Here is a 144,179-nt window from a genome sequence, read left to right as displayed (position 1 = left end):
CATTATAAAAATTGTTGCGCGACAAATGTCGTCGTGTAGACCTAGCCTAAATCGGATCTGATCATCAATGGAATTCAAGTACTGATGGAATTACCTGGTTCATTCAACTGTCTGTAAATTTCTTGTGTATATTTGGAGGTGTCCATAACCACGATCCCACCACCCTTGTCAGCGGGTTTAATGGTGAGAATTGGGATTATTGGACAAACCCTCCAAAGCCATCATTTCCCTAGAAGTAATATTGGGTTTAGACAATGCACCTTGTTGTTCATGTTGTCTCAAGACCGTTAGATCATTCTTAACTGATCCAATAAAAGCTTCCATAGCATGTGAATTTACCATAGGAACAAAATCACTTTCACATGCAGATCGAACTGTTTCAATGTTAATTGCCCCACTCTGTGTTTCAGTGGAGTTGCAGTCGAACCACACCCTCAGTTCAAGACTCCTGAAGAAGCGGTTCAAGTCCAACTGAAACCAGTCCATCCTGTCTTGCGGACAGAAGGAAAGGCCCTTATTTAACACGTTTGCTTCATATTCATCTAATTTATGAGAGGAAATATTTGCCACCACATTAGCGTCAATTTTTTTCTTGGTAACATTCATCATTTTGGGGGTGTTGGATCTAAAAATTTTCTGGGATCTGGTTTTTCCTGGATCTTCCATGCCAGCGGTCCCCTCTTCTTGTGGGTCATTTTGTGTAAAGTTCTGGTCCAGAGGTGGATGCACTGCTGTTGTCAGTAATCTCCTTATCCCTCATAGCTCTGCTGTGATCTTGTTTGCTGGTAACTTGTCAGCCGGCCGTGTGTTCTCCCATGTGTATACATGGCCCGATGTGTAATCGTATTGATCTCTGTGCCATTTTATCCTCTTTGTCTCTTCCACATCCTTCCGCATTTTATCCAGAAGCATGCGTTGCCTTTCCAGAAAAACATCCACATCATTAGTAGACATAACAGATTTTAAAAGAGATTTTGTTTCATGCAGTTTACATTTTAAAGCTGCCATTTCTTATAGTGAGAATTCGATGTTTAGCAGAATAATATCTAAAGCATACTTGTTGGAAATACCTTCAAATCGTGCTCTGAAATCCGCATCCTGGGAAAACATATTTGGTTTCATTCCTCTTACATTTGTGATATTGTGCCAGTGTCAATGAATGCAGTTCCAAGGACAGTTTTTTTTTTTTTTTTTTTTATATTCTTATAGTCCCTTTTAATATTGGTAACAGAGAACAGAGGGGATACTGAGAAAAGCAGCCTCCCCCTCCAAATTAGGCTACTTTTACACTTGCGTTCAGAGCAGATCCGTCTGGTGTCTGCACAGACGGATCCGCTCCTATAATGCAGACGATGGGATCCATTCAGAACGGATCCGTCTGCATTATATTTTAGGAAAAATTCTAAGTGTGAAAGTTTCTCAGACAGATCCGTCCAGACTTTACATTGAAAGTCAATGGGAGACGGATCCGTTTGAAATTGAGCCATATTGTGTCAACTTCAAACTGATCCGTCCTCATTGACTTACATTGTAAGTCTGGACGGATCCGTTTGGCTCCGCACGGCCAGGCAGACACCCGAACGCTGCAAGCAGCGTTCGGGTGTCCGCCTGCTGAGCAGAGGACAAACGGTGCCAGACTGATGCATTCTGAGAGGATCCGCATCCACTCAGAATGCATTAGGGCCGTACGGATGCGTTCGGGGCCGCTTGTGAGAGCCTTCAAACGGAACTCGCAAGTGAAATCCCTGAAAGCAAGTGTGAAAGTAGCCTAACCCATTATCCTCTCCACATCCATGCTATTATGGCCTCATGCACACGACAGTATTTTTTTGCGGTCCGCAAAAAGGGGTTCCGTTGTTCCGTGTCCGTTTTTGTTTCCGTGTGTCTTCCTTTATTTTTGGAGGATCTCCAAACATGAAGGAAAGTAAAAAAAATCTAAGTTCAGTTTGCCATGAAAATGAAAATAACGGACACGGATGCGCGGACGCGGATGACAATCTTGTGTGCATCCGTGTTTTTTCACTGACCCATTGACTTAAATGGGTCCGCGAACCGTTGTCCGTGAAAAAAAAAAGGACAGGTCCTATTTTTTTCACGGACTGGAAACACGGATCACGGACGCGGATGACAAACGGTGCATTAGCCAAGTTTTCCACGGACCCATTGAAAGTCAATGGGTCCGCAGAAAATCACAGAAAACGGAACAACGGACACGGGACACAACAACGGTCGTGTGCATGAGGCCTATAAGAAAAGACAGTCCAATTGTTGAACTTCAATACTTTGCATTTTTGAAGAGATGGGTGCAGAGCCTTCAATCGATCCTATAAACGTGGAAATGGGGCAGGACTCCTATATTGCGGCAGGTGCCTATGTCAAACCCTTGATCACGGGTGTAAACATAAGTAGAAGAAATCCACGCCACCCCTCTGTAAAACGTGAAAAAAAGACAACACTGGGATTGGAGGTGATAGAGGGGCGTGTACTTTTAAACATGCATTAATTGGTGATTAATTATGTGATGTATACATTTTTGCACTTCTGCACTTTGTAATTCACTTGGCTTGAGAAAGGTTCTGTGAGAACTGAAACGTCGCTGTGTGACATGTGTGAATAAAGGACACATTTTTTTTTCACTTTTTACAGAGGAGTGCCCTGGATTTCTTATATACAGTACAGACCAAAAGTTTGGACACACCTTCTCATTCAAAGAGTTTTCTTTATTTTCATGACTATGAAAATTGTAGATTCACACTGAAGACATCAAAACTATGAATTAACACATGTGGAATTATATACATAACAAAAAAGTGTGAAACAACTGACGATATGTCATATTCTAGGCTCTTCAAAGTACCCACCTTTTGCTTTAATTACTGCTTTGCACACTCTTGGCATTCTCTTGATGAGCTTCAAGAGGTAGTCACCTGAAATGGTCTTCCAACAGTCTTGAAGGAGTTCCCAGAGATGCTTAGCACTTGTTGGCCCTTTTGCCTTCACTCTGCGGTCCAGCTCACCCCAAACCATCTCGATTGGGTTCAGGTCCGGTGACTGTGGAGGCCAGGTCATCTGACGCAGCACCCCATCACTCTCCTTCATGGTCAAATAGCCCTTACACAGCCTGGAGGTGTGTTTGGGGTCATTGTCCTGTTGAAAAATAAATGATGGTCCAACTAAACGCAAACCGGATGGAATAGCATGCCGCTGCAAGATGCTGTGGTAGCCAAGCTGGTTCAGTATGCATTCAATTTTAAATAACTCCCCAACATTGTCACCAGCAAAGCACCCCCACACCATCACACCTCCTCCTCCACGCTTCACGGTGGGAACCAGGCATGTAGAGTCCATCCGTTCACCTTTTCTGCGTCGCACAAAGACACGGTGGTTGGAACCAAAGATCTCAAATTTGGACTCATCAGACCAAAGCACAGATTTCCACTGGTCTAATGTCCATTCCTTGTCTTCTTTAGCCCAAACAAGTCTCTTCTGCTTGTTGCCTGTCCTTAGCAGTGGTTTCCTAGCAGATATTCTACCATGAAGGCCTGATTCACACAGTCTCCTCTTAAAGGGGTTGTCCAGGTTCAGAGCTGAACCTGGACAGCCCTCCATTTTCACCCAGGCAGCCCCCCTGACATGAGCATCGGAGCAGTTCATGCTCTCCTTTGCCCTGCGCTAAATTGCACAGGGCAAAGGCATTTTTCAGAGTTCCGGTGACATACCGGGGCTCTCCATGGGGCTGACAGGAACCCCGGTGACGTCACCGGCACTGATGGGCGGCATTTGGCTCTGCCCTAGCCAGTAAAACGGCGGTAGTGGGTGCAGCGGCGGGTTTGGGGGGGGCCCATGGATCAATTTCGCACCGGGGCCCCATGGATTGTGTGTACGCCACTGCCTGGATCGCCCAGGCCGAGTTAAATGTGGTATTTCACCTGGATCGCCCAGGACAAGTTAAGTGTTGTGTGTTACCTGGATCGTCCAGGACGAGTTAAATGTTGTATGTCACCTGGATTGCCCAGGACGAGTTAAATGTTGTATGTCACCTGGATTGCCCAGGACGAGTTAAATGTATCATGTCGTCTGGGTCGCCCAGGTTCAGCCATTGCAGATACCATGCTATATGTCATTTGTCTTGTTACCTGGATCGCCCAGGCCGAATTGAATGTTGTATGTTACCTGGATCACCCAGGCCGAATTGAATGTTGTATGTTACCTGGATCGCCCAGGCCGAATTGAATGTTGTATGTTACCTGGATCGCCCAGGACGAGTCAAATGTTGTGTGTCACCTGGATCGCCCAGGTTCAGCCGCTGCTGATTCTACGCTATATGTCATGGTTTGTTATCAGGTTTATCTAGGCCAAGTCTTTTTCCACATGTCACTTTAGTTTATCCAGGCTCAGTCTTTAGTTAGGAGTCTCCTGGATTGTCAAGAGATCTCGCGGTCCTCATCCTATCTCCATGGTTACGATATTCAGTCTACTTCATGTTCTCCTCAGATTCCTGGAAGTCTCTTCCGGCCGCTATTGTTTTCAAATCAGATAAAAGCCTCTGTAAGGTAAGAAATGCGCAACAAGGGCTTAGGCTTCGGTAGGTCCTATTTATGCATACTCCTCCAGCGCGGTTGACGAACTGGGCAGGCCAATAGTGTACCTGGGTAAGAGCCAGTTATGCAACAATTTCACCCAAGGGAGTTGTGCATTCAACGCGTGTAGGGCCCTCCATATTTGTTCTCTGTTTCAGAGCCCACCCTCGTGCCACATGCCCTAGGAAGGCTTCTAAACAATTATGACTAACCGACGTTAATGTCGACCTACTGTCGGTACTCTTAAAAGATCACCAAGACCTTTGTGGATTTTTCAATTTCCGGCTTCCACGAAGGTTTCCATACGGGGATAATTGGCCTTCCTCAGTCTAATTGGGAGGGTCGAAATCTGCTATCAGCCAGTTGTGATCCAGAAGCGGTTGAGACACTGATCCAGGCAGAGGTTAACAAGGGTTTTCTATTGGGCCCCTTCACCGATATTCCTTTCCAGCACTGGCGCATTAATCCAATTGGCATTGTTTCAAAACAGTCATCGAATAAAAAACACCTAATTTATGACCTGTCCGCTCCACATGCTTCTTCTATTCCAAGCTTTGATACCATTAGACGAATATTCAATGCAATATTGACGAGGCAGTACAATTCATCTTGCTCTCGGGAAAGGGGTCTTGGCTTACGAAAGCAGACATAGCCGGCACTTTTAAGCTGCTGCCTATCCGGCCGGAGCTTTGGGGTTGTTATGGCATCAGATGGTCCAACAAGTTCTATTTCACCAACTGTCCCTGGATATTTGACCAGCTGGCAAAGGCTTTCCACTGGTTCTTGGTCAACCATGGCGATCTGCCGATGGTCATTCACTATCTGGATGACTTCCTGATAGTCGAGAAGCAGCATTCTTACCCGTCCGGCCTAGCTATTTTAACAGAAACCTTCACCCAATTACAGGTCCCAATAGCTTTGAATAAAACAGAAAGGTCGGCCACCCAGGTCACCTTCCTAGGTATTATTCTGGACACTGTTCGGATGGAAGCCAGGCTTCCAGCAGAGAAGTTAGTTAAGATTCAAGCAGCCGTAGCCAAAACCGTATTTTTACATTCCGTCACCAAAACGGAGCTCCAGTCCCTTTTTGGGATGCTTAATTTTGCGACTAGGGTCATGCCTCAAGGAAGATCATTTATATCCCGGTTACTTTAGATTCTCCCCGAAGCGCAAGATCAAGACAGCATCATTCCCCTGGACAGTCATGCCAGAGCGGATCTGGCCATGTGGAAATCTTTTCTAGCAGACTGGAACGGCGTTTCATTATTCATTCCCCCACAAACCGCGCTCTCACCCATAATTTTTTCGGACGTGGCAGGGTCAGCCGGGTTTGCAGCCATCTTCAGGTAACCATCGGCTAGCAGATGGGTGGCCCCTAGAGTTGAGCTCGGACACAGAGGCCTTAAAATCATCTCCCCTCATAGAACTCTACCCAATAGTCGCAGCTGCGCAAGTCTGGGGCAAACAGTGGGCCAACTCCTCTGTCTTGTTCGTCACTGATAGTCAGGCACTAGTCGACATCATCGGAAAACAAAGAGCTAAATCACCCAAGATCATGTCATCACCTACGTAGATTAGTAGGATTATCCCTTTCCTTCAATTTCCGTTTCTCTTGTGAACCAGGTTAAAAGCTTTCGATAGATTAAGGCCTCGTTCACACTTCAGTGTTTGGTCAGTGATTTCCATCAGTGATTTGTGAGCCAAAACCAGAAGTGAAGCCTCCACAGACATGAGGTAGAAGGGAAAGATCTGCTCCTGTTCTGTGTTTAGAGTTGCACCTGGTTTTGGCTCACAAATCACTGATGGAAATCACTGACCAAACACTGAATTGTGAACGAGGTCTTAGGCTTCTCCATCCTCAGGGCGACTGGGACGAAATCTCTTATATACTGGCGTTCATAGCCTTTTGTTACTCCCAACAAAACTTTCTTACAACACCATCAGACTATACCTAGTGGGTCTACAACACCACTTCATGCTTACTAACCCAGGACACACGTCAATTTTGTCCCGTCAGGCCGTTAAAGCAGCTCTTGGGGGAATCCAAAAAAATGCGAACAGGGCTTCTACCCGCAGACAGCCAGTGTCCAGTGAGTTGTTCAGGGAATTGTCTTCTGCACTGGATGGTAACCCTTTTTGGGCCCTTCATCAGCACGGTAATCCAAGCGGCCATGTACCTTGGTTCTGCGGCTTTCTCCAGCCAGGAGAGTTTACTAGCAGTTCACTGGGACACGGCGGTCTTCACAAAGAACAGTTGTCTTGGCATAATAGCTATTACATACTTAGCATCCCGTCGACGAAGACGAGTCAGACTGGACCACCCACGGAAATAAAATATTTCCCCACCCAGAATAATTGGTGCCCAGTTCAGATCCTTAATAAATTATTGGGCCCGTTGCAAGCAGCACCTCCCGACAGTCCTCTCCTTCCCTTTAAGAGCAAGTCACTCACTACGAGTAAATTCACCTCCCATATCCGCTTCCTAGCAGCAAGGCTTGGGCATGACCTGAAAGTCATTTTGGGACACTCATTCTGCATCGGGGCAGCGTCTTCAGCTTCAAGACACCAGGTCCCAGCTCATGTCATCCGATCAATAGGGCGCTGGAGATCCTCTTGCTTTAACAGATACATACCCAATCCGCACAGGGAAATCTCCCAGGCTTTTCAGTCATTGGCTTTGTAGGTTATGCGTGTTGAGTGAATACTAATAAATTGGTTAACGTTAACATAGTGTCCAGTGGCCTTTTTTGCCCTGTCCAGGCCTACCCACGCCCGTGGCTCCAGGCACAACTCAGCCATGTAGTTCAGGTTTGGCATGCCTTACCTACGATCAGTACGTGTCAGCCCAGTCCACAAGTATTAAGGCTGATGACAGCCTGTATTTGTGGGCGGGGCGTCAGTGCCCTATATATACCTGTCACTCCTATGCACCTATGGTGTGTCTTACGTACCCCTCCCTCCCACCCCTTTTTCACACACTTCAATAGGGTACGCCCTCTCCAGGCCTACCCACGCCCGTGGCTCCAGGCACAACTCAGCCATGTAGTTCAGGTTTGGCATGCCTTACCCATGATCAGTACGTGTCAGCCCAGTCCACAAATATATATATATTTAATACAAAAAAGGGGCAGCACTCCATGGTAAAAAAAAAAAGAAAAACCTTTTATTCACCGATGTGGTACAGCAACGTTTCAGATCAGCAATAGAGCCTTTCTCAAGCCTGAGGAAGGCTTTATTGCTGAGCTGAAACGTTGCTGTACCACATGGATTAATACAAGGTTTTTCATTTTTTTACCATGGAGTGCTGCCCCTTTTTTGTATTTTGTGTAGTGAGTAATTGCTTATTCCCATAGGGCATTGCACCCGCTTATTTTTATTGTCTGTGCTGCCATTTTTCCTTATATATATATATATATATGCCGTGCAGTGCAGGGGGAGGGGAAGGGCAGATTATTCACAACCACAAATATTCATGGGGAAGAGCTCAGGCATTGTTGGCACACGCCCCCACAGCTTTGCTGCAGCATGTAAACAAAGCATGAATAACAGAACTATGCAAAGGTGTAAGTATGTTTTTTTTATTTTAAGAAATCAAGCTTAACTAATGTATATGTACTGTAAGTCCTAATGAGTTTTATGTTATTTTTTTTTTTCATTACTCGGATAACCCCTTTAATGGAAAATTTGATTCACTGACCCATAGAAAATGATTCCTGTCATTGCAAATATTTTTTAGTGTCCTTTACTGACTACTGTCCCAACCAGGAGCCATCTCTTGTTATGTTTTTATGGACTACTCTGCTACAAATGATAGTACAGACAGCCAACAATGATATATGTTTATGCTCGGAATATTAATATGAACACATTGCAATTATTGACTGTGACCTGTTGGGGGTTGTCCCAGCACAGCAACTTATCCCACAGGATAGGGGATATGTGTCTAATTGGTGGGATTCTGTCTGCTTGGGCCTCCGTCGATCACTAGGATTGGGGCCCATGTTCCTCATTTGAGCGTAGTGTCAGACACACATTCATGTCTACCACTCCATTTAACTTTATGGCACTGCCAGAGATAGCTGAATACAAGTGTCCACCGTTTCTCCAATTGCTCCGCTAGATTTATTTCAAGCTGGCAGCTCAGGGGGAGTGTGCTGTAACTGTCACAGTTTGTAACAGAATATATGGCTAGTGGCAGTTGAAGGTGGGAATTGAGCATTTGCGTCCCCCTTAGTAAGGTGGACAGAGGGCTGAGGAAAAGAACAAACAGCAGGTGAAGCTATACAGATGCATGTTATTAACCGCCTCTGGACCTCCTAACGCAGGATCGCGGTCCGGAGGCAGCAGTCTCAGGCAGAGTCACGCATTGGCGCTTCCTCTCGCGAGACGCGAGATGACGCTCAAAGCCGGCCCGCGCATGCGCATCGCGGGCCGGCAAAGGTTAGAGGGGTATTACATCAACAGCCTGCCAGCCAATGATTGTGGCTGGCAGGCTGATGATTTTCAAAAAAGACGAATCACAAGCCATATAACCCCTTATATTTATAAATATAAGGTGTTAAATGTCTTCTCTGCTCCTCTGCTGGTCCTTTTGGTCGGTTGGTTCCAGCAGAGGAGCAGACATCACAGTGAGTACACACAAAACACTACACTTAACCCCAGATCACCCTCCATCACCCCAATTAACCCCTTGATCGCCCCTGTCAATCACCTAGTGAAAGGGAAAAAAGTGATCAGTGTAAACTGTCACTTTTTTTGTTCACTGGTATTGACTGATAGGTTTTAGGATAGTTTAGTCCCCTTGGTTAGGTAGTTAGCGATCGTTTAGCGCCCAGCCCACCGCACCGCAGTCACTGATTCGCTGATTAGCGTATCGCTAATCAGCATTTGTACTTATATAGTATCTGTAAGTGATCAAAACTGATCACAGTCAAATCTATAATAGTATTAGTGTCACCTTAGTTCGCCCTCCATCCAAAACGCTGTGTTTGCCCGATCAGGCCCGCCCCGCCGCAGTGACAAAAAATATATATATTTTTTTATCACTACACAATCACTTTACAAGCGCTGCGGCAATAAAAAAATCAGTTTTGATATTTTTTATCAATCGCAGCGGCCTCCGGCACTTTGCTAGCCTCCCATTTGTAAGACAGGCTTGCTTTTTATCTTGGGTAGTCTCAGGGAATACCCCCTAAATTTAGTAGTCCAAATGTCAAACAAGGGGTATTCTTCTGAAGAGGCCTACAGGCTTCTGACCCAGTCGGATGAGGAATGGGAACCCTCATCTGACGAATCCAGCGGGTCAGAATATGAACCTGTAGAAAGCAGTGGCAGTCTGACCCAAAGTTCGGACGAGGAGGTTGAGGTCCCTGATGCCACCAGGCGTACTCGGCTCCGTGTTGCTACACCACAGGTTGCGCAGGATCCGCTTCAAGGGCAGCAGAGTGGGGCTGGCGCTGTCGAATTACGTGGTGAGGCATACACCAGCAGCGCAGCCCTCCCTGGACCTAGTACCAGCACTGCCGTACAACATGGTGAAGTGGCGAGCACCAGAAGGGCAGTTGAAGCTGGTACGGTGGCACGTGCAATAGTTACCCCGTCGCAGCCACCGCACAGACAGGCCCGTAGAGCCCCTAGAGTCCCTGAGGTGCTGGCAAACCCTGATTGGCAGTCCCCAACTTCAGCCGCACCATTAGTTCCCCCTTTCACTGCCCAGTCTGGAGTTCGGGTTGAGACAGCTCAGATCGGTTCGGCACTGGGATTTTTTGAGCTGTTCTTGACTGCGGAGCTCTTTGACTTAGTTGTGGCAGAAATAAATCGGTATGCCACTCAATTTATAGCCGCCAACCCGGGAAGCTTTTATGCCCAGCCTTTCTGGTGGAAACCCATCCAAGTTTCCGAATGATTTTTTTTTTCTGGGCCTTCTCCTCAACATGGGTCTAACCAAAAAGCATGAATTGCAGTCATATTGGTCCACGAACCCAATTCATCACATGCCCATGTTCTCTGCTGCCATGTCCAGGGCACGATTTGAGGTCATCCTGCGTTTCCTGCACTTTAGCGACAACACCACCTCCTATCCCAGAGGCCACCCAGCTTTTGACCGGCTCCACAAAATTCGGCCCCTCATAGACCACTTCAACAACAAATTTGCAGATTTGTATACCCCTGAGCAAAACATCTGCGTAGATGAGTCCCTTATACATTTTACCGGGCGCCTTGGCTTCAAACAATACATCCCAAGCAAGCGCGCCCGGTTTGGGGTCAAATTGTATAAGTTCTGTGAAAGGGCCACAGGCTATACCCACAAATTTCGGATCGATGAGGGTAAAGATCAGACCCTGGAGCCAGTCGGTTGCCCTGACTACCTGGGGAGCAGTGGGAAGACAGTCTAGGACTTGGTGTCAGCCTTATTTGGCAAGGGGTACCATCTTTATGTGGACAATTTCTACACGAGTGTGCCCCTCTTCAGGCATTTGTTCCTAGAACAGATTGGCTGCTGTGACACCGCGCGACCTAGTCGCACAGGCTTCCCCAATGGCTCATTACCACCCGTCTTGCAAGGGGGGGAGAGAGCTGCCTTGTGTAATGAAGAACTGCTCACGGTGAAATGGAGAGACAAGCGTGACGTTTACATTCACGCAGACACGACAATACAAATTGAACGAGCAACCAGTGTCATTGAAAAGCCTCTCTGTGTCCACGACTATAATTTGCTCATGGGAGGGGTGGACTTCAATGACCAGATTTTGGCTCCTTATTTATTTTCCCGACGCACCAGACACTGGTATAAGAAGGTGTCTGTATATTTGATTCAATTGGCTGTATATAATAGTTTTGTTCTCTACAGTAAGGCTGGGAGAACAGGATCCTTCCTCAAATTTCAGGAAGAGATCATTGAGAACCTCCTGTAGAGAACTTTTTATTTTCTTCACAAGTTAGCGGAAAATGATGATTTTTTTTCCTTACAAAGTCTCATATTCCACTAACTTGTGACAAAAAATAAAAACTTCCATGAACTCACTATGCCCATCACGAAATACCTTGGGGTGTCTTCTTTCCAAAATGGGGTCACTTGTGGGGTAGTTATACTGCCCTGGCATTTTAGGGGCCCTAATGTGTGAGAAGTAGTTTGAAATCAAAATGTGTAAAAAATGCCCTGTGAAATTCTAAAGGTGCTCTTTGGAATGTGGGCCCCTTTGCCCACCTAGGCTGCAAAATAATGTCACACATGTGGTATCGTCGTACTCAGGAGAAGTTGGGCAATGTGTTTTGGGGTGTCATTTTACATATACCCATGCTGGGTGAGATAAATATCTCGGTCAAATGCCAACTTTGTATTAAAAAAATGGGAAAAGTTGTCGTCTTTTGCCGAGATATTTCTCTCACCCAGCATGGGTATATGTAAAATGACACCCCAAAACACATTGCACAACTTCTCCTGAGTACGGCGATACCACATGTGTGACACTTTTTTTGCAGCCTAGGTGGGCAAAGGGGCCCACATTCCAAAGAGCACAGGGCATTTTCTACACATTTTTATTTCAAACAACTTCTCACACATTGTGGGCCCCTGGTCATTAAGGGTGTTTAAGCTAGGGGAGCTGAGGTGGTTAAATAACTTAGTGGCTATACAGAATTTTAAATTACATGTAATCGCAAAAGTGTTTTGAACCAGATGCTGGATTGAAAAATGTAGAATATTTTTCATGGGACAACACCTTAACCACCTCAGCCCCCCCCCCTAGCTTAAACACCCCTAATGACCAGACCACTTTTTACAATTCTGCACTACACTACTTTCACCGTTTATTGCTCGGTCATGCAACTTACCACCCAAATTAATTTTACCTCCTTTTCTTCTCACTAATAGAGATTTTATTTGGTGGTATTTCATTGCTGCTGACATTTTTACTTTTTTGTTATTAATCGAAATTTAACTAAATTTTTGCAAAAAAATGACATTTTTCACTTTCAGTTGTAAATTTTTTTTAAAAAAAACGACATCCATATATAAATTTTTCGCTAAATTTATTGTTCTACATGTCTTTGATAAAAAAAAATGTTTGGTTAAAAAAAAATGGTTTGGGTAAAAGTTATAGCGTTTGCAAACTATGGTACAAAAATGTGAATTTCCGCTTTTTGAAGCAGCTCTGACTTTCTGAGCACCTGTCATGTTTCCTGAGGTTCTACAATGCCCAGACAGTAGAAAACCCCCACAAATGACCCCATTTCGAAAAGTAGACAGCCTAAGGTATTCGCTGATGGGCATATTGAGTTTATAGAACTTTTTATTTTTTGTCACAAGTTAGCGGAAAATAATGATTTTTTATTTATTTATTTTTTCCTTACAAAGTCTCATATTCCACTAACTTGTGACAAAAAATAAAAACTTCCATGAACTCACTATGCCCATCATGAAATACCTTGGGGTGTCTTCTTTCCAAAATGGGGTCACTTGTGGGGTAGTTATACTGCCCTGGCATTTTAGGGGCCCAAATGCGTGCGAAGTAGTTTGAAATCAAAATGTGTAAAAAATGGCCTGTGAAGTCCAAAAGGTGCTCTTTGGAATGTGGGCCCATTTGCCCACCTAGGCTGCCAAAAAGTGTCACACATGCTCAGAAGAAGTAGGGCAATGTGTTTTGGGGTGTCTTTTTACATATACCCATGCTGGGTGAGAGAAATATCTCGGCAAAAGACAACTTTTCCCATTTGTATACAAAAATGGGAAAAGTTGGCATTTGACCAAGATATTTATCTCACCCAGCATGGGTATATGTAAAATGACACCCCAAAACACATTGCCCAACTTCTCCTGAGTACAGCGATACCACATGTGTGACACTTTTTTGCAGCCTAGGTGGGCAAAGGGGCCCACATTCCAGGTTGGCGGATATAAATTGAGTGGCATACCGGTTTGTTTCTGCCACGACTATGTCCAAGAGCTTCGCAGTCAAGAACAGCTCAAAAAATCCCAGGGCCAAACCGATCTGAGCTGTCTCAACCCGAACTCCAGACTGGGCAGTGAAAGGGGGAACTAATGGTGCGGCTGAAGTTGGGGACTGCCAATCAGGGTTTGCCAGCACCTCAGGGACTCTAGGGGCTCTACGGGCCTGTCTGTGCGGTGGCTGCGACGGGGTAACTATTGCACGTGCCACCGTACCAGCTTCAACTGCCCTTCTGGTGCTCGCCACTTCACCATGTTGTACGGCAGTGCTGGTACTAGGTCCAGGGAGGGCTGCCCTGCTGGTGTATGCCTCACCACGTAATCCAACAGCGCCAGCCCCACTCTGCTGCCCTTGAAGCGGATCCTGCGCAACCTGTGGTGTAGCAACACGGGGCCGGGTACACCTCGTGGTATCAGGGACCTCAACCTCCTCGTCCGAACTTTGTGTCAGACTGCCACTGCTTTCTACAGGTTCATATTCTGACCCTCTAGATTCGTCAGATACAGATACTATAAAAGTACAAATGCTGATTAGTGATATGCTAATCAGCGAATCAGTGACTGCGGTGCGGTGGGCTGGGCGCTAACCGATTGCTAAATACCTATCCAAGGGGCCTAAACTATCCTAAAACCTAACAGTCAATACCAGTGAAAAAAAAAGTGACAGTTTGCACTGATCACTTTTTTCCCTTTCACTAGGTGATTGACAGGGGCGATCAATGGGTGATCAAGGGGTTAATTGGGGTGATGGGGGGGGTGATCTTTGGGCTAAGTGTCTTGTGTACTCACTGTGAACTGTGCTCCTCTGCTGAGACCAACCGACGAAAAGGACCAGCAGAGGAGCACGGCAGCCATTTAACACATTATATTTATAAATATAATGTGTTAGGCTGAGTTCACACGGGCGAGATTTCCGCGCGGGTGCAATGCGGTAGGTGAACGTATTGCACCCGCACTGAATCCGGCACCATTCATTTCAATGGGGCTGTGTACATTTGTTTTTTTTTTCACGCATCACTTCTGCAATGCTTTAAAATCGCAGCATGCTCTATATTCTGCATTTGTAACGCAGGACAGGTCCCATAGAAGTGAATGGGGCTGCATGAAAAACGCATTGCATCCGCAAGCAAGTACGGGTGTGATGCGTTTTTCACTGATGGTTGCTAAGAGATGTTGTTTGTAACCCTTCAGTTTTTTTATCACGTGCATGAAAAACGCATCAAAACGCATTGCACCCGCGTGGAAAAAACTGAACAACGAAACGCAATTGCAGACAAAACTGACTGAACTTGCTTGCAAAATAGTGCGAGTTTCACTGAACGCACCCTGTGTGGGGGAAATTACTGTATGGGGGCAGTGTGGGGGAAATTGCAGTGTGGGGGGAAACTACTGTATGGGGGCAGCGTGGGGGAAATTACTATATGGGGGTGGTGTCGGGGAAATTACTGTATGGGGCAGCGTGGAGGACGTTGCTATTGGGGACACACTGTAGGGGCAATTCTATTATTTTTGGGGACACTATACAGGCATTGTTACCTGGAGCACAATATAGGGTGTTATTGTTACTGGGGGCACTCTAGGGGACAATATAACTGTTGTAAACACTATAAGACATTTGGGGTAAGTTCTCAAACTGGTGTAAAGTAGAACTGGCTTAGTTGCCCATAGCAGCCAATCAGGTTCCACCTTTCATATTTGACTGCTCTTTTGGAAATCCAGTTCTACTTTACACCAGTTTGATAAATGACCCCAATTGTGTCTATTAGGGTCACTATTTTTTCAGCAGTATATTTGTCAGCTGGACAAAGGCTCCAATGAGAGAGCTGAAACGTTGCTGCTAGATGGGTGAATAAACCATCCACTTTTTTCATCACTAATCTGAAGTGCTGCCTTTTTTCTTCTCTATACATTGGGGATCACAGGCGCCCACAAGGAATTGCACCCGCGTTTAATGTGTGCTGCCTTTTACATATATATATATATATATATATATATATATATATATATACTCAAAAAATTTGAATATCGTACAAAAGTCCATTTATTTCAGTAATGCAAAATTCAAAGAAATTGTATTAATGCAACTTAAAATTAGAATTTTGTGACCATGTTCAATATTCTAGGCTCAAAGTGTCACACTCTAGTCAGCTAATTAATCCATACGCTCTAAGCAAAGGGTACCTCAAAATTGTGATTTTGGGGTTTTCATAAGCTATAAGCCATAATCATTCAAATTATAACAAATAAAGGCTTGAAATATCCCGCTTTGCATGTAATGAGTCTATCTCATATATTAGTTTCACCTTTTAAGTAGCATTGCTGAAATAAATGAACTTTGCACGATATTCAAATTTTTTGAGTTTCACCTGTATAATAGAGATGAGCTAATCAAAGTTGACGAAGTGGAATTTGACCCGAATTTCAGGAAAAATTCGATTTCCACCGAATCTGAATTTCCTCAAGCTTTGTGGTAACGAATTACATGTTTTCCTAAAATAGCTGATGTGAGGACATGGAGCAAAGAACTCTGGGAACGCGGGATCACCCATAATGCCATGCATGCAGCCAATCAGCTGCCAGCCCAGTGATGTCACAGCCCTATAAATACCCGAATGCCTTTTTTCAGTGTACTTAGTGCAGGGAGGGACATCAGCAGGCGCTAGGGACAGTGCTAGGAAAGACTTCATTGTGCTAGAAAAAATTATTTTCAAGTTCAGGGAAAGATTATTCAAGGTGTAGAAAAAGGATAGGGAGGAATCATTCCACAGCATATATGTATATGAACAGGGTTCAGTAGGGGAGGTTACGTCCTGGGTAATAGGAACAATCCTATTACATCTTGCAGCACTGACTGGGAATCCAAATTACCATTATACAGCTCTGTAATTCCAGCAAACCGTTCTTGTTATAGGGGTGCAAATGCTATACAGGCATTAACAGGGTTTATTACAAGGAAATATTTCTACGTCTTATTTGCCCTTGTGCTGTGCAGTTATACTGTATGTTCTAAAGCATTTTTTGGATTGTATTAGTGGGAAAAAGGGGCTTATTAGGCGTTGTGTGGTGAAATGTGAAAATTGCAGCCCTTTTTGTTGTGTATTATTGGCAAAGGAAAAATATATTTGCCGTTCAGCGGTGCAGTTATATGTTCTAAAGCCCTTTTGCGGAGTGTATAAGTTGGAAATTTTTTTATATATTTGCCGTTCAGAGATGCAGTTATATGTTCTTAAGCCTTTTGTGGAGTGTATAAGTGGAAAAAAATAAGGGCCTATTTGCCGTTCAGCGGTGCAGTTATATATTCTAAAGCCCTTTTTTGCGTGTATTAGTGGCACAAAAAGAGTATTTGCCATTGTGTCATGATTTGAGAAAATTTGACTTTTTTGGGTTGTTTTAATTTCCTATTTATTTATTTGATCTAACAGTATGTCAGACAGAGAAGTGCCAGGCCCTGCACAGCGGAGTGGCAGAGGGCTAAATGTTTCTAGCACAGTCACGGGTTGCAGCAGAGTATGGGGTCGTGGCAGCAGGAGTCGCAGCGAGAGGCCTGAGCTCCCAGTGTCATCTAGCAGTTGTGTCTTGACTGGCAACCCAGCGGTTCTTGAATGGTTGACTCGGTCATCCACTTCGTCCCAAGTGACATCAGACACTCCCAGCCAATAGTCGGTGGGTTCATCAGACACAACCCTTAGCAGGCCCTGTGCCCTCACTTGTCCTCCACCTGCCTCTGTCCTTTTTTGTTCCCTCAGCCAGAAAAGTATTATATGCTGTTGGCTCAGCCCCAATATACAGCGAGGATGAGCTACTAAAGGACAGTCAGCAGCTACTGGCCAGCCAAGATGTGGATGAGACATCCGCCGCTTCCTCCACTAGGCGGGCAAGTAGTGATGAGGAGAGTGGCGTGGGAGCTGGTGTTGCAAGCGGTGAGGCTCCTGACCCAGAGACTGTTGAGGAGGACATCAGTGACATGCAGAAAGTACAAAATGATGATGATGTAGCTGATCGCACTTGGGAGCTGGATGAATTAGGGGCTTTATCATCATCGGGATAAGAAGGTGGCAACTTGCCCGTGAGGCAGCGGCGGAGCCAGCAAGTTGCTAGCGTGGCCGGAAGTCAGCAGGGTGGCAGCAGTGGGAGGCTGGTAGCCAAACATGCCCGGGGTTGACCACCTGCTTTGCAGGAGCCTACCTGTCCGGAAAGTGCACAGGTTCACAGAACCAGCAGCGGTAGCAGTCAGTCAGTCCGTAGTGTTGGGGGTAAAATCACCTACTTGGCGTTGTGGCAGTTTTTTGTTAAGCCACTGGAGGAGGTGAACATGGCCATATAAAGAATCTGTGTGCAGAAGGTGAAGCGTGGCCAGGGTGCCAATATTGGCACCACGGCCATGAGTTAACATATGTAGCGTCATCATAAAGTGACATGGGAGAACCATGGCTCCGATGTGGTGGTCCAGCCAGCCGCAGCAACCGCTGCATCACTCAGTGGCGCGCACGTGGTTTCAGGTAGTCAAGGCCCCACCAAATCAGCCGAAGGGAGCTGTCTATCCTTCCCATCATCTGCTGGTCCTTATGCTCCTGCTCCTCCTACTCCTCGTCATTCATTCCATCAGCAATCGATCACCGAAGTGATTGCCAAGAGACAACAGTATGCGTGCACTCATCCCACGGTTCAGAAGCTAAATATGCTCCTGTCCAAGTTGCTGGTGCTGCAGTCCCTCCCTTTCCAAGTGGTGGACTCTGCACCTTTCAGAGAACTGATGGCTTGTGCAAAGCCGAGGTGGAGAGTCCCAAGCCGTCATTTCGTTTGCCAAAAAGGCAGTACCGGCCATGTACACACATGTAGAACAGAAGGTGGGCCAGTCCTTGAGCCTGTCGGGGTCTGCTAAAGTGCACGGCAGCGCCGACATGTGGAACTGTAACTACGGTCAGGGACAACACATGTCTTTTATGGCCCACTGGGTGAATGTGGTTAATGCACAGCCGCACCAGCAACTGGCCAGGTGACGCCGCTTCCGCCTCCACGTTGTCACGCCATTGATCCTGCGACAATGTCCGCCTCTGTCTCCTCATCCTCCAACGTGTCCTCAGCCTCCACTGCAGGAAAAATTCACAGTGCCCCTCCAGAATACCACATGTGCAGGGCAAGGCGGTGTCAAGCTGTTATGCACCTCGTTTGCCTGGGTCAATGGAGTCACACAGGGGAGGAACTGCTCCATGTCCTTCATCAAGAAATCGAATCCTGGCTTTCTCCGTGACAACTCAAAATCGGAACTTTGGTGACCAACAACGGGAAGAACATGGTGTCGGCGCTGCGTCAAGGAGGGCTGAGCCATGCGCCCTGCATGGCACTCGTGTTCAATCTGGTTGTCAAGCGGTTCCTGAAGTCTTCCACCCATCTGCAAGACATCCTAAAAATGGCGAGGAAACTTTGCATGTACTTCATTTCAGGCACTCGTACACCGCAAAGCACACCCTCCTTGAGCTGTAGCAGCAGAACGGCATCCCACAACATAGGCTGAAATGTGACGTTTCCACTCGTTGGAATTCCACCTTCCATATGTTGGACTGACTATACGAACAGAGAAAGGCCATAAACTATTTCTTGATGATCCAAGCGGACAGTACTCCTCTGTGTAACTTTGATGTCAGCCAGTGGCAGTTCATACGTGACACCTCCCATTTGCTCAGGCCCTTTGAAGAGGCCACGTTATTTGTCAGTCGCCAGGACTACTTGATGAACAACGTCATTCCACTGCTTTATGTTCTGGAACAGATGATGGTAAATCTGTCTGGTCAGGGGACCGAAGACGTGGCACCTAGATCTCACAGCCACATGAGCACTAAAGGGGCTGAACCGGAGGAGGAGGAGGACATTGCTTGTGCTCCAATGTGTAGCAAAATGGGTGGTTTTTACATACAGGTGACAGGAGAGGAGGAGAAGGAGCAGCCAGAGGAGCTACAGTCCGATGAGAAAGCTGAGGCAGAGGACCCAGATACACCGTTGCAGTATGCCGTGGAGATGGAGGCAAGGAGTCCCTCCGAATCACTTGCACAAATGGGCCGATGCATGCTCACTCGCTTGCGTAGTGACAGCCAAATTGTCACCATTCAGCAGAGGGATGACTTCTGGCTCTCCACCTTGTTGGACCCTCACTACGGGTCCAAAATGGGGGCCTTTTATACTCCCACTGAGAGGGAGGACAAACTGAACTACTATAGAGACATCCTATGTAGTGAGTTGGCCGCTGCCTATCTGCGCTATCGTCCATTCTCACGCAGGTCTGACGGGGGGCCCTCTGTGCTGATGTTCCTCTGCCATGACTGCTATTGCAGGGTGGAGTGGTAGGAGCAGTTCCAGCTCCATCAGCAGCAACCTGAGTTGCTGATGAGCAGCTTTCTTCACCCGCCTAGTGAAGAAACTACTCACCAGCAGCAGCAGCTAGACCTGGAGCAAGACCTGAACCAGCAGGTGGTGGCATACTTGGACAGTACCCTGCCACCCCACATTGAAGATCCGCTGGACTACTGGGCAGTCAAACTGGATTTGTGGCCACAACTAGCAGAGAGTGCTTTGCAAAAGCTGTCCTGCCCGGCCAGTAGTGGAATCAGAGCGGGTGTTTAGTCGACGGGGGCCATAGTTACCCCAAGAAGAACTCTCCTGTACAAAATGTGGAGAGACTGACCTTTGTCAAGATGAATCAGGCATGGATCAGCCATGATTTCCACCCACCAATGCCTGATACATCAGACTAGATCATATATGGTGCCACACCAACACTTTGACAATAGAGACTGGTTTCTTTTGGCTACCTGCCTCAGCTACAATTCTGATGCTGCCACCCGCCTGATGCCCTGTTCTCCATCTTTCACCCACCATCTTCAGCTGGTGCTCATATTGCCAGCCACCTCCCCACTCTGTCACCAGGTCACTCTGTGGTCTCCTGATGCTGCTGTCACCTCCACACTATGTCACCTTGCCACTCTGTGGTCTCCTGATGCTGCTGCAATCTTCACACTATGTCACCTTGCTACTCTGTGGTCTCCCGTTGCTGATGTCACCTCCACACTATGTCACTGGGTCACTCTGTGGTCTCCTGATGCTGCTGCCACCTCTACACTGTCATTGTGACACTTTGTGGCCTCCTCCTGATGCTGCTGCTGCCGCCACCTCCACACTCTGTCATTGTGCCACTCTGTGGCCTCCTGATGCTTCCGCCACCTCCACACTGTCATTGGTCTCCTCATGCTGATTCCTCCTCACCACTATGCCATAGGGCCACTCTGTGAACTTCTCATGCTGTTCCCACCCTCCCCACTTCATGACTGGGCCACTATTTTGCTTTTCAGCCTGGCTGACATCATTTATTTGTCCCTTCTTCTGATCTGTCAGAAGAAAGGAAAAATGAGATGCACAACGGATCCTGTCTGTGTAGCAGCTGTAAGGCCTGTATGGTCCCATCAGAATTAGCTTGTGATTTGGTAGCCAAAAGCAGGATTGGTTACATAATCTATTCACGTGTCATCTCTGTTTTGTATCCACCCCTGTTCTTTTTTGTATTAGCAATACTGATGGATTACTGACCAAATGCTGAGTGAAGGCGGTGCTCAACAGACAGGATCCGTTTTTTGTGGTCTATTGTTCTGACTACCGAATTTTGGGGTGTCCGTGACACGGACCCGAACCCGGACATTTTCGTAAAAGTCTGGGTTCGGGTTCGGTGTTCGTCGCTTTCTTGGCGCTTTTTGAAAGGCTGCAAAGCCCCAAGAGGCATGGCTGTGATTGGCCAGAGCACCATGTGACCCAGCCTCTATTTAAGCTGGAGTCACATAGCACCGCCCGTCACTCTGCTCTGATTAGCGTAGGGAGAGGTTGCAGCTGCGACAGTAGGGCGAGATTAGGCTGACTAACTCCTCCAAAAGACTCCATCCATTGATCGATCTGCAGCTGTGGATGATTGAACTGCTGCTATTGAATTGCTCACTGTTTTTAGGCTGCCCAGAGCGTTTTTCAGTCACTTTTTTCTGGGGTGATCGGCGGCCATTTTGTGTCTTGTGTTGCTCCAGCACAAGCTGCCAACAAGTGCATTTAACCCTCAATGCTGTGGTTGTTTTTTGGCTAAAGCCTACATCAGGGTGAAGCTGTCACACCAAGTGCATTTAACCAGCAATAGTCTGTTTATTTTTTGGCCATATACTACATCAGGGGCAAGCTGCGCCTGTCACCAAGTGCATTTAACACTCAATGGTGTGGTTGTTTTTTGGCTAAATCCTACATCAGGGTGAAGCTGTCACACCAAGTCCATTTAACCAGCAATAGTCTGTTTATTTTTTGGCCATATACTACATCAGGGGCAAGCTGCGCCTGTCACCAAGTGCATTTAACCCTCAGTAGTGTGGTTGGTCAAGCTGTCACACCAAGTGCATTTAACCAGCAATAGTCTGTTTATTTTTTGGCCATATACTACATCAGGGGCAAGCTGCGCCTGTCACCAAGTGCATTTAACCCTCAGTAGTGTGGTTGGTCAAGCTGTCACACCAAGTGCATTTAACCAGCAATAGTCTGTTTATTTTTTGGCCATATACTACATCAGGGGCAAGCTGCACCTGTCACCAAGTGCATTTAACCCTCAGTAGTGTGGTTGGTCAAGCTTTCACACCAAGTGCATTTAACCATCAATAGTGTGGTTATTTTTTGGCCATATCCCAGTGTAATTCTGTCAGTAAACCTATACCTGTCACCCAGCGACCTAAATACTAGGCCTCAAATTTATATCCTGCTAAATCTGTCATTACTGCTGTACTGTTGTGGCTGGGCAAGTTATTTAGTGTCCGTCAAAGCACATTTTTTGTTCTGGGTTGAAATACAATTCCCAATTTAGCAATTTCCTAATTTAGTGGTTTCTGCTGTATCAGGCCTACTTTAAATACATCCCTAAAAGGGTATATAATATTCAAGGTGCTGATAGGGTCATTCTGAATAACTTCACACACACGCTACTGTGCATTTCCAAGTCTAATTCTGTCAGTAAACCTATACCTGTCACCCAGCGCCTAAATACTAGGCCTCAAATTTATATCCAGCTAAATCTGTCGTTACTGCTGTGCCTGTATTAGTGTAATACGGTACCTAAATAGATAGCCAGATAGTGTTAGGTGTCTGTAAAAAAAGGCCTGAATTTGAATTCAATACATTGGGCCAAATAATATTTTTGTTGTTGTGGTGAACGATAACAATGAGGAAAACATCTAGTAAGGGACGCGGACGTGGACATGGTCGTGGTGGTGTTAGTGGACCCTCTGGTGCTGGGAGAGGACGTGGCCGTTCTGCCACATACACACACGTCCTAGTGTCCCAACTACCTCAGGTCCCAGTAGCCGCCAGAATTTACAGCGATATATGGTGGGGCCCAATGCTGTTCTAAGGATGGTAAGGCCTGAGCAGGTACAGGCATTAGTCAATTGGGTGGCCGACAGTGGATCCAGCACGTTCACATTATCTCCCACCCAGTCTTCTGCAGAAAGCGCACAGATGGCGCCTGAAAACCAACCCCATCAGTCTGTCACATCACCCCCATGCATATCAGGGAAACTGTCTGAGCCTCAAGTTATGCAGCAGTCTCTTATGCTGTTTGAAGACTCTGCTGGCAGGGTTTCCCAAGGGCATCCACCTAGCCCTTCCCCAGCGGTGGAAGACATAGAATGCACTGACGCACAACCACTGATGATGAGGACCATGTTTCCTGATGATGAGGACATGGGAATACCACCTCAGCATGTCTTTGATGATGACGAAACACAGGTGCCAACTGCTGCGTCTTTCTGCAGTGTGCAGACTGAACAGGAGGTCAGGGATCAAGACTGGGTGGAAGACGATGCAGGGGACGATGAGGTCCTAGACCCCACATGGAATGAAGGTCGTGCCACTGACTTTCACAGTTCTGAGGAAGAGGCAATGGTGAGACCGAGCCAACAGCGTAGCAAAAGAGGGAGCAGTGGGCAAAAGCAGAACACCCAGCCGCCAAGAGACTCCGCCTGCTACTGACCGCCGCCATCTGGGACCGAGCACCCCAAAGGCAGCTTCAAGGAGTTCCCTGGCATGGCACTTCTTCAAACAATGTGCTGACGACAAGACCCGAGTGGTTTGCACGCTGTGCCATCAGAGCCTGAAGCGAGGCATTAACGTTCTGAACCTTAGCACAACCTGCATGACCAGGCACCTGCATGCAAAGCATGAACTGCAGGGGAGTAAACACCTTAAAAACAAGGAAGTCACTCAGGCTCCCCCTGCTACCTCTTCTGCTGCTGCCGCCTCGGCCTCTTCCTCCGCCTCTGGAGGAACGTTGGCACCTGCCGCCCAGCAAACAGGGGATGTACCACCAACACCACCACCACCTCCGTCACCAAGCATCTCAACCATGTCACAAGGCAGCGTTCAGCTCTCCATCTCACAAACATTTGAGAGAAAGCGTAAATTCCCACCTAGCCACCCTCGATCCCTGGCCCTGAATGCCAGCATTTCTAAACTACTGGCCTATGAAATGCTGCCATTTAGGCTGGTGGACACAGACAGCTTCAAACAGCTCATGTCGCTTGCTGTGCCACAGTATGTTGTTCCCAGCCGCCACTACTTCTCCAAGAGAGCCGTGCCTTCCCTGCACAACCAAGTATCCGATAAAATCAAGTGTGCACTGCGCAACGCCATCTGTAGCAAGGTCCATCTAACTACAGATACGTGGACCAGTAAGCACAGCCAGGGACGCTATATCTCCCTAACTGCACACTGGGTAAATGTAGTGGCAGCTGGGCCCCAGGCGGAGAGCTGTTTGGCGCACGTCCTTCCGCCGCCAAGGATCGCAGGGCAACATTCTTTGCCTCCTGTTGCCACCTCCTCCTTCTCGGCTTCCTCCTCCTCATCCAGTCAGCCACACACCTTCACCACCAACTTCAGCACAGCCCGGGGTAAACGTCAGCAGGCCATTCTGAAACTCATATGTTTGGGGGACAGGCCCCACACCGCACAGGAGTTGTGGCGTGGTATAGAACAACAGACCGACGAGTGGTTGCTGCCGGTGAGCCTCAAGCCCGGCCTGGTGGTGTGCGATAATGGGCGAAATCTCGTTGCAGCTCTGGGACTAGCCGGTTTGACGCACATCCCTTGCCTGGCGCATGTGCTGAATTTGGTGGTGCAGAAGTTCATTCACAACTACCCCGACATGTCAGAGCTGCTGCATAAAGTGCGGGCCGTCTGTTCGCGCTTCCGGCGTTCACATCCTGCCGCTGCTCGCCTGTCTGCGCTACAGCGTAACTTCGGCCTTCCCGCTCACCGCCTCATATGCGACGTGCCCACCAGGTGGAACTCCACCTTGCACATGCTGGACAGACTGTGCGAGCAGCAGCAGGCCATAGTGGAGTTTCAGCTGCAGCACGCATGGGTCAGTCGCACTGCGGAACAGCACCACTTTACCACCAATGACTGGGCCTCCATGCGAGATCTGTGTGCCCTGTTGCGCTGTTTCGAGTACTCCACCAACATGGCCAGTGGCGATGACGCCGTTATCAGCATTACAATACCACTTCTATGTCTCCTTGAGAAAACACTTAGGGCGATGATGGAAGAGGAGGTGGCCCAGGAGGAGGAGGAGGAGGAAGAGGGGTCAGGCCAGTCTCTTCGAAGTGACTCAGAGGGAGGTTTTTTGCAACAGCAGAGGCCAGGTACAAATGTGGCCAGCCAGGGCCCACTACTGGAGGACGAGGAGGACGAGGATGAGGAGGAGGTGGAGGAGGATGAGGATGAAGCATGGTCACAGCTGGGTGGCATCCAACGCAGCTCGGGCCCATCACTGGTGCGTGGCTGGGGGGAAAGGCAGGACGATGACGATACGCCTCCCACAGAGGACAGCTTGTCCTTACCCCTGGGCAGCCTGGCACACATGTGCGCAACGACAGCAGAGTTGCCCACATTTTAACGTGTGCGGACTACTGGGTTGCCACCCTGCTGGATCCACGGTACAAAGACAATGTGCCCACCTTACTTCCTGCACTGGAGCGTGATAGGAAGATGCGCGAGTACAAGCGCACGTTGGTAGACGCGCTACTGAGAGCATTCCCAAATGTCACAGGGGAACAAAGTGGAAGCCCAAGGCCAAGGCAGAGGAGGAGCAAGAGGTCGCCAAGGCAGCTGTGTCACGGCCAGCTCCTCTGAGGGCAGGGTTAGCATGGCAGAGATGTGGAAAAGTTTTGTCAACACGCCACAGCTAACTGCACCACCACCTGATACGCAACGTGTTAGCAGGAGGCAACATTTCACTAACATGGTGGAACAGTACGTGTGCACACCCCTCCACGTACTGACTGATGGTTCGGCCCCATTCAACTTCTGGGTCTCTAAATTGTCCACGTGGCCAGAGCTAGCCTTTTATGCCTTGGAGGTGCTGGCCTGCCCGGCGGCCAGCGTTTTGTCTGAACGTGTATTCAGCACGGCAGGGGGCGTCATTACAGACAAACGCAGCCGTCTGTCTACAGCCAATGTGGACAAGCTGACGTTCATAAAAATGAACCAGGCATGGATCCCACAGGACCTGTCCGTCCCTTGTCCAGATTAGACATTAACTACCTCCCCTTAACCATATATTATTGGACTCCAGGGCACTTCCTCATTCAATCCTATTTTTATTTTCATTTTACCATTATATTGCGAGGCTACCCAAAGTTGAATGAACCTCTCCTCTGTCTGGGTGCCGGGGCCTAAATATGGACTGTTGCACTGGTGGCTGACGTGAAGCCTGATTCTCTGCTATGACATGCAGACTGATTCTCTGCTGACATGAAGACAGATTCTCTGTTACGGGACCTCTCTCCTCTGCCTGGGTGCTGGGCCTAAATATATGCCAATGGACTGTTGCAGTGGTGGCTGACGTGAAGCCTGATTCTCTGCTATGACATGCAGACTGATTCTCTGCTGGCATGAAGACAGATTCTCTGTTACGGGACCTCTCTCCTCTGCCTGGGTGCTGGGCCTAAATATATGACAATGGACTGTTGCAGTGGTGGCTGACGTGAAGCCTGATTCTCTGCTATGACATGCAGACTGATTCTCTGCTGACATGAAGCCAGATCCTCTGTTACGGGACCTCTCTCCTCTGCCTGGGTGCTGAGCCTAAATATATGCCAATGGACTGTTGCAGTGGTGGCTGACGTGAAGCCTGATTCTCTGCTATGACATGCAGACTGATTCTCTGCTGACATGAAGACAGATTCTCTGTTACGGGACCTCTCTCCTCTGCCTGGGTGCTGGGCCTAAATATATGACAATGGACTGTTGCAGTGGTGGCTGACGTGAAGCCTGATTCTCTGCTATGACATGAAGCCAGATTCTCTGTTACGGGACCTCTCTCCTCTGCCTGGGTGCTGGGCCTAAATATATGACAATGGACTGTTGCAGTGGTGGCTGACGTGAAGCCTGATTCTCTGCTATGACATGCAGACTGATTCTCTGCTGACATGAAGCCAGATTCTCTGTTACGGGACCTCTCTCCTCTGCCTGGGTGTCGGGGCCTAAATATCTGAGAATGGACTGTTCCAGTGGTGGGTGACGTGAAGCCAGATTCTCTGCTATGGGACCTCTCTCCAATTGATATTGGTTAATGTTTATTTATTTTATTTTTATTTTTATTCATTTCCCTATCCACATTTGTTTGCATGGGATTTACCTACATGTTGCTGCCTTTTGCAGCCCTCTAGCCCTTTCCTGGGCTGTTTTGCAGCCTTTTTAGTGCCGAAAAGTTTGGGTCCCCATGGACTTCAATGGGGTTCGGGTTCGGGACTGAAGTTCGGATCGGGTTCGGATCCCGAACCCGAACATTTCCGGGAAGTTCGGCCGAACTTCTCGAACCCGAACATCCAGGTGTCCGCTCAACTCTAGTTCTGACTAATCAGAGGAAGGGCAAAATAATCAGTGACGTCAATACAAACTTACTGCTGACACCCTCTCCACTCTGGGGGGCTTATATAAGCGTTTAATAGAACAGGTTCTGTAGACGTCTATATGGAATCAGCTGATGACTGTGTAAAAGGAGTGCGCTTCTTCTTGGCACTATCATCGACCTGTAAGGCTGAGTTCATACTTGAGTTAGGCTACTTTCACACTAGCGTTCGATCGGATCCGTTCTGAATGGATCCGATCATATTAATGCAGACGGAGGCTCCGTTCAGTACGGATCCGTCTGCATTAATAACTTAGAAAAAATTCTAAGTGTGAAAGTAGCCTGAGCGGATCCGTTCAGACTTTCAATGTAAAGTCAATGGGGGACGGATCCGCTTGAAGATTGAGCCATATGGTGACATCTTCAAGCGGATCTGTTCCCATTGACTTACATTGTAAGTCTGAATGGATCCGCTCGCCTCCGCACGGCCAGGCGGACAGCTGAACGCTGCAATGGAGCGGATCCGCTCCATTCAGACTGCATCAGGGCTGGACCGAACGCCTCCTTCAAACGGAGCTCACGAACGGACCTATGAACGCTAGTGTGAAAGTAGCCTAAGGCTGAGTTCATACATGAGTTATATGGTCAGTTTTGGCCCCGTGACTGCCCAAATAAGTGAAGTGTGCAGTGATTCTAAAAGTGACGCCTGTCATCTGCATGTCATACTGACTCACAGTATTATTTCACTACCACAGCAGACTCCCTATGCGTTTTACTGCAAGGCACAGTGTTCTACACCACTATAAAGGCTCTCTGCAGCCAGGAAATAGCTGTTTGGATCAAACCAAATTTGGATCAAACCAAATTTTTTTTAAAATTTTGGAGAACCGGCCGAATCGAATTTTTAATAAATTTGATCATTTCTAATATATATATATATATATATATATATATATATAAATATATATATAAAACTTTCCATATATGAGTAGTCAGTAATTATTGTCACCTCCAGGTTTGGCAAGCATTATGGAATAAGAGAATCTTTTTGTTTGTCTTCTAGCTCTCGTAAAGCTGCTGATTATGAGATATTCACTGTCTATATCTTAATCTCACATTTCTTACTCTAGGTAAAATTATGCAAATATTTTTATGGGCTATCTTTCCTGATCTGTAGTGTATATGAAATAGTATGGTCAGTCCATGATGTATGCACATTTCATATCATGTAGCCTATTTTCCTAAAAACTTATGGCACAGTGCCATGCTTGTTAGTTCTTTTTTAAAATTATTTATTCTTGGAATAATCAAGCTGTAGAACAGTTTGAGATTTTAATATAAATGTCTCGCTGTGAAACTCTATTTATTATTAGTCCTACCAGTAATCAGTATTTTCTCATAAAACGAATATACTTGGACATGTTTTGTGAACAAATTATGTGCTGAAAATAGAAAATCATTGTATAGGAAGTCCAGCAGCATCCATCGATGCATATAACTCCCCCCCCCCCCTCCCCTTTCTAATGTACCAAACACCTACCAATTCTAAAAAACATTTTCTCTCCCAGTTAGATAGAACAAGGTGGCTAGTTTCATGCAAACACGAATATACGTGTTTCTCAAATCCAATCCTCAAGGAATCCCAAAAGGTTATGTTTTGTCTGAGATTTTTCCCATATAGAAAACACCCGTGACTGTCATAGCAATAGTACATTTATCATGGAATATTAAAGAGGACCTTTGAGCTCTCCAATCATTTACCAAAAGCACCTCTGCACATATTGAGCAACACAGGGGCCTAGCAACTCAGAATACTAAACCTACAATGGCCGCCAATAGTCCCCAATAAAATATTCTTGTACTAGACATTAAGCCTGTTATAATAACGGGCGCTAGAACATTAGTGCATACATAAACATTAACAGTCTATATTAAATGGCACTGACTGGTGGTTGAGACTGGTGGCACTGACTGGTGGTTGAGACTGGTGGCTGGTGCTGGTGGCCAAAACTGTTGGCTGTGAATGAGACGGCTGGCACTGATTGATGGCTAAGACGGCTGGCACTGACTGATGGCACTGACTGGTGATGCTGAGACTGCTGGCAGTGACTGATGGCTGAGATGTCTGGCACTGACTGGTGGCTGATACTGTTGGCACTGTAACTAACTGGTTGCTGTGGCTAGTGGCACTAACTGATGGCTGAGACTGCTGGCATTGTGACTGGTGGCTAGTGGAACTGATTGATGGCTAAGATTGATGGCACTGTGACTGGTGGCTGTGGCAGGTGGCACTGACTGATGGCTGAGACGGCTGGCACTGACTGGTGGCTAACACTGCTGGCACTGTGACTGGTGGCACTGACTGACGGTTGAGACAGCTGGCACTGACTGGTGGATGAGACTGCTGGCACTGTGACTGGTGGCTGGTGGCACTGACAGGTGACTGAGACTGCTTGCACTGTAACTGGTGGCTGTGGCTTGTGGCACTGACTGCTGTTTGAGACTACTGTGGCTGGTGGCTAGTGGAACTGATTGATGGCTAAGATTGATGGCACTGTGACTGGTGGCTGTGGCAGGTGGCACTGACTGATGGCTGAGATGGCTGGCACTGACTGGTGGCTAACACTGCTGGCACTGTGACTGGTGGCACTGACTGGTGGCTGAAACTGCTTGCACTGTAACTGGTGGCTGTGGCTGGTGGCACTGACTGCTGTCTGAGACTACTGTGGCTGTTGGCACTGACTGATGGCTGAGACGGCTGGCACTGACTGGTGGTGCTAAGACAGCTAGCACTGACTGGTGGCTGAGACTGCTGGCACTGTGACTGGTGCCACTGACTGGTGGCTGAGACTGCTTGCACTGTAACTGGTGGCTGTGGCTGGTGGCACTGACTGTTGTCTGAGACTACTGTGGCTGGTGGCACTGACTGATGGCTGAGACGGCTGGCACTGACTGGTGGTGCTGAGACAGCTGGCACTGTAACTAACTGGTTGCTGTGGCTAGTGGCACCGACTGATGGCTGAGACTGCTGGCATTGTGACTGGTGGCTAGTGGAACTGATTGATGGCTAGGATTGATGGCACTGTGACTGGTGGCTGTGGCTGTTTGCACTGACTGATGGCTGAGAATGATGGCATTGTGACTGGTGGCTGTGACTAGTGGAACTGATTGATGGCACTGTGACTGGTGGCTATGGCAGGTGGCACTGACTGATGGCTGAGACTACTGTGGCTGGTGGCACTGACTGATGGCTGAGACGGCTGGCACTGTAACTAACTGGTTGCTGTGGCTAGTGGCACTGACTGATGGCTGAGACTGCTGGCATTGTGACTGGTGGCTAGTGGAACTGATTGATGGCTAAGATTGATGGCACTGTGACTGGTGGCTGTTTGCACTGACTGATGGCTGAGACTGATGGCATTGTGACTGGTGGCTGTGACTAGTGGAACTGATTGATGGCTAAGATTGATGGCACTGTGACTGGTGGCTGTGGCAGGTGGCACTGACTGATGGCTGAGACGGCTGGCACTGACTGGTGGCTAACACTGCTGGCACTGTCACTGGTGGCACTGACTGATGGGTGAGACAGCTGGCACTGACTGGTGGCTGAGACTGCTGGCACTGTGACTGGTGGCTGGTGGCACTGACAGGTAGCTGAGACTGCTTGCACTGTAACTGGTGGCTGTGGCTGGTGGCACTGACTGCTGTCTGAGACTACTGTGGCTGGTGGCTGTGGCTAGTGGAACTGATTGATGGCTAAGATTGATGGCACTGTGACTGGTGGCTGTGGCAGGTGGCACTGACTGATGGCTGAGATGGCTGGCACTGACTGGTGGCTAACACTGCTGGCACTGTGACTGATGGTTGAGACAGCTGGCACTGACTGGTGGCTGAGACTGCTGGCACTGTGACTGGTGGCACTGACTGGTGGCTGAGACTGCTTGCACTGTAACTGGTGGCTGGTGGCACTGACTGCTGTCTGAGACTACTGTGGCTGGTGGCACTGACTGATGGCTGAGACGGCTGGCACTGACTGGTTGGGCTGAGACAGCTGGCACTGACTGGTGGCTGAGACTGCTGGCACTGTGACTGGTGCCACTGACTGGTGGCTGAGACTGCTTGCACTGTAACTGGTGGCTGTGGCTGGTGGCACTGACTGTTGTCTGAGACTACTATGGCTGGTGGCACTGACTGATGGCTGAGACGGCTGGCACTGACTGGTGGTGCTGAGACAGCTGGCACTGACTGGTGGCTGAGACTGCTGGCACTGTGACTGGTACCTGTGGCTGGTGGCACTGACTGGTGGCTGAGACTGCTTGCACTGTAACTGGTGGCTGTGGCTGGTGGCACTGACTGCTGTCTGAGATGGCTGGCACTGACTGGTGGTGCTGAGACAGCTGGCACTGACTGGTGGCTGAGACTGCTGGCACTGTGACTGGTACGTGTGGCTGGTGGCACTGACTGGTGGCTGAGACTGCTTGCACTGTAACTGGTGGCTGTGGCTGGTGGCACTGACTGCTGTCTGAGACTACTGTGGCTGGTGGCACTGACTGGCTGAGACGGCTGGCACTGACTGGTGGTGCTGGCAGCGACTCGTGGCTGAGACTGCTGGCAGCGGCTGCTGTCTGTGGCTGAGAGTGCTAGGACTGTGCGGCTGTGTGATGCATGAACAGTAATGGCGGCACTCCGACGTGGAGAGCACACCATAACCTACGAATGACATTGTTGATTGTCCGGTGCGCAGGTGTGGGCGGCTTGCAGAGCGCCTTGTGGTGATTGGTTGGTTGCGCCGTGCGTGCTGGTTTGGGTGGCGTGGATGCGTGTGGGGCGGCAGTGATTGGGCGGCGCTCTGGTGTGGGTGGTGCTGGCATCATGTGGAGCACCATGTGTTGACTTGACGCCGTGCATGCGCAGTTCAATTATCGGCACACATGCATGGACACGCTGCCCTGAGCATGCACACAGGACTTTTATTATAGTAGATGTATATCCTCTTTATTAAAATCCCTGTGTGCGTGTGTGCAAATTAGTGGTGTGCATGCCAGCTCCGCCGTGCCTCTTCCTTCCTCTCCGGCTTCCTCAGCCGACTAACAACCCGGGATCCGGGCCCTGCAACTGCCGCCTGCGACAGCGTATCTTTTACCCAACACCCTCACTGCCCAAACCTGCATACCGGGCAGAGAATGGCCCCGTACCTGCTGCAGCATTGCATCCTGGAGTTCGGGCACAGCGCAGGCACACAGGGCTTTTATTAGGTAGGATATTTTATTGGAGACTATTGGCGGTCATTGTAGGTTTAGCTCTCCAATCATATATGACTTAATAGATATTTGCATTTCTTATAAAAAAAAAATATTCTATGCACCTTTTCTAAGAACTCTGCGGTACGTTTCTCCTCTTTTATTACTTTTAGAAACTAATACTGACAAATTGATGTTACTATTCCTCCTGTCAATTCCCACTAACAAGGGGAATGGTAATACCCAGTGATTAATTGATGCTTTTACACATTCAAAATCATACAAAATGTTCAATGATGTATGATTTATTTTGTTTTTTATTCTCGATTTTTGCATTTTTATGTTTTTGCTTGCAAGGATCATAAATTCATTTTGGCCCTTCATTGTCTGAAATCACAGATGTAGGGCATTATCAGTAAATCAAAACCTATCCTTTATGCTGCACAATTTTACATTCAAGTACCATGCTGGATTTCTATATATATTTCTATATAACGTGCCTTCTTCGGTTTATTGGATAGAATTGTAATGCCCCAGAGGTGCATTACCACTTCTGCCCCTTGCTACTGTGTCCTATGGTTAACCTAATGTCATTCTGTGTATTTATTGCAGGACTGTGCATTTCCTATTTCTTGAAACAGTTTATTGTAATGTACCTGGTTCACCAGAAGGTGGAAGCAAGCATGGCAGAGCTACATTTGCAGAGGATGGAACCTTCTTTTCATTCTCTTCTCTCCCTCTAAGTTGGAGTATAGTTAGAGGTCAGTGGAGAGTACCCCCTGCTTGGGGAAGGAAGCAGGTCCACGTCCCTGCTGGACGTGTCCTGCCTAAGCCAGCTAGAGCACCTTCAGCTCTGCTGGACACAGAGGCCAAAGCCTGAAGCCTATGAATCCAGGAGGTATAGATTCCCTGGTATTAGTTAAAGAAAGAAGCAAAGTTATACAGTAAGCTTGTCAGCGCAGCAGAGCTGAGTGTGTTTGCCTGCCAGAGTTAGTGCTAACTCCTGCTGGAAACCAAGACAAAGCCTGAAACGTTTATTCAATTAAAGCTGTTATTGAACTTCATCACAAGGGCTGGACTCAATTTATTTCATCATTCCCTTCATCAACAACCCCCCTTTCATTGCTTCAGAGCCAATGCCTGGGGTCCAGCGTATCCAGGTAGGAGCACTGTGACACATGCATCAACAATTTAGGCCACCCTACGCCACTCTGGCATTCCTACACCTGGATACCATCCACAGTATCACTAAAAGGGGCCCTGTGCCTTGTTGCTTCACTGCAACTGGCGTCATGAAAACAAGTACTTTTTTTCCTCTTAAAGGGCCCTGGGGGGAGGTTCCTGCTGCACAATCACTATATATTTTGTAACAAAGCCAGTAAAAAAAACTTCTTATTTGGAGCACCACCATATGTACACCAGAGTAATGTAGAGTCGGGTTACTACCGCTCAGGAGAACGGAATTCTTTCATCATATAATAATACATATTTCAACCTTGTACCACAGTCTCCATCAGTTCTTGAAACGCATTGCATCATATCAATAAAGCATTTAGTTCTTCAGTCCAACTACATGTTTTTCGACTCCACATATGGCAAAACACCAAATAAGAAGTTTTTTTTTTTAAAAGAATTTGATAGACATTATTGGGATATCAGGTCAATTTGGGGATTTTGCAGCTGTGGTCACCGCAAGCTAAATATTGAGTTATGCTGGTACAGAAGCCCGTGTCAGATGTTTACTGTATATTACGCCACACTCTCTTCTTTTTTTTTTTTTTAGGTTATGTTCGCATAGTGGATTTTGACTCTCAAAATCCACTGTGTACTCTGTGTATGAAACTGCTGTGATTTCTGCCATTTTTTTTATTTTGAAAGCCACTTGCGGTTTGTGGTTAAGTCCCACTGAATGAAGCTAATCCACGAATTGATACCCAACCTTGTCTTCCTGTAGCATCTGTCCAGACACCACAACAAAAACCGATGTGTCCTTTCTTGGCACGGTTGCAGCTTTAAACCCCCAGACACGTGAACTCCAGCATGGCTTCCCATTGAACATTATAGGAGGTAGACACCACTCAGCAACCAGAATCTTGGCGTGAAATCTGCACCAGAATTCCGGTGGCAAAGGACGCCATGTTAATAGGCCCTTATGGGAAGCATTGGTAACTTATTAGGAGACCTAATTCTTAGCCTTGTATTTTTATGAAGCAATATGTATCCTTATCAATCACTCTTCACAAAACCCTATGACCCCAAAGTAATAATTGGAAAAAAGTATAATTTATTTTAAATAAAGTCTTTATTCAAGTAACAATATCCCCATTCTGAAAGAAGCAAACTTGTGTGGGACCAAAGACCCCAAGAACACTCCGGTATATAGTTTAAAGTAGCAAATATACAATAAATATGCAACAGCGAGGAAAATTCTGCAACGTCACCCTAGCCCTACTACTGTATTAATGTACAATCAATTTTAATTGACTTCTACAGCGGTCTCCTCTACAGTCAAATAATTGGAACCTTTTAAACTATGGTTTGTGCTTTATAAATTGCTGCTCTGAGTGACTGATTGTCTTCTCCTATGTAAGGTACAGCAATAAATGTCAAAATGAATCATGAAAATGGATTTCGCTTAGAATACAAAGTTCATTTTTTTCCTCTACAACAGTTAATCAGCCGTCACGCCTAAACATCCTTCAACAAAGGAATCACAGTCTGGCAAATGTATATGGAATCCTGTTTACCTTCGTCCCAAACCATCCTGTGAACTGTTACTGCGTTTTATTAAAGGATGTGATATATTTCACGGATTTCCAAGTGTAAAGGCAGCCTGAGAACGGGAAACACTGCTATACATTTAGTGACGTTAAAGGGAGGCTCTATCTTTGGTTAACATTGTCTATACCAGGGATGCTCAACCTGCGGCCCTCCAGCTGCTGTAAAACTACAACTCCCATGATGCCCTACTGTAAGCTGATAGCGGTAGGCTGTCCGGGCATGCTGGGAGTTGTTGTTTTGCAACAGCTGGAGGGCCGCAGCTTGGGCATCCTTGGTCTATACAATCATTATTAGAGTATCATAACCATTTTATTTTTACTGATTTTTCACTTCATTTGACCTGTGTAGCATAGAAATGATTTCCAGTTGCTACATGGAAACCATCAACAGGCTGCTATTGACTGATCTATCATTCTTATTATGTTTAGTATTGTGATTAGTGTACTACTGTACATTATATTAATGTGCATAACATATAACGTACAAATGCACGTCATGTGAATTGCAATGGTAATCAGATCATGTGGGTATTTACTTATTACCGAGCACAAAAAAACGAATCTGTCAACAGCAAAATTCAATTTCTACTGAAAATATATCGGAAAGATGCTGGATTTTATATTTGATGTGTGTATACCCAATGTTAATTTAAAGTAGATCTTCATTTTAAAGTAAAATGTTAACCTTAAAAAGGATCTGTCACCACTCCTAACATTGTATTCTATACTAAATGGTCATTCTGGATCATCTATTTTCGTGACTCTATATTGTGCCCTCTATTATTTATACTAGAATTCTATGAATTAGTTACTAGTTTGGGGGGGGGGGGGTCTGCAAAGTCTGACACTACCCAATAAGTGCTGTGTAGGGACACACTCCCAACCGGTAGTATCCAGAAGGCAATTCATTCATACACTTCTAGTAGGAATAATAGAGAAATGGCATAACACAGAGCCATAAGAACAGATGCTTCAGAATAGTTTGTACATGGGGAATGAATGTAGTTACTAAAACAGTCGGAAGAGGTAATAGGTCTTCTTTAAGTATGTAGATTGTGTGCTAGGAGCGATAAAGACGTTACCCTGTATTGTTTGCAGTTAGTGTTAAACATGATTTCTGTATAATGAAGACATAAGCAAGGCCATCTTTAGCGATTAGTACCCCATAATAAAGACATTAGTATTCATCTGTATATCAAACCAATGCCATATTTTATCTTCCGAATCAGCTACCCCCTCTGTCTGACACCTTTTACATCAGCTTCACAGTTTCTGAGCAAAATAAGGCCACGGGAAAAACTGCATGTATTTTTTTCAACAGATAAAATCACTATGACATTATGTTAATATTGGTTTCATCTGTTGAAAAATAAATAAAAAGTCATGGTAAAACGACATGCAGTTTTTCCGATGGTGTTTTTTTTTTTTATAAATGGAACAAAAACATAAAAACGTCCTGTGTAAACCCAGCCTAAGTGACTGAAAGAACATTTTATTGTAAATTGCTTATTCAAATAAGGAGGAAGGCTGGCAACATGTAAAGACTTATATATTGTAGAAATTGTTAGCATTTTCTGGAGAACGTGCCCTGTTCATACAGGGAAATAAATCCTGACATAGAATTCCTGCTCAGCTATTGGGGAAGTTTCCAGTCAGTGACATGAAAAATTTTAAGAGCAGAATGTATCAAGCCCTGCATCTCAGAATTCAGGCTTTAAAATGTCACAAATGGTGCTTTGCAGCTTTTTTTTTTTGCTTAAAGGAGTGGTCGAGCCTTTTTTAAAGTTATATCCTATCCTTACTAGCTGATTGACAGGCATCCAACATCGATTAGCTGTTCTGTGTAGCTCTGTTGCTGGCAGTCATCACAACTGAAGCCAGTCATTGGCTGCAGTGGAGCATGTGACCACGTAAACAAAATCAGGGACCGGAACGTGGACACACTGGGGCCAAGTATGAATCTTCCACTTACTGAGACAGGATGTAGGCATTAGCTAGAAATCAATTAGTCCTGAACAATTCTTTTAGGCCGCATTCACACGACCTGTTGACCCAAGATGCGGCCACAGATATGTTCTATCTTTTGTGGCGTGAAGGCACAGACAAGGAAACACATGGAAGCCCTTCCGGGTCCATGCTTCCGCACCACAAAGGATAGGACATATCCTATCTTTGGCCGCATCTTGGGGATTGCGGACCCATTGACTTCCATTGACGCAATACAGGGTGCAACTGCCAGTGTCTGTGTTCTGCGGATCCACGGTTTGCGGTCTACCAAAACGGGCACAGCCATCACACGGTCGTGTGATGCGGCTTTAATGGTTTGTACATACCTAGCATGTTTCTGTGTAGTTTCTGGTTAAACAAAACAAGGAACTATAACATCATAACAAAAGTAAGTGAAGTTAGCGAAGCGGCCCCCCATTTTTCATTGATAGTTAAACCCGCATTTAAATATTTGTAAATATAAATAATAAAAATATATAGCATTATTATTATTATGCTATATTTAATAGTGCTCCTTTTTTCACTGCCAAAAGATCTCATGAATCGACAGGTTGCAATCTTGTTTTTCTTTTCTTTTGTTTTTTATTTTTTTTATTTTTATTAGTTATAGTTATAAAATCCTTTTTTGTGGAGACTAACTCTCCCGGCGATAGGTTGTCTTTAAGATTATACACATTCTAAAGGACTCACAAGATTGCCAAGTACGCATGTGAATCCCCATGTGTCATCTATGCCCAGTACCCAATACTTTATACATTTGACTATTTTTCCCATATGCTACATGAGTAATTTCCAACCTTGTCACCACGGGGGAACACCTGGCAAATGTCTCCACATTCAGGGAATCCCTACTCCCATTCCTACCTCAAAGAAGCTTGGTGGACATGAGGTTGAGGCATCCTACAATTCTAGCCTAGCATTATATGGTGGCTAAGGTGTTTTAACTAGCATATTTGAGCCTGGTGGGAATCATTTTGCCATCTCTTCTGTAAAAGTGACAGATCACACACAACAGAACTGTGCTCGGCTGAATTTCGGACCATATTTCCGGGAACCTCGGTTGGCAAACAATACTCTACTTTGAATATTGATATTGTATAACCATTATCAAACCATAGAGCCTTGATAAGAATAAACCGAGTTTAGATATGTTAATATTACTATCAATATGCATTTTAAGGTCTTTCATTCATTAATATTAAAATGTTTAAAAATATTTTAATTAAATAAAATATTGTAACAATTAATATATTAAATAATTCCAAAATCTGATGATGGTTGACACTATTGTAAGCTTATCTACATCAGAACTGTCTCTGTGAACTAGAAGTCATATAACCATTGGCACCAGAGGTTTTTGATGAGTAAGTTGCAGTGATATACCGTATGTTTTTCTGCAATCTTTGTTGAAATTAACCCTTTAGTCTGAGATACAATGTGCGTATTTAAAGGTATACATTCTTAATGGTGTATGCTCATACATTCACTGATGAAATTGATTATACCTGTCACTTTCCCCAAATCTATCATCTAAACAGTATTAAGTTACATGTCTTAGGAAATACAAAACTGACCGTAAAGGAAATTTTCCACAGCACATTACGCAAAATCTAATCACTGTAATAAACTGGAATGGCATTTAAAGTGCAAATGCTATTTGCTGCTTGTCCTTCGCTGTTCCATACCATTAGGTAAGAAGCCAGCAATAATAGGCACTGGCCAGATGAGGGCAGCAACACTCCAGACAATGATAACAAGAGTCATGAAACAGGCCACCAAAGTGGATTCAATGGGCTTCCGATTCATTCGCCAGCCCTGCTCCCCTCTCAGCTCTTCTAAACTAAAATCTAGGCAGCAGAAATTCAGGGATTCCCCTTGTAAAGAATTATGAGAGTCTGTGGATGAAAGGAAAGAAAAAGTAGAAGATGCAGCTGAAGATGCATGTTGATGCCTAAGGTGACCATTCCTTCTGTTTCTTGACCATCCACACCCTACACAGAGGCGGAATTCCTGCTGGGCCCCAGAAACCCCTAGATGCTCAATGATTACTGGAGAGACAGCACGATTGTAGGCAGCTGAGAAGAAGGCTCTGCCATGGTTATTAGTAGAAAAAAGCAACAGGTCACACTGGAAGCCCAGCTGGCGACCCCAGCGAACTAGAAGGGAGGTGAGCATCAGCCTGTGCACACTGATGTTGCAGTGAGTTGACACCTGCTGCTGAGACTGGGAGGAATGAAACTCTTGAGACACAATCAAAGTCTCTCTGCCGTTATCCCATGTGCTGCTGGAAGAAGATACAGGAGAAGGAGAAGAAGAAGAAGACAGACTCTTGGTATGTCCTGTCTGGCTAGCCTTCAGTTTTTGTACACTCTCAACAGGGGTGTTCTCTTCAGTTTGCAGGTCAAAACCCAGGTTGGCCAGGGATTTGCTCGATGAGTTAATAGGAAGCAAGAAGACATCCTCTTCAGTGTGACCCTGTTGGTTCCATCCTAGGGTTGGAGGCTGGATGCAGATAACCAGCAAAGCCACCAGCCCCTGGAGCAGGCTGCTTGGAGGGTACAGGCGCAGCACCCTCATTGCAGAGTGTTATACAGGAGGCTGCATGGTTCGCTGACAGGAGACACTGCTTGCACAAAGACTGAAACTCACACGGGCGTGGAAAAGGATGCCTGTAACCACGCTCCACACTGCCTCCAAGTCAGCCTCCCTCTGCTTTTTTCCTCCCCCTCCTCCTCCTTCTTCTCTCTCAGCTTTTGATTTTAGATGATTAGAGAATGGTGAGATACAGCTTATCTGTACCTTCCACTTCCAAAAGACTAGGGAGCAAGAGATACTCCTTAACACAGTGCAACCCTAAACCCTGAATAGTCAGAGGGTTTATGTTATTGACTTTGCAAAATGGAAAAGCAGCGTGATCTAGTTTACCTCTATAATCGTAACGGAATCCATAGCGCAATTCACCTTTTACCAGTAAACGAAGCGTGAGTGAATTTCATAACCTGAAATTCGCTTATCTCTAATTCTATCCAAAAAGTCATTTGTGTCTTTCAGACGCGTTAAAGCCACCTACAATCTGTTGCAAAAAAAGAGTCCATATAGATCGCAAGAGGCTGCAGCAGCGAGTCAGTGCAGGACACTATTGGACGTCCAGGAGCAGAATCTATATTCTTGTGAACCTTTGGCAGCAGATAAAGGACCGGAATCTTGGGATACAAACTACTCAGGGCTTTTACAGTCTTGGCATCAATAATGCCGTTGTCCTTACTGTCTTCCAAAAAACCATCAATCTCCTTTTTAAATACAGCGGTGGGATCCCTTGGCAGTTTCCTATAGCCATTGGTATCTGCCAACTGTCTACAGGCTTCTGCAATGTACATAGACTTATTCATCACAACAATAGCCCCTCCCTTTTGCGCAATTGCACACAAGAAAAGGCGTTTCTATCATAGTGCCGGCCATGTTCGGTCTACAAATTGCGGTTATTTCCGGACTGAACACTGCTCCTGTGATACAAATTAACAGCATTATAATGATTTATAGTGCTGTGGATTCCTGCTCGACCTCAGATCTACTGATTTGCACTCACATAATGCCATGATTATAATTCACAGCAATTATAATACAGCCACGTTGAGAATGGAAATCACAGCATTATAAATCATTATAATGCTGTGAGTTTGTGTCACAGGAGCAGTGTTCACCCCGGTAGATACTGCTCTCGCACTGAGCGTGTTTCCTGGACTAAGTACGCTCATGTGAAATTGCCCTAAGAGTTCCAGCTGTTTGGCCCACACCTTTCTGGAACAGGTGTCACCTCTGTCATCATTAATGCCCATATCAAATATCTATCAATCACTCATGTACCAGAGTTGGATAGGAAGTCAGTACTTGATTGACAAATTAAAGTGGCTTTCTAGAGTTTACATATATAACTAAATAATACTTCATAATGTACTATATACCCTATGCAAAAGACAAAGTTACTGTAGTCAGCAATGTAAAATGAATAAGAAGGTGCAAATCTGCTGTGAATGCAATGCAAAAGCAAACATGAAAATGCAGCAGCACTCTGCGGGTGCTAAGGTATATGCAAGCAGGTAATATTTGTATTATTTTCCAATGCATTACTAAAATATATAAAAAATTCAATGTGGCGTTCTTAGCGCACATTTTGATTAAATTGGCTGAGCCCACCCGCCATGACAAGGCGACCTCTCTCAAATGGGTCTCTACACTACATAGAGTATGAGATTCACCTCTCTCTCTCTCTCTCTCTCTGGGGCCCAGGCTTATAAAATGACCTAATTATAGGTCAAAACCAGGTTTATTCTATACTAATTAAAAATAGTTCTGGATGCAGTCTGCAACTGCACAGAAGGTTTCGTAGCGTTCCTGCCTTTTAGGTGACGAATATTGGCAGAGCCCAACTCCTCTCCACAGCTCCTCTCAGGCTTCTAGCTGTAGAGTTAGTATTGTGAGCTCCATATGTTGTACCTGACTGGGTCCCTGTACAACAGCTATACTCACCCTATCTCCCAGAGGTGCCCCAAAACACCTTAGTTTATACTCCAGCTCCACCTTTGTCCAAAGCCCAGCTGTAGCAAGCTACTGGGTCTACACACATGACTAAAGATCTCACCATGTCTGTCAGCATACAGTGTAAAATAACCTGTAAAGGCACAGTACCATTACAGCTATTATCACATAGTTCATTAACACATAACATTAATGTCCAGTTAACTTGTGGTAGAGATTAATGCCTTCATCAGCTTGTAAGGCAGAACGATTTTGATTGCTTTGAACTTCAATTTCAACACCTATGCCCAGTGGCGTACCTTGATTGGAGGCAGACCACGTGACTGCTAGGGGCTCGGGGGAGGTGGGCCTGCTAACAAACTCCTTCTTCTCTTTCCAATATGAAAACACTGCATTTTCATGCAGCCACCACTAGAGGGATCTTAATGCAAACAGATGATAACAACTTCCATTTCAGCCAATTGTAACTCCATAGATTCCTATGCACTGAGCTTCCCCTAGTGGTGGTGCAGTGCCCAAGATGATCACTGGAAAGGGTTAATTTTAGCTAGAAGGGTTTATTTCATGTTACCAAGTTACATTTTGTGACTTAATGCAAGAAACACCTCCTTGTTCACTATGTACAGTAAATCTAATGACATGTATGGGCAATATATCACCCTGGCAACCTAACAGGGTCTGCCTGTTAGTTAAAGATATATTACTCATACATTGCCATTAGGTATACTTAGTGAACAAGGACATACGTGTTTCTTGCATTAAATCACAAAATGAATCAGGCCAGCAAAGGAGGCAATATGGACAATCACAATACATTAGTAAGTGCCTTGTATTAACTTTCTCTACATGATAAATGCTATTTCCTGAAGTGAGAAAACCTCTTTAATTGAGAGACTACCCCTGAGGGGAACAGAACAGACAATCATAGAAGGTCTAGAACCACCAAGGCCATGCATTGGATTCAGACAGTAAAGTACCGCTCGTGAATGGCATTCAAGACTTTACTGCTGTGGAAAGGGTTAAATGAGTTGTCTCACTTCAGTAAATGGCATTTATCATGTAGACAAAGTTAATACAAAGCACTTACTAATGTATTGTGATTGTCCATATGCTGGCTTGATTCATTTTTCGATCGCATTATACACTGCCCACTTCCAGGGGTTACAGCCACCGCTGCAGCGCAGATATGAGGTGGCCAGGATTGGAGCTGCTGCGCATATGTGCCTATGCATGCTCCCATGGTTTCAGCCACCAGAAAAGCCATCACTTTTTTCTGTGGTATGAAAGCATGGCCCCCACTGCTAGATTGCAGGGTGGTCATAACCCCTGGAAACAATCAGTGTATAATGTATTGGAAAAGTGAATCCAGCCAGCAAAGGAGGTAGTATGGACAATCACAATACATTAGTAAGTGCCTTGTACTAACTTTGTCTTCATGATAAATACCATTTACTGAAGGCAGCCAGCTTTGTAATAGAAGCAGGAGATTTATTACTGTATTTATGCCAGTTGTCTGGCGTGAATACAATGGGAAATATGGTGTTCAGAATGAGCTATATTTATGAAGCACCTGTTTAACTTTACTGACATAGGAGTGGTAAGGTGATTGATGCCAAGGGTGACTTTTTTTTTACAATTTTTTTTAATTATAATTTTGTACATTTAATAAAAAAACATAAATGAATCAGAAGTCTGGGACGTTGCTCTTTGCATTCTGCATTGCCTGGGAGTGATTGACGCATATCTAGTGGGAAACGGAGTCCCATGAGATCTGTGTACACATTAGCCTGTGCGAAACCTCTGATACCAGACATTTACCCTAAGTTCACACCTGAGCGTTTTACAGCGCGTTCAAACGCGCTGTAAAACGCTCAACACATGAAAACCAATGCTTCCCTATGGGAATGGTTCTCACCTGGGCGTTTTACAGCGCGTACGAACGCGCTGTAAAACGCCCGACGCATAATTAAGTACTTGAGCTTCTTTGGGGCGTTTTGACGCGCGTTTGTGGCCATAGGACACTGCAGTCAATCACACAAACGTGCGTCAAACGCGCGTTTACTATTACAAAAAACGCGCGTTTGAGAAACGCTCAGGTGTGAAAGCAGGGTTAGGGGCACGTTTATTAAGACCGGCGTTTTAGATGCCGGTCATAATAAATAGCTGACGGAGGATCAGCCGAAGTTATGAAGAGGCGCCAGCCTCTCCATATCTTTGGTGCATCCAGTGCCGCTTCTAAGGGTACATTCACACTACTATGTGTAATCCTTTCTGTTTTGTGGTCCGCAAAAAATGGAACCGTATGTCCGCATTTTGCGGATAAATGACTTCCGCTTGTGTTCCGTATGTATTCCTTTTTTTACGGTTCACAAAAAATGGAAGGAAAAAAAGGATAGAGAAAAAAATATATTATTAAGGCCTTAAAAAATACGGAAACAGATCCGCAAAAAACGGATGACATACGGAAACCTCTCCGTATGTCATCCGCAATTTGCGGATCCATTGACTTGAATGGGGCTGCGGACCGAACTGTGCGGACAATAGTAGGACAAGCTTCATATTTTTGCAGACTAGAAATGCGGAAACACGGATGCGGACAACATACTGAACGTTGTCCGCACATTTTATTTAACCATAGAAATGAATGGATCTGCATCTATTCCGCTAAATGCAGAACGGATGCGGATAAAACAATACGGTCGAGTGAATGTACCCTTAGGCCTCACGCAAAAAACGGAAGCCGCCCGTGTGTCTTCCGCAATTTGCGGAATGGAACGGGCAGCCCATTGTAGAAATGACTATTCTTGTCTGCCAAACGGACAAGAATAGGACATGTTCTATTTTTTTTTTGCGGGGCTACGGAACGGAGGGTCGGAGCAACGGATGCGGACAGCACACGGAGTGCTGTCCGCATCTTTTGTGCCCCCGTTGAAGTGAATGGGTCCGCATCCGAGCTGCAAAAAATGCAACTCGGATGCAGACCACCACAACGGTCGTGTGCATGAGGCCTAAATGTAAGACCGCTTCCGAGCTGTGTTACATTTAGACCATATTCTACGCCTAAGGCCTCAAGCACACGACTATTGTTTTGGTCCGCATCCGAGCCGCTGTTTTTGCGGCTTGGATGTGGACCCATTCACTTCAATGGGGCTGCAAAAGATGCGGACAGCACTCCATGTGCTGTTCGCATCCGTTGCTTCGTTCCGTGGTCCGCAAAAAAAATATAACCTGTCCTATTCTTGTCCATTTTGCAGACAAGGATAGGCAGTTATATCAATAGCTGTCCGTGCCGTTCCGCAAATTGTGGAACGCACAAGGACGCCATCCATGTTTTGCGGATCTGCAATTTGCGGACCGCAAAAAACACAACGGTCATGTGCATGAGGCCTAAAACAGAATAGTATGACCCCCTTAATGCTTTAGATACCTATGAATAGCAACCACAGCATCTAAGCACTTAGACAGAAGTTGTGTCACCCTGTTGGCCCTTCTGTGACACAACTGTGGGGAGCAAATTTTTCTCAATGACAGCTGGGGTCCTACTGAACGTCTATTCTTAAAGTACAAAGGGGTACTACTGATGAATATCTTTGTAATACTATTTTTGTAAGGTGTGATGAACACTATAAAAAAAAAAAAATTGAATTGTTCCCGAAAAGTGATCATAAAGTCATAATTACCCCAAAACAGTACGTATAAAAAGTACAGCCCATCCAGAAAAAAATAAGACCTCAACACTATTTAGGTGTTTTTATTGTGTGGAAGTAGTAAAACATAAAATGATATTGCTGTAATAGTACTGACCCATAGAATAAAAGCATTTACGCTGCATGGTAAATGGCGTAAATATAAAGTGCAAACAATTATGTCAGAATTGCTGTTTTTTCTATGTCTCCACCAAAATCCAATATATAAAGCTGAGTGTACCGTATGTATGTATGTACGTATGTCTGCTAAAGGAATCCGCACTGTCGCATTTACAATCATGATATTTGACACACAGGTACATCAGGTGTCCGAGAAGGTTTTAGACGGGGTCTCAGCTCTCTAGCACATACTGTTCCTGAGATATTCCCAAAAAATGCAAATATGGCACCATCACATGACCGACATTAGCCAATAGAAGCCTGCAGGTTTTCTACTCATCCCAACTGCCATACACAAAGTCAAATGACCCTCAGCCAATAGAAGCTCGCAGGCCCTTACTCTCCACGTACACACAGTTTTACACCAGGTTTCTATAACAACCCAGCCATTTTTCTTCACTGCTGTAGGTCAGCTTTAAAGGGGCAGGGAGCTGTGGATGACACTGTTAAGGGAGCAGAGTGCTGTAGGGGTCACAGTTAAGGGGACAGGCTGATGTGTAGGTCACAGTTAAGGGGACGGTCCGCTATGGAGGTCAGTGTTAAGGGGCATATTGCTGTAGAGACCACTGTTAAGGGGGCAGGTTGTTGTGTAAATCACTGTTAAGGAGATGGGGTACTGTGGAGGTCAGTAATAAAAGGACAACCGCTGTAAAGGTCACTGCTAAAGGGGCGGGCCTCTGTGGTGGTCAATGTTAAGGAGGTGGGATGCTGTGGAGGTCTCTGTTAAGTGGGCAGGGAACGGTGGAGGTCACAGTTAAGGGGACGATCCGCTATGGACATCAGTGTTAAGGGGCAAGGTGTTGTGAAGATCACATTTTAAGGTAACAGAGCTCTGTGGAGGTCACTGTTAAGAGGGCAGGTTATTGTGGAAATAACGGTTAACGAGACGGGGTACTGTGGAGGTCACTGTTAAGAGGGCAGGTTATTATGGAAATAACTGTTAACGAGACGGGGTACTGTGGAGGTCACAAATAAAGGTCTGGCCTCTGTGGAGGTCACTGTTAAAGGGGTGGGCGCTGTGGAGGTTACTGTTAAGGGGAGGTGGACTGTGGTGGTCACTTGTAAAGGGGCAGCTGCTGTGGAGGTCACTGTTAAGGGGGCCGGTTATAGTGGAAATCACTGTTAAGGAGATGGGGTACTTTGAAGGTCACTAATGAACGGGTGGTGGCTGTGGAGGTCATTGTTAAAGGGGAGGGCGCTGTGGATGTTACTGTTAAGGGGGCATACCGCTGTGGAAGTCACTGTCAAAGGGGTGGGGTACTGTCACAGCCTTTGCTGTGTGCGCCGTGACACTTGTGCCATGCTTGCGGTTGCCGGTATGGCATGTGGTGGCAGTGTCTCGGCTTTGGCTGTTTGCGCCGTGACATGGTTGTCATGCATGCTGTTGCCGGTGGCAACGTGGTTGCTGGTGTGTGCACTTCCCCTTTAAGTTGTAGCCTTCCCCTGTCTGGTATTGTAAGGGTTAACCCCCTGATTGGGTGTGGTCACTAGGTGCTTCTTATACCTGTGGTCTTTGGCCAGGAGTCAGTTGTACTCCAGCCTTGGTGTGTGCTGGAGTTATGCTCCTTGTCTGGATGTTCCATCTTCCTGTGTGAGGGCCACCTAGCGGGATATACTGTCACGGTGGGACGTGGGGGAAACCCCCCACCGTACAATGTAAGGTATAATAGGGAAGCAGCTAGGCCAGGATGCCAGGATCAGGGAGCAGGTCACCTCCTACAGCGTCCCTAATCCTCACCCTAAGGCCTCATGCACATGACAGTTGTTGTGTCCCGTGTCCGTTTTCCGTGATTTCCTGCGGACCCATTGACTTTCAATGGGTCCGTGGAAAACTCTGCTAATGCACCGTTTGTCATCCGCGTCCGTGAAAAAAATATGACCCGTCCCATTTTTTTCCACAAACAACGGTTCGCGGACCCATTCAAGTGAATGGGTCCGTGAAAAAACAAGGAGGCACACAAGATTGTCGTCCGCGTTTTTTTCCTATCATTTGCATGGCAAACTTGACTTAGATTTTTTTTTACTTTCCTTAATGTCTGGTGATCCTCCAAAAATAAAGGAAGACACACGGAAACAAAAACGGACACGGATCATGGAACAACGGAACCCCTTTTTGCGGACCGCAAAAATATACTGTTGTGTGCATGAGGCCTAACGCCTCACCGTATGAGCGGACCTGGATGGTAGGACGGCTCATACCCAGCATACCTTTGGCCCTGAGTCACCCTGATAATCCCTCACATAGGAGCAGGGGAGAGACGACCTGTTCTTCCCAGACATGGATGAACAGGAGTCTCAAATGGCCTAGCAGCAGGGAAAGGAAGCCAAGTGGAATGACAGATAAACACCACACTAAGGTAAACTGGAACCCATACAAACGTACTGCAATCCAAACACCAAGCGGATGCAGTACGTACTGACACACAGGAACCAGCATTCCAGCAACAGCACCCAGACTTGGCTTCTGGTTCACCCCTCCGGGAAACCATGGAGCCCCCTTCCGGTGGCACAACTAACAGGGTACGACTTGCATACATGCTGGACATAAAACGCTAACTTACCAGACATGTAACAACAACAAGACGAGACACCAAACCCTGAACATAAACCCACACAGGTAAGGTAGGGGAACATGGAGGAGACATCGATGTCCCACTAGGTGGCCCTCACACAGGAAGATGGAACATCCAGACAAGGAGCATAACTCCAGCACACACCAAGGCTGGAGTACAACTGACTCCTGGGCAAAGGCCACAGGTATAAGAAGCACCTAGTGACCACACCCAATCAGGAGGTTAACCCTTACAACACCAGACAGGGGAAGGCTACAACTTAAAGAGGAAGTTCACACACCAGCAACCACGTTGCCACCAGCAACAGCATGCGTGGCAACCATGTCACGGCGCACACAGCCAAAGCCGAGACACTGCCACCACATGCCATACCGGCAACCGCAAGCATGGCACAAGTGTCACGGCGCACACAGCAAAGGCCGTGACAGGTGCTGTGGAACTCACTGTTAAAGAGGCAGGCTGCTGTGAAGATCAAAGTTAAGGGGGTGGGCTGTTGTGGGGGTCCCATGGGAGGCAGGGCACTGTAGGGGGGGGTCAGTGTTAAGGGTAGGGGGGCTGTGGAGGTCACTGTTAAGGGGGAGAGGTGCTGTAGATGTCACTGTTATGGGGGATACTATTGATATCTTTTAATGACACACACAAACATTAAATGAAATAGATCAAATATACCCCAGCGAAGCCAGGTCCTTCTTCTAGTAGTTAATAAAAGTTAATCATATGGCTCTCTGAATGCAGTTAAGCAAAAAAAAAATTAAATTCCTGTGGTCCTCAATGTCAAAATAATCTTTTTAAGGTGTTAAAGGGAAGTATCACGTTAAACAGTGTGTCTGAGTTGCAGACAGCATGTTATAGAGCAGGAGGAGCTGAGAATATTGATATAGGTTTATGGGAAAAGATTCAGTATTTGTTGAATTTAAAGGGCTTCTGTCACCCCACTAAAGTCATTTTTTTTTTTTGGGCTAGTTACATTCCTTATAGTGCGATATAGGAGAATATAATGGTGTTACTTACTTTCATTCAGCCGTTTCTTATAAAAACAAAGTTTTATAATATGCAAATCAGGTCTCTACCAGCAAGTAGGGCGTCTACTTGCTGGTAGCCGCCGCAAAAAACCGCCCTCTCGTCGTGTTGATTGACAGGGCCAGCCGCGATCTCCTCCTCCGGCCGGCCCTGTGAGCATTTTAAAAATTGCGCGCCTCTGTTCATTCGGCGCAGGCGCTCTGAGATGAGGAGGCTCGTCTCCTCAGAACTCCCTCAGTGCGCCTGCGCCGATGACATCACCGAAAGAGAAGATGTCATCGGCGCAGGCGCACATTTTTTAAATGCTGACAGGGCCGGCCGGAGGAGGAGATCGCGGCTGGCCCTGTCAATCAACACGACGAGGGGGCGGTTTTTTGCGGCGGCTACCAGCAAGTAGACGCCCTACTTGCTGGTAGAGACCTGATTTGCATATTATAAAACTTTGTTTTTATAAGAAACGGCTGAATGAAAGTAAGTAACACCATTATATTCTCCTATATCGCACTATAAGGAATGTAACTAGCCCAAAAAAAATAAAAAATTACTTTATTGGGGTGACAGAAGCCCTTTAATTCATTTAAATTCCTGCTGACTCTGACCTTTTAGATTAAAGCAAAGAAGGAGGTCCTATAAGTGTTAGCTGTCAATCACTGATAGGACCACCTCCTTGAATTCAAAGCTCAGAATTAAATGAACGAAATACAAGTTCTACTGAATCTTTTCCCACGAAACCATATATCAGCTCCCCCTGCTCTATAACATGTAATTTACATTTTCATGGTGACAGTTTCCCTTTAGGCTAATCCTGCACTGTATGAATACCAGTTTGCATTGAGTGGTCTTTATCAGGAAAGGATTTAAGGGCACACTAGTTATTCCTAGCTGCAATCATGCAACAATAATGAAATTGAGACAGAATTTATTTGCATAAAGTAGTTATAGGATCAACATACAGTAATTTCTGTCTTTTTTCTAGTTAATTTAATATGTTGAGGTAAGGATAGGACACGGAATGTCCATTTCAAGTACTGTAAAAAAAAAGATTGACTATGAAAGCGGCTTCATTACCACATTGCTAGGACTCCAATAGTCATGCCATAGACATTACTGTGGGAGTCTAGGTAACATATACAAGTTAGAAAAATATGATGAGTGCCCAGGGGAAGGCAAGTGCAGTTTATTATTTTATATATATTTCTTTTATATATTGTGAAGCCAGAGGTGATCTCATAAGGACCTATAGGAAAACCTTGGTAAGGGCCCTGACCTCACTCAGTTTCTGAGTAATCGTGCATCAATCACCCCATGCAATGAAGAATGCAAAGTGCAATGCTCTAGATTGCTGATGAATTTACCTTTTTATTTTATAAGTGGAAGAAATTTTTATTTAAAAAATTGTACTAAAAAAGTCATTGGCATTGTCCACTTTATCCAACTTCTTTGTCAAAAAAGTGAAACAGGTGCTTCTAAATACGGTACTCATTCTGTACACAATATTTCTCAACGTATTCATGCCAGACAACTGGCATAAATACATTGATAAATCTAAATTTTTTCTCCTATTACAAAGCTGGCTGCCCCCAGCCACCACTAGAGGGAGCTCATTGCATAGGAATCTGTATCATTACTGTATTCACTGAGCTCCCTATAGTGCTGGATGAAAATGCAGTGGTTTTACATCAGGAAGAGAAACAAGGAGTTCAGCGCTAATACCCTCCGCAGGCCCTGTAGCAGTTGTGTGATGCGACACTGAATGAAGCTCTTCAATGTACCTCTCATTACTCACTTGGAAAGGATATTCACCTAACTGTTCAAGTTTCTGATTTGGAACATTTGGAATGCTCCTGCAGGAGCACTCCATCCATTTCAAATAGGATCAGAGTAGGATATGTCTTGAATTACTGCCAATCTTTCCTTTAGAAAGAGATAGATATTGAGAAGAAGATATCTAAAATAACTTAAATATCTTACCTAAACAGAGAATTACAAAATGTAATTACAAACTTGCTGACTATTATGTGTAAGCCCTTCCTGACATCCACCTTACATGTACAGCAGATGCTGGTTCTTTAAAGATGGTACTGGCTCAGGAGCTACGCAGTCACCATAGCCAGATGGTACCTGCTGTTTTACCTAAAAGACCTGCTGGCAAAGTCTGTGATGAGTTACAACAATGGTCATGGACATTTAACCCATCAGATTCCATGGTCAATTGCAGATGCCCTCCCTTCCACCTTGCATAGAGCTTGCAGTGGCTGTTCAGTTTCTATGGCAGCTTGGCACCATCTAAAGGCTTCCATGTCTGTCATATTAAAGTTGCTATTAAGCCCTTCTTCAGGCAGTGCTTAATAGGAACATAGCTATTAACAGAGACTGCAATACTATTGCAGTTTATGGTATAAGGGATCCAATGAAATTAAAAAGAGAAACGGAAGTAAAAATTCACATTACTACCTGTTATGACAGTGGCTGTGGAACCACTGTGTCACCCAAGCAGATTTTTCTTGGGGCTACTCCTAAGGCCTCATGCACACATTGACTTTCAAAATGCACCGTTGTTCATCAGCGGCCGTGATCCGTATATCCTGTCCGTCAAAAAAATATGACCTGTACTATTTTTTTAACGGACAACGGTTCACGGACCCATTCAAGTCAATGGGTCCGTGAAAGAACACGGATGCACACAACATTGGTCTCCGCGTCCGTGATCCGTGGCCGTAGGTTACTTTCATACAGACGGATCCGAAGATCCGTCTGCATAAAAGCTTTTTCAGAGCTGAGTTTTCACTTCGTGAAAACTCAGATCCGACAGTATATTCTTACACAGAGGCGTTCCCATAGTGATGGGGACACTTCTAGTTAGAATATACTACGAACTGTGTACAGATCGTAGCAGGGGGCAGTCATGTACACAGTTCTTAGTATATTCTAACTTAAAGCGTCCCCATCACCATGGAAACGGCTCTGTGTTAGAATATACTGTCGGATCTGAGTTTCACGATCTAACTCATATCCGACAATATATTCTAACATAGAGGCGTGGTGATGGGGATGCTTCAAGTTAAAATATACCATCGGATTGGAGAAAACTCCGATCCGATGGTATAATAGGGACTCCTGACTTTACATTGAAAGTCAATGGGAGACGGATCTGTTTGCAATTGCACAATATTTTGTCAACGTCAAACGGATCCGTCCCCAATGACTTGCATTGTAAGTCAGGACGGATCCGTTTGGGTCCGCATGGCCAGGCGGACACCAAAACGTTTTTTTCTTCATGTCCTCCAAAAATCAAGGAAGACCCATGGAAGAAAATTGGACACGGATCACGGACCTACGGACCCAGTTTTTGTGAACCTTAAAAAAAAACGATCGTGTGCATGAGGCCTAAGAGTGTTATACTGGCAGTCCCATGTTTTTACCCTTTAACCCCTTTATGGGGATCTGGAATTTGCTGGAGGGCAACTACCAGGCCGCTACCTCCTGGAGTAGTCTCTGGTTGACTGCTGACCCACGGTCAGAGATCTTGATGTGAAGCGCTGTGGGATCAAACAAAACTGCAGTCAGAGACAGACCAAGGTCAGGGCGGGCAGAGTATGTGCAATCTAATAAACAGTCTGAGATCAGGGCGGGCAGCAAAAGGTCAATAAAGAGGTCAGAAACAGGACAGGTGGGGCAGCAATGGTATAAACACAGAACTGAAGAAGCTGCAGAAGCTGCATGATCAGGCTCCTCAATTACCTCTCGGAAGGTAGTCAAAAAGTCACGAAGACTAATGTCAATGGGCCCAGGCATGTGCTTCACCAGAGAGGAAGGAAACCAGGAATGTAACCTTTGAGCGGTTTGAAAGGGAATGATGGGCTTATAGCTCAAAGTGTATGGTACACTGGATCAGGTATCCTCAGAATACAGTAACTTTGGTTACTTCATAGCACCGGGGATGGTGACAGGCGGAAGTGATGGTTCAGACAATATGGCTTGTGGTACTGGAACGGCAGTGGTTAAAGCATCCAGGCAGGCCGAAATGGTATTAAGATACTGCAGAAGTTGCTCCTGATAACCATGCTGACTGTTTGGTTCTTTATAGACCTCAGACAGACCCATCTTAGGTGGGCCAGCGGGCTCCATGGCCTGAGTAAACTGTTACGGCAGTGGCTGTGGAACTTCTGTGTCAACCAAACAGATTTACCTTCAGGATACTCCTAAGTGCATTATCCTGGCAGTCCTCTGGTTTAGTGTTGATCGAGCACCAAAGTGCTCGATTAGAACACTTTGGGATGCTCGGGTGCTCCCAAGCACAATGAAAATCAATGAGGAGAACCCGAGCATTAAATCAGACACCCCCTGCTCTGAAGAGAGGCGGGTGTCTGGTTCATAGGAAAAGGTCAGAAATTGATGGAAACCCCACTGGAATGGTTCAGGAACAGCATGAGGAGTATGTCTGGATGCATCTTGGACTCCCAGGTTGATGCTGGGAACGATGTTGTCCGAGTAGTACGCCACTTTTACAGACTGACAATAATACGCAGAAAACCGAAGATAAAATTGATTTTAGAGGAAAAATTGTTAGGAAACATTCTTTCCTGTATATTTACATGCATATAAAGTGCAAGTGCTGCCAAAAATTACAAGGAAGAGGCACTCCGATACAACCTGTATATCACATAAAGGAGGGCCTCATTCACATTGTGGTACAATTATTCAGGTAGTGGGACTCCTACACTCATAAAGCCTATGCACTTAGTGAAAGGGCTGCAAAAAATTACAAGGAACCGGCGCTCCAATACACCCTTTATTATACATAAAGGAGGGCATCATACACACACTTGAAAAAAATATGATTGATGGCCTGCTGGTGACCCTCAAAAACATTAGGGGAGAGGGCCTGCTGCTGATCAGACCATCTAAAAAATTAGGGGCGAGGGCCTGCTGCTGAGCTGACTATCTAAAAAATTAGGGGTGAGGGTCTGCTGCTGATCTGACCATCTAAAACATTAGAGGCGAGGGCCTGCTACTAATCTGACCATTTAAAAAGTTAGGGTGAGGGTCTTGAGCTGACCATCTAAAACATTAGGGGCGAGGGCCTGCTGCTGATCTGACATCTAAAAAATTTGGGGTGAAGGTCTGCTGCTGAGCTGACCCTCTAAAACTTCAGGGGCGAGGGTCTACTGCTGATCTGACCATCTAAAATATTAGGGGTGAGGGTCTGCTGCTGAACTGACCATCTAAAACATTAGGGGTGAGGGTCTGCTGCTGATCTAACCATCTAAAACATTAGGGGCGAGGTCCTGCTGCTGATCTGACCATCTAAAACATTAGGGCTGAGGGTCTGCTGCTGATCTGACCATCTAAAACATTAGGGGTGAGGGCTTGCTGCTGATCTGACCATCTAAAAAATTAGGGGTCAGAGTCTGCTGCTGAGCTGACCATCTAAAACATTAGGGGCGAGGGCCTGCTGCTGATCTGACCATCTAAATAATTAGCGGTGAGGGTCTGCTGCTGAGCAGACCATCTAAAACATTAGCGATGAGGGCCTGCTGCTGATCTGACCATCTAAAAAATTAGGGGTGAGGGTCTGCTGCTGATCTGACCATCTAAATAATTAGCGGTGAGGGTCTGCTGCGGAGCAGACCATCTAAAACATTAGCGGTGAGGGCCTGCTGCTGATCTGACCATCTAAAAAATTAGGGGTGAGGGTCTGCTGCTGAGCTGATCCTCTAAAACATTAGGGGCAAGGGCCTGCTGCTGTTCTGACCATCTACAAAAATAGGGGTGAGGGTCTGATGCTGATCTGGCCATCTAAAACATTAGAGGTGAGGGTCTGCTGCTGATCTGACCATCTAAAACATTAGGGCTGAGGGTTTGCTGCTGAGTTGACCATGTAAAACATTGAAGCAGGGGCCTGCTGCCCCTCTAAAAAATTAGGGGTGAGGGTCTGCTGCTGAGCTGACCATCTAAAACATTAGGGACGAGGCCCTGCTGCTGACCTGACCATCTAAATAATTAGGGGTGAGGGTCTGCTGCTGAGCAGACCATCTAAAACATTAGCGATGAGGGCCTGCTGCTGATCTGACCATCTAAAAAATTAGGGGTGAGGGTCTGCTGCTGATCTGACCATCTAAATAATTAGCGGTGAGGGTCTGCTGCGGAGCAGACCATCTAAAACATTAGCGGTGAGGGCCTGCTGCTGATCTGACCATCTAAAAAATTAGGGGTGAGGGTCTGCTGCTGAGCTGATCCTCTAAAACATTAGGGGCAAGGGCCTGCCGCTGTTCTGACCATCTACAAAAATAGGGGTGAGGGTCTGATGCTGATCTGGCCATCTAAAACATTAGAGGTGAGGGTCTGCTGCTGATCTGACCATCTAAAACATTAGGGACGAGGCCCTGCTGCTGATCTGACCATCTAAAACATTAGGGCTGAGGATTTGCTGCTGAGTTGACCATGTAAAACATTGAAGCAGGGGCCTGCTGCCCCTCTAAAAAATTAGGGGTGAGGGTCTGCTGCTGAGCTGACCATCTAAAACATTAGGGACGAGGCCCTGCTGCTGACCTGACCATCTAAAACATTAGGAGCAAGGGATTGAGGGTCTGTTGCTGAGGTGACCATCTAAGAAATTGGGGGTGAGGATCTGCTGCTGTTCTGACCCTCTAAAAAATTAGGGGTGAGGGTCTGCTGCTGAGCTGACCCTCTAAAACATTAGGAGCGAGGGCAGCCTAATCATGTTGATATGATGGAGGAGAACGAGAAAAGTAAGATTGAACCATATACCCTTTTTTGTGATGGAAGAGTTGCATGAGAATACAGTGTATTCAATACACCATAAAAACCACATTTAAAGTGCCTTTATGTTCAGCCGCTTTCCTCTGGTGGAGTAGAGAAGTCAGGGGCAATCCAGGATTGTTCATTTTGATAAGAGTCACCCTGTCAGCATTTTCAGTTGACAGGCGGATGCGCTTATCAGTTATTATGCCCCCAGCAGCACTAAATACCCAGTCTGACAAAACACTGGCAGCAGGGCAGGCTAACACCTCCAAGGGCAGTTCCTGCCAGGTGTCTATAGTTCATGCCAATAGTTGTAAGGCACAGAGGGATCACTGAGGACGCTGACACGGTCTGCTACGTACTCCTTCACCATCTTCCAAAACTTTTCCCTCCTTGTGACAGTAGGCTGCGCATCAGGGGGAGGGTGCTGGCAGGGTGTAATGAAACTGTCCCAGGCCTTGTAGAGTGTTGCCCTTCCTCTTTTTGAACTGCTGTGTGTTCCTCTCGTCTGCCCTCCTCGGTTTCCCAAGGAAGTACGTACTCTGCCGCCAGCATTGTCAGATGGAAATTTTTGGAACAATTTTTTCTACAAGGACCTTCTGGTATTGCATCATTTTGCTAGTCCTCTCCACTACTGGAGTGAGAGATGAGAAGTTCTCTTTGTAGCGTGAGTTGAGAAGGGTGAACAACCAGTAATCGGTGTTGGCCAAAATGCGTATAACGTGAGGGTCACGGGAAAGGCAGCATAACATAAAATCAGTCATGTGTGCCAGAGTCCCAACAGACAAGACTGAGCTGTCCTGATCAGGAGGATGACTCCCAATATCCTCATCCTCTTCCTCCTCTTCAGCCTATCCACGCTAAACAGATGGAATAAACCTACTATGGGTACTACCCTCTGTAGCGGACGCAACCGTCTCCTGCTCTTACACCTCATCATCCAATTTGTGCTGAGAAGACGAACAAAGGTGGTCTGGCTATCACCCTGTGTACTGTCTTCCCCTATTTCCAACTCTTCCACATGCAAAGCGTCCGCCTTCATTGTGAGCAGAAAGCGTTTGAGTAGACACAGAAGTGGGATGGTTACGCTGATAATAGCGGCATCTCCGCTCACCATCTGTGTCGATTCCTCAAAGTTACGTAAAAACTCAGAGGTCAGACATCCATGCCCACTCCATGTGCTTTTAATTAGATAGTTTGTACAGCTGTATTCTACTTTGGCCATATTGCAGGCTGACAGCCTGGGAGAGGCATGTGTAGGATATAGCTGGGTGCTACTTTGCCCAGATTGTAGGCTCTAAGCCAAGGACAGGCATGTTAGAGTAGGCCCCATCTGATTAGAAGCCACCTTGTCGTCCGGTAGATGGGCCCGACATATTTTTGATCAATTATATGCGCAAAGAGCTTCTAACTGCCCTTGCAGTAAGTATGGCCACCAAGCAGCTATTTTTTACTCAGTATTTGCTTATATCTTTGTGCAATTGACTAGCAGTGTGCATGTTACCTGTAGTTCTACTAATTCCATTGTGTTTCAGCCAAGGTAGCGTGCACCTGCACTCTCAAATTTACTTATTGTAGAGGTGCCGGTTCGTTTGTTTTTCTTTCCTATTGTCACTGCCACTGAAGGGGGGGGCACCTGGTGAGTTTGAACCGTGCACCACCGCCCATTTACCATGTGCTTTTAATTAGATAGTTTGTAGAGCTGTATTCTACTTTGCCTATATTGCAGGCTGACAGCCTGGGAGAGGCATGTGTAGGATATAGCTGGGTGCTACTTTGCCCAGATTGTAGGCTGTAAGCTCAGGAGAGGCATGTTGGAGTAGGCCCCATCTGATTAGAAGCCACCTTGTCGTCCGGTAATGGGCCCAACATATTTTTGATCAATTATATGCGCAAAGAGCTTCTAACTGCCCTTACAATAAGTATGGCCACCAAGCAGCTATATTTTATTCAGTATTTGCTTATATCTTTGTGCCATTGACTAGCAGTGTCCTGTTACCTGTACATTGTCTACTAAATCCATGCCCACTCGTTGCTTGTGAAGAGTGGAAGCTGACTGGAAAGGCGACGACCATGTTGCAGCTGGTATTCCACTACTGCCCTCTGCTGCTCACAAAGCCTGGCCAACATGTGGAATGTGGAGTTCCAGCGCGTGCTCACGTCGCACAACAGTCGGTGAGCTGGCAATTGAAAGCGCTGCTGCAGCGTTGCTAGATCAGCGGCAGCTGTAGATGACTTTCGTAAATGGGCACACACGCGGCACACCTTCACCAGTAGCTCAGGCAAACTGGGGTAGGTTTTGAGAAACCGCTGAACCACTAAGTTGAACAAGTGGGCTAGGCATGATATGTGTGTGAGCTTACCGAGCTCCAAAGCTTCCATCAAGTTACGGCCATTATCAGACACAACTATGCCTTGTTCTAGGTTAAGTGGCGAGAGCCACAGCTTAGTCTGGTCCCTTATACCCTGACACAGCTCTGCTGCGGTGTGCTCTTTGTCACCTAAGCAAATTAGTTTCAGCACGACCTGTTGCCGCTTCCCCACTGCAGTGCTACACTGCTTCCAGCTACTGACTGATGGCTAACTAATGCTGCAAGATGTGAATTCAGAGGTGGAGGTGGAGGAGGAGAAGGGGGGGGGGGTTCAGCCACTAATGTAGGTGGTGGCGGAAATTCTGATGGAAGTAGGGCCCGCAATCCTCGGCGTGGGTAGCACCTGTGCCATCCCACGGTACAACTCGCTCCCGGCCTCCACAACGTTCACCCAGTGTGCCCTCAGGGAAATGTAGCATCCCTGGCCAAAAGCAATTGTCCATGAGTCAGTCGTTAAGTGGACCTTCCCAATAACTATGTTGGTCAGGACACAGGTGATGTTACGGGACACATGCTGGTGTAAGGTGGGGACAGCACACTGGGAAAAATGGCGGCGGTGGTCCCTCGTTACTCAGTCTCCAGCCGCCACTATCAGGCTGCGGAAAGCCTCAGTGTTCACAAACCAAAATGGCAACATTTCCAGGGCCAGCAATTTTGAAAGGTGCGCATTTAGTGCTATGGCCTGTGGGTGGGTGGCTGGGTATTTGCGCTTTCGTTCAAAGGCCTGGGGTATAGACATCTGTACGCTGCGCTAGGACACAGAATTGATGTGCTAGCTAATGGTGCTTGTGAAGGTCCTGGTGCAGGGCGGGAGGCATCCGGGCCTGTGGCTTGAACAGGGGATTGGCCATCATGTAACACAGGGGAAGAGGAGGCAGTGGTGTGATCCGCAGACACTTGACCCAGACATTCGGCCCACCTTTTAAGGTGCTTTGATGACATGTGGCGGATCATGCTGGTGGTGGTGAGGTTGCTAGTGTTCACGCCCCTGCTCATTTTGGTACGGCACAGGTTGCAAATTACAATTCTCTTATCGTCCGCACTTTCCTCAAAAAAGTGCCAGACTGAGGAACACCTAGCCCTTGGCAAGGGAGATTTCTACAAGGGGGTGCTCCGGTTAACAGTTGCGGGACTGTTTGGTGTGGCCCACCTTCTTCCTTTTGCACCCCACTGCCTCTTCCAGCCTGTTGCGGTGCTGCGGATCCCTCCCCCTCTTTACTGCTGTCCACACTCGGCTTGCCACCTTCCCAGGTTGGGTCAGTGATTTCCTCATCCACCACCTCCTCTACCACTTCCTCAATCTGGTCATTCTCCTGACTTGTTGACCTAACAACAACCTCACTTATTGACAACTGTGTCTCATACTCATCATCAACCTCTTGAGACACTAATTGAAGTTGACTTATTGGCAACTGTGTCTCATCATCATCATCCACCTCGTGAAACACTAATTACCGTTCCCCACCGTCATCTTCTTCTGACTGTGGATGCTCAAGAGTTTGGGAATCAATGCACAAGATCTCCTCATGTCCCTCTTCAAGCGGGCTTGGCGAGAGGCCTAAATCAAAGCATGGCAATGAAAAGAGCTCCTCGGAATACCAAGTGTGGAATCACTTGTTTGCCAAGACTCTCCATGGTGGGAGGATCAGGGTGAGAATTCTGATGACCAGACGTTTGGCTACTGAGACTGGACTTTGTGGAAGACAGGGTGGTGCTTAACAGACTGGAAGCACTATCTGTTGCAATCCAACCGACCACCTGGTCGCACTGGTGTGACCTCGAGAGTTGTGTCCTGCGCCGCCCTGCAAACTGGGACATGAAGCTAGGTATCGTGGATGAGTGTATTTCTTGTTCTCTGGCAGCAGGCACAGTTTCACCGTGCCCAGCGCCACGGCCTCTGCGTGCACCATCAGCAGCATGGCCACTTTCCCATCCCTTACTTCTCGCCTTGAGCATATTAAATGGTATATATGCTTGCAAGTATATCACACGTACAGTAGCGCAGGTTTTGTAAGTGTATGCGCAAATAAATTAGACTAAATGTCACAGATATTTAGGATGCGCAAACGTTATACAGGAGATGTAGCACAGGTAATGTCGCTGTCACCAGCGCCGAAAAATTTTGGCAAAATTTCACAGATATTTAGGATGTGCAAATATTACACAGGAGATGTAGCGCAGGTGATGTCGCTGCCACCAGCAGTGAAAAAAATTGATTGACTGTCACTGATATTTACGATAGGGAAACATTATACAGGAGATGTAGCGCAGGTAATGTTGCTGTAACCAGCAGCGAAAAAATTAGGCAGAATGTCACAGATTTTTAGGATGCGCAAACGTTACACAGGAGATGTAGCACAGTTAATGTCGCTGCCACAGGCAGCGAAAAAATTAGACTGAATGTCACTGATATTTAGGATGGGCAAACGTTATATTGGAGAGGTAGCGCAGGTAATGTCGCTGTCACCAGCGGCCAAACAATTGTGCAGAATTTCACAGCGCAAATGTAACACAATAGATGTACCAGAGGTTGTATCACTGTCAGCAGCGGCCAAACAATTGTACGCAATTTAGAGCAGGTCGCACTAATAATATATATATGGCAACCAGATAAAACAATAGTCCTTAAAAGGACTTTTGGGTCTTTAACACCTTTCACCAGTAAACCCTGCCTAAATAAAAAAAAACGAATCCTGTCCCTACACTATCTGTCCCTACTACTGCAGCTCTCCCTGACTAAGAATGAGCCGAACCACGTTTCATCGGGTGCTATATAGTACCCGATGACGTGTTTCGGCATGCCAATCACTGTAATGCCAGTAGCCAACATGTCTACGGCATTACAGTGAGTGCCAGTACCTGCAAGCACATTTATTGGCTGCATAACAGCCAACAAACGTGTGGGGAGGAGACTCGAGCATCGCACTCGAGCACACATGGTGTTCGCCAGAACGCCGCGATGTGTCGAGAATCGCGATGCTCGAGTAAAAATGTGTTCGGCTGAGCATGCTCGCCCTGGTTTTCTCCTGTTAACCCCTGTACAGGGATTTAGACTTTACTGCAGGGGAACCTGCCTCCTAGATATCACTATGTTAGGCATTTCATGATACAAAAGACTGCAGCTCTGGCTATCCCTAGGCACCAAGGACCTGTCAGTCATAATGAGCTGGGCAGGTAGAACTTCATAAACGCCCCAGGGAGTTTGCAAGAAACATCCACATGCACATCAGTTCCCTGTGGGCTGGGACTGGTTGAATATGGAGTAAGTTGATTATTCCTTCAGGAGAAGACTCCTAATAAACCATTCTGGTTTCAGCTATGGAGTGTGCAGGATGGTGAGGTTAATGTGAAACAATTTATTTAGTTTTTTCATGTTTAGAAGTTTCTACTACTATACCTAATGGTTTTGCCAGTTTAATTTTAAATATTTTCTTTTTCAGCATTTTGTGGGTATTACTGTGAACAGAAAAAGTTTTTGTATTATTCTTAAAGTTCTTTAGAGTCAACATCAGTGAGAGGAGTATCCTGTGCTGACTCATAGACACAGCAGGTAATTCTGGTTACGGTTATTATATAGTATGACTGGCGTAGACAGATGGCATCATGTCGTGATATACTGACTATTAGCAGCACGAAAAATCAATGGAGCTGCAGGTGGGGATGCTGTAGTATTCCCCCATATGTACAGTATACATTGATAGTGTTTTAGAGCAGGAACCTGTTTAAAATAAATGCAAAAAATATATTATTCAGCAGTTATATACCTGATGGTCTAGTTCCCAGCCCCATGTATTGTGCAGGAAATTAAGGTCAATACTTGTCCGTCAGAAGTTACCTATATCATTTCCCATTGTGAGCAGGAGGCTAGAGAGCTACAGACGTGGGTCTAAGATACAAGAAAAGGCACATCAGAGGCTGAAGATTGTGAGGTTTGCAACTTCATGCATGTTACAAGTGTAGTGAGCCCAGGAGGAGCCAGAGCGGAGGATGTAGTGGTAATGGCTCTGGCTTACAGTCAATCAGAGTGGCTTCCCTCACACTGTTAAAGGAGTGTGCATACTTTCTTCCCCTTGTGCACGCACTGGTTCTAGGGGTTCCTTTGTTGTGGTAGTTGGGGTGCCCATGGTGTTGAGTGTTTGTATGGGTGCAAGGCAGGGCATGCAGTGTGTAATGGCAATTGTATGGTGTAGGAGTCAGTATACCAGGCCAGAGGTAGAAGAATTCATGTCTCTTTTACTGCAAAATAGGTATAGTACATCCAATTATAGCAGACACAACTCCAACTGTACATAGTGCAATTCTCTCCCAGATAATGAATGCATGGGTTTAGGCAAGGATTAAAGTTATAGCCATCTTTGCGGACTTCCTTGCTAAAGTTTCTCTCATTAGCTCTGACTGGTGACAGTACCTTGGCAATCATGGCTGTAGTGTCCACTGCGGGATGTAGGGTTTTGGAGGCACATCCGGCCAGGAAGTTCCCAAGTGTGAAGGGTGTCTTAACGGTGTCCCTCACAGCCTGAACGTCTGAATGGCCTTAGTAGCAGGTTACCTATGCTTGGCCATGCAGATTCAAAGTTCTCTCTTATCTTCCTCTGTTTATTTTCTATTTCTGTAGATCTTGCAGAGTTCTGTCAGTCTGTGAAGCGTTTTGAGTCTATAAGGAGAGGGAGCATGAGGCAGCATCTTCCCCTCTCTCTCTCTGAACTCTCTCTAGAACAACCTCAAGCTAGGGGTGACCAACTAGCCTCCTACAAGGGATGAGCCAGGATTATTAACCCTGGCCATGCCATCCATACAGAGCTATACTGGTTGCAATACATAACATAAAATTACAATACATGCCATAACATTACATAACAGTATATAACAAACCAATTGCAGATACCTCCCGCTCTGGGGTGCTGCACAAGCACTGCAAAATTCTGGCTTCCTGTGGCGACCACTATGGGGATCTTACTACATACCCTACATATTTATCCAGCTTCCACAGATATCAATAGGATTATTATAAATAATTCTATATATCTAGTCCCGTGAGACACACTATCCACCCCTATTAACAAAGATACCCGTACAACCATACAGCCCATTGCAAAGTATCTAGTTACCCTGCTACACTTCGCTGTGATTCTGGTGCAACCAACTCTATCTTGTCTTTAAACAAACTTTTCCAAATTGCTTTAGGATTTTCCAATATATGGTGTGAGATGGTAGGGGGGGGGGGGGGGGGGCACAAGACTTGTTTTGGTTGCCAAGAGGTAAAGCTAGGCAGACCCTGTCCACACATCCACACATTCCACCATAACCTGCTCTATCCTGACATGAGGCCATCATGCCCTGTTATCTATGATCTGATTGGCTCAGTGTCCTATTCCATAAACATCTGATTGACTTTGTGTTTGTGTCTTTATGTATAAATAAACACTGAGGAAGGGGAAACCTAAACTCTATTGTACACCAACTCTGTGTGTGCTTGATGTCCCCCAGCCGGTGATTTGCTCTTCATTTTTAGTAGAGGAAGCTACTCTAACACACCCCTATTTACAGAGATACCCGTACAACCATACAGCCCATTGTAAAGTCTCTAGTTACCCTGCTACACTTTGCTGTGATTCTGGTGCATGTGTCTGTCCTCTCCTAGGTGCCAGGTACTTGCATTCAGGATAGGATAGGATAGGAAATACTTTTAGGTTGTATGATGGAGTGTGCCCCGGCTGGTGGCTCAGCTCTGTTCATATACTCAACAACTCACTCTCACATGGAGCGGTCAGTGACGTCACTTATGAGTGCCTAGGAGTACTGAGAGGTTTCACTGTATTTTGTTTATTACTAGGCAGACACCTGCTTATTACTACAGAAGCAATCAGGGAACTCATTAAAATCAGCCTATGGGGCAGATAGGCTAGTCAGGGGTACAAGACCAACTGGAGTAAGTGTAACATCCCGAAGTATGTTACTAAACTCTCTTTTCCTGCTACAGCATGTTAAGTGTAATTTTATTGTCAGTCTATGTAATTATATTTTCATTAGTGTCATTTTATGTATTTCTAGGCCTGTGTTCACGAGGGTGTCAAGAACCACGCCTGACTCCGTTATACCCGGGGTCAGGAAGTCGCAGCGGTTGGCTGCGCGCTCTATGTAGTAAGATAGGGCTGTTTCCTTATGGTAGCTTTCTGGGTTTGCTTTGCAGCCCTTTTTGGCTCACTCAGGGATCTGTAGCTCCTTCTCCTCAGCTGTTCCTTGTCCAGCACTCCCAACCTCCTTATATTCCCCTCTCACACTTCTCTGGTTGCCAGATATAGAGCTTCCTGCCTGGACTTCTATACTGACCCACTGGAGCTGTGTTGCTGCGTTCTCTGGTTGTTGGTCCAGAACGTTTCCCTCCGGATCCCTGTTGGACCTTTGTGGTCTGCTGTGGTCGCCCACCTGGGTTTATGTGTTTGTCTGTATTGTCTGTCCTCTCCCTGGTGTTTCCCTCTTAGTGTCAGTGGTGCGGACTAGCGATCCCACCGGCCCGTTCACTATCTAAGGCTCATTTTAGGGAAAGCCAGGTTTTAGGCACGTGATCGTCGCACGGGTGAGGAACCCGTCTAGGGACGTCAGGGCAGTCAGGTGCCAGCCTGCAAGGTGAGTCAGGGGTCACCACCTTTCCCTCTCCCTTGGGCAGGGCTTTCCCTTTTCCCTCCCTGTGCGTGACGCCGGTCATTACAGCCTGCTTCATATATATTTGCTGTAATTTCCATGCACACCAGCAGGTGGCAGCAATGTGTGATCAGGTCCATAGCCAGTTTAGTATTGCTAGACTGAATAGTTCATTCCAGTTTTAGCTCCCTTCCTCTGTGAGCAGAAGTGGGCTGGTCCCATGTCCTGTCTCATGGGGAGGGGAATGAAGTTCTAATTAGTGTACCAGCCACCCCTGCTAGGGGTAGGCTGTGTTAGTAGGAGCTTTCAGAAAATAGGGATCCCAAACCAGGACCCTGTCTCGGTTGAGACCAGAGAACCTTCCCAGCCTGAGCCATCATCCTCAGCTGGTTGACAAGCAAGCAGCCACCTCCAGACTCCAGGAAGAAGCATTCCCTGTGAGCCAAGCTGTGAGTACTTATCCAGAGTCTAGGAGAAGCCAAATTCCTCCTCAGCTAGTCAGGTTCATACCAAGCAGAAGACAGACAGAGCAGAAGATAAATACCTGCCAGATTCTCCAGGCACATAGTATAGCTGCAGAAGAGATACTGATCCGCTGCCATGGCTAGAAACATAAAGAAAAAAACACAATGCAACAGCACTCTGCAAACCAAATAACGCACAATAATGCCATAGTTGTAGAGAATATTCTAGTGCTAGTGCCACGCTTGTTTTATTAAATTCAGATTCTTGGCAAATACATTTTGTACAAAATTATTTGGGCCCGTCTGTCAAATGTCAAGGCGATTTTAATTAGTTTATGTATAAAGCTGTAGCCTGCTCTCACTGCATTATTTGGAAGTCGTCTGGCACCAGGAGAGGTATAGAGTGGGCTCGGCATGCATTTTGGTACCTGCATCCCCTGGAAGTAATGGAGGCCATTATGGCACCAAAAATGGTAAAAGGCAGAGTAGACCCAGCATGCATGTGGAACCAACACTCCCTGAACTTTATGGTGGCCATTATGGCGCATAACAGGTAGAATTTAGTGTTAGGTTCCCATCTTACAGAGATCGACTTGACTTTTGGCAGACAGGCCCAAATCATTTTGTACAAAATGTATTTGCCAAGAATCTCAATTTTTTAAACAAGTGTAGCATTAGCACCCGAATATTCTCTACAACTATTGTAGGTTATTTGGTTTGCAGAGTGCTTTTGCATTGTGTTTTCTTTCTTTATGTTTCTATCCATGGCAGCGTGCACCTGTGCATTGGGATGTGCTGACTGATCCCCTTTTTTTTTTGCAGTTTTACTAAACCTACCTATGCCATTATGCAGGGGCGTAGCTAAAGGCTCATGGGCCCTGGTGCAAGAGTTCAGCTTGGGCCCCCCTTCCCTCAGTGGCCAGGGACTGGGAAGCACATAGGCTTCGTGCTGCCTGAGGCAAAAATTTAAATGCCCCCCCATGCCAAATTCTTGACCTAACCTCTTCCCTCCAGTCAGAGGTGTAACTTGACCAGCATGCACTTTCTATAATACTGGTGTCTTCTTATGTGGCACAAGTCTTTTTGGACCCCCTCAGGCTCCTGGGCCCGGTAGCGACTGCTACCCCTGCACCCCCTATAGCTACGCCCCTGCCGTTATGCATCTAAAATATAGATGCATATTGGCATAGGTAGGTTTAGAGCAGGACCTGCCTGACTGAGACCACCGTGGTACTGGGTAAGTGGGCACAGATGTGTTTTGATAAAAATGTCCTCAGTCTCAGATTTTATCATTAGAATGAGGGTTTAGTATATATATTATGTTTGCATCTATTGCTATAGTGTATTATTATCTGTGACTTTATAAATGTAGCCATGCACATCTGCATATTTACCATCATATCGTGCAGGATGTTTTGTATCTTTTTTCCGTGATTTTTTCCATATAGTACAAACTGTGTAGGAAAGCATATAAAGTGTGATCGTGGGCTGTATGTCCAATTCCTTATAAATCATGCAATAATTTCTTGAGAGTTAGTGTGGCTTTAAGACAAGAGGTTGTAACGGTGCATTGTCAGAGATATGGCTTGGAGAGCATATTCTGCTGACACTGTAATAAGCAAATGAATTCTCTGGTGGATATGAGGGAAGTATCAGAAATAAGAGGCACTCCACACAAATTAGTATCCTTGGAATATCTGCCCATTCTCTTAAAAGATACAACACACTTACTATTTCTGTCATTTGCTTATGTGAAACACAGTATGTCACAATCTGATTTAATTAGTCCCCAGGGAGCAAGTGACAAGAGTGTGCCAGAAGGGGACACAGAGCAGATCATTTTGGAGGGTTTAGGTTACCCTAATTGGCTATATGATTTACACACAGATCATTTCTCAACCGCATTAGTGGCTGGTTATTCTGGCCTCATGCACCATTCTGAACGTTTTCTAGGCCACTATCTGACATCTATTTGTGTATCTGATTTATGTCTGTGTGACCCCTGAAGATGCAGTCATCAAAGGCAACCATTATTTTCACATACACAGAGAAAAAACTGATTATGCTCATTGACTTGTCTCTTTTGGATGTCCAAATAACAGGTGCTCGAAGATGTCCTGAGCCGGAAAGAGGTGTATCGACAATAAATTCAAAACAATAAATCTCCAGCACTTTGTAAAACCTTCACTTCTTTATTGGAAAATCTTTAAAAACATATTGTACAATGATTAAAAAACAGACCTATGAGTTTCATACCTAGCATACCATGATTAACGCCAAGTCATATGTCTGAAACGCGTACGTCTGGTTTTTAATCATTGTTCAAGTTGTTTTTAAGTCTTTTCCCAATAAAGAAATGAAGTGTTTACCGAGCTGGAGATTTATCATTTTGAATGTAACCATTATTGTAACATGTTACGTTTTGTGAAGTGTATAAAGGGTTTAGAACTAAGTCCACACAAACAAAGAAGAGGACCAGTGGGTAACTTGTTGGCAAGATGTTATCCTTAGAATGTGTTGATTATACAAAGATAAGTGGTGCTGTCATCTCTCTCTTGGCATAACATTATGTCTGTATTAAAATATTACTTTATTATGTTTGTTTTTTAAGAAATCAGTTGAGAAAAAAATTAACTGAAATATACTTTGGAAATGTTCCTCTGTCCTTCATCACTGTATTCGCTTTTATGCTAAGGCACATTGCTGCCAAATCCTTCAATAGCAACAAGCTACCTTGAAGGATATGTCCAAACAACTCCACATGTGACACAAGTGTCACAAAAGCCAAAGGTGGTCCTGGGAATAATGGAGTCCAGTAGTGGTGGGGTGGGGGTACTGCTTAAATAACTAGGCATCAAGTCTTGTGGTTCATGAGACAATATGGCAATCCATGTCTGTATTGAACAGTTAGGAACACAACAGAGAGCAGCACACATAGGAAGGACTGCTAGGGTAGGGTAACTAGGAGCTAGATTGCAGGTACTCACCTTATGGGGTTGCGCTGAGAGCCCAACACCCAGAGTTGCATATAGTAATTGGTACCGATACAGCCAGGCGTCCTCCCTCAGGGTCGTGCAGGCAGAAGAACTAGATTGTTTATCTTGTAATGAACAGTGCTACTCACTGTTCAGATCAACTCGACTCATCAGGCGTGAATCAATAATCCAGATGAGGCTAAAGGGGTTATCCAATATCATAAACTGCCTCCCATGTGCCAGCATCCCCCAGGGAATATATTTACCCTGATCCTCGCTCCCTGTGCCGCTCCTGGTCCCCGCACCGCCGCTGCTGCTTCTTCCTGTGCGCTGATGAAAACATACGGTGTCGGGGCGGGGGTTAGGGGGGAAGCCAATGGCAGGCGCGCTTATTTAGTTCATGTGCTACACCGTTAATATTTAATCTGTTCTGTTATAGGTAAACTTACTGTGCATCAGACTCATTGTCAACAGGTTGTCTAATATATAGGCACATTTACCTAGTTCATCTGCTGTGCCAATCATACTTAATCTGTTCTGCTATACATAGATTTACTCTGGATCAGACTTAATCTCGACAGGCAGTCTAATATATAAGCGTATTTACCTAGTTCACCTGTTGAACCATTTCTACTTAATCTTTTCTGTTATACATAGACTTAGTGTGCCTCAGTCTCATTTTCAGTAGGTGGTGTAATACATAGGTGAATTTACCTAGTTCATCTGCTGCACCGTTGATTATTAATCTGATGAGTTATACATAAACTTAGTGTGCATCAGACTCATTGTTAACAGGTGGTCTAATATATAGGCACACTTATCTAGTATACTTGTTGTGCCAATCATAGTTAACCTGCTATGTTACTGATTCAGTTACTGTACACTATGGCCAACAGAAAGTTTCCTGGGCCCTCAAAAGAAACAGAGAGTGGCAAAAATGTTGCTGTAGCCAGCACAAGCAGCAGAAGAAGTAGTGGTGGTGGTAGCAGCAACCGCAGCAACAGACCAAAGCTGCCACTGTCATCCAGAGGTCATGTTTTGACCAAGAATCTAGCTGTACTGGAATGGTTGACTCGCTCTTCAACATCATCTCAGGTGACAACAGATACACACAGACAGAAATCAGTGGGTTCCTCTGACACCACACTTAATTGGCATGGCCCAGGAACGAACCCTGTGCCCTCACCTGTCCTGTAACTTCTCTTTCTTTCACTGTTCTTTCTGGTCCAAAAGTAATGCATGCTCCTCATTTCAGTGAGGATGAGCTTAGTGAGGACAGTCAGCAGCTACAGGCCAGCAGAGCCTTGAAGGAGAGGTCTGCTGCGTCCTCCCTTAGGCTTGCAACTAGTGATGATGACAGTCGGGTGCAAGCACCTGTTGAAAGTGGTCAGGGACATGGCCATGAGACTGATGAGGTTGATATAAGTGACGAACAGACAGTAGTAGATGATCATATAGCCGATGCATGTGGGAGCCAGGTGAAGAAGGGGCATCATAATCATCATCTGGGGGTGAGGATGGCAGCAGGCCCCTGAGACAGAAGCAGGGTGGCAGTGTGCCAATGAGCCAGCAGGGTGGAAACAGTGGAAGATCTGAAGCCAAACATACCTGGGCTAGACGTTTGCTACTCAGAAGTCTACCCTCAGAAAGCAACTAGCGGTGCACAGGTTCATAAAGGCAGCGGCAGGCAGTTACCATGGAGTGGTGGGTGTAAAATGCCATACTCGGCATTTCCTCCAAGCTACTGGAGGACATGGCACTAATGTAGTGGTACAGCCTGACGCAGCAACCGTTGCATCTCCCAGCAGCCCTCACTCTTTCTCCAGCAGACAGGTCTCCTCAACCTCAGCACAAGTAAGCTGTTGTTCCTTCCCTTCATCTACTGCTCCTGATGCTCCTCCTACTCCTCGTCGCGTGTTTCGCAAGGAATCGAGCACCGAGGTGATGGCATAGAGACAAAACTATGCGTGCACTCCTCTAAAAACAGCTGTACCAGCCATGCACACATATGTTGAGCAGAAGGTGGGCCAGTCCTTCAGTCTGTTGGTGTCTGGTACAGTTTATATTCACAATATCTGTCCTTTACAGCCCACTGGGAAAATGTGGTTCTGTCCCAGGTACACTAGCAACTTGGCCAAGTGATGTCACCTCCACATTGCAATTGTGGTATTTCTGCGCCAATGTCCTCCTCTGCCACCTCATCCTCCACCTTGTCCTTAGTCTCTATTGTAGGCACAGTTCAGCGTGGTCCTCCAGTATACCACCTATGCAAAGTATGGCGTTGTCTCCACCAACTGGAGATAGGAACCATGGTCACCGGTAACAGGAAGAACATTCTGTCTGTACTGCGTCAGTGAGGGCTGACCCATGCCCCCTATATGGCGCAGGTTTTCAATCTAGTTGTCACCCAGTTCCTGAAGTCTTACAGCCAACAGCAAGATGTCTTGAAAATGTCAAGGAAACTGTGCATGCAGTTCAGCCACTCTTACTGTTCAAAACGCTCCTTCCTTGAGCTGCAAAAGCAGAATGGTGTTCTCCTACATTGCCTCATATGTGACGTTTCCACATATTGGAACTGGACACTCCACATGTTGGACCGACTGTATGAGCAGAGGAATCCCGTGACCAATTTCTTGATGATGCAGATGGACAGGACTACTCCCCGTTGTAACTTTGACGTTAGTGGCAGCGCATGCATGACACCTGCCGTTTGCTCAGGCCCTTTGAGGAGGCCACTTTATTTGTCAGTCGACAGGACTACGGGATGAATGACGTCATTCCACTCCTTCACGTATTGGAGGAGATGCTGATAAATATGACTGGCCAGGGGATAGAAGACGTGGCGTCTACATCTCACAGCCACCTGAGCCCTGTGGAGGCTGAACTAGCACAAGAGGAGGAGAACATAAATGCCCAGGAATTCTATACAGAACCAGGTTGTATATCTGCCCAAGCGACATGATAGGAGCATGAGGAGCTAGAGGGTGACAACGAAGATGATGCAGATGACCCCGGCAGTATGCAATGGAGATGGAGTTGCTTGCGTAGTGACAGCCGCATTATCAACATTTGGCAGAGAGATAACTACTGCCTCTCCACAATGTTTAGACCCTTGCTACAGATCAAAAATGGGGGCCTTTTTACACACTCTGAGAGGGATGAAAAATTCAACTACTATGGAGACATTCTTTGTACTCGGTTGGTCGCTGCCTACGCACGCCATCGCCCATCATGAAGGTCTAAGTGGGGGGGGGGGGGACCCTCTGACCTCACGCTCCATTGCCATAACTGCTAAAGGGGGGTGGAGAGGCAGGAGTAGCACGTACTCCATCAGCAGCAACTTAAGTCTTCAGTCTCTTTTTTTCACCCGGCTACTGAAGAAACCACCCAGCAGCAGCAGGACAAGGAGGAGAACCTGCAGGTGGTGTCATACTTGGACTGTCACCCCATATCCAAGATCTCCTAGACTACTAGGCAGCCAAACTTGATTTCTGGCCGCAACTGGCCCTATAACAGTGTCATCCACAGGCAAATAGGACATGTTGAAATCTGAGTGATTTTTTATTTTTTTTAAACCACAGACAGCAGGACTTTTCTTCCCTGTTGCGGTTTTAGGTATCGGATAAAGTATCGCAGCATTTCTAAGCATACTTGTGTAAATGTATAGTGTGGTATAGCTGCCCCCCCCCCCCCTACTTTTGTCCTGGCTCCCAGTGTGCCCCCCCCCCCAAATTTTTTTTTGAAAGCTAGAGATGCCACTGATTGGCAGGAATAGAGGCTTCTGCATTGAACTGTACCTTCTGCTTTGTGGGGACAGACTAGCTGAGGAGGAATGGCTTCTCCTAGGTCTCTGGACTTGACTCACTGACATAGTCTCAGGGGATGCTTTCTTCCTGGAATTCTGGAGGTTGTTTGCAACTTTCTGTATTTTGTCATCCAGCTGAGCTGCAGAGCTCAAACTGGGAATTTGATCAAGTCTCAGGTACGAGACTTGGTCCTTGCTGTATTCCCTATGCAGGGGAAACTGGTTCTAACTGTTTTTTTCCTGCCTTGCTGCAGGAAGATGGAAACCTCCACTTCTCTTCAGCAGGGGGGCAGGATAGAACAGGATTGTTCCACTCTGAATGGCCATAACATTAAGACTATCTCTTCCAATGATGCTGCCACCTGCTGGTGAACATGGAAAATGACAAGGAAATTTACATTTAACATAGTTGTAAATGCACAGTTGTGAAGACATGAGCAAAATCATATCAGATGACAATATAAAAGCTCTTAGAAGATAGCAGCAGAGCAGAGGAGTGTAGTAACACAACTCTGGGGTGTTACATTCCCCCTTACTTTGAGGTAAGCCAACCTCATTTTATGCTTAGGAGGAGAGAACAAGCTCTAGGGTACCCAATTTAATACAAAGTGCTGCATGAAGTACACATAAGACATACAATGACAAACATATAACGGCTACCCTGAGGTTCCTACCCACATGAGTAGGATGTCCTAAGTAACAGTTTCCTCTCTGTATACCCAGTGAACCAACGGTCTGCACTAAGCAATCACTACTGACTAACTTTGAAGTATTGTCCACCGATACCAAAGAAAGCATGGGGGTGTATTTACTCTGTAGTCCCACCATGGTGTAATAAAATACTGGCAAATGGAAGGGTGGCTTTATCCTGTATTCCCTTCCCTGCACCAAAGTCAAAATATAAGGCTTACAGCATTATCACTATGGTGACTATGGGTAGCTAAAAGTGTCTCTAATGTTTGAGGTGCCATACCTTAGGCAAAGGCACAGAAGGGGAGGTATCAGCTTCTCCATGCACTTCTGGCAGTCACAGGAGGAGGGTATAGTAATCCCATGGAACTCCTGGAAGACACACCAGGATAGCTGAGGAGGAATAGTCCCATTACCAATCCTGACACATATAACAAACAGGAAGGAGGGGTATATTACTCCCCTAGCCATTCCCGAAGCAGCGGGGTTACCCTTGTTGGACCTGCCTGGGACTTACCACTTGTCTTAGTTGTGCATCATGAGTAGGCCATTGGTATTAACGTCCGCAGAGGCAGTACGTGTAAAGAGAACAGAGCTGTAAGTCAAGGCACACAAAAGTAAGGTGCTACTGCTATGGCTAAAGGCAAAAGTTAGTGCAGTTTCACAAAAAGTGCATAAATTCACATTGCGGCATCTGTAAAAGAGTCCATACAATGGGCATAAGTACTTGAACGTTGCTCAACCTGTAAACAATTAGGCAAAATTAGTGCAAGATTAGCACAGTATAAATCACAAAGAGCTCAGGTACACTTTTGAGTCTTTTCTTTGGGTGCAAGCTTGTAACGTTGCATAACTTGTAACAAGTAGAAAAAAAAATCTAAAATAATTTGTAATCCAACATGAGATATGGTTTGGCTGATAGATGGAGTCCATGAAGTCCAGGCACAAAAAGGGTAGATGAAGGAGGCAATAATGTAAACAATAAACAGGTGGCAATATTCTTTACTAGTAAAAATGTGTCCATGGCTTGGCTCCTATTGTCTCTGTAGCTAAAGGTTCATCTCAAATAATTCCCGGGCAGGTGGTTTACCTTTATTGGTCCGTTGGGATCTCCGCAAGGGCAGTTCAGAGTCTCCCGGAGTGGAGGTAGAGTCCGGGACTGGTACGGGAGGATCAGCTGTCTGACTTGGTTCTTTAGACAGAGAAATCTCAGACACTGGCATCAGGACTTGAATTTGAGGTTGAAGAAACCACTGAAGGGGGTCAAGCATGGGAGGCAACCCTGTTGGAGTCTCGCTTTCTGAAAACAATGGCAGCTCAGGTAATGTATCCTCTTTTCTTGGCTGCTCTTGAATAGGTTCCTGTAGGCATTTCTTGAGCCTGTTACGATGGACTCGTTGGGTACCTTTATTCTCTCTCTGGATTTCTTAGATCTCTGATGAGGGAATGGCTACGATTGTATATGGCTCACACTCCCAGTGATTATCCAGCTTTCTTACTGGGTGATTGTTTTTTAGCCAGAACTGGTCTCCAGGCTGTAAGGGCTCAGCATGTGCTTGCGTATCAAAGTCCTGTTTTTGTTTCTCTATTTTAGAGTCCACAATTTATTTGGTGTCCTCTAGGCACTTCTGATACTCTTTGACCCACTCATATTGGAGAAGGAGTGGTTCAGAGTCCGGCATAGGGATGTTGAGGGCAAGATCTGCAGGTAGAAGGCCATGTCTTCCGAACATGAGGTAGTATGGAGTGTACCCAGTGGAGCAATGAGTTGTATTGTTGTACAAGTACACTAATTCAGGGAGGAGTAACGGCCATTCGGCCCGCTTGTGAGGCGGCACAGCCTTGAACATGTTGATCAGTGTCTGGTTCATTTTTTCGCACAGTCCGTTCTCCTGAGGGTGGTATGTGGTGGTCCTCAGTTTTTTCCAGTTATACAAGGCACAAAGTTCATAGAACAACTGAGACTCAAATGCAGATCCCTGATCGGTAAATATCTTGTCTGGACACCCATACGGCAGAATGAAGTTCTTCCACATAGCAGCAGCTGTAGTTTTTGCAGTTAAGTACTTTACAGGTACAGCCACAACAAACTTGGTATAGTGGTCTATGATTGTCATAGCATAGACGTACCCGGATCTGATGGGTTCCAGTTTCACATGGTCGATTGCCACGATTTCAAGAGGACTTTTACTCACTATTGGATGAAAGGGGGCTTGCTGATCATGTCTTTCACCTTTAGCCACAGCACAGATGGGACACTGCCGACACCAGGTTTCAATGTCACTTCTCATGCCAATCCAGTAGAAACATCGTCTGATGGTGGCTTACATTTTTTGGGTTCCAAAGTGACCAGACTGGTTATGGTACATGTCCATTACCATCTTGGCATCTCTTCGAGGCACCACTATCTGATGAAAGGCACTCACAGGTGACTGGATCAAGCATTCTCCTGAGGAGTAGGTCTCTTTGTAGGAAGAGTAGTTTCCGTTGTCGCCAGAGGCGAACTAGCTGTGAGTCAGCGTGAAAATAATCCAACAGTTCTCCAATGGCTCTGCTCTCTGATTGTAGTTTAATCCAGAGCTCTTTCTCAACTGGAGGTGAGGAGTCACAGGTCTGTGGAAAACAAGCGACTTTAGAGGTTGGACGCCTAGTGTGTAGAGCCTTCTGCTGGGCAAATTGGGAGTAGAATATTGGCATTTTCACATCTTAAACACTGATCATTGGTAGAAATTGATTCTTTCTGGACAGGTAGACTAGACAAAGCGTCGGCATTCTCATTAGATTTCCCAGTCCGGTACTTAATGGTGAAGTAGAAGTTTGCCAGTCTAGGGGCCCATCTTTGTTCTAGAGCTCCCAGACGTGCAGTGTTCAAGTGAGCTGGCGGATTATTGTCGGTGTAGACCGTGAAAGGTGTAGTAGCTAGGCAGCCCTTGAGTTTCTCCGTTACAGCCCAGACCAAGGCTAGAAACTTCAGTTTGAACGAGCTGTAGTTATGGTCATTCCGCTCTGGCTCTTGTAAAGATCTGCTGGCATAGGCTCTTTGATGACTCTTTCAGTTCCAGCTTGTGTCTGAGATAGTACAGCTCCCAGACCTTTCTTATTTGATTCAGTATAGAGGCAAAATGGTAGGCTGTAATCAGGGAAACCCAGGACTGGAGGTTCTGTAAGTTTTTCTTTCAACAGTCAGAAAGCAGCTTCTCTCTCTTCATTCTACTCCACCGGTATTTTGGAATTCTGCCTTTAGAGTGACCTTTCACAAGATCCTGGATAGGTTCCGCAATCTGAGCGAAGTGCAGGATAAACCTCCGATAGTAACTTGCAAATCCGAGGAAGCTCTTGACCTCCTTGACTGTTTTTGTGGACGGCCAGCTTTGTACTGCAGCTATCTTGTCAGGGTCTGGTCTCACGCCCTCCGCACTCACAATATGGCCCAGATATTTCACTTGGGGCTTCAGTAAGTGACACTTTGAAGGTTTCACTTTCAGTCCATGTTGGGTCAAAGTCTGGAACACTTCCGGCAAGTGCTGTAAATGCTCTTTGTAGGTCTTAGAGTAGATGATCACATCATCCAGGTGCCGGGCGCGGGCGCGTTTGATACAGGATGTCGGGCGCATGCGCAGTGCGGCGAAAGTAAGACGGCGCGTAGTACGCGCGGCAGCCGGGACCGCGCTCCTGCCGCCCTTTACTGCGCATGCGGCCGTTGAGCGCGGTCCCGGAATCGGATTTCGGCTGTCAGTCACAGAGGCAGGGGGCGGGGAGAGGGCCATGTAAGACGCCGAGGCCGCTGCCCCCGTGACTTCAAGCCTGACTTGAAGCACGGGGCAGCAGCTGAATATAACATCGATTTCTGACTGAGCATACATGCTGCAAAACTAACAAAAAGTGCATCAGGAAACGACTATACAGCACTATAAGGTACTGTAAACAGCTTAATAGGCGATTTTTGGGTGACAGGTTCCCTTTAAATCCCTTCCCAGACTGCTTCACTTTGCGGTTTATATTGTTCCTGGAGTGTGTGCATGCTGATCCTACTTCTGAGTCTTCTACAGATAAGTTTTGTTCATTCATTTGTGTTTTTCTGTTTTCTGGATCCCAGGTGACCCTGACTCCCTCCGTATAAAGTGTAGGGAGCTGGTGGTCGTGTCCCCTCACTATTATAGGGTGTTCAGGTGTTATACAGTCGAGGTACGAGGATATGCGATCATCTACCATTGGGATTTTCGCATAGGCTGAGCAGTCAGGGAGAGAGCCAGGTCTGTTGCAGGGCTCTCCCTTTTGTTCCTTAGTTTTGGATCCAGTGAGTCGGATATTCATTTTGTGTCTTCTAGTTTCCTGTACACCTTCCGTGACATCTTCTTTACCAGGACTAAGGGGGCAGCCCAGGGGCTGTGACTAACCTGGATGACATCAGCTGTATTCATATCCTGCACCATCTTCTTCACCTGCTGATACATGGCAGGAGGGACTGGTCGGTATCTCTCTTTGATTGGAGGATGAGTGCCGGTTGGTATGGTGTGCTTCATTAGGTGAGTCGGACCATAGTCCAGAGAATGTTTGCTTATGGACTTGCTGGCAAAGTGCTCGTTCATGAGGTGAAGTGGGGTAGTGGTTTCCTTTTGGCATAGGGACCTGTCCCTTTAAAGGAAAACAGTTGTACCCCTAGGGTGCAAAGTAAAAGTGTTATGTTTATCCATAACTTCCAGCTATCTGCAATATCATCCGTGACATAAGGTGTTTCCTGGGTGTGGCCGCAAGCTTGATATAAACCTGTGGCTTTCTGGCTGGGTGCAGTTGTACTACAGCCTTGCTTGGTGTTGGAGCTTTGCTCCTTGCCTGGGTGTTCCAGCCTAGTCCTTGAGGGCCACCTTATGGAACATAAATTGTCCTCCCTTATGTACCCTCCATGTGCCTTTACCCTCACTTGTTGTATGTGTGGTGTGGGTTTATGTTCTGGGTGTGTTAAGCGTTTTGTTGGTTGTTACATGTCTGGGCTTTTGTTGGTGTTGGTCCCTGCATGTATGTTATATGTCACCCGGTATTTTGATACCTCCATGAGGGGGCTGGTTTCCCGGAGAGGTTAACCATTAGTCTGTATGCAGTGCTGCCTGGGGCTGCCGTGCTCCTTGTGCCATGGGGTCCAAGCAGTATCAGGTGTGCTGGATTCCGGTATGTGGTGTTGTTTGTACGGTGTCCTATTTGGTGTGTGGGCACCTGTACTTATGCACGGGTTCCAGTCATGGTGGCTGCGGCAGGTAAGTGTGTTTCTGGTGTTCTTACCTGCTGATCCAGTTGCTGCATATGGTCTTTTCCTTTCCACCTGTTAGTAGGCAGCTGGAGACTCCGGTTCGTCTGAGTCCCTGAAGAATCGGTTGTCTCAGCAGGATCCAGGTTCCAGTGCATGAGCCCTCCCACCTTCAGGGTTTGCTCATGCGGTTAGGAGATCAGGGTCAGGATTAGGGCGGCTGTAGGTTGTGGCCTGCTCCCTTCATTGTAGTCTGGCCTAGTAACAGTTCCCATTGTGCGGTGGGGGGTCCCCCCCCCCCACTCCCCACCGTGACACGTGGTTTTGGATGAACCAGGGGAAGACTGTGCTTAGTGGATATGCCCTCTCACCAGCCTCCCGTGTTTGCACATGTGTTCATCCTCACAGGTTTGAATAAAGGGGGTGGGGGGTTATGTGAGGCAGTGACAGGCCTCATGGCTGTTTGGGGAGGTGTAAGTCAAGATTTTCCATATCTTCCCCATCAGTTGCCAGGCCTGAGGCAATACCAGGTGCCACAATCATCTGAGAATAAAAGAAACCTCAGAGTTAGAGAGGGTGGAGAGGGGGATCCTGGGAAGTGTGATCCTGGAGAGTATAGAAGCAGAGTCTGGCAGAGATGTGTGGTTCCAGCCAGGAGGCTGAGAGAAAGCATGGAGGTGGGGGACAAAGCGATGCCTGGGAGGGTCGTAGGGCCATAGTCAGGCGGACTACTGAGCCCCAATCCCCCACAAGAGACATTGAGCTTGTTACAGCCAGGAGGCTGTAGGAAATTGGCTGGGAAAGCAGCATCAGTTCACAGGGTGTGAACTGTACCTAATAGGTGAGTCAGGGACGTTAATGTATTAGTTAGAGCCTGGACGGGCGAGTGTTTATAGTTTTGTTGTTCCTCTTTTGCTGGTGTGCCACAATAAATGCACCGTTTGGACCTTAAACCTGGTGTCCTGTAGTCTTATCTGTGAGGATAATCCCCTGAAAGAAAGCTACCTCTCACAGGCCTCATATATACTGGGGGCACTAAGAGAGGCATTTATATACTGGGGGCATTATTCATAGCGAGGGACTCTATGGCAACCATTTGTTGTCCAGGAAGCACTATGGAGGCATTATGTATACTGAGGGCACTGCCAGGGTTTAGATTTAAAGGGGTATTTCATTTACATCAAGTTATCCTCTCTCCACTATTAGATTGGTGGGGGTCCTATCGTTGGGACCCTCACCAATCACGGGAATTTTGTGTCCCAAACCCAGTGGAGCCCCTTTGAAGTGAACATAGTGGGTGGTTGGAATGCAGTGCTTGGCTATATATGGAACTCCCACAGAAATGAATGGAGCAGTCGAGCACATTTCCAACACCCTGCTCTGTTCATTTCAGGGGGGCTTCATGAGGTTAGGGGCTCCCGTTCTCAAGAATGGAGAATGGAAAGAGTCCCGAGCGGTAGGAATCTCACAGATCTAATAGTTATCCCCCTAACTTGAGATAACTGAAGTTTGCCTTTTAAAAAAAACTGTAAAATTTATAAATTTTTAATGGCTGTTTTTAACAGCCAGTAAAAACGTATGCAAAACAGATGCAAAAGGGCCATTAAAAATGGAAAACCGGACAGGAAATGGATGCACACGCTGATGCAAAATGGCAATGAAAGTAGCTCCAGTTTTGATGGTCCTTTTTCTTATTTTTACGTGTGAATGTACCCTTGTTTGTTGGGCTCTCATTGTTCTATACCAGGGGTACTCAACTACTTTTTGTAAAGGTCCTCATAGATGGATCTGCTGTGAGGTGGAGGTCCAGACCGAACACCAACAGGTATGGGTACCGCACACAAATTGGGGGCCACAAAATTAAAGTGGTTGCCCGGGTTCAGAGCTGTTCGATGTCCGATGCTCTCCTTTGCCCTGTGCTAAATCGTGCAGGACAAAGGCATTTTTAAGAGTTCCAGTGACGTACCGGGGCTCTCCATGGGGCTGCCAGGAAGCCTGGTGACGTTACCTGCACTGATGGGGGGGCTTTAGCGCTGCCCTAGTCAGTAAAACAGCTAGGGCAGCGCTAAAGCCCGCTCATCAGAGCCGGTGATGTCACAGAATACACTGCCGGGCGCAAGCTTCCGCCCAGCAGTGTGTTATGATGAACAAAAGAGCCCGTGCCCTGCGCATCGGAGCATGAGGTGCCTGGGTGAAAACAAGGGTATGTCCGGGTTCAGCTCTGAACTCGGAAAATCCCTTTAATGATCCTATTTAACTCACATTTCTAGTACCCCACATTTCTAGCATGCCACTAGGAGGGCCACTTACCACTGACCTTCTGTGGGGGCACTCTGCTGTTATTAATGCTGCCATAGTACAGAGGGACTCTGACCACTCACTGACCATGGGGGCACTCTGCTGTTACTGATGCTGCCATACAAAGGGACTCTGACCACGCACTGACTGTGTAGGTACTATGATGTTATTGATGTTGTCATACAGAGGGACTCTGACCACTCACTGACTATGGGGGCACTCTGGCTATTTTTATGGGGGGTTTAGTGCTTGTGTGGAAGGGCCACGTGGATGAAACAGGCTGATACAGGTCATCCACTCAAGGAGATTGTCCAAAGCCCTCACTGGCTCAGCTCTGCCTACAGATAACACAGTGAAGATGATTGCTGCCAGCACATGTCCAAATGTATTACAGAGGAGGGAGGCCTCATCCCCCAGTGCTCGACAGACATCCTCTTCACTGCAGCACTGATCTGGTGGACACACTGACATCTCTTCCTCCCAGTGCTGGACAGACGTCCTCTCCCCTGCAGCCTTGACTGGGTCGATACACTGACCTCTCTTCTTTCCAGTGCTGGACAGCCATCCTCTCCCCTGCAGCCCTAACCTGATGGACACACTGACCTCTCCTCCTCCCAGTGCTGAACAGCAATTCTCTCCCCTGCAGCCCTGACCTGGTGCAGACAGTGACCTCTCCTTCTTACATGTGGAGGCCACTTCTCCAGTGCAGGAAAAGAGGAAAACCTGCTGCGCACATCCACAGAACACCATCACAGACTCACTCAGGGCAAAAATGTTGTAGGCGGAGCCAATTCCTCCTTCCCTACCAGTTATTGGTAGTTTGGGTAAAGCTACCTATGTGTGGCACATGGATTGGCTGGAACACCTAACAGGTCCTGTCCTGCTTCTTCCCCTCACTTGCTGTACGGCAGGTCCTTTCTCTTCTGCTTCTCAGTGAGTCTGGGCAGCTGGTGTCCTCGGTCCAGATTCAGACCGCGATCTGCCAGTTGAGTTCCCTGTTCAATACATTTAGACCTGCCTTGGTTATTTAAAGGGGATGTTCCATGAAAAATATTCTACACTTTTCAACCCAGCACCTGGATCTGAATACCTTTGTAATTGCATGTAAATAAAAAATTTAGCATAACCACTGAGTTATTCAATAAAATGTATCTGTATAGCGCCACCTACTCATATCCTTTTCTTATTTCTTTGTCCTGCCTACTGAGAAGGCCGCAAATGCTCAGTTCCATCCTTCAACTGCCTTCTGAGTTGTGAAAGGGAGAAAGTGCAAGCGAAAAATAAACACCCCCTGAGCCGCAGCATAAAATACACCCCCCTTGAACTGCCAGTTTAATATAAATTTAGCAAAGTAATGAATGTAGAGATCTCTGGATCCATGTGAGACACAGAGTTGGGTATAGCTGGGACTGTATTTTGCGCCTATTTCTGTTGCCCCGCCTTCTGTCAATTTGGAAACCCCTACAACATGAAGCCACTTTTAGAAAACATTTTTTTTTTCCAGGGCCACTTTAGGTTTCCAGTTCATCCCTGATTCAGACCCTTTACTCAGTATTTAGTTGAAGCACCTTTGGCAGCGATTATAGCTTCCAGTCTTCTTGGGTATGATACCACAAGGTTTGCACATCTGGATTTGGAGATTTTCTGCCATTTTTCTCTTAAGAGCTTCTCAAGCTCTGTCAGGTTGGATGGGGACCGTCAGTGGAAAGCCATTTTCAGGTCTCTCCAGAGATGTTTGACTGTGTTCAAATTAGGGCTCTGGCTGGGCCATTCAATGACATTCCCAGAGTTCTCCCTAAGCCACTCCCATAATTGTCTTATTAGAAGGTGAACCTCCAGCCCGGTCTGAGGTCAAGACAAGAGCACTCTGATTCAGGTTTTCATTACGAATAGCTCTGTTCAGCTTTCCTTGACCAGTTTCCCTGTCCCAGCTGCTGAAAAACACCCCCACAGCATGATTCTGCCACCACCATGCTTCACTGTAGGGTTAAAATGAGCAGTGTCTGGTCCCCCCTCAGACATCATGCCTAGAATTGAGGACAAAAAGTACAATCTCGGTTTCATCAGGCCAGAGAATTTTGTTTCTCACAGTCTGAGAGTCCTTTAGGTGCTTTCATATGTCTTTTAATGAAGCTCTCTTTAGACCACTCTGCTATTAAGCTCTAATCGATGGAGTGCTGCAGTGATAGCTGACCTTCTGGAAGATTCTCCTATCTGCATGCAGGATCTTTGGAGCTCAGTCAGAGTGACCATTGGGTTCTTGATTGCCTTTCTTACCAAGGTCCTTCTCCCTTAACCTGCTCAGGACCTGCTCTTCTGGGTGGACGCATATACGCGTCCTCCCGCGATAGCCGAGATTTCCTATGAACGCAGGCACGGAAGGTAAGCGAGTGGATGTCCAGCTTGCCAGCGGCGATCGTTCGCTGGCAGGCTGGAGATGCAATTTTTTTAACCCCTAACAGGTATATTAGACGCTGTTTTGATAACAGGTGGTCCCTTTTGCTTGGATCGACCACCAGAGGACACAGGTAGCTCAGTAAAGTAGCACCAAACACCACTACACTACACTACACCCCCCCACCGTCACTTATTAACCCCATATGAACCACTGATCACCCCTGATCACCCCATATAGACTCCCTGATCACCCCCCTGTCATTGATCACCCCCCTGTAAGGCTCCATTCAGACGTCCGTATGATTTTTACGGATCCACGGATACAAGGATCGGATCCGGAAAACACATACAGACGTCTGAATGGAGCCTTACAGGGGGGTGATCAATGACAGGGGGGTGATCACCTCATATACACTCCCTGATCACCCCCTGTCATTGATCACCCCCCTGCCATTGATCACCCCCCTGTAAGGCTCCATTCAGACATCCGTATGATTTTTACGGATCCACGGATACATGGATCGGATCCGCAAAACACCTACGGACGTCTGAATGGAGCCTGACAGGGGGGTGATCACCTCATATGCACTCCCTGATCACCCCCTGTCATTGATCACCCCCCTGTCATTGATCACCCCCCTGTAAGGCTCCATTCAGACGTCCGTATGATTTTTACGGATCCACGGATACATGGATCGGATCCGCAAAACACATACGGACGTCTGAATGGAGCCTTACAGGGGGGTAATCAATGACAGGGGGGTGATCACCTCATATACACTCCCTGATCACCCCCTGTCATTGATCACCCCCCTGTCATTGATCACCCCCCTGTAAGGCTCCATTCAGACGTCCGTATGATTTTTACGGATACATGGATCGGATCCGCAAAACACATACGGATGTCTGAATGGAGCCTTACAGGGGGGTGATCAATGACAGGGGGGTGATCACCCCATATAGACTCCCTGATCACCCCCCTGTCATTGATCACCCCCTGTCATTGATCACCCCCCTGTAAGGCTCCATTCAGACGTCCGTATGTGTTTTGCGGATCCGATCCATGTATCCGTGGATCCGTAAAAATCATACGGACGTCTGAATGGAGCCTTACAGTGGTGTGATCAATGACAGGGGGGTGATCAATGACAGGAGGTGATCAGGGAGTGTATATGAGGTGATCAGGGAGTCTATATGGGTGATCACCCCCCTGTAAGGCTCCATTCAGACATTTTTTGGACCAAGTTAGCGGAAATAGTTTTTGTTATTTTTTTCTTACAAAGTCTCATATTCAACGAACTTGTGTCAAAAAATAAAATCTCACATGAACTCACCATACCCCTCACGGAATCCAAATGCGTAAAATTTTTTAGACATTTATATTCCAGATTTCTTCTCACGCTTTAGGGCCCCTAAAATGCCAGGGCAGTATAAATACCCCACATGTGACCCCATTTCGGAAAGAAGACACCCCAAGGTATTCCATGAGGGGCATATTGAGTCCATGAAAGATTTACATTTTTGTCCCAAGTTAGCGGAAAGGGAGACTTTGTGAGAAAATACAAAAAAAATCAATTTCCGCTAACTTGTGCAAAAAAAATAATAATAATTCTATGAACTCGGCATGCCCCTCATTCAAAACCTTGGGGTGTCTTCTTTCCAAAACGGGGTCACATGTGGGGTATTTATACTGCCCTGGCATTTTAGTGGCCCGAAAGCGTTAGAAGTCTAGGATCCAAATGTCTAAAAATGCCCTCCTAAAAGGAATTTGGGCCGCTTTGTGCATCTAGGCTGCAAAAAAGTGTCACACATCTGGTATCGCCGTACTCAGGAGAAGTTGGGGAATGTGTTTTGGGGTGTCATTTTACATATACCCATGCTGGGTGAGATAAATATCTTGGTCAAATGCCAACTTTGTATAAAAAAATGGTAAAAGTTGTCTTTTGCCAAGATATTTCTCTCACCCAGCATGGGTATATGTAAAATGACACCCCAAAACACATTCCCAAACTTCTCCTGAGTACGGCGATACCACATGTGTGACACTTTTTTGCCGCCTAGGTGGGCAAAGGGGCACACATTCCAAAGAGCACCTTTAGGATTTTACAGGTCATTTTTTAGACATTTTGATTTCAAACTACTTACCACACATTAGGGCCCCTAGAATGCCAGGGCAGTATAACTACCCCACAAGTGACCCCATTTTGGAAAGAAGACACCCCAAGGTATTCCGTGAGGGGCATGGTGAGTTCCTAGAATTTTTTATTTTTTGTCACAAGTTAGCGGAAAATGATGATTTTTTTTTTCTTACAAAGTCTCATATTCCACTAACTTGTGACAAAAAATAAAAAATTCTAGGAACTCGCCATGCCCCTCACGGAATACCCTGGGGTGTCTTCTTTCCAAAATGGGTTCACTTGTGGGGTAGTTATACTGCCCAGGCATTTTAGGGGCCCATATGCATGAGAAGTAGTTTGCAATCAAAATCTGTAAAAAATGACCGGTGAAATCCGAAAGGTGCTCTTTGGAATGTGTGCCCCTTTGCCCACCTAGGCTGCAAAAAAGTGTCACACATGTGGTATCGCCGTACTCAGGAGAAGTTGGGGAATGTGTTTTGGGGTGTCATTTCACATATACCCATGCTGGGTGAGAGAAATATCTTGGCAAAAGACAACATTTCCCATTTTTTTTATACAAAGTTGGCATTTGACCAAGATATTTATCTCACCCAGCATGGGTATATGTAAAATGACACCCCAAAACACATTCCCCAACTTCTCCTGAGTACGGAGATACCAGATGTGTGACACTTTTTTGCAGCCTAGGTGGGCAAAGGGGTACACATTCCAAAGAGCACCTTTCGGATTTCACCGGTCATTTTTTACAGATTTTGATTGCAAACTACTTCTCACGCATATGGGCCCCTAAAATGCCAGGGCAGTATAACTACCCCACAAGTGACCCCATTTTGGAAAGAAGACACCTCAGGGTATTCTGTGAGGGGCATGGCGAGTTCCTAGAATTTTTTATTATTTGTCACAAGTTAGTGGAATATGAGACTTTGTAAGAAAAAAATTAAATAAAAAATAAATCATCATTTTTCGTTAACTTGTGACAAAAAATAAAAAGTTCTATGAACTCACTATGCCCATCAGTGAATACCTTAGGGTGTCTACTTTCCGAAATGGGGTCATTTGTGGGGTGTTTGTACTGTCTGGCCATTGTAGAACCTCAGGAAATATGACAGGTGCTCAGAAAGTCAGAGCTGTTTCAAAAAGCGGAAATTCACATTTTTGTACCATAGTTTGTAAACGCTATAACTTTTACCCAAACCATTTTTTTTTACCCAAACATTTTTTTTTAATCAAAGACATGTAGAACAATACATTTAGAGAAAAATGTATATATGGATGTGGGTTTTTTTTGCAAAATTTTACAACTGAAAGTGAAAAATGTCATTTTTTTGCAAAAAAATCGTTAAATTTCGATTAATAACAAAAAAAGTAAAAATGTCAGCAGCAATGAAATACCACCAAATGAAAGCTCTATTAGTGAGAAGAAAAGGAGGTAAAATTCATTTGGGTGGTAAGTTGCATGACCGAGCAATAAACAGTGAAAGTAGTGTAGTGCAGAAGTGTAAAAAGTGGCCTGGTCATTAAGGGGGTTTCAGCTAGGGGGGTTGAAGTGGTTAATTACTCCCTTAAAGCTTGGTGGGGAAGATATTGTCTTTACCCTTTTGTACCCTTCTCCAGATTTGTGCCTCCACGTAATTCTGTCTCTGAGCAGTTCTTTCCTCCTCCTGGCTTGGTTTGTGCTTTGATATGCATTGTCAGCGGACATTAATGAAAGCTGTTATTATAAGGTAATTGCAGATCTTTTGACAATCATTGACAGACAAACTCAGGTATGCATGCCTTGCTCTAATAAACTAGCAAAAAAACAAATATGACAGTTATCCTTTAGGTAAAACAAACAGGAATAGATGCTGGAAGCCATGAATAACTTCCTACGGTGAGGGCAGGAGCTTCTTCAGGGTCTTATATAGTAAATACACGTACTTGAAAAATAAAGTGGAGTCATCGCTCAACTGGTGTCCAAAGGAGCAGCTTTTCCTGGCACAGACAGGGGGAAGTACATGACATGTAGTACAGCAGAGCACCTACTAGACAACAAATAAAGGTATTTTACCAGTGCAATGGCCATGCTGATTGGTTGGATTGGTTGGAACTCATTGTATATTAAGTCTAGTTTCAACTTATGATGGCCCAGAAAAGACCTGTAATGCTGCAGAACCCCAAGCAACCAGGCAAAGATCTGAACAAACGTGGATTTATTGAAAACACAGCAGTACTGTCCAAGCCAGAAATCATACAGAAATAACGTAGTCCAAATAATAACCTCTGTGGGAAAACGTCACAGAAAAGCCAGACCAAGCTAAAGTTCATACAGAATAGTCCGTGAAACCAAATACCTAAGGATGAGACTGAAGTATCCAAGGTCCGATCCGAGGCCACACACGGTGCAACTGTAGAGCAGAGACGAGGTTTCCAGAGGCATTCACTAAATGCAGACACTCAGAGTTCATGCATGGAACAAACTTAGTGAATCTGAACCAGCATACTCCCAGGTTGTAGACACAACAGTGAGCACTGGTCAGCCAGGGAGATCACCTTTTAAACACCTGCTGGCCAATCACAGAGTGCTGCTTGTCAGAACCTCATAGGTCATGCGATGATCCTACTCATTAGCACCTGTGCAGCAAATCCCTAATCAACTTTGAATTTGTGCACAGATGCTTTACATGCCAGTGGCTGACATAGCGCATAAGATGCATGCACACTCGGCCGCGCATTCCTTTACGAATAACCCCTCGGGCGTGCACGCTGACGCCCAACAGACTCGGCACGGGCACGGGATTGTGCCAGCATGGACGCTGGAACGGAACCCGCAGGAGACACCGGAGGCATGACCGGCCGCGACGTATTGCCATCAGCCCGGCAATTCTGCCTCAGAGATCCCCGCGGCCCTCCCCTCCGGCGCCCATGCGGACGCCCCACAGTATCTGCCCGCAAGGGAACCAAAACCGCAGAGTCCCTTACAAGACCATTGTATGCTGAAAATATTTTATTCTGAGGCCATTGTATCTTGAGGGATCACTGCATTGCAACAACACGATACGTGAAATGCCCTATCCACGGCAATACTTTTTTTTTTATAACCCTTTTAACCCCCTTATTTCACCTTTAGAACCAGGCCATTTTTTGCAAATCTGACCAGTGTCACTTTAAGTGGTGATAACTTTAAAACGCTTTGACTTATCCAGGCCATTCTGAGATTGTTTTTTCGTCACATATTGTACTTCATGACGCTGGTAAAATGAAGTAAAAAAAATTAAATTTTATTTATAAAAAAATACCAAATTTACCAAAAATTTGTAAAAATTGCAAATTTCCAAGTTTCAATTTCTCTATTTCTATAATACATAGTAATACCTCCAAAAATAGTTATTACTTTACATTCCCCATATGTCTACTTCATGTTTGGATCATTTTGGGAATGATATTTTATTTTTTGGGGATGTTGCAAGGCTTAGAAGTTTAGAAGCAAATCTTGAAATTTTTCAGAACCACTTTCATGCAATACACACAACCACTTTCATGCAACTTTGCAGCAAACAGTGGTTACATGAAAAATTGGATCAAAATTCAAATTTGCAAATAAAATATTTTATATTCCATATTTTATTTATAATGCAAAAATACATATCCGCATAACATTTATAATATTATAAATTCTGAAATCATCCCCAACCCACCCCGCCCCACCTGTCCCCCACCTCCCAACCTTGCAGGAAAAGAAAAAAAAAAAAAAGAAAAAAAAAAAAGTATATAATAAAAAAGGAAAGTTAAACCATGTCCCACTCTTCCCACAGTTTACCCCATTTTAGATAAGATCCTCTTTGTTTGTACAGAATCTTCTCATAGCTTTTCACTTTCTCGACCAGAGCCAGCCAGTTGCTGCAGTCTGGAGCGGAGGAGCTAAACCATAGTCTAGCGACAAGAAGCCTAGCCAGGAACATACCCTTGATCAATAATTGACGTTTTATGGGCTGATAATTAACCTCCAATAGGTCTCCCAAGACCCATATCCTGGGAGACAAAGGAACAACAATGTTAAGTTTACAAGCCAAGGTGGTCTGGACCGATCTCCAGTAACTACCCACCATTGGGCAATCCCAAAACAGGTGTAAGTGGTCTGCCTCGGAGTCGCCACAACGTGGGCAATCAGAGGAGGCTCTAAGTCCTCTTCTATATAGCCACAGAGGTGTCACATATATTTTGTGCAAAATGTTAAATTGTACAACAGTGTGATTAAAATTATGTGAAACATATTTTAAACTATCCCCTATATTCTCCCAATCTGGGGGACCCACCTCTGAAAGTAACAAAGACCAGGACTTCTGTCCTGGAGAAAGAAGACCCCGAAAAAAATGTTTCATTAAGTGTCTATAACAATGTGATATTTTGATTTTCGTGGCGGCTTTCTTAATAATAAAATCGTGTAGGAATTCAGGAGTATCTATAAGAAGAAGGTGACTATTCAAAGTGCTAGAAAGTGCAGACCTCAATTGGAAATATGCGTACCAGGCCACCTCACCCAAATTTGCTCTGTACCCTATTTCCATCGAGGACAGAATTTGTCCACCACTAACCACCTGATGTAAGTACTGAACATTCTTAGTCCTCCAATACTGGCAACAATTCAGATCGCTTAAATTCGCTAGCTTTGGATTATGCCACAGTGGGGTGCAAATAAGTGATGCCTTAGCTCCACACCAACTCCTAATGACCCGCCAGGTCTTTATAGCCATTCTGCAGAAAAGTGTATACCCGGTCTGTATATTTAATAGATAGTCGCACTCCAATACAGTAAAGAAATCCGTAAAGCCTGAGTCTTTCACCACTTTATTGCAGAAATGGCTATTTTCCCAGTCACTAAAAAGGCAGAGTTGAGAGGCCATAAAGTAACCCCTAAAATAAGGGAGTTTAAGGCCTCCCTGATTATAAGGCATAGAGAAATAGAGCGCCTTCAATCTGACACGCTTCCTCCCCCATAGTAGGTCGTTAAGCATCCGCTCAATTAGTCTAAAATACTTATCTGCGATCCATACAGGCGAGTTGCGGAGGACATAAAGAACCTGGGGCAGTACTACCATTTTTATTAAAGAAATTCTATCAGCTCTTGTGTGCAGAATTTTTTGCCATATCTTGATTTTAGCCCTCAGCTTAATCAGCAGGGGAATCAAGTTGATTTGTAGATATTCCTGAGGTTTGTCAGAAACTGAAATCCCCAGGTACTTTATTGATTCAGAGACTGTTAACTGGTTATCCCAGTCACCTCGCAGCTCGTCTATAGGGAGAAGAGCAGTCTTCTCCCAATTGATCTCCAGGCCTGACGGAGCAGAAAAAAAACCAACCAAATCCATTATACGAGGGAGAGTAGTTTCTGTTTGCTGAAGAAAGACCAAGATGTCATCTGCATAGAGAGATACACGGTCGTGCTTCCCCATTATACCACAGCCGGCCACCTGCAAATCCTGCCTTATACTGGCTGCTAAGGGTTCAATATAAATATTGAAAAGAAGGGGGGAGAGAGGACAGCCTTGACGGGTGCCTCTTCCTAGGGAAAAGCTCTCTGTGATCGTATCATTAATCCTGATCCTAGCAGCTGGGGAACTATATAATAGCTGAACCATCACCATAAATCTAGGGCCAAAGCCCATTTTTTTCATCACCTCCCAGAGAAAAGTCCACTCCACCCTGTCGAAGGCTTTGGTGGCATCCAACGACAGGATGGAGCGGGCACCACGCCCCGGAGACTGAATATTCATAAATAGCCTATGCAGATTATGATGGGTGCCCCTTTTTGGCATAAAGCCATTTTGGTCTGGGTGGATAATAGTGGATATAACCCGTAAAAGCCTCCTAGCCAAAACTTTAGATAGTAGCTTGGCATCTGTGTTTAGTAGCGAGATTGGTCTATAGGAGCTCATTTCTATCGGGTCCTTATCCTTTTTAGGAATTAAAACAATAAGAGCCTCCATCATAGTGCATGGTAAGCTCCCTCCCTGTATTGCCTGAGAAAAGACCTCTAATAGCTGAGGGAGAATCACATCGCTGTGCTTGCGGTAAACCTCATATGGAAGGCCATCCATCCCTGGCGACGAATTCCCCGAGACAGATCCCAACGCCTCCTGAAGTTCCGAAAGGGATAACTCCTCTTCCAGATATTCTATTTGGGCTTCGTTTAAAACGGGGAGTGAGATCCTTTCCAGGAACCACGTCGCCAGGTCGGGTGGCAAGCCAGAGGAGGGACTGTATATCTGGGTAAAATATTGTAGAAAGGTGTCCCTAATTCCTTCTGGATCTGTTATAATTTCCCCCGCTGTATTGCGGATCGAGACAATAGATTGATTTTTTTTGTCCTGTTGTGAGATTATCCTAGCTAGCAACCTACCAGGGCGTCCAGACTCCGAAAAATATTTTAAACCCTTGAAGAATACTCTATGATTTGCTTTCTCTGTTATGTATTTGTCCAAGGAGCAGCTGGCCTTCTGCATCTCCTCCCTATTATGCTCAGTAGGTTGACCGGTAAATCGCTCAGTTGTACATGCAACAGCCTTGGTCAGTTCCTCCTCTTTTTTTTAAAATGTTCTCTTTACTGCAGCAATCTCGCTTATAAAAACCCCCCTCAGATATGCTTTCAGGGCATCCCATACTATATTGATGTTAGCAGAGGGGCGATTCACCTCCCAAAAGGAGGATATCAATGATTTAGTGGGCTGAAGATTATCCATAATAGAAAACCAATATGGATTCAGCTTGAATCCTAGCCCCCTATTGTCCTTGTTCTTCCCCGTGCAAACCTCAACCAGTACGGGTGAGTGGTCCGAGACTGTCCTTACCCCATATCGTATCTTACGGATGTTGCACAGATTATCTTCATTAGTAAATGCTAAATCAATTCTAGACATTGCTCTACCACCCCTGCTAACACAAGAATATACTCGCTTACCTCCGCCAAGATGTTCCCATATATCCACCAGTCCAACCTCCTGGCAGAATTGTGGCAGCGGGGAGGTACATAAATTCCTCGCGCGTTCTGCATCTAATGTGAATCTATCTTTATTGGGGTCCATTACTGCATTGAAGTCCCCCATCAGAACTAGCCGGCATTCTGATCTCCCTTCAAAAAAAAGTGTTAGCTGGACCAGTGGATACATTGAGAAGGGCGGAGGTATATAAAAGAAAGCAAGAATGTAACTATGGCCATGCAGCTTACCATGCAAAAAGATAAATCTGCCCTGGTCATCTATATAGGATTTGATAAGGGTAAAGTCCACAGAATTATGGATCAAAACTGAGACGCCCCTAGAAGAGCTGCTAAAAGTAGAATGATAAGATTGAGAATACCATCCCGTTGTCAAGCGGGACACGGTTTCTTTAGTAAGATGGGTTTCTACCATACAAATAATTGCTGGAAGGTATCTTTTAAGTGCATCCATAATAGCTTGCCTTTTGACCCTTTCCCCAAGCCCTCTGATATTCCAAGTTACAATCCTAGTGGGCATCCTTCACTGTAGCAAGAGAAAGACAGAAAAAAAAAGAGAGAAAAAAAAAAAAAAAAAACACATCCCCAAACCTGCAAGGTGGATTCCCTCCCCCTGCTCCCTCCCATCCCCCCCCTCTCCGTTGATCCGCCCGAGCTGGTCAGCGAATCTCTAACCTCTGGCCGTTCTCCCCCTCCCTAGCCTTACCCCCCCCTCCATCATAATTTACAGAGTATAATATCATAGACCCGTTTGCTCCATCCACTCTAGCACTTGTTGTGGTCTTTCAAAAAATTGTGAGATCCCGTTATGGATCACTCTTAATTTTGCTGGATACTGTAGCGAGTATTTAATGTCCTTAGACGCCAGACGTTTCTTTATCTCTATAAAATTTCTTCTCCTTTCCTGAGTCTGTCGAGCAAAGTCAGGAAAAAAGAGCAATTTGGTGCCCTGATATTCAATAGGTGTACATTCTCTTGCTCTTCTCAGTATCATATCTCTATCAACAGACAATAGTAATTTCATTAAGATTGCCCGCGGCGGCCTCCCTGGAGTAGGTTTCCCTCCTGGGATTCGATGAGCTCTTTCTATCTGAAAAATAGGGGAGAAATAGTCGCTCCCAAGGTTATTAAAGACCACTTCTTTAAGTTGTTCCTCTTCCTTCAGGGAAGCCAATTATACGAACGTTGTTTCGCCTGGACCTATTTTCAAGGTCCTCCATCTTATTTTGTAATAATTGATTTTCTGAGGCGAGAAGAGCGGTTTTAGACTTTGCGTATTTATGTCAGTTTGCAATGAGTCGACTATTTTTTCAACGTTGAAGACTCGGTCACGGATTTTAGCCAGATCATCTCTTATTAAAGTAATATCGCTCTGTACTGAGCCCAGTTGGGTAGACATCCCTTGCACTAGGGTACCATTATTTTCCACAGCACAGAGAATTTTATTAAGTACTGCGGGATCATGTTCAGCTCTCAATTGTACAGAGAGACTTTCCTCTACCGCCTCCTGACCTGTCTCTGCTGATCCGTCATCAGATAGTTTGTCAGTTTGGGGAGGCTTAACGGATTTCTTCAATTTAGAAGAGAGTTTCGTTTTAACTGAATTATTTTCATTTGAGAGGGGCGGTTTTAAGAACTTGTCAATTTTATTATCTGGGGTCTTAGATCCAGACTTTGTTACAGAAAGGTCCACTGACCGTCGTTTTGGGGCCATTTTTCCCCCTCCTTCCTGCTTTCCTCTCTCTTTTTTTTTCTTTTTTTTTTTCTTTTCCCTTTTCCCCCCCTTTCCACTTCGATATAGCAGAAGGGTTAATCAGTGATGGCAAAGGAAAAGAAGGGTGAAATCATATATAGCGATAATCTCGCGTATCCGATACGCCCGCAGACCCAATGAACATCACCAGCCAAGCAGGAAAACTTTTCTTTTTTTTTTTTTCCGACCCACAAAATGGGAGGACAAATAGGCCTCGCTAATCACCCAAGCAAAAAGTAGTCCAGATGGCGGCCCCTCCCTCTCCTCCTGCCCTTTTATATATTTTTTTTTTCCTTTTTCTTTATCTCTCTTTCTGTTCTTTTCCCCCTTTTTTCCTTTTTTTTTTTCCTTTCCTTTTCTCCTTTCTCTTATCCTCTCCCCTTTTCCCGATTCTTTCTCTTTCTTTGCTTTATCTTTGTTTTTTTTTTATTTGTTTTTTTATTTCTTAGTTTTTTTGTTTTTTTTTCCCTCTTTCCTTTTCACAACACAAAAAAAAACCAGCAATAAAGAAAGCCAAGGGAGCAGTGTTCTCACATATCCGGAGGAGCCTCGGTCCCGGTGCACACACGACACGATGCAGTTGATCAGAGCCGGAGAGAAAGGAGGCAGGAGCTCTCACCGAGCCCCAGAAGGGTAAGCAGTCCAGGTATCGAGCAGATCGAGGAGGTAACAGGCACAAAAAAAAAACCGCCGCACATCAGCAAGAGCGAGGCAGCAGGCAGAGCAGGCAGAGCAGCCAGACCCCAGACCAAGGCACAGGAGGAAGCCAATGAGGGAAGAAGGCAGGAGGTCTCCGGAGCAGCGAAAACAGGAGAGCAGGCGATCCCGGACCAAACGCTCAGGAAGCAAGCACCCACGATCCGCCAGCGAGTAGGACCAGGAGCCAAGCCAGGAGCCAGTCTGGTTGTTTCGGGGTTTCAAGTTCAGCTGTGCGGCGCGACGCTGGTTGTTCGGCGTCAGCTGTTAGGATGGAGCCAGAGCCGATGTAGAGCGTGGAGGGAGGAGGCCAGCGGGGGGGAGATCGAGACGCGATGCAATCACGTCATCACGCCATCCCCAAGACAATGCTAAGTTCGAATGTTTTTAGTGTGTTTGGTGAGATATACAATGCATTTGGAAAGTCTTCAGACCCTTTCACTTTTTTCACAATTTGTTATGTTGCAGCCTTGTGTTAAAATAGGAATGAAAAAATATATGTTTTTCCCCATCGTTCTGCAATCAGTACCCAGTAATGAGAACGCGAAAATAGAATATTATAAATCTTCTTTAGTTTATTGAAAAGGAAAAACTAAAATCTTATATTGCCATAAGATTGCCATAAGTATTCAGACCAGGAGCGGATTGGGCATAGACCTTACAGGGAAATTTCCTAGTGGGCCAATGCCCACTTTTAGTTATTTTTTTTCCAGGGCCACTTTAAGTTCCCAGTCCGCCCCTGAGACCAGGCAATTATTATATACATTAAAAGGCCAGGCAAATATTATACACATCATAAATAAATTACGTGCAGAACATGATGCATTCTATAAATGATGTGAAGTTTAAAACTAGAGACAAACAACTAAACCATAAAAGAATCATATTGCAGATGCCAGCAAAAATTTGTACCTGTGTATCATTAACAAGCGTATATGGCTCAAGTAAGTGCGGGCCATAGTGCATGTGAACAGGAAATTACTACAAGCAAACGAGTGTGGGCCAAACCTTTCGGAATAATTGAGACATCATCCGGAGAGGTCACCTGAATGTGAAGACGTTTTAATAACCCCCAATTATGGCTTATAAGCGGTCAAGGAACATTAAAGATTTTTGGATTAAATTAGATGCGGGCCCTAACCCCATCTCTACCCAAACCTTCTTATTGCCACAGAAGCAAGGTAACTTCCCCTGCCTTAACAACAGCAATTGTAATGCTGTGCTGAAAGGGACTTCCTTCAAAAACCTGCGGACTGGAAAAGGGTATCACATTTAAACATTATTTGACATGCCAGTCCTCGTATGTTGAATAAAGCCTACAACGCCCTTGTGGACTTCTCTATGTAGGTGAAACGAAAATAGAGTGTAAAGAACGTAGTACCAAGGACAAATCTACTATAAGAAGACAGAAAAAATACTTACCCTAACCATTTCCTGAAAGCCAAGAATAGTATCAGGCACAATTCGGAGTGCTTCTCCAGCATACCACATGTGCAGGGTATGGCGCTGTAACGCTGTTCTTCAACTAGTTTGCCTAGGCAAACTGAGTCACTCAAGGGAGGAACTGCTCTGTGTCCTCTAGCAAGAAATCGAATCCTGTCTGCTGTCTCCTTGCCAACTGAAAATCGGACCAATAGTCACAGACAACTGGAAGAACCTCTTGTTGGTGCTGCGTCAAGGAGGGCTGAGCCATGCGCCCTGCATGGCACATGTGTTTAATCTGGTTGTAAAGAGGTTCCTGAATTCTTCCACCTATCTGCAAAAGATCCTGAAAATAGCCAGGAAACTGTGCATGCATGTTAGCTACTCTTACACTGCAAAGCACACCCTTTTTGAGCTGCAAAGGCAGAATGGCGTTCCCCAGCATCACTTCATATGCAACGTTTCCACCCATTGGAACTCCACCCTCTACATTTTGGACCGACTATATGAGTATAGGAAGGACATAAACGATTTTTTGATGATGCAGGCAGACAGGAGCACTCCCCTGTGTGACTTTGACGTTAGCCAGTGGCAGCTCCTGCGTGACACCTGCTGTTTGCTCAGGCCCTTTGAGGAGGCCACTTTATTTGTCAGGCACCAGGACTACAGGATGAACAATGTCATTCCACTGCTTCATGTCCTGAAATAGATACTGCTAAATCTGGCTTCCCAGGGGACAGGAGACATGGTGCCTACATCTCACAGCCACATGAGCCCTGTGAGGGCTGAACTGGAGGAGGAGGACATTCACGCACAAGCAACGTATACAGAAATGGGTGGTTTTTCTGCACAACTGATAGGAGAGGAAGAGCAGGATGAGCTAGAGGGCAAAGAGGAAGACCAGGCAGATGACACTGACACATCATGGCAGTATGCAATGAAGATGGAGACAGGGAGTCCCTCCAAGTCCCTTGCACAAATGGCCTGATGCATGCTCAGTTGCTTGCGTAGTGACAGCCAAACTGTCACAATTCAGTAGATGGATGACTACTGGCTCTCCACCATGTTAGACCTTCGCTACTGTGGATCAGCCAGGATTTCCATACGCCAGTGCCTGATGCATCAGACTAGATTATTCTAGGTGCCACATCCAAACTTCATCAAAAGACCCCTTTCTTCTGGCCACCTGCTTCAGCCACTATTCAGATGCTGCCACCCGCCTGATGCCACACATCAAATGCCATGTGCTCCTACTGCCAACCACCATCTTGTGCTGTTACTGCCACAGCCTTTTTCCCCCACCTACCCACTCTGTGACCGGGCCACTGTGTTGACTCCTTATACTGTTACCACCCTCCCCACTCTGTGACTGGGCCCTGTGCTGACTCCTCATGCTGTGGCCACCTCACCACTCTGTCACTGGGCCACTGTGTTGACTCCTCATGCTTTTGCCACCCTCATCACACTGTCACTGGGCCACTGTGTTGACTCCTCATGCTTTTGTCACCCTCACCACTCTGTTACTGGACCACTGTGTTGACTCTTCATGCTGTTGCCACCTCACCACTCTGTCACTGGGCCACTGTGTTGACTTCTCATGCTTTTGTCACCCTCACTACTCTATCACTGGACCACTGTGTTGACTCCTCATGCTGTTACCACTACACCACTCTTTAACTGGGCCATTGTGTTGACTCCTGGTGCTGTTGCCACTCTCACCACTCTGTCACTGGGCCCCTGTGTTGACTCCTCATGCTGTTTCACCCTCACCACTCTGTCACCGGGCCACTGTGTTGACTCCTCATGCTGTTGCTACCTTACCAATCTGTCACTGGACCACTGTTTCCACCCCTCCTCTCTATGACAGCGCCACTATTGTCCCTGTTTGGCCTTGTTGAGATCACAATTTATTTTACCCTTCTGATCTGTCAGAAGGATGGAAAAATTAGAAACACAACAGACCCTGCCTTTAGAGCAGCTGTAAGGCCTGTATCATACAGTCCATATTTTATATCAGGATTTTCTCTTGATTTGAAATCCAAAAACAGGAGTGGGTACAAAACACAAAAGACATGCAAACTTTCCAATCACGTGTCATCTCTGTTTTGGATCCACTCCTGTTTTTTTTTTTTTTTTTTGCGCCTTAGCAACAGTGATTGATTACTGACCAAATGCTGACCATGTGAAGGTGTAAGTTTAAACGGAAGGATCCTTTTTTGGGGGGTTGTTCTTATTATAGATCCGAAGAAGCGCAAAATAAACAGTGACGTCAACATAAACTTACTGCTGACACCCTCTCCACTCTGTCAAGAGGACACTACTTGCATCAGTGTGTAACAGAACAGGTTCTGTAGAAATCTTTGTGGAATCAGCTGACGACGGTGTAAAAGTGTGCTCTTTCACTTTATAGTAGAATCTTGGGCCACTGCACGGTTCTTTATACCTGGCGCTAACATTGACCTCTAAGACTGAGTTCACACTTGAGGTATTTAGTTCGTTTTGGCCCGCGTAACTGACCAAATAAGTGAAGTGTGAACTGATTCTGAGTGTGACGCCTGTCATCTGCATGTCATACTGACTCACATGCATGTTTCTGCAATGCACAGTGTTCTACACCAATATACAGGCTCTCTGCAGCCGGGAAATATCAGTTTTTTAACGTGATTCGATTCGGATCAGATCAAATCTTTTTGGGAAGTTTGGTGAACCGTCCAAATTGAATGTTTGAGAAACTCGCTCATCTCTACTGAGGGCAGGAGCTACTTCAGCATTTTGCAAAGTAAAAATAAATAAAGAAAAATAAAGTGGAGTCGTCGCTCAATTGGTTGTCTAAAGGAGCAGCTTTTTTTTTAAGGTGTTTTACCAGGTGTAATAGCCATTTTGATTGGTTGGATCTGAGTCTAAAACATTGTATGTTGAGTCTAGTTTCAACTTATGATGGCCCAGAAAAGACCATTTTATGCTGAAAATATTTTATTCTGAGGCCATTTTATCTTGAAGGATCACTGTATTGCAACAACATGATATGTGAAATGCCCTATCCATTGCACAGCAATACATTTTTGGAATAACTCTTTTAAACAAGTTATTCCACAAAACTATTTATCACCAATCCACAGGATAAGTGGCACAATTTGGATTGCTAGGACCCCACCTATCCCAAGAATGAAGGGGATCCCTCAGTTACCTCTCTAAATGGAGTGGTAGTGTGCATGCCGGTCCACTGCTCCATTCACCTGTATGGGACAAGAACAGGAGTTCCTCTAAAATTCGCATAACGGCCCCTTGGATCCACACAAAAAAATATTTGTGTGCATGCCCCCACAGAGATGAATGGATCAGTGAGCTGTATCTTAAAAAATGGATAACACACTAAAGAAAAATGTGGTTACATGCATGAGCCCTTAAAGGGGTTGTCCAAGATTTCCCTATTGATGGCCTATCCTAAGGATAGGTCATTAATATCTGATGGGTGGGGGCCCTACACCTGGCAGCCCCGTCGATCAACTGTTTAAAGAGACTACTGGGCTCCAGTGAGAGCTTTGGCCTCCTTCTAGCTTACCAAGCAGAGCACTGTACATTGTATAGCTGCTATGCTTGGTATTATGGCTCAGGCCCTTTCACTTCAATCGCACCTAGGCCATTTAAACGATGCACGGTGATGTCACTGGCCTAAGAAGAGGCTGTGATGCTCTGTGAGTCCGTGGTCTCTTCAAACAGAAGACCATCACCGATCAGACCCTAATTGATCAGATATTGATGACCAATCCTGAGGACAGGCAATCAATAAAAAAAATCCTGCGCAACTCCTTTAACCCCTTACGGACCCATGACGTACCGATACGGCATGGTTCCCGAGTCCTTAAGAACCCATGACGTACTGGTAAGGCATGGGTTTAAAATGCGATTGCGGCGTGGCGGTGGTTAATCGGAACAGGATGTCCACTGAAATCATTCAGCGGGCATCCTGTCACAACGCCAGGGGAAGTCATTTGACCCCCCGTATCGGCGATCGCAGCAAACCGCAGGTCAATTCAGACCTGCGGTTTGCTGCGTTTCCGGTCCATTCGGGTCTCCGGTGATCCAATGAACCGGAAAAGTACTGTGATCGGTGGTGTGATTACACACCACCAATCACAGTCCGAGCATTTGGGAGAGGCGGTGCTGGCCTTGGTGCTGAAGGTTGCTGTCCAGGGTGCTGATTGGTGCTGGAGAGAGGCGGGAGATTCAAACTCCTGGCGCTCCTCTCTCCCCTCCTCTTCCTGTTTCAGCACCTGCACCGTCCAGCACCGTCCTCACCAGGCTCCTACGATCCCCCCTGTCGGCACCCATCACCCTCCAGGTAGGTTAGGGTCTGTGAGGGAGAAGCACCGTTTGGAAGGGATAGAAGGGAAAAGTTAGTTAGGAAAAAATAAAAAAAACACTTTATCTAAATTTATTATTTTCTAGCTTTGAGACCCTAGACCCCCCCTGCCACTTGCCCCCCCCTGCCACTTGCCCCCCCACCAGCCCTGGTAATAAAGCAAGGGTTAACAGCCAAACATAACAAAATATTTATTGCCCTGATTCTGTAGTTTGCAGAAACAACCCATATGTGGTCGTAAATGGCTATATAGCCACACGGCAGGGTATAGAACGAAGGGAACGCCATATGGTTTCTGGACGGCAGATTTTGATGGACTAGTTTATTTACACCATGTGCCATTAGAAGCCCCCCCCCCCCCCCCGATGTAGCCTAGACTAGAAACTCCAAAAATGTGACCCCATCTAAGAAATTACACCCCTTAAGGTATTCAAAAGTTACTTTACAAACTTTGTTAACCCTTTAGGTGTTCTACAAAACTAAATAGCGAATGTAGAAACAATTTTAGAATTTTAATTTTTTGTTACCTTGCCTCAAAAAAGTGTAATATAGAGCAACCAAAAATCATATTTACCCTAAAATAGTCCCAAAACAACAACCACCTTATCCCGTAGTTTCCTAGATGGGGTCACTTTTATGGAGTTTCTACTCTAGTGGTGCATCAGGGGGCTTGAAAGGGTACATGGTGTAAATAAACCAGTTCAGCAAAATCTGCCTTCTAAAAACCATATGGCGTTCCCCTTCTTCTATGTCCTGCCGTTTAGCCAAATAGTAGTTTACGACCACATATGGGGTGTTTTTGCAAACTACAGAATCAGGGCAACCCATATTGAGTTTTGTTTGGCTGTTAAACAATTTTTTTCCAGTAATAAAGTAAGGGTTAAAATGGAAAATTTTCCCAACAATAGACATTCCTAAATTGTTTCTCCATCTGCCATTAACTCTTGTGGAACACCTAAAGGGTTAACAAAGTTTGTAAACCCAGTTTTGAATACCTTGAGGGGTGTACCCTAAAATAGTCCCAAAACAACCACCTTATCCCGTAGTTTCCTAGATGGGGTCACTTTTGGGGAATTTCTATTCTAAGGGTGCAACGGGGGGCTTAAAATGTGACATGGTATAAACAAACCCAGTCCTGCAAAATCTGCCTTCCAAAACCCATATGGCATTCCCCCTCTTTCTATGTCCTCCCGTTTGGCCAAACAGTAGTTTAGGACCACATATGGGGTGTTTTTGCAAACTACAGAATCAGGGCAACCCATATTGAGTTTTGTTTCGCAGGTAACCCTTACTTTATTACTGGAAATAATTGGTTAAAATGGAAAATTTTCCAAAAAATTGAAATTCCAAAATTGTTTCTCCATCTGCCATTAACTCTTGTGGAACAGCTAAAGGGTTAACAAAGTTTGTAAACCCAGTTTTGAATACCTTGAGGGGTGTACTTTCTTAGATGGAGTCACTTTTTTGAAATTTCTATTCATGGGGTGCAACGGGGGGCTTGAAATGGGACATGGTATAAACAAAACCAGTCCTGCAAAATCTGCCTTGCAAAAACCATATGGCGTTCCCCTCCTTCTATGTCCTCCCGTTTGGCCAAACAGTAGTTTACGAACACATATGGGGTGTTTCTGCAAACTACAGAATCATGGCAACTCATATTGAGGTTTTTTTTGGGCAGTTAACCCTTGCTTTGTTCCTGGAAAAAATGGATGATATTGGAAAATTTTCCCAAAAATCTAAATTCTTAAATTTTAGGTCCATTTGCCATGAAGTCTTGTGGAAGACCTAAAGGGTTAACAAAGTTTGTAAAATCAGTTTTGAATACCTTGAGGGGTGTTCAAAATTCATTTTTGAATGGTTTCTATTACGTAAGCCTCACAAAGTGACTTCAGACCTGAACTGGTCCATAAAAAGTGGGATTTGGAAAATTTCTGAAAAATTTCAAAATTTGCTTATAAACTTCTAAGCTATGTAACATTCCCAAAAAATAAAATATAATTCCCAAAATGATACAAACATGAAGTAGACATATGGGGAATGTAAAGTCATCACAATTGTTGGGGGTATTACTATGTATTACAGAAGTAGAGAAACTGAAACTTCGAAATTTGCAAATTTTTCCAATTTTTTTGTAAATTAGGTCTTTTTTATGCAAAAAAATTAACTTTTTGGGCCAAATTTTAGCAGTATCATGAAGTACAATATGTGACGAAAAACTGTCTCAGAACGGCCTGGGTAAGTAAAAGCGTTTTAAAGTTATCAGCACTTAAAGTGACACATAATAGGCAGTTATGCGATTTTCTAATATACATGTATTTGAAATTTTCCTTGCAATAGCCTCTTTCTCTACAGAAAAAAATGGTAAAGTCCATTTTAGTCCTGTATATATAGCCCATATATAGGAGACCTGAATAGGGCTAAAGATGACGTCAGTCATGTGACCTCTGGCATACCAGATGAATAATGAATAGTCACGGATGTAGTAGGGGAGAACACCAAAAGACAATCAAGAAGGAAGAGGAAAGATACTAGGCCTCACTGCTAGGGAAGGAAAAGCAGCTATATAACCCTGCTCCTGGCCCTAACTCTTATCTGTATGGGCACTTCTCAATGGTAGAGAGGAACCTAGAAAACCCTGGTGACCCTCAGATACCCTAAAGATAATGACAGGGCAGAGACCACCCGTTCCTTCCCTGGTGAAGGAACTAGCGTCTCATTGAGGCCTAGTAAACGACCAGCGGGGGGGGGGGGGGATCCAAACACGACAAGCGGAACACTTAACTTCAGAGGATGAAGGATGAACAGGACTTCAACACGAACCACACTCCAGCTCTTCCAAGACCAAATAAAGCTATCCCAAGCAAGGAGTGATGGGAAAAGTCAGACTAAATAGGCGAGGTAAAGGTCACATGATCCACGCCTGAACAGGAGGTGTGGACATACCAGCAGCACACAGACAAAGTGAAACCAAAAGAGGCTGTCAGATCACTAATGCCTAGATAATCTTTCAGACCTTCTGAGACCTGTCACAGATGTGACAACAGTAGTTTATGGAGATACAGCACATATGTGTACAGTATATAAAGTATTACTGACTGCAACAGCACCTCATCATGTCTGTCAGTGTCAATGTAGAAGCACATCTAACATTCTTCTCTCTGTCTACCCTGTATGTGTTATGCTTGTAATTTTTTTACAGTTCACTTTATTAACAGCATGACAAAATCACCTACAGACGGGTGGCCATTTTACAACATCATCTACAGACAGGCAGCCATATAAACCCACACAGCAATGTAGTTACTGTAATAACCATAATAAAAATGATTCCACCATTAGTCCTATTTTCTCATCACATGAATGTGTGCTATGACCTGACCCGGCACATGCATGTCATGAAACACTGCTGCTTGGTGAATGTCAGGGATTATATAATGTGAATAATGTCACATGACTGATGCCATGTTTCAGTTTGGCCATCAATACATTACACAGGACTAATGCATGGACTATACCATTTTACTGCATTAAAGAGTCAACTGCCTGATATAAGAAAGGTATGTATGCAACATTTTAAAAACATATGTATTAAAAAAAAGCTACGTTGCATGACTTCCTATCTTTTCCTAGATAGAGCAAAAATAACTAAAATAAAAACTGGGATACCCCTTTAAGTTGTTGAGCAAAAAACATAACAGACCAGTAAGCAGCCAGAAGGTAGTGGAATATACTATATTGTACATTCTAGGGGCGGTATTCATATTTATAAGAAATTATTTTCATTAAGAAACACTAGTGGAATTCAAGGCAGTTCTCTTCACATAGTACAATATATAATCATCACGATTGGTAGAAAATACATCCAAAAACAACATTTCTATATTTGTAGGTGCTGTATCAATAAGAGGAGAACACACCCCACAGCAAGAACAGTGGTTCTGTCCAGTGAGCAATGACATCACAAACTGTCTCTATGATGTAACATTCCAAACTGAACCTTCTGCCAGTAACATAGTGACAACCCACCACCACTATCGTCTGATAGCCCAGCTCGACTGCCCGCCTCTCCTGAAGACCCCTCAGCTTTTTGAGAGTTGGGTGGAGGACATCGTCTCTGAAAGAGGGTCCCATAGATGCACCCCAGCAGTTTGAGCGTCACTTCTATAACAACATCTAATGCCCTGAGCGTGGTTTCACCGGGGTTTACCTTGTGTTGGGATGCACCTCTGGACAGCTGTCATCATCCTATTAGTTAGATAGTGTATGTTTGTGTTTGTATGTGTGTGTGTGTATGTATATGCTTCTGTGTGTGTGTGTGTGTGTATATGCTTCTGCGTGTGTGTGTGTGTGTGTGTGTGTGTATATATGTGTATGTGCTACTGTCTGTGTTTGTGTATTATGTACTTATGTCTGTGTATGTTTGTGTATTTACGTGTGTTTGCATGTGTTTGCTTGTGTGTGCAATTGTGTGTGCATGTGTGAGTGTTTGTGTGTGTACGTATGTGTGTTCATGCATACGTGTGTATGTATTGGCGAATAAGCCAATAATAATGCGTGAATGTTTAGATGAAATGGCTACTATGAGGCAGCCAGGAACGGAGGTCTAACATCCCATGATCTCTGCAGCTTATCTGTAGACTTTATGAAGTAGGGGCTGTCTAAGGGGCCATTTCTGGGTAGGTAGGTCAGATAGTTAGTTTCAGCAAATAAATGGGAAATACACATATGTATAAAATAAAATAAATCTATCTATTCCACCACCTTGTCTATTCTTAATATTCTTTTAATTCATTCTTAAACATATTATAAAATAGATTCTACTGTACTTAAAGGGGTTGTGTCATCTCATACATTGGGGGCATATCGCTAGCACTCGGTTAGTTTCATCTGTCCCATAGAAATGAATCCTTGGTGCGGCCTCCTTCACTTTGGGGGTTCAGTTCTAAAGACAGGTGCGGGTCCCAGAGGCAATTGGGGCATGTCTTAGTAATATGCCCCCAATGTATGAAATGACACAACCCCTTTAAGAAAATATGCTTATGCTCATAAGGTGGTTTGCAACAAGAAAGAACTGCGATCCAGCCAACCATCAATTCCAGGACACTTCAAGAAGGCAGAAGATAAGGAAGCACATCGGATATCCACATCCCCATCTCCAGTATTGACTGTTCACATTGTGATTAGCTCTTTTACAATGTTTTATACTATAAAAGTCCTTTTACATGGACCAATGCCCAGGCAATTATCAGGAACGAACCAATCGATTCCGATAACTGTCTGATAATGGGTGGAGGTGATAGCTACATTTACACGTCATCCCTATCAGGCGCATTGCTAGGGTCTTAAAAGATCAATGGCACAAGCCCCAATGCACATGAATAACCCCAGAAAACCATTATAATATACTGTAATATACAGTATACTGTATGTGTATATATAATCTTCTAGCGCCAAGACCTCCCCACAGCACATAATACTAACACCACCACTACCAAATGCCACAATGCAGCATAAATTAGACCACTACAGCCACATTACAGTTCCTCCAGGGGCGGACATTAGCCGGTGCAGCCTGTTCAGCTGCACAGGGGCCCGGTGTGTGGGGGGCCCATTGATACTAGTGAGCGCTTCTGGAAGCGCTCACTAGTATCATACTACTAAGCGCAACCAGAAGCGCTCACTAGTATGCAAGAGATCGGCGCTTACTTACCCCTCCGGCTCCGCTTCCTCCCTGGTCCCGTGTGCAGCGAGGGCTGTTGGAGACCAGCAGGGCAGGCACTCACATCAGGACACGGAGAGCAGCAGAGCAGGAGATGTAAGTTTTAATTATTTATTTTTAGTCTGATCTGAGGTCTGATGGGGGCCCTAGGGGTCTGTCACATCGATATGGGGGGCCTGAATGAGCATATGGGGTTCCTGACTATGGGGTTCCTGAGCAAGTGACATTTGGGGGGCCTGAATGAGCATATGGGGGGGGGCTTGAGCAACTGACATATGGGGGGGCCTGAATAAATAAACAACTGATATTGGGGGGGTCCTCCTGAGTAACTGATATGGGGGGGTCCTGGGCAACTGACATATGTGGGGCCTAAATAAGCAACTGATATGGGAGGTGGGTCCCCCTGAGCAACTGATATGGGTGGGGGTCCTGAGCAAGTGACTTATGGGGGGGCCTGAATGAGCAACTGATATGGGGGCATGAATGGGCATCTGATATGGGGGGGTCCTGAGCAACAGAACAGATATGGGAGCCTATCTGAGTAATTGACGTATGGGGGCTTGAATAAGCAACTGATATGGGAGGTGGGTCCTCCTGAGCAACAGATATGGATATCTGACCAAGTGACATATGCGGGGGGGGGGGGGGGGGGGTGGCTGAACAATTGACATATGGGGGGCCTACCTATTTTATACATATTTTATACACTGGCAGACATGAGGGGCACTATGGAGGGGGAGGAGCACTATGTGGACCCTATCTTATATACTGGCATACATGGGGGGCACTATGGAGAATGGAGGAAAGGAGCACTATGGAGGCATCTTCTGGGGCCCTATCTTATATACTGGTAGACATGGGGGGCACTAGGTGGGAGGAGCACTTTGAGGTAGGGTTGGGCGATATACCGGTTTTTCGATATACCGCGATATAAAAAAAAAACGGCGATATGGCGATATCGCCGTTTCCTAATACCGCGGTATATTTCGTTACGTCACAGCTTTAAAAACAGAGTCCGCGGCACCGCTGCGCTGCCCCCACCCATCATTAGCTATATCTCCTCCTGCTTGTTCTGAATGCGCTGTCTCCGACTCCGCCCACCAACCGACGTCTACTCTAACGTCGGAATCAGCACACCCCCAGGCCGAGACTAGCAGCGCTGAGCGCAGTACACTTACAGACTACAGCAGCAGCGAGTGGCGGGAAAGTTAGTCAGACTCAGAGAAGAACCTGCTACACTCCGTCCGACTCCCGTCCCGTCCCACCCACCCCCTGCGGAGAGAAGAGATTCGAGTGACTGTCGACCCTATATCACAGCTGCCGGACGGGCAGCTATTAAAAGGTGTAAAATGTCACTCCACTTAGTTCTAACTTCTGCCTATTACCCCAGTTATATGACTTGGCCCAGGCCCAGTGCCCACTCAGTCGGTCCTTCATGCCTGGCTGCGCCGCCTACCAGTGACACTAGCTGCATGCTCCTGAGCCATCATGAGTCCCTGCACTCCTGTCTCTCCAGTACCTCCTGGCTCCCCCATGACTGTTTGACATCATGAGCATGACGGTTGACCAACAAGAAGGAATTATGGTGGGCACCCGGCACACTGGCCAGACAGGTCACCGGTGACAACTTATGTCACAGTCACACAGGTATCCATAAGACATGGAGGGGGCAGCTGCTGCCCCCCTGCCCCATATACTCTAAGTAATGTCTTCTTTTGTGACTGCTGCAGCCTGAAGGCGCAGCTGCCCCCATTATAACTGTATGTAATGGCTCCTTGCGGCTGCGCTCCTTGTGACCCCCCATACAGTATAACGTCTCCTGCTGGCCCCCCATACAGTATAACGTCTCCTGCTGGCCCCCCATACAGTATAACGTCTCCTGCTGGCCCCCCATACCGTATAACGTCTCCTGCTGGCCCCCCATACAGTATAATGTCTCCTGCTGGCCCCCCATACAGTATAACGTCTCCTGCTGGCCCCCCATACAGTATAACGTCTCCTGCTGGCCCCCCATACAGTATAACGTCTCCTGCTGGCTGCTGCCCCATAGTCCGTCCAACTCCATACATTATAACGTCTCTTTGTGGCCGCCGCCTGACCGCCCGCCCCATACAGTATAATGTCTCCTTGTGGCCTGGCTGGCCGGCCGCCCCATACAGTATAACGTCCCCTTGTGGCCCCTAGTATAGTAGTCCAGAGAGAGTATAATGTCTCCGAGTCCTGAGTCCCCTGGCTGGAGTCTGGACTCTGGACTGGACGATTGCCAGCCCCGGCAAGTGACTGCTTTTGGCCTCTTTTTCTGCCTTTGCCCAGCATTCCCATGATCCCATCCCACCGGCCGGGCCACAGCCCATGCAGCCCCACATCGATCCTCCCAGCCATGTAGTATATAATGTTTCGACTTGTTGTGGCCCCCTGGCGGGTGGCTGGCTGGCTGGCCCCCATACTATGGGGGCAAAGCAACAAGGAGATATTACTGTAGTGAACTGTACACAGGATGGTCAACTCAGGACAGGAGTCAGACTCAGTCCACAAGGAGACATCATACTGTATGGGAGGAGCGGACGGAGGCTACTATTTGTAGCATCCTGAGTCCTGCCATACGTATAATGTCTCCTATTGCCACCATACAAACAGTATATGTCTCCTTGAACTCCTTCTAGCCTTTAGTATAGCAAGCCTGAGGCTGAGCCAGCTGCCAGACACAGAGGGCCGCCGCCTCCCCAGCCCGCTCTCCTCTGCCTTCCCCTGACTGATTGAGGAGGATGAGACGAGACGAGGACCACGGTCACGGCCACCAGTCAGACACCCACCACCAGACAGGAGTGAGGAGGACAGTGAAAGGGATCCAAGTTATCCAACTGTCACCAAATTTGCTGCGTGTTGTTGGCAGTACTTGAGCTTCACCCGGAAAGCAGAGAATATCTCAGTAAGTAATAATCCCTAGTAAATTAGTAATAGTAACTGCTGCACTTTAACACTTTTGATATGTCATAGTGACGTATCAAAAGTGTTGATCGTTGAGGGTCCCAAATTTGGACCCGCAACGATTGCAAGAATAAAGAGTCAGTCAGAAGGACTATAGTGTCTTGTCTCCTTGTACCAGACACAGAGGGCCTCCCCAGCCCACTGACCGAGGAGGATTGAGGACCACAGCCACCAGTCAGACACCTCCCACCGCCAGACAGAAGGACAGTGAAAGGGATCCAGTCTCTGTCACCAAATTTGCTGCGTGTTGAACAGTTGGCACTTGAGCTTCACCTGGAAAGCAGAGAATATCTCAGTAAGTAATAATCCCTAGTAAGTTAGTAATAGTAACTGCTGCACTTTAACACTTTTGATATGTCATAGTGACGTATCAAAAGTGTTGATCGTTGAGGGTCCCAAATTTGGACCCGCAACGATTGCAAGAATAAAGAGTCAGTCAGAAGGACTATAGTGTCTTGTCCCCTTGTACCAGACACAGAGGGCCTCCCCAGCCCACTGACCGAGGAGGATTGAGGACCACAGCCACCAGTCAGACACCTCCCACCGCCAGACAGGAGGACAGTGAAAGGGATCCAAGTTATCCAACTGTCACCAAATTTGCTGCGTGTTGTTGGCAGTACTTGAGCGAGCTTCACCCGGAAAGCAGAGAATATCTCAGTAAGTAATAATCCCTAGTAAGTTAGTAATAGTAACTGCAGCACTTTAACACTTTTGATATGTCATAGTGACGTATCAAAAGTGTTGATCGTTGAGGGTCCCAAATTTGGACCCGCAACGATTGCAAGAATAAAGAGTCAGTCAGAAGGACTATAGTGTCTTGTCCCCTTGTACCAGACACAGAGGGGCTCCCCAGCCCACTGACCGAGGAGGATTGAGGACCACAGCCACCAGTCAGACACCTCCCACCGCCAGACAGGAGGACAGTGAAAGGGATCCAAGTTATCCAACTGTCACCAAATTTGCTGCGTGTTGTTGGCAGTACTTGAGCGAGCTTCACCCGGAAAGCAGAGAATATCTCAGTAAGTAATAATCCCTAGTAAGTTAGTAATAGTAACTGCTGCACTTTAACACTTTTGATATGTCATAGTGACGTATCAAAAGTGTTGATCGTTGAGGGTCCCAAATTTGGACCCGCAACGATTGCAAGAATAAAGAGTCAGTCAGAAGGACTATAGTGTCTTGTCTCCTTGTACCAGACACAGAGGGCCTCCCCAGCCCACTGACCGAGGAGGATTGAGGACCACGGCCACCAGAAAGGGATCCAGTCTGTCACCAAATTTGCTGCGTGTTGAAGTTACAGTTGGCACTTGAGCCTCACCCGGAAAACAGAGAATATCTGAGTAAGTAATAATCCTAAACAAAATGAAAAGATGCAACAATCTTGACATCCACACACAGCAAAGGTTTTATAGTATAGTAACTAGACAGTAAAGCAGATTTGACACTAGACTGTGTAATGACAGTCTAGAGAGCCATAAGAATTTTTATTAAGAAGTTTTATCTTTTTGTTTTTATAGGAAAGTTAACTAACCAGCAAACACCAAATAGATAGAGAGAGAGACTAGTATACCACTACATCATAGATCAAGGACAACGGTTAGTCCACTGTCCACAAGGTGACCGTGACCATTACCAGAATACCGTGAAAAAGGAGAAACATGGCCAGCAACAGTCAGACAACTCAGATTCATCAGAGCCAGACTTCCAGCAGTCAAGGTGTTCTAGTTCTTCTACCAGATGAAACAGAGCAAACCAGCCAAGAAAAGGTTGTAGTAAAACCAAATTGCTCAGCTCCAGTATGGAAATTTTTTGGTTTTGAAAAAAGGGATGCTGGGGGCGGGGAGAAGAACAGTATAGTTGATGGTGATCCAATTTGCCGCCAATGTAGGAAACATGTAAAAGCCAAGGGTGGTAATACATTAAATTTGACCTCCCACTTACAATTCCATCACCCAAAAGAGTACCAAATAGTAACTGAATTGAAAAAAAAAAAAAAAATCCATTAAAAATAGGTAGAGGAAAAAGGCTGTGTGATTCTGACAAAGGTCAGTTAACACAACCAACAACAAATATTAAAGAAATGGGGGACAAAAGACGTCCATATGACCGCTCTTCCCCAGAATGGAAAAAATGTACACACGCCATCACTAAATGGCTGGTTAAAGATATGATGCCAATGTATACAGTACAAAAAGAACCATTTCCATAACATGATCAAAACACTTAATCCCCGTTATGAAATTCCAGATAGAAAATATTTTTCATCTGTAGCTATCCCAAAAATGTACCATGATGTACTTACAAAAGTACAACTTGAAGTTAGTGAAACTTTAAACCACAGCAACATTTCACTTACATGTGATGGGTGGACGTCCCAAGGATCGTTTGATCCTTACTGGACTGTGACAAGCCATTGGGTAGATAACGACTTTAACCTTGTATGTCGTTCGCTTGATACATTCTATATGCCTGAAGCACATACTGCAGCTAATTTGGCTGTGGCTATTAAAAATGTCTTATCCCAATGGGAAATCCCTCAAGACAAAGTAACTGCGTTTACAACCGACAATGGTTCAAATATAGTAAAGGCTTTGAGGGAGATAAGTCAGAAAAGAATACCTTGCTTTGGCCATTGCCTACATTTAGCTGTAATGGCTTCACTAGATGATGATCGCTGTCAAGCAGTCATCCGGAAATGCCGTTTAATAGTTTCCTCATTTAGTTCCTCGTGGAAACTTCAGCTTAGGTTATGCGAGAAGCAAACAGAACAAAATTTACCTAACCGGAAAATAGTTGGTGACTGCAAAACTAGATGGGGTTCGACATATAACATGCTGTCCAGAATCTGGGATCAAAAAGATTTGATCAATGCTGTTCTTACAGAAAACACACAAACAGGCCATCTTGAGCTGAATTCATCAGACAGAAATGTATTGTCTGAGTGTTTTTCTCTCCTAAAAGAAGTTAGTGATCCGACTGACCTGTTAAGTGGGGAGGAGGAGGTAACCAGCAGCTCTCTTTTGCCATTGCTAGATACACTGTACAGCAGTGTGTTCAATCAAAGGGATACGGATACAGAGATGTTGGAAAAAATGAAAAGAAGAGCCAAAGTAAAACTTACAGACAAGTATAGTGATAGCCAAACAATGTCTGTACTTGAGATTTGTACAGCTCTTGATCCCCGTTATAAATTAAATGTCAGTGCTGATCCTAGCCTCACTAAAACAGCGCATTGAAAATGAGCTCATTCAGATTCAGTCAAGCATTACGTCTAAGTCACAGTCATTGCCATCTGGTGAAAGTTCCAGTACTTCCAATGAAAACAGTTTTGATAGGGCTAGAGGTCTCGCTTTTTTTTCTGTCTAAGAACAAGAAATTAAATGCCAATACTCAGATGTGTGACGAGGCAGCTTTAAACCCCACAGCTGAAATGGAGCTGTATTTCTCTCTTGCAGTGGAACCTCTAAACACTAAACCACTGCAGTGGTGGAAACATTCCTCTGAAATCAAAAGACTGCCGCTGCTATGTGTCTTGGCCAAAAAGTATTTAGCAATTCAAGCAACTGCAGTAGCGAGTGAAAGAATGTGGTCCAAGGGTGGGCTGACAACAAATGGTTTGAGTGGAAGACTGAAACCCAGTACTGTATCAAATTTAATATTTCTTAGTAAAAATGAGTAAAGCATTTTAAATCCCATTCTGGGAGAGCAAAATAACCAATGAAGAAAACAATATGTCGGCTAAATAGGACAAATTTTTTAGACCTGGCTAGTTCAGTCAGTCAGTGCAGTCAGACGAGAGACCGTCACCAGTGTGTCGTGTCCTGTTGTGCAGGAATCATGCTCTGTGTGTGTGACATTGCACATTCTAAATACCGATTTAGAAGAATGCTGTGTGTCTTAGGGCCTGACCTTACTTTGACAGAATCCCTGATGGTTTGGTTATGCTGTCAGTATAATTCTGTAGAAGTAAGGCCATGCAGAGACGCACAGCATTATAAATCAGTATAATAACGCTGTGCAATCCTGCAAAATGAACAGTGTCCAGACTCCAGTGAGTCCACACCAACACACCACAACAGATCATGATTCCCGCTTGTCTGAAAAAGGCTTTAAGGTAGCCATATATACACATGAAAGAGCACCCACAAACTACATTCCCTTACGTCCTACCAGCAGCACAGATGGGGTTAACTGCCCCTGTGGACTGGTAGGACCGGCGGAATTTTAATGAGCCCAAGAACCAATAAACGATCTTCAGCTCCCTGAAAGGGAGGAGATCACCCCCCAGCCCACCGTGTTTTTTCCTGTCCTTTGGACAGGTTGGACTGGCGTATCGCTCCTTTTTGGAGCTGAGAGTTAGGGGCTCCTTTTTTTCTTCTAATGTAAAGGATCGCCCCGTTTTTTTACATGGCTCTCTTTTTTTGCCTTTATTTTCAGGCAGATCGCGGCGTTTTTTCTATACCTGGGGACCGCGGGGAGCGGGGTGTCCCCTCCCCTCTCCTTTTCAGTTTCACCTGGTCTCCCGTTCCTCCCATCGCCACACACGCGTGGCGCTATGGGCGCCGCCATCTTCCGGAAGTGACGCGCACTAGCTGCGCTACGTCACTTCCGGTTTTTTCGCAGCGCGACTGAGGTCCTATCCTCACCCTTTTTTTATAAGAATTATTTTCTGATAGATATCCTGTGATTCAGGATAACCCGGGGCAGCTATCCAAAGCAGGCTGAGCTAGTTTTGTGAGCTCCCTTATATCTTAAGGATACTTTCGATTTGGGACCCGCCCAGGGGGCGGGGCTTCTTCCTTTTAAGCGCCCAGAGCCTGTCATTCAGTGCTCTGGTTGCATTGCTTTGACAAGCTAGCTCCAGAGTTCCCTGTGCCTTGTGATATCCTTATATATTGCTTGACCGTGGGTTTGTGTGTTCCTTCTGCAGCTCTATATCTCTCTAGTGCTGGTGGGCCCCCTTAAGGTCTCGTCTCTCCACCTCCAATTTTTTTGTAGGTGTTATGACCTGTCTTTCTTTGTTTCCAATTACAGCCTATGGCTTCCCCCAAGGATCCGGATCAGCGAAAATCCGGGGCCAAGAGGAAGCATTTGGCGTGCTTTGATTGTAACACGCCCTTAGACGACGGCTGTCCCTATTCTAGGTGTGAGAGTTGTCGCACGGCGTCCACGGAACCCACGATGCAGGAGATGTTTCAGTGGACGAAGACATACGTGGATGATTCCATTAAGGGAGTGGTGCGCTTATTGAATGAGAGGTTACCAGGACCCTCTCAGACTCCCATGGATGTGGCTCCAGTCGCACCTCCCGAAAGACCCACCCCCTGTTCGGTGGGGTCTTCTTCTGAGGAAGAAGAGATCACTTCTTGCTTTTTCCCTCCAGAAAAAACGCAGAAGTTACTTAAGTCCATCAGGTCGGGGGACCATGATGTTGACATTGGGGAGTCCTCCGATCCCGCCGTACGGACACAGCGTGTCTTCAGAGCGGATGAGACCCTTCTTTCTGTGATGCGCACAGAATGGCGAAAGCCTGAGAAAGGCCCAGTTCTCACTAGAAAGTTCAAGCTTATGTACCCGATGGCTAAACCCTTGGTGGAATCGTGGGGTTCCATTCCCAAGGTGGACATGGCGATAGCCAAGTTGTCCCGGCGCACTCTAGTCCCTGCAGATGATGGGTCTAGTCTGCAGGACCCTCTAGATCGGAAGGCAGAGTGCACCCTCAGAAGGAGTTATGCGGCGGCCGCTGCCTCCGCATCAGCTTCCATTGCGGCCACTGAAGTGGCCACCTATCTACGCTCTAGGCTCAATCAGATCCAGACAGATGTGGACCAGAGCGTATCCAGGGACGACATCTTAGCAGCTTTCAAGTCAGCCAACCTGGCTATGGATTTCTTAGTCGACTCCACCCAGATGCAGTTGAAGCTGGCCGCCAAAACCATGGCCTTAGTTTCGGCTGCCCGCAGACCACTCTGGCTGAAACCTTGGGTCGCGGACAACGCGTCCAAGTTTAATCTTTGTGGGCTCCCCTTCGAACCAGACAGGCTGTTTGGGTCTGAATTGGATAAAATCATGGAGGGGCTCTCCGACAAAAAGGGGAAGAGCCTCCCCCAGCAGCCCTTTCGGGGACGCCCCAGGCAGGAAAAGAAGCGTGAAGGACGCCCGGGGCAGCAATCTAGGCGCAGAGATTGGGGGGGACCGTCTCGTAAGTATTCGAGGCGCTCCCGTAAACCCGCTAAGGAGGCAAAACCCTCCTGACTATGGGCCTCGTCGAGGCTCTTGGATAAGCCCTGCTGTCCCTGCAGTGTCTCCTCTAGACTTTCCCATACCACTCCCCCAAACGCCCGTGGGGGGCCGTCTCTCCCATTTCAAAGACTCTTGGAGTCAGTTGATCGCAGACCCTTGGGTTCTGAACTTAGTCTCCGTCGGGTACCGGGTAGACTTTCTCTCTCTCCCCCCAGAGAGATTCGTCGCTACACGAAACTTCGGGCCGGCCAAACAACTGGTCCTGGAATCTTACATCCAGGACTATATCTCCAAGGGAGCCCTAGAGGAGGTGCCGGCAGGGGAGAGAGGCCTAGGCATTTACTCACCAGTGTTCCTGGTTCCCAAAAAGACGGGAGACCTCCGGATTATCATCGATTTGAGATTTCTCAATCGATTTATAAGGAAAACAAGGTTTCGCATGGAAACCATAAGGTCAGTCACCCATATCCTCAACCTCGGGGATGTCATGGCTACTCTGGACCTCAAAGATGCTTATCTTCACATTCCGATCCATTCCGCCTTCCGGAAATTTCTCAGGATCGCGGTCCAGATTTCAGGGGTTCGCAGGCACTTTCAGTTCACCGCGCTCCCCTTCGGAATCTCTTCTGCCCCACTTATCTTCACCAAGGTGGTGGTATCGGTGGTGGCAGCATTGAGACTTCAAGGGCTGACTATTATTCCTTATCTGGACGATTGGCTTTTCATAGCCTCTTCAGTTCCGATCCTTACCCACCATCTTCAGGTCGCAATCTCCTTTCTTCTCCGCCTAGGCTGGATCATCAACTGGCAGAAGTCGAATGTGAGCCCATCATCTTCAATCCATTATTTAGGATTCGTGGTCGACTCTGTGGAGATGTCCCTCCGGTTGACTCAAGAAAGGAAAGCGCGGATTCAGGACCTGGCAAAGGTCCTTCATGTCCCTCGTCGAGTCTCTATTCGGACTCTCATGAAGATGGTGGGGCTCATGTCAGCGGCTGCGGACGCAGTCCCTTGGGCGCTATGGCACCTCCGTCCTCTTCAGTCGGAGGTCTTACACTTATGGAACGGCAGCCCTGCGGGGCTAGATTCCCTGTGCTCCCTGTCCGGTCAAACCCGGAATTCCCTCAGATGGTGGTTTCGACTGCCAGCAGGGAAGTCTATGACCCAACCAGTTTGGGTCATATTGACTACAGACGCGTCCCTTGTAGGCTGGGGCGCTCACCTGGACGGATCCCAAGTGCAGGGATCTTGGTCCCCCCTGGAGCGGCATCTTTCCTCCAATCTTCGCGAGATGCGAGCTATCCGGCTAGCCCTCCTTCACTTCGCCCCTCAGATTCGGGGCAAAGAGGTGAAAGTCCAGTCAGACAATATGACTGCGGTTCTTTATATAAACAAGCAGGGAGGCACAAGGTCATTACCCCTTCTATCAGAGATCGGGGTGATTCTTCGGTGGGCAGAGCTGAACCTTTCCCATCTATCTGCTGTTCATATCCGAGGTTCCCTCAATATGATAGCAGACCGCTTAAGTCGAGGATTACCGACCATGGAGTGGTCTCTGCATCCGGAGGTCTTCAGGCAGCTAGTTCACAGTTGGGGTATGCCAGAGGTGGACCTCATGGCAACCAGGTTCAACGCCAAGGTGCTGAGGTTCTGTTCCCTGTACCGGGAAGACAACCCCCTGGCGATAGATGCTCTGTCGATACCGTGGAGGTTCAGGCTGGCTTACATCTTCCCTCCTTTTTCCATGATACCGAGGGTATTGATGAAAATCCGTCAGGATCAGGCCTCGGTAATAGCCATCATACCGTTTTGGCCCAAAAGATCCTGGTTTACCCAGCTCATTCAGATGAGTCGGGGACAATACTGGAGACTCCCCCCGGAGCAGACCCTGGTGTCATGGGACACTCACCTCTGCCCAGATCTGCACAGGTTCAACCTGACAGCCTGGAGGTTGATCAGCCCCTTCCCAACATAGAAGGGCTTTCCGAGTCGGTCCTGAGAACTTTGTCGCATTCCCGAGCAGAGTCTACAAACAAGGCCTACTCCAGGATCATGAGAATCTTCGTGGCATGGTGTGATTCCAAACAGGTGGCGTCTGCAGATCCGCCCCTTCCTGCGATACTACATTTCCTTCAGGACGGATTAGATAGAGGCCTATCTCCAGCTACCTTGAAGGTACAAATTTGTGCCATCTCGGCCTGTCTCAACAGGCCATACTCTCGGGACCCTCTCATCAAACGCTTCTTGAAGGGAGCGGAAAGACTAAAGCCTACTATACTGAAACCCATTCCCCAGTGGGATCTTTCAGTAGTGCTCAGGGGTCTAGCATCTCCCCCCTTCGAGCCTTTGGAGGAGGTTGATTTCAAATATTTAACTCTAAAGATGGTCTTTCTTCTGGCTATAGCCTCAGCCAAAAGAGTCTCTGAATTGCAGGCTTTCTCTGCAATTCATCCATATATTATTTTCTTACAGGACAGAGTACTCCTGAAGTTTTTACCATACTTCAGACCTAAGGTGCCTACTTTTCAAAATATTAACCAGGTAATCTCCTTACCAGTTTTGTTTACAGCCTCCTCCTCTGATACTCCAGCTAGAGATCCGCTGGATATTTCTAGATGCCTCCAGATCTATGTGGATAGATCCAGAGAGTTCAGGATAGATGAGAATCTCCTTATCCTGTTTGCCGGTAAGTCTAAAGGCCGTAAAGCGTCTAAAGCCACCATTAGTCGCTGGATCAAGGAGGCCATTAAGGAAGCTTTTGTCTCCCAAACCTTAGATCCTCCCGAGTTTGTGAGAGCCCATTCTACTAGGGCGGTCTCCACCTCGGTTGCGGAAAGAAGTCTTCTCCCCTTAGAGTTGATCTGTAAGGCGGCCTCCTGGAGCTCTGAGTCAACCTTCATCTCCCATTATAGGATAGATGCTAGGATGGCAGAGTTTTCGGCTTTCGGGCAGACAGTTCTTACTTCTGCCAGGCATGAGGACCCTCCCTAGGGGTTTTATCTTGCTATCTCCCCATCTGTGCTGCTGGTAGGACGTAAGGGAATCGTTAATTTCTAACGATAATTTGTTTTCCCTTAGTCCTAACAGCAGCACACAAATATCCCTCCCTAACTTACATCATACTTGTTAAAGACACGGTGGGCTGGGGGGTGATCTCCTCCCTTTCAGGGAGCTGAAGATCGTTTATTGGTTCTTGGGCTCATTAAAATTCCGCCGGTCCTACCAGTCCACAGGGGCAGTTAACCCCATCTGTGCTGCTGTTAGGACTAAGGGAAAACAAATTATCGTTAGAAATTAACGAAAGACATTCTCAAAGGGAACAAAAAAAGAACGTCTTTGTAGGTGCTAATTATCTGCAGACTGCATATGGATAGATTCCTAAGTTATTGTTTGAGCTTGTTTGTTCTTGTCACATAAGATAACAAATGTCTGTCATTTGGCCATTCTGAATCCGACATCGCTCAGATGCTGGGTTGGTTCCTATGAATGCCACAGTATCGAACTGCCCAATCACTCAGGCAGTTTAGTTTATTTGCATAATTTTAAGAGAATTTAGTCTGTACAAGGGCTCAGGTGACGTTCAGAACCTTCTCTGCATGATGTCCGTCAGCTGAAAATATCTAACCTGACAAATCAACCACCATCCAGACAATGATCAACAAACGGTGACTACTTTTAGAACGCCTAACTTGGCCACTTTATCTGATAAAAACATAAATGTCTATGACTACAGGAGACAGTTTGTCTCGTCATATCTGTTTCTTTTACACTGAAACTGAATTTTCACTACTGTTACTGTTATTATCTGGTAAAAGGATATTTAAAGAAATATTGTTTTTCCTTTAAATCCTCTGCCTACTTAATAGGAGCAATTGTAAAATGTTTAATACTTTACAATTAAAGATCTGAAGCACGAGTCCATATTTTGAGTGTTTTTTCTTCGAAATGGGAATTTATCGCGATATATATCGTTATCGCGATAAATTTCTTAATATCGTTATCGTGGGAATATTTTTGATATCGTCCAACCCTACTTTGAGGGCCCTATCTTATATACTGGCACACATGGGGGCACTATGGAGAAGTGGGGAGAGGGGCACTATTGGGTTCATTATATAGGCGAATTATACTGGCACACAATATAGGGGAATGTTATACTGGCACATTGTCAGGCACCATGGGGACAAGGGTGGGCACGATATAGGAGTATTTTATACTGGCGCAAATTATAGGGCACTATGGGGACCTTGTTTCAACTGGGGGCACTAAGAGGGTTTTTTGGGAACACAGTAGGGTTACATTGGCACACATTATGAGGGTACTATGGAGACATTGGCTCTACAGGGGGGACTAAGAGGAGGTCTTTTATATACACAACAGAGCTTTTATTTTACTGTAACACATTATAAAGAGAATTACTACTACCGGGGGCATTATGGTGGGCTTTATTACAGTTGAGGGACTATGAGGAACATGAATACTAGTATGAGCACTATGGGAGCATTATTACGTCTGGGACACAGTAGGGAAATTATTACTGTAGGGGCACTATTACTACCATGTGTTGTCTGGAAGATAATTATTTCTATTGGTGGGACTTTTGGGAGCACTGTTAGTTTGGTGGGCACCCTGGCACAATTATTTTTGGGGAACAATATGTTTACACTATTAGTGTCAGGGACACTGTTTCCTGGGCACAGTTATTTTTTAGGACACTGTGTGCCAATATTGAAGGGGAACTATCTGTGTTTAATTTGTATAGGGAGCACAGCAGGCACAGTATTGGGGGTGGCAGGATGGTGGGAGGATGATGGAAAAGTAGGAAACTAAGATGTCTGTCAAACTCTGCAGAGATAAGAGATAACTGAAAGAAATTATCATGGCGGTGTGGTCTGAAAGGAGAAGGTGAGGACAGAGAACATCTATATCAAAGGAGACGTCACTGGATGGAAGAGGAATGTGGACCTGTATTAGGCTACTTTCACATCTGCGTTAGTGAATCTGGCAGGCTGTTCGAGCGAGACCAGCTTGCTGGAATTCACTGGATCCGGCACTGCTGGATGCAGACAGAATGCCTGCCGGCCTCATTGACTATAATGGGGTACGGCAGAGATCCGGCCACAATCTGGCAAAAATGCAAAGAATCAGCGGGACACAAACTGCTGCATGGTGTGGTTTCTGTCTGTCCGATTCCTTGCATTTTCTGCCCGATCAGGTAGCCGGAGCCTAGTGCCGCAGGTGTGAAAGTAGCCTTACCCTGTATGTTTTGTATTGCTATAAGTAATGTTAGGACAGAATAGGTTAGGTTGTGAATTTGGCTTGAAGGGGGGAGGGGGGGGGGGGGGTGCAGGCACATTCTTTGCACAGGGGCCCTCTGCTGTCTGTGTCCGCCCCTGAACTGTTCCTCCTTATAATACACACACATTCATACACAGCTCATTTATTTACAGTATAAACTGCATGAACAGCTCCTCCACTCACAGTATATACACAGCAGCTCCTCCGCTCACAGTATATACACAGCATCTCCTCAGCTCACAGTATATACATCTCCTCCGCTCACAGTATACACAGCTCCTCCGCTCACAGTATATACACAGCATCTCCTCCGTTCACAGTATATACACAGCATCTCCTCCGCTCACAGTATATACACAGCATCTCCTCCGCTCACAGTATATACACAGCAGCTCCTCCACTCACAGTATATACACAGCAGCTCCTCCGCTCACAGTATATACACAGCTCCTTCGCTCACAGTATATACACAGCAGCTCCTCCGCTCACAGTATACACAGCTCCTCCGCTCACAGTATATACACAGCAGCTCCTCCACTCACAGTATATACACAGCAGCTCCTCCGCTCACAGTATATACACAGCTCCTTCGCTCACAGTATATACACAGCAGCTCCTCCGCTCACAGTATATACATCTCCTCCGCTCACAGTATACACAGCTCCTCCGCTCACAGTATATACACAGCATCTCCTCCGCTCACAGTATACACAGCTCCTCCACTCACAGTATATACACAGCGTCTCCTCCGCTCACAGTATACACAGCTCCTCCCCTCACAGTATATACACAGCATCTCCTCCGCTCACAGTATATACACAGCAGCTCCTCCGCTCACAGTATATACACAGCATCTCCTCCGCTCACAGTATATACACAGCAGCTCCTCAGCTCACAGTATATACACAGCATCTTCTCCGCTCACAGTATACACAGCTCCTCCGCTCACAGTATATACACAGCATCTCCTCCGCTCACAGTATACACAGCTCCTCCGCTCATAGTATATACACAGCAGCTCCTCCACTCACAGTATATACACAGCAGCTCCTCCGCTCACAGTATATACACAGCAGCTCCTCCGCTCACAGTATATACATCTCCTCCGCTCACAGTATACACAGCTCCTCCGCTCACAGTATATACACAGCATCTCCTCCGCTCACCGTATACACAGCTCCTCCACTCACAGTATATACACAGCATCTCCTCCGCTCACAGTATACACAGCTCCTCCGCTCACAGTATATACACAGCATCTCCTCCGCTCACAGTATATACACAGCAGCTCCTCCGCTCACAGTATATACACAGCATCTCCTCCGCTCACAGTATATACACAGCAGCTCCTCAGCTCACAGTATATACACAGCATCTTCTCCGCTCACAGTATACACAGCTCCTCCGCTCACAGTATATACACAGCATCTCCTCCGCTCACAGTATATACACAGCTCCTCCGCTCACAGTATATACACAGCATCTCCTCCGCTCACAGTATATACACAGCAGCTCCTCAGCTCACAGTATACACAGCTCCTCCGCTCACAGTATATACACAGCATCTCCTCCGCTCACAGTATACACAGCTCCTCCACTCACAGTATATACACAGCATCTCCTCCGCTCATAGTATACACAGCTCCTCCGCTCACAGTATATACACAGCATCTCCTCCGCTCACAGTATATACACAGCAGCTCCTCCGCTCACAGTATATACACAGTATCTCCTCCGCTCACAGTATATACACAGCAGCTCCTCAGCTCACAGTATATACACAGCATCTTCTCCGCTCACAGTATACACAGCTCCTCCGCTCACAGTATATACACAGCATCTCCTCCGCTCACAGTATATACACAGCTCCTCCGCTCACAGTATATACACAGCATCTCCTCCGCTCACAGTATATACACAGCAGCTCCTCAGCTCACAGTATACACAGCTCCTCCGCTCACAGTATATACACAGCATCTCCTCCGCTCACAGTATACACAGCTCCTCCACTCACAGTATATACACAGCATCTCCTCCGCTCATAGTATACACAGCTCCTCCGCTCACAGTATATACACAGCATCTCCTCCGCTCACAGTATATACACAGCAGCTCCTCCGCTCACAGTATATACACAGCATCTCCTCCGCTCACAGTATATACACAGCAGCTCCTCAGCTCACAGTATATACACAGCATCTTCTCCGCTCACAGTATACACAGCTCCTCCGCTCACAGTATATACACAGCATCTCCTCCGCTCACAGTATATACACAGCTCCTCCGCTCACAGTATATACACAGCATCTCCTCCGCTCACAGTATATACACAGCAGCTCCTCAGCTCACAGTATACACAGCTCCTCCGCTCACAGTATATACACAGCATCTCCTCCGCTCACAGTATACACAGCTCCTCCACTCACAGTATATACACAGCATCTCCTCCGCTCACAGTATACACAGCTCCTCCGCTCACAGTATATACACAGCATCTCCTCCGCTCACAGTATATACACAGCTCCTCCGCTCACAGTATATACACAGCATCTCCTCCGCTCACAGTATATACACAGCAGCTCCTCAGCTCACAGTATATACATCTCCTCCGCTCACAGTATACACAGCTCCTCCACTCACAGTATATACACAGCAGCTCCTCCGCTCACAGTATATACACAGCTCCTTCGCTCACAGTATATACACAGCAGCTCCTCCACTCACTGTCTATACATCTCCTCCGCTCACAGTATACACAGCTCCTCCGCTCACAGTATGTACACAGCATCTCCTCCGCTCACAGTATACACAGCTCCTCCGCTAACAGTATACACAGCTCCTCCGCTCACAGTATATACACAGCATCTCCTCCGCTCACAGTATACACAGCTGCTCCGCTCACAGTATATACACAGCATCTCTTCCGCTCACAGTATATACACAGCTCCTCCGCTCACAGTATATACACAGCATCTCCTCCGCTCACAGTATACACAGCTCCTCCGCTCACAGTATATACACAGCATCTTCTCCGCTCACAGTATATACACAGCTCCTCCGCTCACAGTATATACACAGCAGCTCCTCAGCTCACAGTATATACATCTCCTCCGCTCACAGTATACACAGCTCCTCCACTCACAGTATATACACAGCAGCTCCTCCGCTCACAGTATATACACAGCTCCTTCGCTCACAGTATATACACAGCAGCTCCTCCGCTCACAGTCTATACATCTCCTCCGCTCACAGTATACACAGCTCCTCCGCTCACAGTATATACACAGCATCTCCTCCGCTCACAGTATACACAGCTCCTCCGCTCACAGTATACACAGCTCCTCCGCTCACAGTATATACACAGCATCTCCTCCGCTCACAGTATACACAGCTGCTCCGCTCACAGTATATACACAGCATCTCTTCCGCTCACAGTATATACACAGCTCCTCCGCTCACAGTATATACACAGCATCTCCTCCGCTCACAATATATACACAGCATCTTCTCCGCTCACAGTATATACACAGCTCCTCCGCTCACAGTATATACACAGCATCTCCTCCGCTCACAGTATAAACAGCTCCTCCGCTCACAGTATATACACAGCATCTCCTCCGCTCACAGTATACACAGCTCCTCCGCTCACAGTATATACACAGCATCTCCTCCGCTCACAGTATATACACAGCTCCTTTGCTCACAGTATATACACAGCAGCTCCTCCGCTCACAGTATATACACAGCATCTCCTCCACTCACAGTATATACATCTCCTCCGCTCACAGTATACACAGCTCCTCCGCTCACAGTATATACACAGCATCTCTTCCGCTCACAGTATATACACAGCTCCTCCGCTCACAGTATATACACAGCATCTCCTCCGCTCACAGTATACACAGCTCCTCCGCTCACAGTATACACAGCTCCTCCGCTCACAGTATATACACAGCATCTTCTCCGCTCACAGTATATACACAGCTCCTCCGCTCACAGTATATACACAGCATCTCCTCCGCTCACAGTATACACAGCTCCTCCGCTCACAGTATATACACAGCATCTCCTCCGCTCACAGTATATACACAGCTCCTTTGCTCACAGTATATACACAGCAGCTCCTCCGCTCACAGTATATACACAGCATCTCCTCCACTCACAGTATATACATCTCCTCCGCTCACAGTATACACAGCTCCTCCGCTCACAGTATATGCACAGCAGCTCCTCCGCTGACAGTATATACACAGCAGCTCCTCCGCTCACAGTATACACAGCTCCTCCACTCACAGTATATACACAGCATCTCCTCCGCTCACAGTATATACACAGCTCCTTCGCTCACAGTATATAGACAGCAGCTCCTCCGCTCACAGTATATACATCTCCTCCACTCACAGTATACACAGCTCCTCCACTCACAGTATATACACAGCATATCCTCCACTCAAAGTATATAGTGCATTCACAGCTCCTCCGCTCACAGTATTTATAGAGCATCTCCTCCGCTCACAGCATATACACAGCATCTCCTCCGCTCACAGTATATACACAGCATCTCCTCCACTCACAGTATATACACACCATCTCCTCCGCTCACAGTATATACACAGCATCTCCTCCGCTCACAGTATATACACAGCATCTCCTCCGCTCACAGTATACACAGCTCCTCCACTCACAGTATATACACAGCAGCTCCTCCGCTCACAGTATACACAGCTCCTCCGCTCACAGTATATACACAGCATCTCCTCCGCTCACAGTATACACAGCTGCTCCGCTCACAGTATATACACAGCATCTCTTCCGCTCACAGTATATACACAGCTCCTCCGCTCACAGTATATACACAGCATCTCCTCCGCTCACAGTATACACAGCTCCTCCGCTCACAGTATATACACAGCATCTTCTCCGCTCACAGTATATACACAGCTCCTCCGCTCACAGTATATACACAGCATCTCCTCCGCTCACAGTATACACAGCTCCTCCGCTCACAGTATATACACAGCATCTCCTCCGCTCACAGTATACACAGCTCCTCCGCTCACAGTATATACACAGCATCTCCTCTGCTCACAGTATATACACAGCTCCTTTGCTCACAGTATATACACAGCAGCTCCTCCGCTCACAGTATATACACAGCAGCTCCTCCACTCACAGTATATACATCTCCTCCGCTCACAGTATACACAGCTCCTCCGCTCACAGTATATACACAGCAGCTCCTCCGCTCACAGTATATACACAGCATCTCCTCCACTCACAGTATATACACACCATCTCCTCCGCTCACAGTATATACACAGCATCTCCTCCGCTCACAGTATACACAGCTCCTCCACTCACAGTATATACACAGCAGCTCCTCCGCTCACAGTATATACACAGCTCCTTCGCTCACAGTATATACACAGCAGCTTCTCCGCTCACAGTATATACATCTCCTCCACTCACAGTATACACAGCTCCTCCACTCACAGTACATACACAGCATATCCTCCGCTCAAAGTATATAGTGCATTCACAGCTCCTCCGCTCACAGTATTTATAGAGCATCTCCTCCGCTCACAGTATACACAGCATCTCCTCCACTCACAGTATATACACACCATCTCCTCCGCTCACAGTATATACACAGCATCTCATCCGCTCACAGTATATAGTGCATGCACAGCTCCTCCACTCACAGTTTATACACACCATCTCCTCCACTCACAGTACATACACAGCAGCTCCTCTGCTCACAGTATATACACACCATCTCCTCCGCTCACAGTATATACACACCATCTCCTCTTCTCACAGTATATACACAGCATCTCCTCCACTCACACTATATATACAGCGTCTCCTACACTCACAGTATATACACACCATCTCCTCCGCTCACAGTATATACACACCATCTCCTCCGCTCACAGTATATAGTGCATGCACAGCTCCTCCACTCACAGTTTATACACACCATCTCCTCCTCTCACAGTATATACTGCATCCACAGCTCCTCCACTCACAGTTTATACACACCATCTCCTCCTCTCACAGTATATACACAGCATCTCCTCCACTCACACTATATATACAGCGTCTCCTACACTCACAGTATACAGTGCATGCACAGCTCCTCCACTCAGGGGATATACACAGTATCTCCTCTGCTCACAGTATATACACAGCAGCTCCCCGGCTCACAGTATATACACAGCAGCTCCTCCGCTCACAGTATATACACAGCAGCTCCTCCGCTCACAGTATATACACAGCATCTTCTCCGCTCACAGTATATACACAGTATCTCCTCCGCTCGCAGTATATACACAGCATCTCCGCCGCTCACGGTATATACTGCATACACAGCTACTCTGCTCACAGTATATACACAGCATCTCCTTCGCTCACAGTATACAGTGCATGCACAGCTCCTCCACTCACAGTGTATACACAGTATCTCCTCTGCTCACAGTATATACACAGCAGCTCCCCGGCTCACAGTATATACACAGCATCTCCTCCGCTCACAGTATACACAGCTCCTCCGCTCACAGTATATACACATGAGCTCCTCCACTCATAGTATATATACAGCAGCTCCTCCGCTCACAGTATATACACATATCAGCTCCTCCGCTCACAGTATATACACAGCATCTCCTCCGCTCACAGTATATACACAGCCTCTCCTAGCTATATATACATAGGCTCCCATAGCTGTATATACACAGCCTCTCCTAGCAGTATATGCATATTATAATTTTTTTTATACATATTATTTAACAAAGATACAAGTCCCATAAGCACACTGTCCTATACATGGATGGTGGTTTACTTTACATGAATCTGTCCTGAGGACAGGTCATTAACCACTTCAGCCCCGCTAGGTGAAACCCCCTTCATGACCAGAGCACTTTTTACACTTCGGCACTACACTCCTTTCACCGTTTATCGCTCGGTCATGCAACTTACCACCCAAATGAATTTTACCTCCTTTTCTTCTCACTAATGGAGCTTTCATTTGGTGGTATTTTATTGCTGCTGACATTTTTACTTTTTTTGTTATTAATCAAAATGTAACGATTTTTTTGCAAAAAAATGACATTTTTCACTTTCAGCTGTAAAATTTTGCAAAAAAAACGACATCCATATATAATTTTTTCACCAAATTTATTGTTCTACATGTCTTTGATAAAAAAAAAATGGTTGGGCAAAAAAAAAATGGTTTGGGTAAAAGTTATAGCATTTACAAACTATGGTACAAAAATGTGAATTTCCGCTTTTTGAAACAGCTCTGACTTTCTGAGCACCTGTCATGTTTCCTGAGGTTCTACAATGCCCAAACAGTAGAAAACCCCCACAAATGACCCCATTTCGGAAAGTAGACACCCTAAGGTATTCGCTGATGGGCATAGTGAGTTCATAGAACTTTTTATTTTTTGTCACAAGTTAGCGGAAAATGATGATGATTTTATTTTTTTATTTTTTCTTACAAAGTCTCATATTCCACTAACTTGCGACAAAAAATAAAAAATTCTAGGAACTCGCCATGCCCCTCACAGAATACCTTGGGGTGTCTTCTTTCCAAAATGGGGTCACTTGTGGGGTAGTTATACTGCCCTGGCAATTTAGGGGCCCAAATGTGTGAGAAGAACTTTGCAATCAAAATGTGTAAAAAATGACCGGTGAAATCCAAAAGGTGCACTTTGGAATATGTGCCCCTTTGCCCACCTTGGCAGCAAAAAAGTGTCACACATCTGGTATCGCCGTACTCAGGAGAAGTTGGGGAATGTGTTTTGGGGTGTCATTTTACATATACCCATGCTGGGTGAGAGAAATATCTTGGCAAAAGACAACTTTTCCCATTTTTTTATACAAAGTTGGCATTTGACCAAGATATTTTTCTCACCCAGCATGGGTATATGTAAAATGACACCCCAAAACACATTCCCCAACTTCTCCTGAGTACGGTGATACCAGATGTGTCACACTTTTTTGCTGCCAAGGTGGGCAAAGGGGTACATATTCCAAAGTGCACCTTTCAGATTTTGCAGGCCATTTTTTACACATTTTGATTGCAAGGTACTTCTCACACATTTGGGCCCCTAAATTGCCAGGGCAGTATAACTATGCCACAAGTGACCCCATTTTGGAAAGAAGACACCCCAAGGTATTCCGTGAGGGGCATGGCGAGTTCCTAGAATTTTTTATTTTTTTTGTCACAAGTTAGCGGAAAATGATGATTATTATTTTTTTCTCTTTTTTCCTTACAAAGTCTCATATTCCACTAACTTGCGACAAAAAATAAAAAATTCTAGGAACTCGCCATGCCCCTCACGGAATACCTTGGGGTGTCTTCTTTCCAAAATGGGGTCACTTGTGGCGTAGTTATACTGCCCTGGCAATTTAGGGGCCCAAATGTGTGAGAAGAACTTTGCAATCAAAATGTGTAAAAAATGCCCTGCAAAATCCGAAAAGGTGCACTTTGGAATATGTGCCCCTTTGCCCACCTTGGCAGCAAAAAAGTGTGACACATCTGGTATCGCCGTACTAAGGAGAAGTTGGGGAATGTGTTTTGGGGTGTCATTTTACATATACCCATGCTGGGTGAGAAAAATATCTTGGTCAAATGCCAACTTTGTATAAAAAAATGGGAAAAGTTGTCTTTTGCCAAGATATTTCTCTCACCCAGCATGGGTATATGTAAAATGACACCTAAAACACATTCCCCAACTTCTCCTGAGTACGGCGATACCAGATGTGTCACACTTTTTTGCAGCCTAGATGCGCAAAGGTGCCCAAATTCCTTTTAGGAGGGCATTTTTAGACATTTGGATCCCAGACTTCTTCTCACACTTTAGGGCCCCTAAAAAGCCAGGGCAGTATAAATACCCCACATGTGACCCCACTTTGGAAAGAAGACACCCCAAGGTATCCAATGAGGGGCCTGGCAAGTTCATAGAAAAAATTTTTTTCGCATAAGTTAGCGGAAATTGATTTTTTTTTTTTTTTTTTTCTCACAAAGTCTCACTTTCCGCTAACTTAGGACAAAAATTTAAATCTTTCATGGACTCAATATGCCCCTCAGCAAATACCTTAGGGTGTCTTCTTTCCAAAATGGGGTCAGTTGTGGGGTGTTTGTACTGCCCTGGCATTTGAGGGTCTCCGCAATCATTACATGTATGGCCAGCATTAGGAGTTTCTGCTATTCTCCTTATATTGAGCATATAGGTAATGAGATTTTTTTTTCCGTTCAGCCTCTGGGCATTCGCATCGATCAATGTGGATGAAAAAATCTCTGCCAAAAAAAAAAAATGGAGGGGAAAGGCGTCTGCCAGGACATAGGAGCTCCGCCCTACATCCATACCCACTTAGCTCGTATGCCCTGGCAAACCAGATTTCTCCATTCACATCAATCGATGTGGATGAATAAATCATTGCCGGGATTTTTTTTATTTTTTTTTTATATATATACATACAAAGTGTTTGCCAAAGCATAGGAACGCCGCCTCCTCCTCAGCTCGTATGCCTCGGCAAACATATCTGTTACTCCAGAGGAGAAAATCCCGTCTTGCAGCGCTGCATACACCGACTTGCATGTAATCTGACAGCAGCGCAATGCTTCTGTCAGAATGCACATCGGTGCTGCAGCTGGTCGATCGGTTGGTCCACCTGGAAGGTAAAAAGACAAAAAAAAAAAAAAAAAAAAACCAGGCCGCAACGCAATAATTTTATTAACTTTGCAACAGAACATGTAACTTTAACTTTTTAACTGAACATTAACCTTTTTGCTTACTGGTGTTTTTTTTTTTGTTTTTTTGTTTTTTTACCTTTATAGAACAAACCTCTCCTTCCCCATGGGTCAATGTGCAAAGCGCAAATCGCCCAAAGATGTGGCGAAGTGCGTTATGCACTTTGTCCCATGTGAAAGGAGACGTTTGCAGCAGCAGTGAGTGAATGGGCCCTAATAGCCCTGTGTGCCTATCCTGGTGAGATGATCCCTATGCTAATAGTGTACCTGTGAGTGGTACTTCCGGAAACACTCTCCAAAGCATAGGGCAGGGTGGTCAGGACAGTCAGGACAGAAATAGCGGGTGTCACGCCTTATTCCACTCCTGCTACAGACACGACATCTTTTTCGGGGTGACGGTTGGGTTGAGGTACCAGGAACGACATTGGGGAAATGTCGCTCGTGTAGACGGCTAACTACACTGGTGGATGGGGCCACGGAACCTCCTGGGTACAGGAGGTTCTCGATGATCTCTTCCTGAAATTTGAGGAAGGATCCAGTTCTCCCAGCCTTACTGTAGAGAACAAAACTATTGTACAGAGCCAATTGAATTAAATATACAGACACCTTCTTATACCAGCGTCTGGTTCTGCGGGAAACTAAATACGGAGACAACATCTGGTCATTGAAGTCCACCCCTCCCATGTGGAGGTTATAGTCGTGGACTGAGAGGGGCTTTTCAATGACACGGGTTGCTCGCTCAATTTGTATTGTCGTGTCTGCGTGAATGGAGGAGAGCATGTAAACGTCACGCTTGTCTCTCCATTTCACCGCGAGCAGTTCTTCGTTACACAGTGCGGCCCTCTGCCCCCTTGCAAGACGGGTGGTAACGAGCCGTTGGGGGAAGCCCGCGCGGTACCACAGGCGCCAATCCGTTCTAGAAACAAATGCCTAAAGAGGGCCACACTTGTGTAAAAATTGTCCACATAAAGATGGTACCCCTTGCCGAATAAGGGTGACACCAAGTCCCAAACTGTCTTCCCACTGCTCCCCAGGTAGTCAGGGCAACCGACCGGCTCCAGGGTCTGATCTTTTCCCTCATAGATCCGAAATTTGTGGGTATAGCCTGTGGCCCTTTCACAGAGCTTATACAATTTGACCCCATACCGGGCGCGCTTGCTTGGGATGTATTGTTTGAAGCCAAGGCGCCCGGTAAAATGTATAAGGGACTCGTCTACGCAGATGTTTTGCTCTGGGGTATAAATATCTGCAAATTTCTGGTTGAAATGGTCTATGAGGGGCCGAATTTTGTGGAGCCGGTCAAAAGCAGGGTGGCCCCTGGGACGGGAGGCGGTGTTGTCACTAAAGTGCAGGAAACGCAGGATGGCCTCAAAACGTGCCCTGGACATAGCAGCAGAGAACATGGGCATGTGATGAATCGGGTTCGTGGACCAATATGACCGCAATTCATGCTTTTTTGTCAGGCCCATGTTGAGGAGGAGGCCCAGAAAAGTTTTAATTTCGGAAACTTGGACTGGTTTCCACCGGAAAGGCTGGGCATAAAAGCTTCCCGGGTTAGCGGTGATAAATTGTGTGGCATATCGGTTTGTTTCGGCCACAACTATGTCTAAAAGCTCCGCAGTCAAGAACAGCTCAAAAAATCCCAGGGCCGAACCGATCTGAGCTGTCTCAACCCGAACTCCAGACTGGGCAGTGAAAGGGAAAACTACGGGTGCGGCTGAAGTTGGGGACTGCCAATCAGGGTTTGCCAGCACCTCTGGGATTCTAGGGGCTCTACGGGCACGTCTTTGCGGTGGCTGCGACGGGGTCACTACTGCACGTGCCACCGTACCAGCTTCAACTGCCCTTCTGGTGCTCGCTACTTCACCAGGTTGTACGGCAGTGCTGGTACTAGGTCCAGGGAGGGCTGGGCTGCTGGTGTATGCCTCACCACGTAATCCGACAGCACCAGCCCCACTCTGCTGCTCTTGAAGCGGATCCTGCGCAACCTGTGGTCTAGCGACACGGGGCCGGGTACGCCTGCTGGTATCAGGGACCTCAGCCTCCTCGTCCGAACTTTGGGTCAGAGAGCCACTGCTTTCTACAGGTTCGTATTCTGACCCGCTGGATTCATCAGATGAGGGTTCCCACTCCTCATCCGACTGGGTCAGAAGCCTGTAGGCCTCTTCAGAAGAATACCCCCTGTTAGACATGTGGGCAACTAAATTTAGGGGTATTCCCTGAGACTACCCAAGAAAAAAAAAGCAAGCCTGTCTTACAAAGGGGAGGCTAGCGAAGTACCGGAGGCCGCTGCGGTTGATAAAAAATATCAAAACTGATTTTTTTATCGCCGCAGTGCGTGTAAAGTGATTGTGCAGTGAACCAAAAAAAAATTTTTTTTGTCACTGCGGTGGGGCGGGTGTGGGCGAACGCACGTGTGGGCGACCGATCAGGCCTGATCGGGCAAACACTGCGTTTTGGGTGGAGGGAGAACTAAAGTGACACTAGTACTATTATAGATCTGACCGTGATCAGTTTTGATCACTTCCAGATACTATAAAAGTACAAATGCTGATTAGCGATACGCTAGTCAGCGAATAACGGACTGCGGTGCGGTGGGCTGGGCGCTAACTGATTGCTAACTACCTAACCAAGGGGCCTAAACTATACCTAAAACCTAACGGTCAATACCAGTGAAAAAAAAAAGTGACAGTTTACACTGATCACTTTTTTCCTTTCACTAGTGATTGACAAAGGGGTGATCAAAGGGTTAATTGGGGTTCAGGGGGGTGATCAGGGGCTAAAGTGTAGTGTTTGGTGTACTCACTGTGAAGCCTGCTCCTCTGCTGGATCCAACCGACGAAAAGGACCAGCAGAGGAGCAGGGCAGCCATATAACAGATCATATTTACTAATATGATCTGCTATGTGGCTTCTGATTGTTTTTTTTTTAAATCAGCAACCTGCCAGCCAATGATCACGGCTGGCAGGTTGCTGACGAAATAGTCCTGAACGAAATGCCGGCGTGAACTGCGCATGCGCGGGCGCATATTCGCGTCATCTCGCGTCTCGCGAGATGACGCGTATATGCGTGACTGTGCGCAGCGCTGCCGCCTCCGGACCGCACATCTGCGTTAGGCGGTCCGGAGGCGGTTAATATTAGGAGCCTGGAAAACCCCTTTAACAGAAACTAACCTAAGGCTGAGTTCACACCAGCGTTCAGACTTTCTGTTCGTCTGCTCCGTTATAGGAGCAGAAGGACGGAAAGCATGGAATAGGCACATAATTGAGCCTACGGGCCTCATAGACTATAATGGGGTCCGTTAGGTTTCTGTTTAGAGGAAGTCCTGCATGCAGGACTTTTGTCTCTGCTTCAAAAATCTTCTTCTAAGCGGAAACCTAACGGACTGCATTATAGTCTACGGTCTATAGTCCGCAGGCTCTGTTCGGCTCAGTTATGTGCTGAATCCATCCTTTCCGTTCTTCCCTCCTATAACGGAGCAGAAGAACGGAAAGGCTGAACACTGATGTGAATCTAAGAGACCAAATGGTGGCAACCATCACAAATGAAACAAAACTCTATTGGCTGTGACAACATGGAGGGACTTGAATAGGAGCCAAGCTAGATAATGATGTTATTGACCACATAATAAAAAGGCCACATATATATGTATGTAATTATGCCAATTTTCTGACATCCAGCACATCATATTTATCAACTTCTTACATTTTATCAACTTCTAGATTATTTTGTATCATACTGTAGAAAGAATGGGCTCTGGTCAAAAATGTATGCTGCTGAAAAGTGATGGTGCACTATGCAAGACAGGGCTGGACTGGCCGACTGGCCCCCCGTGTGCCACCAGACCAATAAGTGGGACTGTTTAGTCAAAGAGGCTCCCCCTAATCCCTAGCCTAGTACTGGCCCATCTCTACCAGTTGTTAGGTCCCTCCAACGCTGGCAGTGCTAATGAATGTTCAGAGCAGGAAGCAGTTGCTCCCTTTAATCAGGAGTAGAGGCCCTCCCGATTAGCCCCAGATCATCTGTAGAACTGGCTGGCTGATTTTGTACTATATCTGCACCTGCAGGGGAGCCCAAGCCTGGCATGAATTTCTATTCTACTCATCCTCACAAGATTATAGTCATCACTTTTTCCCAGTTTCTTAGGCATGGAGCTGGCTTGTTTTATCACATTAAGGCTCCCTACTCTGGCATCACTCCATTTTACACTACAGGTCCTGGCATAGATGCTATCCTCACCCCCATCTTATCTGTGTTACAATATATTACATCAGCCAGAGCTGATAAGTAACTTGATATGTGCAGGTTAACAGTGACAGGACTGACACAGGCTTTTTATTGTACTTAAACCTGTAAGCTCCTCCGTCATGGTTACCAGGGGTGGATTGGCCATAGATCTTACAGGGAAATTCCCCAGTGGGGCGATGCCCAGGGGGCCGCCTAAGTCCTCCTCATGGCCGGCCAGTGGACGTTTTTGAGGATGTATTTAGTATTTTGTGATGGACTGTGTTGGGGTGGTATAATGTGCCACAATATGGTATTGCTGGCCCAACTACTTGTGTTGGCCCTCTCTTCCATCAATTTGGACCCGAACACAAAACAGGGCCACTTTTAATATTTTTTCCAGGGCCACTTTTAGTTCCCAGTCCTCCCCTGATGGTTACCTGGGATGGAACAGAGGGACAATGTATATAATGTTTATCTATCATGTAATGGCAGATGCCTGTGAAGGCTGCTGTACAATTTGAAATAAGCTAATTTCAAATCATGAAGCCCACCAGCACAGTACTGCTAGGCAACTCCAGATACTCGGCTCGATCAGTAAGGAAGTTAAAAGAACAACGCCTTCTCCACCCCACCTATATAGACACCGGTTGCCTTCCTCGCTCCCCTTGCCATGTACATTAGTTGTATATAGAGCATATGTATAGAGCAGTAAGCACAGTACGCAGTCTGAATGCAGTGTTATTGTTACAATATAATTGTCACTACCAGAGCTTTGAGACGTTCTCACAGCTCTGTGTCTCCACCCCTGTGATGATGTCACTTAGAGTTTGGAGGTGTTCTCACTGTTCTGTTTCTCCGCCCCTGTGATGAGGTCTTTACTCCCAGCTGTTCCTCCTGCGTTTGATTTCCCTGCCTTTAAATCACCCCTCCTCCTATTGCAGGGCGTGGATTATATTTCTCTTTTCAGTTGTAGCTCTGCCTTGAGTATCTTCACTTGTTAAGCTATTACTTCTCTGGACCTGTGTTCTGTTGCTGCAAGCACCCTGGATATTGCCAGCGGCCCTTGGATCCGTCTTCTCTGCGGCTGCAGCTCCATCAGCTAAGTGTGCAGACATTGTTGTGTTCCTGGTGATTTTCTGACTGGATCTGAGGTGGCCACGGTTCCCTCCATATTCTGAGCAGGGCATCGGTGGCCGTGCCCCTTCCACTAGTGTAGGGGTTACAGGGATCATCAGTCTTAGGCACGCGGGCATGCCTCGTTCCACCACATGGATCCGGGCATGTGCTTTAGCAGCATAGGGAGAGTGTTGAGGGTCTGACAGGGGTCACCCTTTCTCTTCCCTAGTTTGGGTCCGGTCAGTAGCTCCTTTTACTGTGTATGCTCTTGTTACCCTTAAACAGCCGTGACAATAATAAACTTAGGCTACTTTCACACTAGCGTTTTCTTGCGGATCCGTCATGGATCTGCAAAAACACTTCCTTTACAATAACACAACCGGTTGTATTATGTTTTATATAGCCAAGACGGATAAGTCATGAACTCCATTGAAAGTCAATGGGGGACGGATCTGTTTTCTATTGTGTCAGAGAAAACGGATCTGTCTCGCTCTGCATCCCAGGACAGACAGAAAAACACTGCAGGCAGCATTTTGGTGTCCGCCTCCAGAGCGGAATGGAGACTGATCGGAGGCAAACTGATGCATTCTGAGCGGATCCTTTTCCATTCAGAATGCATTAGGGCAAAATTGATCCGTTTTGGTCCGCTTCTGAGAGCCCTGACCGGATCTCACAAACGGAAAGCCAAAACGCTGGTGTAAAAGTAGCCTAACAGTCAGAAAGTGAGGTCGTTTTTAAATTTTCTAATTTTAAAGAGGTTGTCCAGGTCTTTACTATTGATGACCTATCCTCAAAATAGGTCATCAATATCAGATCGGTGGGGGCCGACTCCTGGCATCCCCGCCGATCAGCCGTATGAGGAGACAGCGCGCTCAGTGCGCACATGCCGCCGCCCTTCTCTCTTCCTGTCCGCTGCTGCTGTCTGTGACAAAGACCATAGCGGGGCTGCGATCTGATATTGATAACCTATCCTGAAAGCCAGAGAACCTCTTTAAGCTTTGTTTGTCCTACCTATGTAGGATTTAAACGTTGCATGGATATGGGTGACGTTTTTTTTTGTGTTTTTTTTTAGTCTATAGGTACCACAAGCACAGTACAACAAACTAACGTAATTTATTAATATAGTAGAACAAGGAAACATTTCTTGTTATAAATATGCTTTAGGGAGCCTTAAAAAAAAAAAGGAAATAAGAAAATTGCATTGCATTTTATGACACCTTTATTTACATAGTAGCAGCCAAAGCATTTTACTTTAGTCAAATAGTAATAATAGTGTTATTTATTAGATATTTGATATTTTACCTGCTGTGTTGCGTATGTGTAGGGATTAAAAATTCTTCCTTAAGACGTGCGGTAATCCACTGCTGGAGAAGTATGAATTATGTAGGCTAGTGAGAGCCTACTGTCTTCACCCGGTACGATGTAGCTAAAATTACTTGCCTACATAACATTTATTGAAGGTCTTACCTTAAATAAACAGTCTTCACATGCAGGGTATCTTTTTTAATAAGTTCACATACTGTTGACCTAAAAAGACGCAGGTGGCTCATTCACCTACATAAGAAGTATTTGTTTCATTATATCCAGAGTTGTATCAATAAAACCATGATATTATGGCAAAATATGTCATTTATTATTTCTAAAGAAAATGTGTAGACAAAAAGACACTGTGCAATGTATTATTTCATGTTTGTTAGATAGAGCTGGAGGATCAATTAGATTGGAGGGGAAATTGAGGTAACAAGAAAATATAGCTTTGATACACGAAGGCTAATTACACACTGCAGTTATGGATTCTGGCAGGTTGTTGCGGCAGAGAACTGCCTGTCGGAGCTCTTTGGATCCGGCATTGTAGGATGTTACCAGGATGGCTACCGGCCCCATTGACTATAATGGGATCTTGCAGAGATCCAGCCGCTGTCCTGTAAATCTGCCAGGATTTGGCCAGACAAAAAATGTTGAACACAGTGGGTTTTTTCCGCCAAATCCCAGCATATTTGCCAGGTAGCAGCCAGATCTCTGCCGGACCCCATTTTAGTCAAAGGGCTGGCAGCCATTCGGGTAACATCTGTAAATATCAGTTCCAGAGAGCTCTGGTAGGCTGTTCTCTGTCTGAGCAACCTGTTGGTACTACTGAGAAGCCATGTAAAAAGAGGCCTTACACTTTGTTTTGCAGAGTTAAGTAATTGAGGCATAACAGGTAACCATGGTGTCTCATAAAAAACTTGAAATGGGGTTATCCTCCAACATGGCCACCTTTAACAGGAAGTTAAGAACATGAAAAGTTTATAATTATTTTTGTCTCCCTCATGCACAGGAAAAATGGTACATGGATAAGGCTAGTTTCACACTAGCGGCAAGGACCTCCGACAGGCTGTTTCGGCGGGTGAAAAAATTACATGTCGTACTTTTATTCTGGCCGCCGCTCGGCGTGCGCTGCTGTGCTGCCGCCGGAACTCCACCCAGCCCCCATTATAGTCCATGGGGCCAGAGCGGTAGTCCGGGGGCACGCATGCTCTAGCGGCAGGATGGATCCGACAGGCTGTTTACCCGCCGGAACAGCCTGCTGGAGGTCATTGCCGCTAGTGTAAAAGCACCCTAATGCAGATAGAGGTGTCATGATACAGTGATAATGCTCAATGTGAGTAGTAGAGAGATTGGAAACATAATAATAGTGGAATATTTCTTGTATCCCCGCGATATGGAAACTCTCGGTGCCTCCGACTGTCGGTTTTTGGATCCAAAAGGTAGAGGAGATCCGGAGAATGGAGGAACTTACCTCTCAGCTGAGAGCCAAACATAAAGCCTTTCTTGATTCATGGGCTCCCTGGTTTTCTTTTCAGGAGTCTCAGGAGTTCCAGGACCTTCTGGTCTAAGTGGTGGATTCCATTTGATACTTTTTATTTACTCCATATGTGATATCCATTCCCTCCCCCTTTAATGTCTACTGTTTGTGTGTATTGTCATCCTTCTCCTGTTGTTATTACTTAAGGTCGCTCTTCCTAGTCTGTGTCCATTTAGGCATTTCACTCATTCTGGTAATTTTCGGTATAAGGCTAGGATATTGCCCTTATCTGTTTTTTTTTTTTTTTTATGGGCCAGTTAAAAAGGGTCCTTGCTTGGGCGAGGTGCCTTCCATTATGCCACAAGTGCCATAAGATATTATTATGGGAATTGATGTACGGTGTAATTTTATTTTTGTGCTATATTTCTGTTACGAGGATTGTATGTCCTTACGAATGCATATTTGGACTTTGATATTTGCTTAAATAAAGAATAAAAAAAAAATATAATAATAGTGGAATATTAAACATAATGATGTTACAGTAGAAAGATAGTAAATACAGGGATGTCACTGTACAGGATAATAAACCTAGTCGTCACAGTACAATGATAACAAACTGTAAGAAAATACTATGGTCATCATCCAGAACCACTGCAAGCAAACTCAGAAACTTCTACCAATCTTCCTTAACCACTCTAGTTGGTAGATAGCTAAAGCTACTCCTAGTTTCTTCACCAGATCTTGCCTCAAGGCCAGATGGACTTGGCTAGTAGGGACCTAGGTTACTTCAGCGGAGTAAGGTAGCAGAAAACAAGTGAGACTTCACTAGAAGCAGACCTACTAGAATGACCGGGGTACACGCAGTAGTAGACAAGTAGAGTCAAAACCATCAGGGACAGATAGTGCCAAAATAGTGAACAAGGGGTTAATCCAGAAACTGGCTGGAGTCAAAATACCAAGAGAATTAGCAGAAGCCAATTCAACAGATCAGGGTTAATCCAGAAAACCAGCCAAGTTCAATACACAGAACAAGCAAGTCTAAGGTTCAGTAAAGTCACCATATGGGGTAATAAGAACAGTGATGACAAGGATAAAAACAGGAATATCAGTAAACTGCAGTGACACTGTGCAGGGATAACAAACAGTGATGTCACAGGACATAGATAATAAACAATGATGTCATAGTATGCATCATATATAATAAAAACAGCAATATCAATGTATAGAGAACATAAACACAGTGATGAAGACAGGGCCAGGTGAGGTGACATATCTAATGCCTGACCCTGTCATTCAACATTAAATGGGAATGGCCAGGTGTCTGAATTAGTAAATTTGTCGTGCAGAGTGGGTAGAGGGAACGCCCCCACTGCCTAGAACTACTGATTTGCATATTTATTAAAGGTCTTATATCGGCACAATGGAGGAATCGCATTTTAAATCAAAGATGTATTCATTCAAGTGGACAATATACATGGATCACTAGAGCTGCTGCTGAATACAGACTCCCTGTAAATATATGCTACACATCTTAAAATAACATCTGGCTGCAGTATTTTTTAACAAAAAAAAATTGCAATGAAAAATGCCAGTCAAAAGCTTTGAAAAACATGTAAGAATCCTGTCTAATGCTGAAAAAGAGTATGTATGCAAAAGTTCTCAAAACTGTAGAAAATTATTGTTCATAAGGGGTCAACATTGTTCTGAACTTCCTGTCACAATGATATCATAGTGCTTTGAATCAGCGGAGGTCCAACTCCCGGCACCCCATTGATCATAGTTTGAAGGGGTCGAGGTACTTGTGCGAGCGCTGATCCTCTTCAATATGTTACTAAATGCCGATAGAATAAGTCATCAATATCATTATGTATGGAGTGATCCTGTTACTGTATGCGGTATGCAGTCAGGCTGAGCAGCCTGACAGGAATGCTCACCAATGTGGAGTATATGCAAGAACCGCAGCACAGTGTGTAGCCGTAGCGCAGTGTGTGGCAAGGCCCTGCCGCCCTCACCCACAAGCAGCTCTGCAGTAAAAGCAATCTGTAATACATTCTAGGACAGATTGCCAGCGGCCATGTTTAACCATTCCTAGAGAACCCCTGTAAGAATCAGATTTCTTTCCAATGTCAGACCTGGGTACATTGGTCCTACCAAAGGAAACATCCGACACACCAAATAAAAAAAGCATGCCATTTTTTAAATAGCCATAAAATTGATAGACTTTTTTTGCACGCGATTTGACCAAATGGGCTGTACTCTGGCTAGATCTCATTATTGCATGGTGTAAATGATATATATGCTAACCCATGTCTTAGTTCTCTTGAAAAAAGGCTGCTGTGGAGCTTTAGTTCCTGCACAGTTGCACGGGAATTACAGTACAGACCAAAAGTTTGAACACATCTTCTCATTCAAAGAGTTTTCTTTATTTTCATGACTATGAAAATTGTAGATTCACACTAAAGGCATCAAAACTATGAATTAACACATGTGGAATTATATACATAACAAAAAAGTGTGAAACAACTGAAAATATGTCATATTCTAGGTTCTTCAAAGTAGCCACCTTTTGCTTTGATTACTGCTTTGCACACTCTTGGCATTCTCTTGATGAGCTTCAAGAGGTAGTCACCTGAAATGGTCTTCCAACAGTCTTGAAGGAGTTCCCAGAGATGCTTAGCACTTGTTGGCCCTTTTGCCTTCACTCTGCGGTCCAGCTCACCCCAAACCATCTTGATTGGGTTCAGGTCCGGTGACTGTGGAGGCCAGGTCATCTGGCGCAGCACCCCATCACTCTCCTTCATGGTCAAATAGCCCTTACACAGCCTGGAGGTGTGTTTGGGGTCATTGTCCTGTTGAAAAATAAATGATGGTCCAACTAAACGTAAACCGGATGGAATAGCATGCCACTGCAAGATGCTGTGGTAACCATGCTGGTTCAGTATGCCTTCAATTTTGAATAAATCCCCAACATTGTCACCAGCAAAGCACCCCCACACCATCACACCTCCTCCTGCATGCTTCACGGTGGGAACCAGGCATGTAGAGTCCATCCGTTCACCTTTTCTGCGTTGCACAAAGACGCGGTGGTTGGAACCAAAGATCTCAAATTTGGACTCATCAGACCAAACCACAGATTTCCACTAGTCTAATGTCCATTTATTGTGTTCTTTAGCCCAAACAAGTCTCTTCTGCTTGTTGCCTGTCCTTAGCAGTGGTTTCCTAGCAGATATTCTACCATGAAGGCCTGATTCACACAGTCTCCTCTTAACAGTTGTTCTAGAGATGTGTCTGCTGCTAGAACTCTGTGTGGCATTGACCTGGTCTCTAATCTGAGCTGCTGTTAACCTGCGATTTCTGAGGCTGGTGACTCGGATGAACTTATCCTCCCAAGCAGAGGTGACTCTTGGTCTTCCTTTCCTGGGGCGGTCCGCATGTGAGCCAGTTTCTTTGTAGCGCTTGATGGGTTTTGTGACCGCACTTTCAAAGTTTTCACAATTTTTCGGACTGACTGACCTTCATTTCTTAAAGTAATGATGGCCACTCGTTTTTCTTTACTTAGCTGCTTTTTTCTTGCCATAATACAAATTCTAACAGTCTATTCAGTAGAACTATCAGCTGTGTATCCACCTAACTTCTCCACAATGCAACTGATGGTCCCAACCTCATTTATAAGGCAAGAAATCCCACTTATTAAACCTGACAGGACACACCTGTGAAGTGAAAACCATTTCAGGTGACTACCTCTTGAAGCTCCTCAAGAGAATGCCAAGAGTGTGCAAAGCAGTAATCAAAGCAAAAGGTGGCTACTTTGAAGAACCTAGAATATGACATATTTTCAGTTGTTTCACACTTTTTTGTTATGTATATATTTCCACATGTGTTAATTCATAGTTTTGATGCCTTCAGTGTGAATCTACAATTTTCATAGTCATGAAAATAAAGAAAACTCTTTGAATGAGAAGGTTTGTCCAGACTTTTGGTCTGTACTGTACATGACATGTCTTGTTTAATAACTGCTTATGAATAACAATGCTGGAGCTACTTTTCTTAGAACGTTACATTGTACTACTCCTCTTTTATTCCCCCTGGAAATGTATTAATAAATTGACAACTGTCCGTAAATATTCTACTTGTCATTGAGGCCTTAGCTTACAATGTCTAATAATTGCTTAAAATGGCAAACTATGTAGGAACACACAAATGACAAGTGGGAAGGTAACGCACGGTTATCAATTTAGCCATACATTTCTTGGAGGAATAACCAAGGAACAACACAGTGAAGAGTTCTAAGAATGGGTGATTCAGCTTTGTCATTTTATGAGTAATGCTGCTATTTACTAAAATAGACATGTCTTTATAAACATAAAACATTCTCTTTATGAAATTACATAAAATAATAAATTAAATGAAAGACTGTTCTTTTGTATTTACAAATTTTGTCCCAAATTTTCACATTTATTTTACAAATTAAAAATGTGAACATGGCTGTAAAAACAGTGCATGAATGTCATATGCCATAGATGAGTAACAGAACTACAAGACACTTGAGAGGGAATGGCTGCAGGCTTATGTTCTATTGACAGGTCAATCCACACAAATCAGATACTTGAAAAAAACCTAATCACGTCACATCAACCTACTTGCTCATTACTGATGACAGGCTGAAGCTACGTGATTAACTTAGGCAGAAGGAATCAGGAAAGCCAGAAGATTTCATCGAGCTCCCACCAAGCAACCTGCATGAGGAATTGTCCACTTCAAAACTGGAAAACGGTTAATTTCTTAAAATATTCATGATGAACCTTGATGTGAGATGTAACTATCATTATCATTAGCTGGGATAATTTTATGAATTTTATTCTGTGTGAATGGTACAAAGTAAATATCACATATTGGCTGCAGTTATCAAAGCAAACTCTGTAACAGGATTTCAAACTTTATGTGCAATTTATAATATATAGTCTCTTGCATGAAAGAATATTCATTGTACAGTGTTCATTTTAGGACATGGTCAGATATCATAGTCAAGTATCAGAATAATGTCAAGGTGAGGCAAAATACTGTCTCTGACATCTGACTCTAACATCTGACTTTGATAAATGACTCTGACACCTGACTCCTGACTCCGACACCTGACTTTGATATCTTACTCTGACATCTGACTTTGATTTTGATGTCTGACTTTCTTCATAGGTCAGGGTCAAAGTCGGAATGATTGTTTATCTGACCGTGTCATAAAATGAACACTATCATTGGGCAACCTCAGGCACCAATTCCCAGGTGAATTTACAATTTTCATAGTCATGAAAATAAAGAAAACTCTTTGAATGAGAAGGTGTGTCCAAACTTTTGGTCTGTACTGTATATAAAAAGAAGAGGGATGGCGGCACCGTCAAAACAATAATCAGATGGGTGCAAGAAGCCCTGATGGGGATAAGCAAACCCTGTACATAAAGTCCAGGAAAACGGGCAGCACTCCAAAAAAAGCAAATGAAAAGAAGTTTTATTCACCCATATGGAAATGCAACGTTTCGGCTCAGTACTAGAGCCTTTCTCAAGCAAAGTGTTAAGACAAAGTGCTCAG

General features: G+C 45.7%; 1 protein-coding gene across 1 annotated transcript; it reads right to left on the bottom strand.

Annotated features, from left to right (window-relative positions):
• Window positions 1-38,985: 38,985 nt before the first annotated feature.
• Window positions 38,986-40,063, bottom strand: TMEM158 (transmembrane protein 158). The gene has a single exon (XM_044295844.1). It carries the CDS (start codon window positions 40,047-40,049, stop codon window positions 39,126-39,128), a length of 924 nt encoding a protein of 307 aa, XP_044151779.1. The 5' UTR covers window positions 40,050-40,063; the 3' UTR covers window positions 38,986-39,125.
• Window positions 40,064-144,179: the final 104,116 nt, after the last annotated feature.

This window comes from Bufo gargarizans, chromosome 5, assembly GCF_014858855.1.
Source record: "Bufo gargarizans isolate SCDJY-AF-19 chromosome 5, ASM1485885v1, whole genome shotgun sequence".
In the NCBI taxonomy this organism is placed as follows: domain Eukaryota; kingdom Metazoa; phylum Chordata; class Amphibia; order Anura; family Bufonidae; genus Bufo; species Bufo gargarizans.
The sequence above is the reverse complement of the archived record's forward strand: the minus strand, read 5'-3'. Positions and strand labels throughout refer to the sequence as shown.

Bases quoted from the DNA above. Each gene is read 5' to 3' on its own strand.
- TMEM158 (XM_044295844.1), bottom strand. From the start codon at position 40,049: ATGAGGGTGCTGCGCCTGTACCCTCCAAGCAGCCTGCTCCAGGGGCTG.